Raw genomic sequence first — 143,648 nt, forward strand, 5'->3', positions numbered from 1 at the left:
TAACATAATCTATCTTAATGCCAATGTCTTGCAAATATTTTGAATCAGCTAATAGATCTAACTTAACCTGCTCAAAATGAAAAACAGGCTTGAATCTCTTTTTACTCAATCAGAACTTAATATGAGGATTGATTTCTGTTAATTTTAAGTTGGGTAAGGGAATTCAGGTTTTAATTTCTTTATCTAAACAGAAATCAGTAGGAGGAAGCATTAAAATGCTATAATAATGAATGAACATGACAGCTCTACAAATAAATGTAAAAATTACTGTCATTTTCACTGTGCAATCTTAGACATGTCTGTCCTGTATACTTTGAATATCCAAAATTTCCATTGAAACTTTTAATGTACACACATGCTGCTAGGTAAATATTTCTTCTTTATTCATAGTGTGTAAATCTGAACAGCAAGTTACCCTGCAAGCTCACCACACAGAAGAGTTTCTGAGGTAGACAGGCATCACCATCCCTACAGAAATGATAAACAGGTTAGGTTCTCTAACAGTTTTCTATATAACATATTTCATTCTTTGAAAGATTTAACTTTATAGTAATTGGAATAATGATCAGAAAGGAAATTAGTATGTGGTCAGCCTAAAAATTCTCAAAGCACAACAGAATGCTTCAAAAGTTTTAATTGTGATGACCTTGATACAGAAGCCATGTAAGTGACAGAGCCCTTCTATTGACTGTTAGAACAATAATTAATACACATATGATTGTCTTCAGGTCCCAGTACCTAAACAATACTGGAAGTAAAATTTAAAAAAAAATTTAAAAAACCCAAAACAACAACAACAACAAAACCCAACAAAAAGATCTAGCTGATTTCCAGCTGGAGAGGAAAGGAAAAGATAGAACTGCATTCATGCATTTTATGGGAGAGATTGCATAGCTTGTTTCAAAAGAAAATATCTTTTCATGTCCTTAATAGTAGTTCTGTGCTTCTTCAACTTCTTCATGAGTTACAGATGACCATGTTCCTCCATTCAAGAACATTATCAGCCCATAGAATGAGTAAAATGCAGGAGCCCCTTTGAGAATAAGGACACAGTTTTAACATTTATCTTGGGAAGGAATTAATCACGTACACAATTATCATATACAAAAGGCAAATATTTCAAGTTTTATAAGGACACAACAATCCATAAAATATTGGTTGAAGGTAAGCACCAAACCCAGCAGTTGCCATTTTAGTGGCTGAAAGGCAAACCTGGGCTGTGGCTGTCTTCAACACTGGGAGCTTGATCTTGACTGCAGTTCTGTCACCTCAGGTATTTTCCATGCAAGATCCCAGCTGTACAACACAGTGATAGAGGCATCTCATTATTTAAGGCCCATGCTTTCTTTCAAATACTCTTGGAAAACACACCAAAGTTAATCTCTCAGGGTTTTTTTTTTTTTTTTTTTTTGTTTTTTTTCACCATTAAGAGCAGTATTAAATATTCATAAATATAAAAACTCTGTGGAAATACTTTTAATAATATTCTGATTCTGACTGTTAAAAAAAGAGGGGAAAAAAAGAAATACCACAATCCAACAACCAATCTTCGCCATAGTGCTTGGCCAGCAGAGAAGATAAAAATGTGTCTGTTCCAAATATCCTGTAGATCATATGATGCTTCTGTCTCTTTGTGGACCAGAATTCTTTCAGTACTTTCTGCTGAGTTCTAGGAAGCCCTCACTAGGGGACAAAAATCACTGGAGTGCCTGAGATTCAGAAAAGCTGGACTGGCAGAAACATCTTCAGATTCTTATGTGGAAAGTACTGCAAAAGAAAGAAAAAGATTAAGACACACAAACACATTTGTCACTATGCCCACAACAGTTTCAGAAATCCTGCATTTCCAATGTTTAATGTGTTGTTTCCCTGTCTGGTTCTGGCAGTTCCTAGGTATTACTAATGCCATACTCCTCTCAAACCCCATTACCTATTGTTACAGCAGGCTTCACCCTCAGGCATTCAAATAAGCTGAAACTTCCAGGATGATTTATAAAACAATTTCCTGTGGAAAACGTAACCAGTCTTGTAGAACAGAACACTTAACTAGTGCCAGCTCAATCTGCCAATGCTTCCATTAAACTACAAGCAGCTTCTTAATGATAACAATTTTTAGTGAAATAAAACTATTGGGATCCAATTTTCTCAACTAGTAACTGTCATTATCATTTACAGCTTAGTTCAGCTTCTGGGATAACAGCCAACTGCATAGATGTTCCCTGGTTAATGATTAACACTGTTTTCTTCTGGTCTGGAAAAAATTCCTCAATGACAGCAGTGCAAATCAAGCAACAGACTTTACTGCATCTTCATTTGCCTGACAGCAGCACAAAGCTGGCAAAGGCTCTCTGTAGGAGATTAAACCTACACAGGGTCATTAAATAAAGGTTTGAGAAAGGAGTGATGAGATAAGGAAAATAAGTCAACCTAGAGTGGATGAACTTCAGCTCACAGCAGGTCAAAGCCTGGATCATGGTGTCAAAGCTAATGCCTGCTGTATATGTTAAGTAGGCGTGATAGTGTGACAGCTTAAAAACACCCCAACATGTGCTTCATAACCTGAGTGCATATTGCTATTAGAATCTGGCCTTCAAAGGTTTTCCACAGAGTAAAGAAGATATTTCTCCTCAGTAATTTCAAATCTCATGCTGCTGCTGATGATCATTTGCAGCTGAATGAAAGTTCTCAATGTTTGTCACAAGTCAGGTGAGCACTGGTCCCACATAAGAGAGCAGAGAGAAAAAAGTGTTCTATGGCTTTGTACAGATCAGCTGCTCAAGCAATGGCAGAGCCAGGGATAAAACCTAACTGCCTGGAATCCTACATTCCCCCTTTTATGATATGAAGAGGTGGGGACAAAAGGAAAAGAACAGAGTAAATCCTTTACTCTGAGTAAACCCTTTACTACAGATAAAAATCATCTGGGGCCTTGCAAGTTATTCAGCATTTTCAGAAGGCTCCCATACCCCATTGCCAGGATGGTATTCTGGGATCAGATGTCCAGAATTACTGACGGCCCATGGCTTCACAGCAAAATCCCTACAAACTGCAGTTACCCAGCATCTGCATTTGCTCACTGGCAATCATTTCCAATGTGGCTATTGCTTTGGTTCCTAGGTGTTCCATTTTCACAGTTGCTGAGCAGCTGGAAGTGTAAATCATTAGACTCTTGGGCTTCCTTGAATTTAAATTCTGAAATGCATTCAACTGGGCACAAAAAGTGGAGATAAGCAAAAGCAAATGAAATTGTGACTGCCTCTGGACATTGATGGGTTGGTATTTCTTCCACACATCTGCTTCAGATTTCGAATGGCCAATTTATTTTAGATGAAAGCATGTTTTTAGATCTTTTTGTAATAGTAAGAAGCTAGTTCAGTTTTCCACTGGCATAGAGCATTGGTCATCTGCTATTCAGACACCTCCTGTGCTTTGCATGCTCTGTAGTAGATTACCCAGTGAAGCTGCACAGCCCTGCCTGCCCTGTGGCTGCACACAGCCCAAGGCTATCATTTAAGACAACCATTACAGCTGAAAACTCAAAAGAAAATGAGAGGCTAGAGACAGAGCTGGAGATTAATCCACAAAGATGTAAGAAAGCATTGTTTCCGTAAATGAATAGGTAACCTTTCCAAGACTGTTATGGCACAAAGAACTGGGCTTTTTGTGGTGAGAGATCAGCTACAGGAATTGCATTCTTGTCCTATGTCACAAAGTCTGTCACATGCTGGCAGGCACTGGCTCCTGCCAGAGCGTGCTTGCTTAGGTTCAATCCCAGTCAGACTTTGGTGAACCTATTGTGGCATTAAACTGCAATGAATTCCATTCCAAAAGTCAAATCTCTCTTTAGAATGCAGTATTTACCCAGTATTTAAAAAATTAGAATAAGTTCCTCAGAACAGGAAGTTCAGTATTAACAAGTATGCCAGTCTGTGATGCAGTGCACACAGCAAAAATATAACTAAAAATGTCCTAAAAAAATAAAATACCTTTACAGACAAAATGAACAGTAAACAACAGTAAGGCAGAGGTATCAAATCTTGCATGTAAATCGGTTTGGATAAAAGTAGTCTTATGACCCTGTCACTTTCTTTTCCTGCAGCTGTTAACTCTTAAAATTAAAACAGAAACCAAACTAGAGAACCTACACATTCTCAACTCTGAGGCTTTTTTCCATTACATTCTCATTTTCCAATATAGGTTCAAAGACACATGTTGCTGAACCATAAGAAACATCAGATTCTTCAGAGGATTCTAATATTTTATTTACATATATTTCCAGCTAAGAAATTGTTTTCTTTGTACTGTTATCCCCACAGAAACTGCTTTTATATAGAAACTGCCTGGTCAGAGACTCCAAACCAGTGTTTTGGTTAGGAGGTGGAAGGAGACCCTTCTATATATCACCAGGAGCTCTTAGGCTTGAGGATTTCAGAGATAAATCCCATGACCCAGCTAAACTTTCTCAGGAAATGACTGGACTGCACAGCATCCTCAGCTTGGAATTCTCAGTCAGCAGTTTGCAAGCCTCTACAACACAGCAGTAAAATCAGTCATGGCACAGGAAACTTCTGAAACTGCAGTTTCTACTGAATCTTCAGATCTGCCTTCAATTCTTCCCATTTGATCACTGTTCTCTACCAGATTTGTAGGAGTAGCACAGCCTTTTGATTGATTAAAGGAAACCCTACCTGATCCCAGCAGCTTCTACAAGGATAGCAGCATAAAGAAGCATATTTTCTTAGCTGGAAATAACTGTAAACAAAATACTAGAATACCTACTGAGCTGAGCCTCACCATAATGATGATACATGTCTTGTTCTAAAGGGGTTTCTGTTGATACACTTGATTAGTCAAGGAATACCTGAAACGTATAAAAGACATTCACATTGAATGTCTCCTCTCCAGAAGCTGATGTTTCTCAAGGTTCACTGGAATTATGTCCTCCTGCTTTATTGTTGAATGGCTTTTAACCTCTTTCCTCAGAAGTTTCATTTGTGAAAGAAATACTATTCTGTGTTCTGCAGGACACTTCACAGTTCTTCAAAAAACACTTTCACAGCAAAGAGATCAATGCCTTTCTATGTGTACTTGTAACATGTATGCAATATTTACACACATTCCTATGCAGACAGCTGGGATCCTTGCTCTAGGCTTAATCCTTGCTATAGGCTGAATTTGAGCTCATAATGGATCAAAATATTTTCCTGAACTGCACCAAGATGAGTGGAGGAGCAGGAAAGGTGATAATTAAAAGTCATTGGGCTCTTAGTCTTAAATTAGGAGAGAACTGGAATATGCCCAGGAAAAGTAAACTGAGTTAGGTAAGAAGTCATCCCCCAGTGAGTTCTCTAGTAAAATACTTACATCTGACACTTCTTGTATTGGACTGCACAGTGATATCCTAAAACATACCTGCAAGTATGCAAGGAACTCTGTTTTTCTTAAAATAATACCTGAGAAAGTCTGGTGCCTTGGAAATCATGTTTTCAAAATCTGCAAATCCTAATTTCCCATCACCATCCATGTCAGCTTCTTCTATGACTTTCTCACAAACCAGAGTGATCTCCTCCGCTGTCAGCTCTTCCCGGGTCAGCTTATTGAGGGTTTTTTCCAAGTCTGCTTTACAAATGAAGTTATCTGTGTTAAAATCTAAACAATAGAAGAACCAAAGATCACCAAGTGTACCACTCATTTACTCCAAACACCAAAAGCACACCAGAGCCCCTCCACACAGTACCATAAATCTTAAAGGCATAGATTGCTTTCAGCTCTCGGGGAGCCATTTCACTGAGCACGGAGAACATATCCACAAAGTCATTGAAGCTCAGGCTCCCCTCTCCATCTTCTGAGAAAGATGACACAATCCTTTCTTTGAAGGGATTCTCCTGTGAAAGACACACATAGACTGGTATTTGGAAGATGAAAAAATCTGCAGACTACTTGATAATGAATATTTAATTGCATAGTTGGCTCTTTAAAGACATCTTTTTCTCCCCAAAAATCCATCAAAAAACTTACATTTGTATGCTTTAGCAGGAAGTTTCAGCAGTCCTTGCTGCTGCATAGTACCACTTCTGGCCTTTTATTTTCACTGACACATGTCAATGTCCAACCTGTGGTTGGATTGACCATAAATTCCAGAAATTTAAATGAAATATAGTCACCAATGGAGATGATCCTGAAATAATTTCTAGCACCTTAGAATAAGACAATATTCTAAAACCATAAACACACAAAACAAATGTTTTTACAGTAAAAACCCATTGTCTTTCTCAGAGCTGTACAAAACCCCAACACTAATTTGTAGCTGTATCAATAAAACTTGGAAAATCAATTCAATTTAGTTGAATATGAACAGAACACAAACATCACTTGGGCTGTGAGCAGCATCTCATTAAATCTGTGATACAGATCTCATCTGAAGCCAAGACACTGATTAACATACTGATCCATACATATGTACAGCTGTGGTGGTGGCATATCAGGTTCACTATTTTTAATATGCATGCAGCATTTTGTTTGGCTTTTAAAGGAGCAGTACTGTGAAAGCTCAAAAGCTCAATTATATCTCCTTTTAATTTCTTTTATTTCCTGTAAATTTAATTACCTAACAGGTATTCATAAACCATCCTATTATTTTAAATGAAATTTCAAAAACTAGCTATATTTGAGAGACAAATGACCAGAAAATGTTGTTTTTCAGTTTACTTGAATTCTTTCTTGATAATTCACACATAGAACACAAGCATCTATAGAAGGCATTTTTGGCATAACTGTGGTGACTAAAAAAGTAATGACCAGGAACAAGGCTGTTTTTATGGACAGGTGAAGTAGGGACCACAGAGCCTTAGGCTCAAATGCCAGCCCAATAAAGAAGTCAATACTAAATACAAATTCTCCTGAAGGGTTGGATGACTGAAGGAATCCACAATTGAGAACAGGCCTACAGATTTCAAAGGACAGGAGATTAATGAGCTCACTGTTCAGATGAAAACAAAACCAGGGCAGATAAAACCAAATTAAATAGAATAGAAAAGAGGGATTCCTGAAAATAAAAAGCAGCCTCAAAAGCAAAAGGGTCACATCTCTCCAGAGCATGAGAATGAAAAATAACACCCCAGAGCCAGGCAGATGGCTGAGAGAACCTCACTGTAAAAGGATATGCAGTGATCACACATGTCTCCTGAATGATGTGTAGGTGCAGCAGGTGGGTATTGCTCAAGTTAAAGTATCTCACTTAAATGCCTGGAAAAGTCCCTGGAGATATTAATGGAATACACATTTACCTGTTTGTGGGATTTACCTGTGGTTATACACATACACCTGTTTGTGGGATATGCACACACAGACATGCAAGGAGGAACAATTGGTTCTATTGTTCAAACTGCCAGTTTATAAATAAGCCAAAGTAAGATTCATTTGGCTGAAATACATGAAAAGGCCCACTTTCTTCCTAAAAGCACACCAAAAAATAATGTGTTATATATTTAATAACTGAGAATGCCAAACATCAGAATGGGCATCAAAACATGTTAGAAATTTATTTTTCATTTCTAAAATGCTGTATAGCTTTCTTTGGAACAAACCTGAAGAGAAGTAAGTGTCATGGTAACAGTAGTAAAACTGACATCTTAGAGGCAGCATTGGGTAACAAACCAGGAGCAGACAGATGCAAATATCCCTATCAGCAGTGAATATCAAGCCCAGGACTTTGTGCTTTAGAAAGGCTGGGGCAGGATCTCACTGACTCAATAAGCATTTTGCAGTTGCATAAGATGAGTTATTTATTTGGCATGTCAGAGGTCTTGAAAATACAGATCAATTAAGAATTAATTACATGAACCTAAGCATACTTCTTAAGTAACTCTTTGCCAAATGGATCGCTAAAACCAAAATGAAAAATAAAATCTTTCCTCATATTGATTTCTTTCCTTTAACTTTCTCATATTATGTGTCTTCAGGCAGTATATCTGTGGCTTACACAATGGAAAGTATTAGCTTACCTTCACAGATACTTTTCACATCCTTTCTGTAATTTCATTACCTCTACTCTAAAGAGCACAGATTAGGGTTCCATCATATTTAAAGGAAGAGCCATGGGGGAAGGGAATAAAGGGGAAAATGATATTGTTTTTTCCTAGATTGCTTTCCCATAAGCACTAATTGTTGAAAAAAATATTCCTTTTAAAACTAGAAACTTACACTTGTCTTAAAAAGCTTTTTCTGCAGTCTCATGATAAAAATGAGAGGGGAGACAGAAACAATAAAGAATCACTACAACCAAGAACCAGCTCTGCTGTTTTGCAGATTGATGGTGTTGCTGTAGTGGCTCGAGACAATCCTAAATGTGCAATCCATCTTTGCAAGGAATGCTTCTTTTACTCAGATAATTGTTTCTATGCATTTAAAATCTCACACAGCATCTATTCCAACATTCAGACCTTTAACAGCTTACAATGAAACACAGCCATTAGTTTTCTAACAAACTGTTGGAGGGTTTTCTCCTGCCATTACAGCTAAGTCACCTGTTATATTCTTCTGTCCTCTAGTTTCCATCCCAGACTCTAGGAAAGTACTCTGGTGGCCTTTTGCCTTATCTGCTTTGTAGTTTGAAGAATTAATTTCAAGCATCCAATCCTATTCCCACAGGCTGACTGCATTTTGGAGATAAGAGGTTGCAAGTGAAGTTCAAAGATAGGTCAAGTTAATTAAGTAGGAGATACAGGAGAGTCATTACAAAATGCTGCTTAATTTTTATATCCACAGAAACACAATGATGACTTTCCCTTTTGTATTTGAACATAAGTCCCCACTGACTTTAGAGAATATATTTAAAAGCACAAAGCAGTCTATTTTGCAGACTATTGCAAGTCAGAATCCTTTTGGATGCTTTAATCAGGACTTTTTTAGCAATGGGAAAAACTAGCCTTTCTCAAATTTCAGGATTATTCCAAAACAGAGGGGGAAAATTGCTATCAGACAAACATTAATATAAAAGTAGCTAAATTGTTAATTATAAAAGCTCCATAGGAAAGACTGGTGCTTCAAAATGGAAGCATAATAAGTGCAACAGCAAATTGTCCCTGGAGCAGAAAAAAGCAAGTTTCTTTGCAGGGTTTTTTTCTTCATTTTCTTCTTCCTCAAAATCAATAACCTGGGTTTTATGTTTCTATGATTATATTAATATCATCAAACTTCTCTGCAGTGCCTGCAGAGTACTATTTAAGAAATTCCTGCAGAAACCAAGCCTAAGACAGAGCTAAATTGGTACATTTATATCTTAATGAAAAAGACCATTTTGTTCTGTCAGAAAGCAGAAACATATTAAGCTCAACAATGACTCTTTACTGAAGTCACAACGACCAAAAACCCAAAGATTTAAGCTGTATACAGAATTGCTTAAACATTACAGAACTTACCAGCACCTCATGGGAAGATAAGGCATTGTGACAAGAACTGATTCCTAAATCTGACAGGGAAGTGCACAGACAAGGCTGCAGGGGAGGTGCAGGCCTGGGGTTTGATGCAGAGACAACAGCCCTCGCCTACAACACTTGATAAAGAGACTTCAGAGAAGCAAGGAGAGTGGTTGGAGTAAAGTTTTGCTCCTCCAAAGGGAGTAAAACATCCCATCAAAACTAGGAACAACTAACAGAATGCAGCAAGGATGTTGAGATGAGCTGGAGGCAAAAACCAGCCAGAGCAGGGCTGGGGCTTGGGGAGATCACCCTGCCCTGGCATTACCCACTGCCCTTTACACAGAAGGCCCAGGTGTCATTGCCCAATGCACAGAAAGCTCTGAACCTGAAAACTCACTGAAATCACATCTAAAACCTCCTCCCCAGTGCAGCTTACAACAAACCTGCAAGGATCAGTGAAGTTCCTGTGTGAGCCAAAAGGCAGGAAGCAACAGACTGTAAAGTGAGTGAAACAAAACTGGTTCCCCTCCAGCAGCCCTTTGCTGCCCAGCCCTGGAGGGAAGGATTGCTCTGCACTGCAGTGCCCCCAGAGAGCTCACAATCTAGGAAAGAGGCAATCTGGGATGTGGGTATGGACACCCACCACTGCTACCCACCACAGGGGGCTCTGACACCAGGTTACACTTCCCCCTGCAGCTCTGTGGCAATGACAGTGATAATGTGACCGAAATCAGTTTTAATTTGAAAAAATATCACTTTTGCTTTCTCCCTGGTCCCACACTGAGCAGTCCATATCATGGCTACAGTCTTGCTATATTAATTACTGCCATCTCACAGGTGTCCAGATGCCCCAAAGTTAATTTATTAGACTGGTGCTTGTGTAACCAAGATGGCAAAAATTAGAGAACAGAGACTGCAATGGAACTGATGGAGTAAAGTAGCTCTGTTAACTTCACTGTAATGGAAGACCTAATCAACTGAAAGTACCTTCCCCTTCTTTATTTATTTATTTCTTGTCCCAACTTTCAACTTTTCAGAATCAGGAGTTAGTGAATAATTCATTATCAATTAAAGAGAATGACCATCAGCATTTTTTTCCCTTGAAACACAAAACACCTGGCTCAAAGCTTTAATGCAGGAGGTAAAGATCTTTCTTTATATTAGCAGAATCTAATTTAGAAAAGTGCATTATTGATTCTATCCGTTTGTCAGAACCTGCAGTGGCATTGAGCTCAACATTGCCAGTAACTAGAAATGTAATGTGTACATGAAAAAAGCCAGGTGCATTGAAATTAGCACTAATTTTATTAGAATTCAATAGACATTTAGGTAATTTATTTCTATTTTAAGAAGTAAATGTTGTCTTTGTCTTCACCTTGATGAAAATTTACCAAAGAAAACACCATTATGATTTGTTAGGCAGTCTGATCAAGTTGCAAAGGTCAAAGATTTTTTTCTTAGTGTATGAGCTGAAGTTAGTACCTAGATTGCTTCAAAAACAAAATCTTGAGGAAAGCCTCTCTCCCCCTCACTCCTGTCTGCACAGGTGCCCACAAGATGTTTCATGAGCAAGATGGACCCCAGTTTATAACAAAGATCCCACGCATTTTAACATCTTTTAGTGTCAATGCTTTGAAAGAGTTCTGGAATATCACTTAGTCTCCTCCTGCTGGGATTTTACTGGAAACAAGCTCAGTAGTTATTGAAAGCACTTTTCTCTGTAAGCTCCCAGAATTCCTGAAACAAAATGAGTGGTTTGCAATCAATATTTCTAAGGTTCTTCCACAGACTTATGAGACCTGAGAGAGAATTTGTATAAAATTCAATACTGAGTTTGTCCTATTACTTTCATAAAGTCAAGTTCCATTATCTTCTAAAGCAGGGTGAGAAAGCCTCACAGACTTGTGGTGCCAGTAGATAGATCATGATCCATATATGATCCATACATGATTATGATCCATACATGGAAGCCTCTTAGGAAGTCTGCCATTACCACCTAAGTTTGCTAAGCTAGCATGATATGCTGCTGTATCTCAATCTAAATAGGATCCTGTATAAAATTTTTGGTTTGTATGTCAGCTTCAGTACCAGGCCTTCCATCTCGAAAGTTCTCATATGAGCTGTGCCTTAAGTGTTCAATCCTCTGTCACTGAAGCCAAAAAGACTCTGTGTGATCATAATTTCTCACTTCCTTTTCTAAGCTTAGCCTTGATTTGTCACAAAGCTGTCTGGCAGTTAAAGTCTGAGGAGTCAAAGAACTGTGCCAAAGGATTCATGTTGTGCTATCAAGATCTCAGAGATGATAACATAAACCCTAAGGAATACTGATGCCATTGGAAAAAGCATAAATATATTTTGCTGAAGAAGCCCATGCTTACTGTGAAAAAGAATTCTAAATTATTTCTGAGCTCCTTCAGAAACCCAAGCTGTCCATAGGCATCTGCTAAATCAGAGTCTAAAAAATAATTGAAGGATAAAAATTTTCCCAAGGTTTTCTATTGAATTAAATGCTTGCATGTGTTTAATGTTTCCATTTATATATTAAATGCTGGTCGAATACTTTTTAACACACTTTAACAAAACATGGTTCTTGTTCAATAAATTATATTATCCCAGAATCAAACATACAGCAAGTGTGGTATTAAAGGAACAAAGACTTCTGTAACCTTCAACTTGAAATCTAATTCAAATGTTTTTCCCTTCATGTTGACTTAGCATTCTCTACAAGTGAATGTCTAAAGCATGGCTTCTGCTTGTAAAATACCAGATATTTGAAAAAAAATACAATGTTAAGGAAGAATTTCTAGATCATTAAAATTAAGTGGAAAGCCATCAATTACAAGGTTTTTATAGCATTGTTCCTAAAAAGCTTAACAATGCTTCATGCAACTATCAGATTGAGCACATAATTGTTTCCACATTATAGTAATTTATAGACATCAGTTGACTAGCATGCATGAAAAATAGACTGTGTGACAAAACACAACATAATTCAATGAACTGTTTAAAAATAAATGCTAAGTCCACATTTGTCCCATTAAAACGATAAATTATTGAATTGTTGAACTGAGAATAAAAACAAATAGTGTCTCAATTTTTTTGCACTTATTGCCTTATACCTACTGCTTCTCTCATTTGCAGTTACATGGACTGTTTCTCCACTTCCTACCATGTAGTGTCTCCATGAAAACTCCTGATAATTAAGAAAAATAATATTTATTGTGCTTAAGTAGCTGAGAAAAAAAGGGAAAACCTTTACTTTTTATTAGCAATATTCTGCACATTGATAGCAAAATTCCTACAGACTGAGATAAGAACTTCAGATTTCCAACCAGCTCTTCATACAGAGATTCTTGTGGATACACGGCTTCTGCAGGGCATATACACAAAAAGCAAAGATTGCTAAATTTATTTCCTATTCGTTTCCTTTAACATCTACCCTAACTATCTCTGCAAGAAAGACATTCACCTGAATATTTTTCAGTTTCTGGGGCTGGTTTTGCCCTTGAACAATAACAGGAAGGGGAAGACAGCATGTCACAGCGTTTCTGGATATCAGTTTTGGAAAAAGGTCTAGCAGATGAGCTAGAGAAGTTAAGACACAGTTTGCAAGCAGTCAAAAGCGATACCTTCAGCTCAGGCATGTTTATTATAAGCTGCATAGGTAGTTTAACATCTGGGTCCTTTGTATAGTCCATGGGCACAACGTTTGGTGCCATTTCATAGTATCGGCCGTGCAACCTGTAAACAAGCAGAAACAAACAGCCAATAATCAATTTTAAATAAACAATTCCATTCAGACAGTAATCACCTACAAATTTGTCTTGCAGCTCTAATCATTAGTTTTAGTGCACAAGTCTGAGCCCACCAAATTGCCATCTTTCTGAAAGAAAGAGAGCTTTGATGCAGCATTCAGCAGCCACATGTTTCTGTAACTGAGCAGAGTTTCACACTGTGTGTATGTAACATTTATGCACTGCCAGGTATGTGCACAGAAGGCTGAACCAAGGCATGTACTGCAAAATGTAATTCTTATTATATGTGGAAGTTAAGTCTTACACCTAATTCATAAACTGCTTAGGACAGCAAGTGCCCCTTTGTCATGTCCTATGTACTAACACAGTGTATTCTGATCTCTCAGTAGGGCATATGTACTACTTGTATACATTATAAAGCTATATCTTGTGACTTTCCTTTTAACAAAAAATCCTGCTTGCTCACTAGGCATACTAACAATTACATCTAGAGATTACTGTGTTTTAACAGCAGAATATAAACAAAACAGTAATACAGGAAGAAATGCCTCAGCAACCCCTTAATTTCTCCAGCTTTACCTGCAGCAGATCCGTACCCAACTGAACTACTTCAGGTTCCTGTGTGTAAATAAACTCAAAAACTAGGGTAAAATAATCTACAGGCATCTGTTTTCTCATTATTATGATGTGCCACAAAGAACACATAAAATGAAACATATTTTTTCTACATTGTAGGAAACTGATGTCCTTATCCTGCACAGCAATACCTTGTGCCTTACCAGAAATTGGATATCCACTATCTCAGCACATTTCAGCTGCTTACCACAGCTCACCCTGACATTTCGTAAATACTGTGTAATTCAAGATGCAATAGCCATTTCCCTCTCTAGCAATTGGTTTCTCTATTGTAAACAGCAGCTAAAAAGATGCTTCTAAATACAACAGAAAAAACAACTTAAAAGCACTTGAAAACTTAAAAGAAAACAAAACTTTCAAGTCCAATGTCCATCTACGAGTTACCTACTTTTTTAAAAGCTAGAATACTGAAATGTTGTTCTACTCTTGAAGAAAATTAAGCACTCCTTATTGGCAAAACTTGACCGTTATGGACAACATTCAGAAAATCAGGAGCTGATGATTCCTGCTTATTTTAACTGTCAAGATTTCCTTCTTTACTTTATCTAATATTAGACTTGTCTCTTTAAAACATACAATATCAATGCAAAGTAAACCTGCCGCATCTTGCTGACAGAATTCACTATCCTGTCCACAGAAATTGCAATCTATTTATACTGAAGTTCAGCCATACCTTTTGGCAGCTGAAAGAAGGCTACTGCTCACAACTTCAGACTGACAGAAATGTCTGGAAGGCAGGTGCTGGACACAGAACCATGCAGGTAACTAACTGCAGATTTGAGGGTAGCTCTCATGTCCTGTTTTCCTCCCAGCTAACTCTGCTGTTAATTCACCAAATCAGTCAAAGATCTGTGGATGTAATAGCTTTCTATCTGAGTGGATTTCACACTAAAGCATCCAAATGAGTCTGTAGGAAGTGGCTCTGATCTAACTCCTGCAAACTAAATTACAGCAATAAAACACATCTTCCACATGCTTTTATCTGCAAGGATTCAGCAACTCTATTTGTCATAGCCTTATCACATGGCATGATTAGCATTTAAGACCATGAAAAGGGCCATAAGATTTCCCTATACCAAACATATAGTATATTGCACTTACTCCATGATCCTTTAAAATAATGAACAAAGAACCCCAACCAATAGAACAACCACAAAAGACAGTAACACCTTTTACTTCTGTAAGATCTTGATGCTGGAAGGTTCTTCAGGGACACTATGTCCTGTTTTATAATCAACTGGATGGCCAGTATCAAATACTGGATTTTGTAGAAAAAATAACAGACCTGCTTCAGCATCTTACGAAAACCACCTGTCATAAGGAAGGCAGTCCTTTTTGCTGAAGGTCCACCAAAACTCCTGTTCAGTTGAATAACTTATGTGGCATTGGGAGAATACTTTTTGGCAAGGAAGCAATACATGTCTGGTCAATTACTCTGTAACATGATGTAAAGCTCAGTAGACATCAGGGTTATTTACACCCATAATCCTCCTGCCTGTATGCAGTAGTTCACTACACCTTGTAGTGTGGTACATTATGACAAATCAGTAATGACTTCCCAAATGCTGCTCTCATTACTGACTGTTATCTCACATCTTCCAATAACATTAATTCCTAACTACAAATAGAGAAGAAACAAAGCTCTGGTAAAGGCTCTGATATTTCTCCTGTTTTGGAGAAGCAGAAGGTTTTTCAGGTGACCTGAACACATCAGAGCAGTTGTGACCTAAAGGAAATGCTTTTTGTCCTTTTACTCAGCATGCCCTTCACAAAAAGCATGTCTGAAAACAACCTCAAACCTTTATCTGTCCTAGACACAGAAACATTTATGTCTTGTCAGGGAGGCAATGGAAAGTTTGCAGTGCTGTCTGAACACACAGACTTGGAAAAGCTGCCATTTTCATACAAAGACCATCATGTATATTCAGAAGCCCAAGACCAGCCTCACTGTCTTTGCAGCAATAACTACTACAGCTGTATTTCCTTTAAAAGTTTCTTCTGCATGCATGCAGAAACATTTTCCTGTTCCTGGCTGTGCTGTCTTTGTCAGCAGGATTCCTTATCAACATTGCATGGAAGTAGGAAATGAAAAATTTGCAGTGTCTTCCCTGCCACAAATGAGAGTGGGAGGGAATGTGGTGATAAATTTAATAGTAAATTTCATTAACTGATGATGCTCTTTCCCCACAGGTACTGGTATATATTTATGCTTCATGTACAACATTCAAGGATTAAGGCTGTGATTCTCTATCATTTTAATCCAGTCTAAACCCAGACTGCTGATCTGCCCTTGCAGAAATTTGAAGCCCACCAGCTACTCATGTCTCTTGTATAAGCACTAACATTTAAGAATGTGCAGTGAGGTTCAGGAAACTGATGCGTTTGAAAATAAAGACATTTTCACAGTTAGTTCCTTGAGGTTACTGAAGCAGTTGTGACAGCAGCAGAAGAAAATGGGAGGTTAATTTTTCTATTAAATTAATCAATAAAGGCAGAACAAGACTTACCCCTGTAGACAGCAGTAGTTTTAAAATCAGCTGCCCATCAACCAATGAAAGTGCTGTGTTCAGAAAAAAGCCCACAACACAGTTTTGTCCCCACAGCCTACTTTTGATTGATGATAACTTTCATTTTACTACTTTGGGTCTTTTACATGGCAAAAGGTAGGTCAGAGTCTGTTCCCACTTCTTAAGGGTGAAGCATCCTAGAGTCAGCAAGGATGATGCTGTGGGAATTTGCTGGATATAGTTTGGGATGTCTCTTACAACAGAGCCTCCTGCTCTACCTGAATAGATTGAAAAAAAGAGATTTCTAAGCTTACACCCTGCAGCAACCATTTAAATTCACTATTGAATTTGGAAGGGAGTCAGACTGTAGCCAAGGTCACCAGTGGGTGTGTTAAAACACAGAGCAGCCCTTCCTTGGCCTGGTGTACATTCATCTCCAGCATTAAATGTAGTGACAACACATTACAGCTGGCTGAGCTGTCCTTTTAACAGGAACTCTGCACTGAAGGAGTGCTGAAGACAAAGGATAAAAGCTTGCAATGGCTCATTGATTAGAAATAAGGACAGACTTTAAAGTGGCCTTTAGAAATGAATAAACATCTTCCTGGTTTGGGTCCCACAGCAACACTCACCTGATTTACGCTGTAAGGGGGAAACATTTTTATTCAGCAATATATATCCTATTTATTCCTGAGTAAAAGGGATGCATTCAAAAACTTGTGCATTGCACTCAATACCATCTCAAGGAGTAAATTCTAGATTGCTCGGCATTGTTCTGCACTGTCAGAAAAAAAATAGCAAATGGCTTAACTAGAGCAATGAAAGCAGGCAGTGAGTGCTGATGTCCCACCATGGGTTCCCAGGAGCCATGGCATGACCTGACTGTACACTTGTACAGGATGGAACAACGTGTGCCTGCAGCAAGACCACAAGTGCACAGCTGCTGTTCAGTTGTACTTTTGGTTATTCACCACAATCACAGCTATAGGCTCCTGTCCAGCTATTAGAGCTGAATGGAACAGCTGGAGAAGGACTTTGTGTAATACACAGAGAATTCACCACTCCAGAGACCAGCAGGAGAATTGACAAGTCAACATAAAGCCCTGGAAAGAGGCAGGTCTCATCAATCAGCCCTTCCAAGCACCTGAGACGGCTGGAAGTAAAAGAAGCAGCAGCACTGAAGATGAGACTGCACAGAATGCAGGACAGAATGCACTGATGGGAACTGATTTACAGCCCTTGCTGCAGAGGCTGTAGCCTGTACTGATGCAAATCAGTGAACTGCACATGCTCTCTTGTCCTGCAGTCCTTTAATGGACAGCTGGGGAACAGAGCTAGACAGACCAAAACCTACAGGTCTGCCACACAGGGAGAAAAAGTTGCTACAGCTCAAAAAGAAGGAGGTTCTTTAATCTGGGGCCTCTGTGGTAACTGATATAGCACTTGGAGGGTCTCAGATTTATGCCATACTTGCACAAACTGTTTTTGCAACAATAAATGTTAAATATTACACATGGTAATGGAGGCATAAATCCCTGTGCTGCACCAATTCCTCAGTGAATTATTGCTTCCAAAGAATGCAAGAGGTTAGAACAGTCTATTAGAGAACGTGGTCTACCATGTGAAGCTGAAACCAAAATGACAGGAAACATGATACAAGGAAATTCAGTCAGAAACTGAAACCACAATTCACTGAATTGCCACAGTTTGACAAACAGGTAAAGAACAAAGGACAGTGAGAAACACAAGCAGAAAGAGTTGAAAGTTGCAGGAATTCTGTTACTGATATGCCTTTGCCCTTTTATGATTTCCAGTTGAAGTTATTTTCATTGTATCAATAAAATACAATAACTGGGCACTGAAATAATTTATAAAAAGGCAGCATAATAAGATGAGAAAAAGGGGATAGATGAGTCTTCTGCTAGTTTTAAGTTAGCAAGTATTTATTCGTTTTTGCAATGCAAAATGAAGCAGCACAAATTCATTTAAGAGAATACTACAAAAATATCCTCCCAAGTAATCTACAGTAAAATTACAAAGAAATTGTGAGAAATGTTTTTGGCAGACAATCTATAATACATTTATTCTAAATCTAGTTATAGTTATGAAAACTCTGACTTCCAATATATGTACCCTACTGTTCCCAGACCTACATGATGCATAGTGAGTATAGATAAGAACACTTCATAATGTTTTTCCTTCGTTGAATTGGCACTCAAACCCCTGCTCACAGGCATCTTTCTGCTGGTGATTCCAAGAATCACAGAGTGACTGAGATTGCCAGCAACTCCTGAGATGAATTGGTGCAACCTCCTGCCCAGCAAGGGCAGCTGGAGCAGGCTGCCACACTCAGAGGGCTTTTGAGTATCTGCAAGGCTGGAGATTCCAAACCTTGGCTGGGCAGCCTGTTCCAGTGCTTGGTCACCCTCACAGTGCTTTCCTGTGTTCAGGCAGAACCTCCTGTGTTTCTGTCTGTAGCCAGTGCCCCTTTTCCTGCCATGGGCCTCTGTCTCCTTTGCAGCCTCCAGATCTCAGCTCTCTCAGCCTTTCCTCATAGGAGAGTCCTCAGTTCCCTATCCATCTCAATGGCCCTTTGCCAGATGCTGGAGCAGCTGTACTGGGGAGCCTAGAACTGGAACATATCTGACTCCATGCAGATCAACACTGACAGGGATTCTCTCCTCTCAATCTGGCTTAAACATAATACAGGAAAAGTACAGGCACGGAAATACAGCGGCTGCCTAAAATCCTTTTTTTTTTCTTTTTCATTCATAGAGGATTCAGAAACATTTTTAACAACAAGAATGGTAACGTAATTATCAAGAAGATCAACAGTAGCCTCAGGATATATGTTCTTTGTGTGTATAGTTTCTTGCCTATAACTCAGGAAGATTCCTAAGGCTATAGAGCTACTAATTTCATTCTTTTGGCTGATGCTTTTTCCTCCAAAGCTGACAATAGGGCAATTCCCCTTTCTACATACAAAATTTCAAACTCTTTAAAAGAAAAACAGGAGTTGTTTTCTAACTCCGCCCTCCTTTGTGTAGCAACTTGCTCCACAGCAAGCTGCCTCCCAAGCAGTTTGCTGCATTTGCTCCCTTATAAGGAAGATTTCCAGACACTTGAAGGAGCCACTGCTTAATTCTCTAGCAGATTGCAGATTTAAAATCCAACATTCAGCTGGATTGGCTAGTAGGGTCCTGTCACCTCCCGTTTCACCCATCAAGAACGTACCATGAAACAGGCAGAGAAGGCAACAGAAGAACTATTTTTCTTCTACCAAAAGTTTCAAAGGTTTGCTGATATCCCAAATGGTGCCCAGCTTGGTCATTTAGTGCCATGTTCCCCTGGCAGTCTAACTAGGTTAAGTCACTCTCAGGTAATCCAATTTGAATTGACAACTTTTGTGCTTTTTGGCTAGGACAGACATCCAAAACCACCTGCATCTGAGTGCTTGTTTGGGTGCCAAACTGTGCCAGTCTACAGGGGGAAGCAGAAACAGATGGGCTGATGAACAGTTAAGCATTATTGATAGAGTGAAAGCTTGTCTGCCAGAAAATCAGATTTGTAAAAGTGACTAAGAGAAATAATGCCTTATGAGAGACAACTCAACCATTTGTTCCCATTTACAATCACAAGAGAGGCACATTATACAGATTCATTGCTGTAACTACAGTGGTTTTTCCTACTTTTCTTCACATAATTTTTTTCTTTTTATTCCTGTTCCTCTCTACAGGATGTTTTCCAGGATAACAAATCTTTTTTAAATTGTGATGCCCAAAACTGGACAGTCTATTCCTACTGAGGTCACAGTACTGCTAACTGGAATTCTCCATTTTATAAACACTGCTGAGGCTAATGCATTTTAGAAATGCATTTCTCTTTTTTGCAAGAGTATTGTGGGGCTGGTGTTGTTAAAATGCTGCTCACTTTGCTCAGATCACTAACCCCCCAGCCCATTATTTTGATACACTCCATTCTGCACTTCCAATTTTTTTCTCAGTTCTTAGGACTTGAGTGTGTGAATTTTCTTTTGCTCACTTTGACTCCAGTAATTCCTTTAACACACTCAGTACTGTTGAAAAAGCTCATCTCAATCTTCATAGCATCTGCAACTCACTTCACCTCAATGTTTCTTACCATTCTCACCAATTTTCTATGTTCAGGAGTATTTTGACCAAGAGTTCAGTGCACTTACACAAGTAGAAAAGACCAACTACAAACTGGAATATGTAGAATTCTTTACCAAAAGAAAGACACATTGCAACTTCTCCTTTTCTCTGACTTACAAAAGCAGATACTCACAGAAAGATTTGCTTTTTACAAATCCACAGTGGCTGCCTCTGAGCATGTATTAAGTTCTAGGCACTTACAGATTGATTGTCTACCAGTGTGTTCTGGCATCTCTCCATGCAGAAAAGTTGTGTCTTGAAGCTACACACATTGGTCTGAATTTCCACATTCTCCATAAGAAAACTGGGGGATGCTTTCAAAGCCCTAACACCACCAAAGCAACCAGTAAAAGCTCTAAAAATTTGTCAGCTGTCCTATTAATATTTTAGATAATGTTTTGAGTCAGTGATAACATAAATGTGTCTACAATAACCAACATTCTTTAATATGTTCTTGCCCTGGGCCCATGACTGAATGCTCATAGCTCTGATCAACACTTCCAAAAATTAACCAACTTTAACCAAGACCTAGGAGTGTATTTAGGTTTTCTGGTGATAAACAGCTATCAAACACCAATAGTGAGCTATGGTTTCTATTTTTCTCTTTCACCAGACACACTTGCCTCTGCTGCAGTCTTACCTTATATTTTTTCCTACATTCATTTTCAGCATTTTGTGTTAAACTTTTCTTCACTTATTAATTTACATTTTTCTATTTTTCTAATAATTTGCACATTATTCACACTCAGATTACTAATCAAAAAATGTGTCTTCAACCCCTCTGACCACAGCCTGTATTTATGTTGACTTGAGCTGCTGTTGACACCAAAGCCTTGCACTCTAAAGTCAGTATGCAAGTCAATCTGACAGCTTACTGGTAGGGAAATGCTCTCTTCATTCTCAGTTGCATTTGCCTACTGTGGCTCTCATGCCAGCTTTGGCACTCATCTGATCCTTCAGAGAGCTGATTCAGCTTATTAAACCAGCAGAAAAGCGATTTACTGTTGTTTGGGGTTTTGATGGGCTACTTTCCCTGTAGGGACAGATAAAAACACTTAGCCCATTTCACCTAATTGCAGTCTCACGCTGGTTTACATCAGTTTATAGCAACCTAAATTGAAGGTGCCACATTCATTCCTTCATCCCCACCTACACAACAGTCATTAACAGCCATGCAAATGGATGGTGAGACAGACAGGGCTTTCTTTTTTTATCTTTTTGTAAGGTTGCTCCTTGTTGGATCATCTCACTGAAGTTGCAGCTGCACAAGAAATTCAGTTCAGCCTCAAGAGGACTCACCCTGCATTTCCTCCATATCAGCCTGTGAGCATCCTGTGAGCAGGGTAAATGAGTGCCCAGCAGTACCTGGCTGCCCCTTCACTGAGACAGGGAGATGCTAAATCAGTAAGTGCTAATCAACCACGGAGTTATAACCCATTTTATTCCTGCTCATTAAAACTTCACTTCATAAATGTAGAAACACCTCTGGATTCTACACTGACTGCAGGATGTGTCCTCACTGGTATCACAGAGCAGAAAAGCAGCAAATCCCTTTCATACAAGTCACTGGCTCAACCTAAAATAGTCTATGATACACTTTAAGCTAATCACCACCTTATGACAATTATACATTATAAGTGCACCATAAATCCAATCCTACTCTATTCTTTACAATTAATTCCTGCAGAATAACAGGCTTTATCTGGTTTCCTCACAAGTCAGATAAAAAGATTCAGCCCCTTCCACATGGCTCACAAAGGAGAAATTTAAGAGTTTACTTACCGAAGGATTTCCTTCCGAGTGAAGAACGTGCAGTCCTGTTAAAGAAACAAAATATGTCATTGTGCTACAGAAATATTGAAAACAACTGCAAAGAGTTATTTCTCAACCTTTTGGAAGGAAACTCAGATCTGACAGGGAAACATTAAAGATGTCATTTGGGTGCCATCTACATTTGATTCAGAAAGCAATATACACTATAAAATAGCAGAAATATTTCAAGGATAGGCCTATCAGTAAAAAGAAAGATATTGATAATGTGATAGTTCAGGAGGAAAAACCAGTTTGTGAGATACTTCTCCAATGTGGAATGACCAGACCAGAAACAAAATTAAATCTAAAATAGAAGGTATATGCCAAAAGTATTAATTAAAAGAATATGGAAAACTACAAACAACAATCTGTTGTGGATGACAAAAACTGTCTTCTTACTTTAAGTATCCCCCTGCTGGAGATAACTGGAGACAATTATTTATTTTAATAATAAAATTATGTGGTTATTTATTAGTTATTAACCCTTTTTCCTAACAATCAGTTTGCACTGTGGTCACTTTGCTGAAGGCTGCAAACTCCTCTCTTTTAGGAGCATGGATAAATGGATAGCCCTTGCCCCAAACAGCAGCAAACCATTCAGCTCTCCCTGTGCTATCACAGAACTAGAAATAACTAACATGCAAAAGTAGAGCTTGCTGGACTTGAGAGAAGAGCATACAAACATTCACTTACTTTCTAAATAGCTCTGTGATGTGACTAAATTGACATTGGCTTAATTAACTTAATGAACATTTCTTTTATACTAGAATTCAAACACTTCACCAAAGAACCAGAATATGAGCAGTGGCAGAGTTTGCATTTCGTGCCTTTCTACTTCAGTCACAAAAAAGCCCATATAATTTCAGGTGCTGTGAGGAAACAGTAATCAGTCCCATCCCATTCAAAAACAATCCCTTAATCTCCACTCTTATCTAGTATGCATTTAATGGAAATTCTGCCCTGCATCCAAGACTAGTAACACTAGTAGTAATGAAATATTTGATAATCAGTTGAGAACATCATTCATCGATTCAGAGAATATGTAACTTGATCTTCAAGCCAGCTCCTGAGGGTGTATATATAGGGGGCAGCCACCAACACAGAAAATTCTTCCTGATTACCCACCTCTCTCACAGGCCCATGTGATGTGGCAGGGCCTTTGCCTAACCATTCAGATCTTTGTAATTGCCCCCCTTTAATGGAAAGATATTTAGAATATATCATCGTTTAAAATCAGCTTGTGTCAAGACAACACTATCAGACTTGGTAAGTCATCCTTAAAGGGTACATACAAGTACTTTGTCTCTACAAGTCCTGCTCTTCAGTCAACCAGTGAAAAAGTATTTCTTTCTCAAGATGAGACTCATTGGGGCTAAATGCCTGCTTCTTCCAAGGAGGGGAGAAGCAAAGGATCCCTTGCTGGCAGAAGCGAACAGCCCGTCTCGGGTGTCCAGGAACGCGATCGGCCCTGCAGGTATCAATTATTGAGCTGCCTCGCTCTCCTCCATGCAAAGTGCCCAGAGCAGCAGCTCTTCCTTCAGTGGATTGAGCAGCTACAAAGCCCAGGAGGAAGCACCTTGGGAGCTGCTGACACTGATGTCACATTGTCTGCAACTGCACAAAGTGACATTGGAGCCAGCTGGTCAAGTCTTCCTTAATTCCACACAATCAACTCAGTCAAACTGTCACTTAAAGGTGCTTCATTTACTAAGAAAGGGCAGGTGTAATCTCACAAATAACTGCAATGCCCTCAGCAGCAATCATCTGTAATTATACAGGCTGGGGAAAACAGCAGCCACTTAACTAGACAGCTGACAGGAAAGCAATATACAAATGGAGACAAAGATTAAAAGGAAAAGTTATCTTTACCTTGCAAAAGTCCTGCAAAAACGCTATTGGAAGACAAACTAGGTCAGATAATGAACCATTTTTGCTGCCAGTCCACACATTTTTTATATTTTATTCTGAGTTTCATCATGATGCTGACAATAAACACTGCTGCCTGCCTGGTTTTTGATCAACAAGTTTTTTACTAATGTAACCTAAATCCCCAGAGGTTTTGCTACTGAAAACCTCTATAGCAGAAGCAGTTGCAACTATCTATCTGACCGCTGTTACTGACAGCTCTATTTCAATTACACCTGCCAATTGCATGGAATTGTCAGGGATGAAGGTTACCAAAAAAATTTTAAGAATGGTCTCACTCTTAAGAGAGATCTTAAAACTACAAACTCACTGTGACCTGGCCTAAACTCTTGATCCAGCCAGATGATACCAGCTATGAAACAGTTTACCATAAAAAAGCCTGTCTGGTGTCAAACGGCAAGTGCAAAACCACAGCTCTGATAGGGAAGTGCAGCCATCCCCCTTGCTTCCCCCACCATTTATTTCTGCCTGTTCCTTTATGCAGACTTCACCTTGATGAACAGAATAACTGCATCAGAGAACTCTGAAGGAAGGAACTAATGTGTTTGTAAATGAACCTAGCAATAATGGACACACTTTCAGCTTGGATCATTTCCTTTTAGTGACTTAGAATGTAGCGTTGGCAGTGCTGGTACAAGAGACAAAGGTGAAACAAGTATCTATTGATGGTAGGAAAGGGGTGCAGGACTGAGTTAATTTTCCTTTTTTTTTTTTGAAATCACAGCCCTCAGTTGGATTAAAATCATGATGGAAAAAAGGTCTAAATAACATAATTACATTTTATAGTTGCTGGAACTTCAGCAATTTAATTCCAATTTAATTAAAGACTTTTGGCCAAAGAAACACGGAGGTGAATCATCCAATTTTCTTTGGCTACTTCGTTCATACAGAAAAATACATAATGAAGGACAAGAAATAGTAAATTAACATGTTAAATTCACTCTCTCATAAGGAAAGGTGAAGCTGGCTCTGGAAAGCATTTGTCATTTATGCACATGATAACTTTGATTTTCCTGCAAGCCAGAGATATCACAGAACACATTTGCTATTTTGTGGATTGTATTTGAGTTTACCAAGAGCATAAAAAGCAACCTGTCTGTTCTGTCTGGACACTAAGATGTCTGGTCCTGCTAGAAAAGCAGAAACTGAATACAAAACAAATATTACCAGAGTTTTCATAATTCTTATCAGTTCAGCATTATGGCAAGAATTGATCCTGGGAATTATTGCCTTTATTTCCAGTGCTATACAATGGCCTGAAAAACTTCTGCTAACAGGCCCTCAGGGGCTGTAGCTTCTTGAGAACAGAGGCTTTGCCTTGACAGCTCACTTATTGCAGCCCCTGAGAACAAACATGCACCTTTTCCAAGATCAACTCTCCTGCTCAGTCTGTCCTCATGCCCTTAATAATCCATTAAATTACAAGTCCAACATGGGATCACTGATGGTTGTTTGGAGGTAAGATACCACTAAAACAAATCTGCAATTATCTAATTAACATCTTGTAACAATGTGAATAAAACTAAGCAAACAGAAAAGACATTTCCCATTGATTTCCAGGAGATCATGATCTTGTATAATGGGACTTGATTCTCAAATTTAGCATTTAGATGGCTTAACTACTTCTTAAAATACTTTGCAGATAGAAGGGGCAGACAGCTGGTGCATTTAGGTTCCATGGGTAGCTTGGCTCATGGCTGGTAATTGGACTTTCTGCAAGTCACTCAGCATTGCTTGTTCACAGAATATCACAGAATATCACAGAATTTCTAGGTTGGAAGAGACCTTTAAGCTCATCGAGTCCAACCCATGTTCTAACACCTTGACTAGATCATGGCACCAAGTGCCACATCCAGTCTTTTGTTAAGTGCAGTTAACAGTCTCTGCTCTTAAAACTTAATTTTTACAGCAGAGCAGCATGCACATGCTGTTAGTTTTATTCTTTTATTTCCTATGTCAGATGAATGCAGATTTATGACAGAACAGCCTGAAATATGGGGGTCCAACACCTTGTCCAGTCATCTGCAGGACTTGACTGCAAACTCCTTGGTTGGTTCTGCTTTGCACTGAGTTCTACAGTGATTTGAACAAAGCAAAAAAGGAGAGAGAGATGCTCTGACAATGCTGCTACTGAACTGTCTGCAGAGTGTCCATCCAGCACACCAGGAGGTGTGGCTCCACTCAGCCCATGCCAGTTCCTGAGAGCAGCACCCAGCTTGTGAATGGCAACAGAGCCCAGTGAATGGGAGGTTACCAATCAGCACTCCCAGAAACAAGCACTGTGCATGAGGTACAGCTCTGGAACAAAGCTAACTTCATGGCAGTATGCAAAACATCCCTCTACAGAACAAAAACTGGAGAAATGAACAACAGACTGGAAGAATAGACATACACAAATATGCTGTGAAACAGTATTTCTGAAAGTCATTAAATGCATATTTCTCTTCTAAGAAAATACATATATATTCTGCTTTGTATATGTATAGTTTCATAAGGTCAGGTTTACTTTGATCCTGGAACACCTTAATTGGAAACTTTTATAAATACAAAAATAATATTAATCAGTCTTATAAAATCACTGCAAATTAAAAAAACCCAGCTTCAAAGATAATGCAGATACTGTAAACTATAGCTACCTGAGAGAGCAGCTCTTAAAAAATGCTAGCAATTAGATGCTGCAGCACCTTAAAGGGTAATAGTTAAAGCAAATGACTTCAGAGGTTTCATTTTTAAAATTGCAAATGACATTTTGTACTGTGCCAAAGTACAAAATGTGTGTAAGAGCATTTAATCAAAACACCATCAAAATATCATCCTGTGAAGCAACCAATCAAGAATCTGGTACCAGACAGGAGCAAATGAACTCTTATGTAAGATCTATTATTAACTCTGTTCTAGCAATGTTTTACAAATGCAATACTTTTGTTCTACATTCCACATGACTAAGACTGGCTTGGAGTTGTGCAAGACTGAGTCTGCCACATATTTATGTATTTTCATCACTGTTAGTGTATAAAGAGTTAACAGAGCCAATGAGTTAAAAATGCTGTTTGCATCAGAGCACAAATGAAAATTTTACCACACAGCTCATCCTTACTTGTCATCATATATATTCACAATTACACTCAAACCAACCCAAACACCCACTGAGTTTCAGAAGGAAAAAATCTGCATCTGTAAGAACCTGTTTACATATTCATATGGCAACAGGGCAGTAAAAACAAGTCAGACATTAGCAAGGACTGAAAAAAAGCAAACTGCCAACAAAAGTAATTTTGCTCAATCTACAGATGCACCAAATGGTAACATGAAACAAGAACCTGACAAAAGATATTTTCACAGAAAACTTTATGCTACTTTTACTTGCACAATAACAGCAATACTGTATCAAATGAAAAATACTTTTTACAGAAGATTCTGGGGAACCTATGAATGCACTTCTTGTATTCTTGTAAAGGATTAAATTTCCAAGACCCTGGATGAAGTCTGGATGGCTTTTTAAAAGATAGCTTGATGAACCTGTTTTACTTTACAAATGGTGTTTCTTGACAGAACATAACTTGTTCAATCTGGTTTAGATTAATGCTCATGAAATATAGTTGAATTGCACTTTTACATCAATTTTGATAAAAGGAAAAAGTGAGCTCTGTAATAGAGAAATTCTTGTGTAAAAGAAGAAAGTCATTACTTCATTGTACTATATTGTATTGCAGTATTGCCTATAAGACTGCCAGGGTAAACATCAGTTTGTTTTGAGACTGCATTAAATAATGCAGAGTAAACAATACCATTAATGAACAAATACAAATGGCTTGCAATAAAACCAGTAATATGCTTTATTATCTCTAGGTTCTAGAAGGGAAATAAAACAAACAAACAAAAGGATCACTGAAGTTGTACTGAATTCAGATCTCTTGATTCAAGTAATCCCAGAAAAGGAAATGAGATTGACTGAACAGTGCAGGAGTTTGTCCACAACCCAAGTACAGTTTCTCTGCATTTCCTACCCAATATAATTGTTTTACAGTTAGAAATGCTGTGCATTGAGGTGAATAAATGGCTCTGAATGAATCAGTAAGTTGCTTTACAGCATACTTGTATTTTCCATTGCTTCAAGCATCTGTACACACTCAAAACACCCTAAAATTTCAGTTAATTTTCTTTTCTCAATATGAGTCTTGACCTCCAAAATCTGTAGGCAGCTTTTAAAATCTTAATTTTCAAATGTTCTTTTATTGCAACGAAACCCATCTTTCTTGCCTATCAATACTTACCTTCTCCCTCACCAGACCTTGGTTAGATTTCACATTTTCTGTATTAAAAAAGGGCATAAGAATCATAAATGCCCAGTAAAATTCCTTTTCTTAGAAGGCCAGTATTTTAAATGATGTGAATCACCATGAGCAACCCAGTGCTACCAAAAGCCTAATTTGCAAAACATTTCACCAATCTTCTGAAAATGTAAAGAGCTGCCAACAAGAACACTCATAATAACAGGTGATATGATCTTAATAGCAGGTGTTAGGACAAGGTGTTAGCCTGGAAAGCTGAAAATTTATTTTCTTTACTTTGCCTCTACCTACTTGAATTTAAAAAACAAACAAATCTGATTGGTTTAGTATTATCAAGTTCTATCACAGGTCTCTTGTACAAAGAGTTTCAGCTGGCTACCAAACTTAATGAAGAGCATTTAAAAATTGTCCATTGAAAACACTGAGGTGTTTTCAATCCTGTGGGTGACCACATATACAATTCTTTAATTAAAGTCAAAAGTTCTGCTGACAACTGGCTTTTCAATATGACAATTTACATGCAAAAAAGGTGCATATATAGGCTTTTCAGAAAGTTTTAGATAAATCAAACTATTTGATTTCTTTTATTTCATTAATATCACACTAATGACCTGAGATTTATGTATGCCAGCTTTTCAAGCAGGTGCTTTTTCTGCAGCTTAATCTTCAGTCTCTAAAGCTAAAGACACTTGTGCAGGTTTTACCATACTTTAGGCACAGAAACTTCTCACGTTTTCACCTCATAGCGTATTTTATAGAACAAGCACATAAAACACAATGAATTTTTTTAAATTATAAAAATTTTCCACCTGAAACAATATTAGGTGCTATAAGCTCAAAGCAATTTGTACAAAAGACAGAAATAATAGAAGGGACAACCAGACAATACAATGTCCAGAAACAGATTTCAATAAGGAAATTATAAGGCTAACCATGAGGTGAGTGAGGTTTTGAACAGTCTACCAATAGGAACTGTGAGGAAGTAAAAAAAAAAGAACAACCATGATAAATTTTACAAAAAAGATCGACACTTTTGCTTCTGAATGCTGATACTAGGAACACTGTACTACTGTTCATAGTATCACTGGACCACTGTTGTAAGGAGTACAGAACTAACTCACAGACACATAAATTCACAAGAAACTGCTTTAGGGGGAAAAAAAAAGACTCAATGATCAATTTATAAAAGCAATTTATATGTAGATGCCTTCCTAGTCACTGGGGTACAGATGTGCACAACAGACTGTTGCAAAGTGGACTGTGGTACACAGTGTTTTACTTTGGCCCATGGTTTAGAGGCCCTGGTAACTCAGCTGCTGGCTCAAGACATGAAAAACCTGCACTAAAAAAATTATGGAAACATGGCCCCCTTCTTCCTTTTTCTATTCTGAAGAAATGCCACAAATGAGAAGATGGCAGGTAAGATGGCAAATTCCAAGCCAAACAGCTCCAGGTACAAAGTGCTGTCTCCCCCAGGACGGTGTGGAGAGGCAAGAGCTCTCTGTGTGGGTGGCTCCAGCAGCCAGCCCAGGATCTTTTTGTTTAAAAGACGAGAGAGAGATGCAAAACTAATAAATCAGAGGCAAATCACCATCAAAATTATGTCTTTATCTGATTCTTCACAGCATGAAGCTAATACTTCTTCCTGACAAATTCTGCAGGCTAGTTATTGTCCTGAAACCTGTTATTTTATGGTACTTGCCAAACATAGTCAAAAACTGTCTAGCTCTACACTAATGAACTGCAAGTCTGCCTGTAACAGAGAAATCCCAAAGGCGACTCAATCCACTGGGCCAAACTCCTGCCAGGCTTTGAGATCAATTACCCAGCATTATGAAAGGCAGGGGCTGCAAAAGCCATTAGAGAGAGGCAATTTCTACATGAAGAGCACTGAATTAGGGATGACATTTCAGCTCTTGCATTTGCCAGTTTATGTCAAGAGGATAACATTAATTACATTTGGATTTTGTTTTCTTTCACTGCAGTTGTGCTCTGCTTTGTGTTCACTTCTATTGTTAGTAGGGAGACTGGTGCTTCACAGATCTTTGATTTCTCTCTCTCCTCTCCAGCAGGGATGCGAAAAAGCTTTTTTGGATCTTGGACTGTTAAGTCTAAGATCATTAATTTAGATTAATGCATTACAGTCTGCTGGTGAGAAGTGTAACAAAGTGGAAATTAAGAAGGCCCACTGTCACATGTCCTACAATGACAAAAAACCCCACTAGGTACTTATAAAAGCATTTAGTTTATGCCTTATTTTCAGTGTGGGATAACAGTTGTAACCATTTTATCATATACACCTGGCCTCACCCCATGGCTCAGTATTTACACCTCTGACAAGTCCACGTAGTTTTGGCAACGAATTGAAATAAAATTAGTAACTAAAAATAATAGATTCTACTTCAATAGTTTTAATCAAAGATCACAAAGGTAAAATGTTATTAAGTTACTCAGTCCCTTAAGGGTCTATCTTTAGTTTATCACAAGATAAACTAAATCTTGATTTCCTGTGCTGCTAATTCAATGTTTATCACTTCATGTAGAAGAAAAGGGCAATACAGCCAGCCCTGGCTGCCTCTCTTAATAAGTAGTTAGCTGCCTCCTTCTTGAGCACACTTCTACTCAATGCTTTGCTTCACTGTATTTTCAGAAACTTGTTCAAGATGCCCACTGGGCAGACAGCTTCCTGAAATTCATTTCAGTGAGATTTGCAGCATGCTGAAACATGACTAAAAATATGTTTTAGGAGGAGATCCTTTTTTTTTTTCTTTTTACCCTATTTAAAAGCAGTTTATACAATGTTAAGTAAATAAAGAAGTACCAAATTACCCCTGAGATGAAATGCCCATTTACTTTCGATGAGGTAAGAAACTGTTTTCCAGGAGTGGATACAAGTATGACAACACCTATTCTGGAATTACACTAAGCATATTTCTCTGACTCATCCTTAGAAGAAGTGAATTTAGACAAAACCTATTTTATTCCTTTCTGCTCTATTGTCAGCAAAAGGCATCGGGTGGAGAAGGTGCTACACTTTTGTCCAGCTAGTCACAATCTTTATTCTGCTTCCTAGTTCAGACACTGAGGATGCGACCATTCTCCCTCTATACAGAGAGGGAATTAAATTAATATATTCAATAACCCAGCCTTAGAATATTATTACAGCTGCTGGAAGGAACAGTAGAATATATACATGCAGGTTAGAAAGAAAGTCTTCAATTATATTGGAAAAAAACCACTCCCCACACCAAACAAAAACCCAAATTATAAACATACGTAGATTACTCCCTTTCATCCCCGAATGCAAACCAAGATATCTTACCTGGTAGGCATCTAGCTGTTCATCAGTAAATATTGTTTGCTTATTGCCCATCTTAGATGAGGAATTCTTCCTCTCGGCAAATGCATCCCATTAGAAGTAGCTGGATTCCTCTGTATTGTAGGCATTTAGAGCACGTATACTCCGTGAGTGTGCTGAAAAAATCCCAGAGCCTGCATTGAACTGGCTTGGATTGCACCTGCCCAGTGAGGAAGGACACAGTCTGGGAAATCTTGCTTGACTGGAGTGTGCCAGGAAGGGAAGTGTTAAAATCACAGGCAGGTGTCGTGCAAAACCAGGGATACCAATCTGCCCCTTTTCAGATGCTTTTCTAAGAGGCATACGGAGCTTTTATAACCCAAACCCCGAGCAGCAGCTCCCAGCAGAACGCAGCTCTCTCCTCTCGGGGTCTCACTCAGGGCGCTCCTCACGGCACCTCCAGGTTTTGGAGCAGCTCTGCGTCAGCCGGTGGCGCTGCCCAGCGCAGCCGTATTGCCGGGCACCCCAGCCAGCCTGGGCACAGGGGAGCGCACGGGGAGACAGAGCTCCGGCGGCTCCGAGAGCTGCCCTGCCTGCCCCGGGCTGCCCGGGGAGCGCGGCTGGGCGCAGCCCCACCGTGTCCTACATCAGCCTCACCGTGTCCTACATCAGCCCCACCGTGTCCTACATCAGCCCCACCGTGTCCTACATCAGCCCCACTCATCAGCCCCACCGTGTCCTACATCAGCCTCACCGTGTCCTACATCAGCCTCACCGTGTCCTACATCAGCCCCGCTCCCGCACCAGCTGCCGCGGGAAACACTCGTGTCTGCACCGTGCCTAGCGAGGATGCGAGTTCACCCCCAAAGGTACCAAACTGCCGGTTACAGCACTGAACACAAGGACTCCTTCGCACACGAACTAAATTTTTGAAGTAGTTAGACGCTATCCTCCCTCCTTCGGCTCAAGCAAGCACAGCTGGGAAGGAAAAAACTCTAGCACAGCCTAAAGCAAAGGCAGAAAGTGCCAGTAGAGGGCTCACGGTGTGATTTAGCGCACCACAACCCTACTGACGGGAAAGTAAAAAAAATAAAAGAGTATCTATGAGAAGCAGACAGACAAAATCATATTATCCGACATCTGCAGAATGATAAGCTCTTATAACAAAAGCAGGAAGAAGTCTGAGTGAGAAAGGATGAAGGACCCATTATAAGCTCACTTTCCATTCAGGCACATTGGAACAGAACAGGGTAAAATTTCCAACTTGTTTATTTGTAGTCTGCCAATGGTCAATATTCCCTCATCAAGATAGCAAGTTTAATAAAAACACTTGGAGAATTATCGTGTGCTTTTTCCTACAGCTCCTAATGATCCTGGCCTGATAGCAGGATTGGATAATAGGAGTTCACTTCACCTTGGCATGTAACAACAAGCATTTAAAAGTAATAGCGAAAGCAAATATATTGTATACATAGTAAAAACATCCTATGAAGTGTGTTGGATGAGTAGTAAAAACATTCTAAAAAGTGCTGAACCACAGACTGTTGTAAGAGATGGCTTATTCAAATTATAAGATTTAGAAATGCAAGTTTGATTAGCTGCAAACCAGCACTGCCCTGAGCTACAAAAATTACAAGGTATAACCCATATACAAAATAAATGCCTTGGGATGAGGATATAGGCAATAAGACTTATTAGCAATAAGCAAACATCAGAATTGTAACATCAAAGAATGTATTCTAGCCATACAGCATATTGCAGCAGAGTTTCAAAATAAGAGGGAAGAAGCTAGAGTAGTAAGGAAAATACAAACAGAATGATTTACCATCAGACCAACACAGCAGCAAGCACCTGTTCAAATACCATACAGTTGTAGTGACTGTCACATGGCAAAACCCATCTCTGTTTCCCCAGCCACTGGTGCTTTTTTTCTCCTTTTCACTGGTGTGTAGCATTGGATTCCTACTAGGTTCCAAAAAGTTCTCCGCAGATAAGTCAGAACAATAAAAATAATTTTTAAAAATCTGCAAAATACAGTATTTCAATTTTTTTAAATCAAAACAACCAACAATCTATAAGGGCCCCTTGAAACTAAGAACTTGTACTGTTCTGAAAGTTCTTACCTGTCCTCAACTCTGAATGAGCTCCATCATTGGTTTTAGTGGTTATACATATAATTAAGCATAGTTAATATCTCTGATCTGGTGCTACTCAAATGCAAGAGATAACAGCTGCTCTCAATCAGACCAGACCAATACTTAGGCAAGTGATTTGCATGAAATGGCATTCCATTCACAGCCACCTACTTCAAGCTGCCCATCTATGCAAATCAGATTAAGTATAATTGGCCAAATTACCTCTAATGTCATTATACACAAGTTAATCATCAGCAGGGGTGGATATGGCTCAGTATCTTTTAATCTTGTGATTCTGTACGCTTAACAACACTCCTACAGTGAAAAGCTGACATCCCATCTCTTGGTTTTTCACCTGCTTTTATGTCCCTGGCTGCTTCCCCTGTACCCTAGATGCCAAACTCACCAGAAAGTCTCTGTCTTTTAAATCAAAATAACAGCAGTAAAATAGCAGCAGAGCTTGATGGAAAGCATTAACCAGGTAAGGCTTACTTGTGGTTACAATGTAGGCCAGAGGATTCAGACAGAAGTGTTAACCAGCTGGCTCTTCTCAAGCATATCACAGTGGTAACTACAGCTCAATGCACAATTACCTTGCTGTGCCAATTGGGTCAAATTTAAAGACAGTAGAATACACAAAGTCTTTTTCACTCCCATTTGTTTGTACATGTCACAGTTCAGATGATCTTCCAGTTTACTCTTCTGGACTTCTATCTGTTCCTGTTTATCAAAGATTACCTTGTTTGCCAGTTGGGTGTTAAGCAAACTTACTGCTATCATGTTGCAACAAATCTATAGTTTTCAATGTGCAAGAACTGACCTTAAATATTACCAGTAGCACTACATTTCAGTTTTTAAAAAACTGTTTGCCAAATTGAGTGGTTTCAAGCTATTAGAAATAGATAACAAACATCTTGCAATAGGTTGTATTTGTAAGGGGGACAGTATATCTAGAATAGTCTTACCATTTCACTGCCCATTGTACCAGAGAAAATGGTTAAACAGCCCCTGGTCATTTGCTTTAGAAGTGTAAATCCCAGAGCAGGAAATACACTGTTACTCACCCCCCAGAGCAGTATTGGACAGTAACACACTGTGTGTGTTATTGTCAGTGTGGTATTGTCAGCTGCCATGGCCTCAGCTGGGCACAGCTCAGGCAGTGGGACGTGCCAGGCTGGCAGCTCCACACAGCCTTTGGTGCAAATCTCTCTGCTCTGAAGTGTTGCAAGCCCTGGCTGCCACAACAGGTGACTGATCTGATCTATTAGGAGAGGTGTAAGTTTAATGGCCTCCAACAGACAGGTCAGAGTACCTTAAGTTGCCTCTGTGAATCACGCAGTGAGAATGGGAGGGTGGTTTAAGCATAAACTCCAATCCCTCACCAAAGGAGGCTCAAGCTGCTCTGAACAGACCTCTTCACCACAAGAGAATCCACACAGAGTTTTAACAATCACCTTGCACATCTGCTGCTTTCACATATTGGTTTGCTACAGCTTTTAGTAGGGGAGAAAGGAACCCAAGAAATTTCATGCCCATTACACCAAGTATTCCAACAACTTCCCTCTCACACAGATGTTTCCTTGTACAATAACTGTTCATAAAGAACAGTTACTCTGTTAGCAAAACCAACAGTTTTGATTCAGAGAGGCTGCCTGAACATGTATTTTGTTGTTACCTTGCACAAGTCCCTGGGGCCCAAAATGCAGGTGTGAGTAACTGTGATCACTATATGGAACGTGAGAAGTTCTATCCTCCATTGATGCTGTAAAAATCCCCCCTGAAATTTTGGGATTTGTTTTATTACTGGAAAGCTATTCAAAATTCTGTTTGCATAAAATAAAAGTAATAACACTCACCTTATACAGCTGCTGTGGAGCTAAAAATAAAAAAAAGTTCCTTAAAGATGCTACAGAGCTAGAAAACAATACAATTGCATGAACTGTAAGTACACAGTTATGAAAATTTAAAATACGCAAAAATTTACAGTTTTTGCTACTGCAATGGGTTAAAAAGTTGCTTTTCCAGCACATGGTGGATGGGAGGATGCTCTGAGCTCTGAGGAATGAATAAACAGCTTGAGAAACATGCAAAACTCATGTCTCTCAAACCAGGGAAAGCTGCCGACTTCGCTATGAGGAGCAGGAACTTTCTAGGGAGTCTTAATGCTAAAGAAAATAAACAAAAAGGAAAACCTTGTGTGAAAATGTGTTGGTTTTATGATCTTATCTATCTAGCTTAAAAATACCCCATGTTAGAAAAGGGAGGTTTCTGAGTGCATTCTGTTAAGCCTAATTTATCCATAATAAATAGACATTACCTTTTCTTTTTTTTTAAGGTATTTTACACAAGACAGTATCTTGCCTCAGGGACAAAATAATAATACATGTAATGGTTGCCTTAGCAGGCTAAATGTAATATAATGAATTTCCCCATAGGGAGTGACAATATAGTGATCACTAGGGGAAAGACAGTATTATTGTCTCCTCACAGGCATTATTTTCTTAAGCAAAATAACTACTCATGGGTTTATTATCGTCTTGTGCAGCCCTTCTCGGAACAGATCCAAACCAGCCACTGTTAACGCCTTATTAGTGTAGCATTATTATGGTAACACCCACAAGACATAGAGAAATGGGTGTTGAAAATGTGTAAAAGAATTCTCCACAATATCTCCCCTTCCCCCACTTTTCAATCCAAGTGCAACCTAACAATGAAGATGCAGATACAGTCACAAACACAAGAAAGCAACATGAATATATCAGTTCGCTATGTATATAGTTACCAACAATGAGCTAAGTAACTGGAAAGGCTGCTAATCTTCTAATTCTATTACCAAAAACTGGTACGAGATTAATCTGGGACAAACCTCAAATTTTAATGTTGCCAAGTGTAAAAAAAGGTAGTTTTTAAAAGCGGCCATTCCCAGAGGTACGAGCTCAAGCTGCCTCACAGTGTCTGTCCCCGGCCGGGCCGCGGAGCTGCCGGGGACGGACCCTGCGCCCTCAGGGCCCCCCGCCGCACCTCCGACTGACACAGAATCAGCTTTTAAAAATAACGAGACAAGCTGTTATTATTACTAACCTCAGAAATGAGGGCAAAAAGAAGTCTTAAATTGTCCCTATTTCAACAGCTTTGTTTTAAGCACTTTACATGGGCTTAGGAGGCTTCTGAAAAATCTGGCGTCTTTCTTAGCAACTATTTTTTTTTCCCATAAACGACCCCGCATCCTCGGGCGGCACTAGGCCGTCCGTCCGCCTCGGCGCCTTCCGCACCGGCAGCGGGAGCGCACCGGCAGCGGGAGCTCCCCGGCAGCACCTCCGTCGGGCCGCGGGATAAGGGCCGGGGAAGAGGCTCGGACCGCCTCAGGCGGCGGCGGGCGGGAGCTGAGGAGCCGGGGAGCTGGCTCGGACCGCCTCAGGCGGCGGTGGGCGGGAGCTGAGGGGCCGCGGGGATGCCGCAGCGGCGGTCCCGGGGCGGGGCTTCGCGGGGCGGGGCGGGGCCGCTCCCCGCGCGCCGGTTCCGGTTTAGCGGCGGGCGCGGAGCTCTCGGGCCTTGGCAGCCGCGTTGCCCGGGAGCGTCATGGCCGCGGCCGCGTGGATGCCCACGGTAGGCAGGGGGACGGGCCGGACCCTATCTCCGCCGTGCCCGGGACGCGCCCGGAGCTTGGTGGCGCCTGAGGCGCGGCCGCCGGCCGCAAGGTCGCAGTGCCGCCGGGCCTGGCAGCGCTCCGAGGGGGAATGGCCGCGGGGCTCGGGCCGAATGGCGGCCCCGCGGCTCTCGCGGGTTCTCTCCTTCCTCCTCCCCCCTCCCCGGGCCGGCGGCGGGAAGGGGCCGCGGGGGCCGGTATTCGAGCGGGCCCGGCCGGGGGGGCGCCGCGCCATCCCTCGGAGCGGCCTGCGGAGAGGTCGCGCCGTAGAGGTCACAGCAGCGGCGGGACCACCGCGGCCGCGGGCAGCTCCCGGTGCGCACGGGGCAGCCAGCACAGCCCGGAACGCCATTGCCGCAAAGAGCCCGCGGGACCGGGCACTGCAGAGCCGGCAGGGCAGAGCTGCTGCCGGGCTCTGGCTGGCCACGTTCTGGTCCCCAACCTGTCCTCTGGGATTTGCAGCTGTGAACCGTTCTGAAACGCAGGCCTTATCCTGGGGATGTCACGGAAATACAGGTTTTTGCCTTGAGTAAATGAAATTTGTTTTGTATCTTTAAATGACAGCCTGCTTAAGGCAAAGTCATTGGGGCCGCCCCATTTAACCTTACGTGCTAAAGTAAGGAAGAACTGACAAGAGCTAATCGTGACACGTGACTTTAAGGTCAGAATGGATCAGTTTTCCTTGGGTGGATTCTTTATTGGCGTTACCAATGTTGAACTTCAAAATAATGTACTAGGCCCGTGATTTCTGACAAGACAGACTGTGCCCTTCCCAGGGCTACTCTGGAATGTGAATCCTGATTCTATCTGCAGGAGCTGTACCGTGAGAACACCCTGTACAGTCAACCTCACATTTTCATTTGATTGCTCTGCCTTCATCCTCAACCATAGGGCCTGCTTTGGTAAACTCTGCTTGCCTGTTGCAGTGACCTTGTAAATCTCATGTGGGGCTACAAGTAAAAATAGATCTAGCTTAGATTACTTCTCCCCCAGTGTTCATTACAATATGATAATTATTTTATAATTTGTTAATTTATTATCATTACAATATGAGAATTGTATTATTTCTAGTTGTTTCTGTTGGTGCCAACATAGTTTGTTCCTTTTGCTACACACCATTCTGTCAGTAAAGAAATAACAAATGCAGGTGGGACAGGAGAGGAATACGAATTGTCAAAGTCATTTCTAGCCTGATAGCTGCAGACAGCTTGCATATGTGAGTATGGCAGAATGGAAGTAGTGTGAGCAGTTAGAAGTCCCAGAGGCATCAATAGTCCTAGAGAGGTTAAGATTGGGAGGCTGTGATTTTTCTGCAGAGTAAGGATTTTGTCCATGGAGCTCAGCTGGGCAACAGCCCAAGCTTAGATACCATCCCAGTTTTGAAGCTTAATGCCAGTTCAGAATACTCAGAAGATGTAATTCTTTGACTGTGATGTGTAGACTTGTTGGTATGGTGAATTTTGTCTTCAATGTGCATTTCAGTTCCACTTTTATAAAACCATCAGGCATGCAGAAGGCAGTACTACAACACCTACAGGTATAAAAGGTAGAAGAACAAAATTCACCACAGTTTGAATGGAAGAAGTGACACTAAGATGTAAAGTAGTTTTGGAAACATCACCTGAAATGTGTAAAGATACTGTCCACCCAACTGCTCCCAGTGAAGTGTTTGATTTTTCACTTTGCTTTCTGCATGTCTTTGTCCTTAGCATATGATGTATTTGGTTAGAGTTCCTGCTTTCCTGCATGTTTGCTTCCAACATCATTTCTGAGAGGACTCCAGTGGGGTGCAGGGCCCCCAGGCAGGACAGAGCATGGGGCAAAGCACGGTTGTCCTGGGCTCACCTTGTGCTAAGAATACTCACAAGGAGTTGCTGCTCTGAGTGTTCGACTGCAACTTGGCAAAGCACTGCGTACTCTGGTTTCATTTGGATTTTTATACTAGTTTGAGTTAGGAGATTTAAAGCAATATCACTTTAAAAAGAAGATTTGCTGCAATATTGTTAAACTTGTAAAATCCTGTTTGTGCAGTAAAAGAGCATCTTTTTGGTTTGGATTTTTGCAGGTTTCTCGATTGCTAGGTGCTTTCAAAAGCCAAAAAAAGGTGACCAGAAGTTTTGGTAATGCTGTGAGTATAATAGTCCCATTTTTTTCTTTTAAGAAGTTTCTCAATAAGTGGGTTTGGAAATTCATAAGATCGTTGTTGTTATTCTTACGTTCCCAAAAAATAAGGGCCAAACAAGTGAACATGCGTGCTCTTAATGTGCTCTTAATCACTGTCATTGGCAATTGCACATCACTGTGAGAATATAAAAGGCTCTAGCAAAACATAGAAGTGGTGTGGAAAGTTTTCACAAAATACAGACGTAAGCCAGTCTTCTGGAATTCATCTGGGAATGAGCAAATATATATTGGGCAAAGTAGAAAGATTGTTGAGAAGCTTCTCATTTTCTTTCTTTTGCAGACTTCCCTCTAGGCACTAGATTTACTTTACTGCTGCTTTTAGAACTCCTTGCATCTAAAATTCTGCTTTTTCAAGGTCCTCTTTAAACTATCTTAGACGTTGTGTATTTCCCTGTAGATGTTTTACCTTCTTTGTGTATGTGTTTGAAGTGCCCATGGGCCTTCTTTTTGGTGAAGACAGGAGCAGGGCTCAGCACTCTTAAGCAGGACTTAATCTTCAAGAGGAACTGTGACTTTTAGAGGAACTTATCTAACATGATAAGTTTTGTAGAACAGCAGGTACAAAGTTAGAAAAGAAACTGAAAGGTCACTTATACAGTATAAGAATCACAAGATGAGGCACCCCTGGTTCTAGTGAACACACAACAGTTTCAGGCTCAGGTGGAGCCCTGCAGTGCTGACAGACAGCTCTATACTGTTCTCAAGGCATTTCATCAGTGACAGCTTGCTCAGCAGCAGTGTTCTTTTATTTGAAGCTCTGTTTTTTGTTTGTGCACAGTGAATTTCTTTGGCTCAAAAGTTAAAAAATCAATCAGTCAATATATATCGAAGTTCTGGCTTGTGAGTTGATTCTGCTAGGGGTTTTTCAAATAATGTATGTGAGCTGCCTTTTCTGTAGGTAATAATGAGCCCATAAAAGCTGTTGGATCTCTTTAAATAAAACAAAATGAGCTGGAGCACGTACCCTTAGAACAGTGATCATAATTTATCTTTTTCTTCAAAGAAGAATACATTCTTCCCCTGCTATTTGTTGAGCCTTGGCTGTGCATTTGTTTGATAATGATAAAGAAACAAAACTGAGAACATTATGAGAGGGAAATAAGTTGGTATTGTTTAAAATGGGTCTGAGATTTTTAGGAGGTCACTTGAGAAGCTCAGCTTGGCATGACCTTTTTTTAAGGTGAATGTATCTTTTCATACATGTAATCATTTCTAGCATGTGTCAGTACCATGCAGCATGTTGATAATATTGTAGACATACGTGGAACAGAGCCATAACTAGGTAATACAACTTGCTCTCCAGATTTCCAGAGGAAAGCATGCTACCTTAATTAATTTCAAGTAGTACTGAGCAGGAATCTGCCTTTCACATTCAGCCTCTGTTGTGAAATAGGAATAGGTAGTAGGTGAATTTTTAAACATTTCTCTCAAAATATTTGTACACTCCCTTGGAAAGCAATCCAGTCCTTCTCCTGTCCAGGACTGCTGTTCTTCATAGTGAATATTTGGTAAAGGAAAATTTATTTTGTTTTCTAATAGTTACTTGGTTCCTACAACACATGAAGATGTTTTCTATGTAGAAAACAAACATTCATTTGTTGTACTACTGATATTTCTTTACCTAGGTACAAACAGTAACTTTAATCCCAGGAGATGGCATAGGACCCGAGATTTCTGCTGCTGTCATGAAGATCTTTGATGCTGCCAAAGTAAGTCATATTTGTCTTGCTATAAGCATTGCAAATTGAACTACAGCATATTTAACTAGGCATATTTAAAAAAGCTTAAAATCTCTTTTAAGAGATTAAGTCGTATTTAAGCTATTAAAACTTCTTTCCAATAGAAAAACTTTGAAGCTTCAGCTAATAAATTATAGGAATGTGATAGCAAGGCATGCCTTGAAACTGACAGAGGTGACAGAGGAGTAAAGACTTGAGAGCAAATGCTGTGTTTGATTTTTGGAAATACGAACTCAGTGTCATGTGAAATCACTCTGATGTAGTAATCCTGAGTAACTGACAGAGGATGTTCTTTCATTTATTAGGACTTCAAGTGCAGGTCAAAAGTGTGTGTGAAAGGATTGGCTCATTTGAGCAATCCAATTGCTGTGCTGCCAATCACATTAACTTCAGTGAGATGAAAACTTACTGTATCCAAGAACTTTCCCTTACCTATCTGAGAAACTTCACTAGAGCTTGTCAAGTTTCCTTGAAAGGAAATACAGCTCTTCAGTGCCTGTTAAATTGTTCCACATTAGTAACAGTACCCAGGCATATTCCCTTTGTATTACAACTATCCAACATGGATTTGAAAATATGAAGTTTCTTTAATGATGTGTCTTTGCTTTTGTGGTCATTCCTGATGAAATGAATGTGTGGCATCCTGTCTCCACTTAGAGTCCTGTGGTGAATGCAAATTCAGAAAGCATTGTGGAGCATGTGCAGATTTTCAATGAGATAACAGATACACATCTATGTCATACACAGTCTTCCAGTCAGTGGGGATGATGAGTCCTCAATGAATTCAGCTTTAAAATATTGTCCCTTGTATACAAGGAACTCAATAGCTCTAAAACCTTTAAAGAAATAGCACTTGTGTATATGACATCTAGGGTGCCATTGTGATATTCACATTTATTATGATTTGCTGCTTACACTATTTAATTTCCACTTACGTAACTACATTTTTCAAAAATTACTTTAGTTCAAACCCTCACTCACCAGAGAAAATACTATTTAGAAAGGCCTGGACAAAATTCCTTATACACCTTCTTGTGATAGTTAAAACTTGAAGCAAAGTCATGACATGAAAGTTAACATAGATTGTGTGTGTTTAGGCACCTATTCAGTGGGAAGAAAGGAATGTTACGGCTATCCAAGGACCAGGAGGAAAGTGGATGATACCCCCAGAAGCCAAAGAATCCATGGATAAAAACAAAATGGGATTAAAAGGTATTTTAGGGGTTAATACACAGATATTAAATACTGTTGTGTTTCTCATGAGTTTGATGTAAAGCCAGAGTTCTTCCTCTGTAGCACAATAAAATAGGGGACAGCCTGGCAGGTAGTTGTCTGTAATCTTGGAACAGTCCTCGCAGGAAAGGTTAATGCAATTTCCAAGCAGTAAGTTTGATAGTTATTGTAGTTGAAATTGTTTACATAACAACCTTTGGACTCTGTGCAGAAGGCATTCCTAAGATACACAACAGTATGAAATAACTAGGTTCCTAATGAGCAGCATCTTTGTATGTTTTAATGAATACGTTTTGTAAAATCTGTTCCATGTAAGGCTCGCAGTTTGGCCTTTACCCACTGATGAATGTGCCTATGCAGTAGTTGACAGAACAGAGAATTCCCATTGCATTCCAGCATAAGGGTTAAACAGGAATTTGGAGATCCTCTGGAGGAGTCCAACTTTACCTATAGTTTCTGCTCTCAGATCCATGGAGGAGTTTATTTTCTTGTTCATCCTCTTGTACCTTTTTTCCTGTAGGGCCTCTGAAGACCCCAATCGCTGCAGGGCACCCATCCATGAATCTGCTGCTGCGTAAAACCTTTGACCTCTACGCCAACGTGCGTCCGTGCGTGTCCATCGAGGGCTACAAGACGCCCTACACGGACGTGAACATCGTCACCATCCGCGAGAACACCGAGGGCGAGTACAGCGGCATCGAGCACGTGGTGGGTGCTGCCTCTGCTGCTGCCTTTCTGCCATGGCTGCTGCCTCTGCTGCCTTTTGCCTTGGCTGCTGCCTCTGCTGCCTTTCTGCCTCTGCTGCTGCCTCTGTTCCCTTTCTGCTGCAGCACTCTCAGGGCCTTTCTGGGTCGCTGCGACCCTGAGATTGTTAAAAAGTCTCTTTTCCCAGCCTGGGCGCTTGAAGAATGAGTTGGAGCTCTTCATTTCTCGGTCTCAAGGTTGTTTATTGTGTCTTATCTATAAAAAATTTTCTCCTGCCCTGCCGAGGTCCAGCAGGACAGTTCCAGGCACTCTGCCTGCCCCCAGGGCAGTGTTATGTCTTCATACTAAAAACTACATATACAACGTTTACAATTACTTTCTAATACCCATCACCTATGTTAGACAGTGAGCTTCTACTCTAAACCAGTCTGTAAGTGCCAACATCACAGCAGAAGATGGAGGCCAAGAAGAAGGAGAAAGGCTGGACACACCCAGTTCCCTCCATCTTGCCTCCTGAACCTCCTTACCAAAAACCCTAAAATCTACTTTTTCACCCCATGATAACTTTACTAATAGTCTGCTTAAACTGTTGTGGCTTGCTGACCTCCATATAAGGTTGGTAATTTGCTCCATGGATCATAATCAAACCCACAGGTGTTTTGGGCTGTGTGCCAGGGCTTCTGAGCCCCCTGGCAGGGCTTCTTGGCCATCCTGGACAGCCAGAGGGATGCCCTGGGTTCCCACACAGCACTGCTGACTTTGCCCATCTCACTGGGGTTCAGTTGGATTTTTTTTTAATGTCTGACACCCATAAAAAGGTTTCTCCATTGTGAAATGCATTCTGCCTCACTCAGAATTCTGCTGCTTGGTTCCACATGGGAAGAATGAACTTGCACTGCTGATGCACTTCCTGTCTTTCAGATTGTTGATGGGGTTGTGCAGAGCATCAAGCTGATCACAGAGGAAGCCAGCAAGCGCATTGCAGAGTTTGCTTTTGAGTACGCCAGAAACAATCAGAGAAGCCACGTGACTGCTGTGCACAAGGCAAATATCATGTATGTTGACATTTCTTTTGAGAAAAACAAAAACAAAAATCCCCAAAAATTTCATCATAAATAACTGCCTAAGTCTTATTCAAATGTGAAACTTCTGTTGTTGGCACTCGGAGTCAGTAAAATGGGAAAATTTCAAGTAAATGCCTCCTAAGAAAAATGGGCAATACTGATACTTTGGTAATTGTGCAACAATGTTCTTATTAGCAAGTTTGTAGTAGTCCTTCCTCCCAAACCTCTTATTTTAGAAACTTTTAAACAACGAAAATTAATTTTAAAACTGAGGATGAAAGTGGGTGGTATCTTTAAAACTGAACTGAGTTATAACACATGTGATATTATGTGGCATCACCTTCACAAAATCACTAAGCCTTTCATAAATGAATGTAAGTCATTCTGATAATTAATATATGCTGTTTAAACTACTGATACAGAAATATTTTAGGAGGGATAATAGTCACAAGTCAAGTCTCTGAATGCTAATTAAACCCCTGTTGCATGCAGTTTATCTCCAGTAATGCTTCCTTACAATAACTGCAATATTCTCTTGCTTGTCTAATTGCAGGAGAATGTCTGATGGGCTTTTCTTGAGAAAATGCAGGGAGGCAGCAGAAAACTGTAAAGATATTAAATTTAATGAAATGTATCTGGATACTGTATGTCTGAATGTGAGTATTTATGTTTTAGTTGGGGTTATTTTTTTTTTTTTTAGTTTAAATTCTTAACCTGAATGAAAATATCCTTCCTTCTAGATGGTTCAAGATCCATCTCAATTTGATGTGCTTGTTATGCCAAACTTGTACGGTGACATCCTCAGGTATGGAGATTTTCATTGAACTCCCAACATGTAAAATACTGATACTTTCCCTACAATCATTGAGGTCACATGCAAGCCAGATCATCTTATGCACTCACACTTCTTAACAGACATTAACTGCTTCAATTATTAATATACTAATGGGTGGGGCTGTATGATAAGAATGTACTTTTTATTTTAAAAAATCTGTTTCTGCTTATGGAGGCTATGAATATTGTTCAGATGGTACAGAGAGAAATTTCTCCAAATGTGGGAAGAATATAATGGCTTACATTGAAATAGAGAATTGAATGCCTGGTTAGATATTGGAGAAAACCTTTCTCATCCTCAGCACTAAAACAGATTGTGTAGGGTTCTGTGGGACTGTGATGTACAGAGGGGGCTCATCATACATTTAAATCAGTCTGCATAGTCACTGAAGAACTAAATGTGTGGCCACTTAATATTCTGCCAGCTCTTGGTTTATGTATTACTTTTCCTTACTGTCAAATTAAATTTTATATTTGAATAACATTAATACTAGGGGTTCTTTGTGTCTTGAAGGCAAAACCTATCAGCACACATTCTCCATCTGTAAAATTATTTCGTTAAGTGTAAATTCCATTAAACACCTGTAAAATGAAGTGGTTTAATCTGGACTATTAAGTGTATTATGTAAAATAGTTTCTTCTCACACCTCTAAGGAGAGATTGAGTAAAGATCCTGAACTGGAATTTTTATTTACAAGTTTGACTATTCACATGTTAGAATCCATCTCCTGGTTTTGTACAGATAATAAATGTAAAGGTAACTTAAGTATAAGAAAAAATGGTTCTTAAGCTTCTCCTAAAACAGCACTCTCTCTGTGATAAGTCTGTGCACACTAAGAAAAAACAGATTTCTAACCAATGCCTCTGGTTTAAAGAATTGGTGAAGGTGTGCACAGGGCCCTCACAGCAGCTCTTACTGTGTTGAGTATTAACTAAGAGAGATCAAATCAGAGGAGTGGCATCATCAATACCATTTCAGAGAGTTCATTATCAACCATTTTAAAGTTCTCATGGAAATTCCATAAAAAATTCTGTCACTCTAAAAATTTTCAATAAATTTGAGTCTGTTCTTGAAGAGGACACTGTCAGCACTGGGTGAGGTCTCACCTGCTGCTCTAAAAGTATGAACAAAATGCCAGGTAGATTCCTTAGACTGAATAGCTCTGAATAGGTAGAAAACAATCTCTTCTCCTTAAGCATTAAATACTTAGAGTGACAAGTGCAGACTGTATTTTTCCCCAGGCTCTTTGTAATTTAAGTGGCTTATTTTTAGCTTAAAATATTGTTCTGCAAAATCATCCAAACTTTTCTCCTTGTTAGTCCTAAGCTAAGGACTAACTTAGCTTAGTTTGTAGGCAATAATTATGTATGGATGTGAAACAGAGTTTTAAGAGCTTTGTTTATCAGTGTGTTCAGCTCGGGACTTACAGTGTGATGACAGCAGGCACAGTTGGTTTGTTGCTCCCCATGGTAATTCTGCTGGAAACCAAATGCAGATTGCTTATATCTGATGATCTGCTAATGTCAGACTTGTGACCTGCAGGCTGTTGAGTAAAGAGGGGAAAAGCTAGTCTGGTGTCACTTGGAAAACGTTCCTTAGGCTGCACACAGTACATCACAAAACCACCAGTAATTCACCTACCTGAGCAAAATTCCTCCACATTTTTAGAAGGAATTTACATATGAAAAGTAGTTGTGGGCCCCTTCAGAGGAAGTAAGATTTTTGTACAGTTGAAGGGAACTGTACATAATTAGTTTTTGAGACTTCTATACATATGCTGTGCTTCTAGTACTTCTTGTTTTGCCGTGTCTTATCAGCTTTATTCTAGTATTTGGAATTTCCTTTTAGTTTTCCTTTATTACATTATATTCTGCTAAGTTCTAAGAATTTTCCAATGTTCTGATGGGGTACAGGTGGCTAACAGCGTCTGTTCTTTTTCCATATTATTCTCAGACTGTACAGGTATATAAATTAAGTTATAGTTGCAGTTGATTGATAAACAAAAATGTTTAATACCTTGCAGAGAGGAAAATATATGGGAAAACTCATGGGTTCTTTAATTTGGTGGTTGGTTTTTTTCAGTGACTTGTGTGCTGGACTCATTGGGGGTCTTGGAGTAACACCCAGCGGAAACATTGGTGCCAACGGCGTGGCCATTTTTGAATCCGTAAGTCTTGTTACACACAAAGGGAGATCAGTGATAACTTTGTCTCAGCTTGAGAATCTAAACTTTCCATGCCATACAATGTGGCTGACATTTATCTAATGAAGATTCTCCTAGAACTCTCTTTTACTGTGAAGATACTCAAGCTTTACCCTGAGAGACTGGTTAAAGTAAATATTCCATGTATGTTTTTTGCATATCCATTTTTTGGCCAATACTTTATTTTCCCCTTTCTCATATGATAAATACCCTCTAAGAAATAGAACTTGATGGGCTCAACTTAAAGGTATTAGGTGACCTAGTTTTCCCTTTCTGACGTCTTTGAACTGAATTGTTTTGATCCTTGGTATCTCCTTTCCACTGACTGTATCACAGCATAGTAAGTCCTGTTTTAACATGAAGACCTGTGGCTCAGGTTGCTTGCACAATTGCCTAGGAGGACATTTTAATCAGCCCTAATGACATAACAGATCGCTTTACTCTCATTTCTAGGTCCATGGAACGGCACCAGACATTGCAGGAAAAGACATGGCAAATCCAACTGCCCTCCTTCTGAGTGCTGTGATGATGCTGCGCCACATGGGAATGCACAAACATGCCTCCAAGATTGAGTCAGCTTGCTTCGATACAATTAAAGATGGAAAGGTAACTTGGGTGGGCAAATAAAGGCACTGAATTAAAATCATATCCTATCAAAGCAAGAATTAACATGGAAGATTCACACCAGGGTGGGGGATGGCATGCTGAGCTAGCCTGTTGCATGAGCAGTGCCACTGTTCTCTGACAGTAATTCTGTTATCTTTGGTGATATTAAATATGCCCTGCAGTAATAAGGGGACAGGCTGTAGCATTCCTTTTGTCTCAGCAATGCTTGTCTTAGATTTCCACAGCTTTATCAACTCCAGAATAGTGAACTGGATGGCTGTTTTTCAAGAAGGGGATCAGAGTTTGAAGTAACTCTTAGCATTTCACTTATAAAGTTTATGAAACCTACAAAGCATATATATTGAAATCTAGATCCTGATTTGAAGGACACTCATTTGCCTTTCCCAGGCTTCATCATCTACTTTGTGTATAGCGTTTCAGTACTGACTGTAATACTTCTGGTTTTTCAGCTTAATTATTTTCTTTTTTCATTCTTACTGCTTTCACTCATTTTTGACTAGAAAAGAACAGTTTTTATCCAGTATTAACTTTTTTCTCTGAGGATTGTATATGTTTCTCTTTGGAAGAGAGTGTCTTCAGATTAATGACTCAGATGGGATATTGGAGGGAGAGGGGACTTATGCTCTAAAACATGACAAATTTGTGATCTTACCATTATCGGTTCACTCTTCTAAATTCATGTCCATCTCTTGAAAACATAGTTGTCAAGATTTTGAAGATTGTAGTTAAAGAGGATTAGCTAGTCATGCTGGTTCATTTATTTTAGGCAGGACCATGAGAAGCTGCTTTGTAATTAAAAGTAACAAGAATGCTGAAACCAAAAGTTGTCATCATTTTGTAAGTTTGCAGCTATCTTGCTGTATGTAGGAGCCAGTTAACAAAAAATCTAAACTTACAACTGAATAAAGAGGTGCTCCTGTAAAGTTGCCATTCACTGCTCTGGAAATGATATCCTCCATCAGCAGGTCAGTAATTCCATGGAAGATAACAGTGCAAGATCCTGACACGGCTACTTACAATGTTACGATTATATGCTCACAATGGAGACAATCTTTTTAATTGAAAAGCCCCATAATGCAATTTAAATTACAACATCCTAAAATAGTAACCATGATTGCTTCTCTTGCTCGTTATTCCTCCCTTCCCCTCAACAAATTAATTAAGATTTGTGTGTATGGGAGGGAAACTGATAATTTTAATTATCTCCTAAAGTGCTTTAATCTAGCTAGGTTGGACAAGTAATGTTGCCCACTTTTTTATTTTTATTTTACTGTCTTCATGATGCCAGATAGGAGTTGTACTTGATGAAAGAGATTTTGAACTCTATATTTCCTCTCTCTTAAATAAACAAAGCAAATTTTGAGAATTGTTAACATGCAGCATTAAGAGTTATGTGTGCTTGTTCTGCATGGGTTTCATTTTAAAAAAGACCCAATATTTCTGAATTACTCTCAATTAGTTGTCCTTGTGCTGAGCCTTCATGTATGAATTTTACTTCCGAAGGACAAACTTCTTACTGAAGATGTAAATACTTAATCATTAATTACACCATTAAAGCACTTTGTAGAGCTTTGACCACACACACACATTATTCCTGTAGTTAAGATAAAATCATGTTAAAATCACATTGAAATCTGATAACATTATAAGTACTTCATGGATACTCAGGTTTTCTCTCCCTGCACAGTCCTTTTTTACAAAGTCTCTATGGGATGCAGAACTCAAACTTGATGTATTCCTGCTCACCTTATTAACCATCCATAGACAACACATCATAAGAACATCCAGAATTGTTCAGAGACAAGACTGGCCCCATAATACATTTCAGTAACATTATTTTTTTCTTTCTTTCTTTCTTTCAGGTCTTGACAAAAGACTTGGGAGGCAATGCCAAGTGCTCGGAATTCACAGATGAGATCTGCCGCCGAGTACAGGACAAAGACTAAACCTCCTGCTGCTTCTGAGGACTCTGGAAGGACATGTCACAGAGTACAAATATATGTAACCTGATATCCACATGCATAGAGTTTGCTTATCTCTTGAGAGCAAACTTTTTAGCTGAGGCCTCTCCATTAATAAATCTAGTCCAAATGGCTACAAACGATGCTTGTGCCTGCTTTCGGTGGACTTTTCCAAGTGCTTTGTTTTATTTATTTTTTTCTATCTGGTGAACATTTTTATGTAAGTGAATTCCTTTATTGGCACTGTAACTGTCTAATATTTCAATTAGAGAGTTTTACTTTCCACATAGAAAAATTATGCAAACAAACCAGTGACAGATTAGTGAAATATAAATGCACCTTAATGTTTAAAACCTACTTTATTGATCTTGTTGAAATTAAAAACATAGGTTTTCAGCTTAAGAGTAGCACAAGATGATCTTCACGCACAGAAACGGGTATGAAATAACTTAAAATAGCAATTTTGTGTTAGAAGCAACAAGAAAACCACTTTAATAGTCTGGTTACTAATGAAATACAGCCCTGCCCACAAAAGGCATGAATTAAGAAATACTAAATTCTAGAGACTTAATCTATTTCTGCATTTTAAACAAATTTACAACCATTACCAAGGGGTGAAAATTAATGCTGAAGTTATTTTTCAAATCTATATACCAAAATAATTCTTACAAGTTTTCCTCTCTGAAACACACTTTACAGTAGAGTTCTAATGAAAACAAACAGTACAAAATTACTTCCACCATATATTGTGAGAGGAAGGTATTAACTTTGCAAATTTACACTAAATATTTCATGACTTCGGCTAGAATGCTTTTTGTGTTGTAGTTTCTGCACAGTCTGTTCAGTGTGTCGTGCTGTATTGACCAGTAATTTTATTCTAGAAACTCTGAATGTAAGAGACAAGTCCTAAATGGATTAAGACAGATCAGCGGTTTGGCTCTGGTGCCTGTGTTCCAGAAATACATTTCATCCCTATTCAAGGGGATCTGAATCTATTTTTTCCTTGCTTACTAAGCTTAATGGGTGCAAAAGCAACTCATTGCCCTCCCTTCCCCTCCCCATCAGATGCAGATTGTCACTTGAGTCATTCTGATCTGTAACTATCAAGGTATTACTTCCATTCCTGCACCTGACAAGTAAACATGTATTTTCATACTTGTTAGTATAGCACAGGATTACCCCTCCTGCCAGAAGCAGGCTTCTTACAGCTTCATTTTATTAATAGAAAGTAACTAAGTGCAGTAATATCTAGTATGACTGTTTACAGCTGGCTGTTTCAGAAGTAAAACAACTTAGGAGTAACAACTTCTGGTGTCACTCTGAAGTAAGCATCCCAGCTTTTTTATACAGTCTAACAACATGCTGGAGGAGATTTATTCCTCCCACAGTCAGCTTTTTGTGAATAGGGCAACATTTCTTTCTGTGTTTTCCCAGCTGCTGCTTCCTTGTTTCCTTCAGATGAATATTGTTAAAGAAATTCTGAATTACCATTGCGCACAAGATGGGGAAGAATAAACTTTTCAAAGTCCTATTGCTCGCTTTGTTTTTATAATCCTAGGGTGCTGTTTTGTCTTATATATTGAGTTGATTATTGGTACTTGCAACAAATCTTAGGTCTGTAAGATGTGTGAGATTGGTAATGGAACTTTTATGGAAACCTTATCCTGTTCTGCATAATTTCTTTGTCTCAATAACAGGCTGTGGTCTGCCCTGCCTGTGTGAGCTACTAGAGCTGTCTGCCAGAGATCACTTTCAGCACACCCTTTAGAGAACTTTGTGCCGAGCATTCCCTTCTTATAATAGGATTTATTTTGCATATGGGTAAGAAGAAATGTAGCCCACATTTGTCAGAATTAGTGCAATGTGAATACTGAAACATGCAGCTACACATTTGACAAACACTGCTCAAAGAATAGCACTGTAAACAATTTTAAAGAAGTTTCTGTAATAGCATTTTAATGTGAGAGCTCCTGTAGTTATTCCTTTGTGCCTTTCAGTCTTAGGAAACTATTGCCCTACTTCTGATTATTTCTTTTTATGAGAAATAGCAATACTTATTCCAACATGGACTTAAGAAGCGAACTGCTATGTTCACAGAAGTCTGAATTCTAGGCATTACAGAAACAAGAATGTCTTCAGGTTCTGAAATATGTTAGTGTACAAGAAAGTGTTCTCTGGGAAGGGAAAAAAAAATCCCAGCCCTTTTGATTTTTTAATTTTTTTTTTAATAATTATCACTAGAGTGGTATGACAGTTTCATTAAGCAGTACTGCTATCTAGCAAAATATATCATGAGCTGCAGGAAACATCCTGTAGAACAAAAGAAAAAAAAAAGAAAAATGGAAGACTATATAAAAACTTGTTATGTTTCAATCTAAAGGAGTTAGTCATATCTGCTTTATAGAACAGAAAGATGTTTTAGTCATTAAGGTCATAAAGTAAAAGCAGTATTGGAGAATGGACACACTGCAGAAAAATGCTTCTGTAAAAAGAGGACAAATGATCAGGTGAGTATCAGGAACAATTAAATCAGCAGCTTTCTAGTGGTTTGGTTCAACAGACTACAAACTTAAAGCAGAAATCTTTGTTAATACTTTTGATGAGAAAATACTTCCTTTTGTTCACAGATCTTTCTTAATGCTTGGAGGAAACACTTTTTATTCTTTATAGAAGGAGTCTACTTCATTTCGGTATTTCTCGAGCACAGCAAGACGCTTCAGCTTCATTGTGGGACCTTAAAAGAGGGAGAATCAATTCCAGAAATGGGAACAAAAATTCCTACTCAGTTTGTGCTTCAGTGCCTGAGTATTTTATTGAAGAGCCTGTTGGGAAGAACACGCTCCCCTCTCAGCACAGATAAATGCTAAAAGTGAGAAGTAAGTGTGATATGTGAGGTTGCCTCCACATAAGCATGAGGACTTATAGGGAGCTGCAGATAAAGTGGTAACTGGCTACTATTTTTTTGCTAAAAATACATTTTTAGAAGCTTTTAAATGATTCCCAGTTTATTCAAAGAGCCTGGTAATATGCTTTGGGCTCCATTATCAGGCTTCCACTATCTTGCTGCTTTTTTTTGTTTTCTTTTAAAGAGAAACTTATGATGCCTTAAGTTTTAGCTTTTATGTTTTCCAGATTAGGACTACTTTAGTGTATAGCTCTCCAGCTCCATAGCCTGTCAGCTACTGTTCCCCCACTTTATTCAGAAAAAAAAGTTTCTCTCTAGGCCTGAAACCCAAGGTTACCTTATTTTCACAGGCCCCAAAAAATGTAAACTACAGTGAAGGGAATGAGATTCCACTGTCTGAAGCTGTAACTGGACATTAACGTCCAATATGCAAATAGACCAAACTTAGATCTGTCCAATCAACATGTGATAGTTGTCCATCTTGGGTGTGACACTCTCTGTGACACTCCTGCACTTTTATTGAAAGGCCTTCACAAGGTGTACCTTGTGAGGGCCTTTCAATAAAAACCTATCCTTTCTCTTAACTCTGTCCAGCCTCTGCTCTAGGTAGCCATTCCAGGCATCACTTTCACTATTGTTACAGGAAGTTATTAATACTTTAATGCACATGGAATTTACCAAAATTGCTTAATTACCCAAAACAATCGGACATTTAAGAGCTCTACATGCAAATGAGCACAGATGCATAAATGTGTGCGCAACAAAAACTCCAATTTTTGTATTTGTTACCACACACTGCGTAACCATTTTTTCCTCCTGTACTGAATATTCTTAGATTAGCAGCCTCCTAACTTTGTGTACCTCAAGATAAAACAGTAAGTCTTACCTAGTTCTCCCCCAGAAATGGAAAAATCTCTTGGCAGGACGATCCATTTCTGAATGCAGTGAACCCTGTTGGTAGCAGTGCTGTTGACTCTGTCGATTCCCTCCTGGATGGCTCTGTAGATCGCCTCGTCTCTTGTGGCTACAATCTCGGACACTTTGGTGGCTTTACTGCCACTCCTCTGGCAGAAGTCTCTGGCTTGCTCTGTGAGAATGTCAGTAGGATCAGATGTATCTGGGTCCAGCACACTCTAAAATACCAAATGAAGTGAATCATTAAACATTCACTCTTAAAAGGCATTAACAGAATCTCCTACCAGGCCCTCCCCCTTGGGAAGAAGGCTCAGGATAAACACACAAACATTCTGTAAGCCTTAAAAAGCAGAAACACCTACAGATCATAAAGGGCTTTACTTTCCACTTGGCTACCAAATGTAAATATTTTCAGTTTATATGCAGATGTCATGAACAGATTTGAAACATGGGAATGAATTAGGCCACAGAGTCCATCTCTGACCTTGAATTTCTGCCATATTTTCCAAATGACTCCATTGTTGCAGGGAAACATTTAGCTCATGTTCAATGGAATTATTATGGTGTAATGTAAACAGCTTGAGATAGAAGTGTTCCTAGACTTCTTAAATTAGTATTTCTATTGTACCTGAAGATAGAGAGTATCAGTCATAGAGGTAAACAACTTCAAAACACCTAAATGGCATTCACTAGGTATGTTCACAGAACTGAAGTGCAAATGTTTCAGGAGAACAGTGATTTCTCTATTGAAGCTTATACCACAGCAAGGCTATTAATTATTTTGTTCCATGGTCATCATTCTTGTGCTATAAAAATAACAAATTGTAGAGAAATGTTTCTGTTGGAAGGTTTCTGAGTTTGCCCATAACAGAAACATTTCTTGGTTTTGCTCATGTGTAAGCATAAAAACTATTGTTGTTTTCTGTTACAAAGGCTTCTCAATCTTCCAGCATTTCTTATATAAAAATTTGCATTTAAATAGAAAATAGCTCTTATTGTACATGTAGGAGAAACAGCAGTAAATATGTGGATGTTTAGCAAAGCAGGTAACCCTAGGTTTACATTTGTCTGTAGTTGATACATATTTTTTCCCCCTGCTAATATCTTCCTATCTAATTTTAGGTCTTTTAACAAATGGTTCAAAATTATTATTCTTTTGTTAGGTGCAGGTGTATAACTTCACTGAAGGCAATATTAAAATTGGTTTACCTTTAGGGTCAGGAACATAGACAAAAACTTCTTCTTATCTCCAATCACCATAGCATTACTAACAATTGGAAGTTCTTTTTTAACAGCATCTTCAATTGGAATTGGAGGCACATTTTCACCTCCAGCTGTAATAATTAAATCTAGGTAAAAAAAGAAAGGCTATTAGTTGCATTCAAATAAATTCCAGAGATCAGGCTGATGTCTGGCTCAACCTGCTCTTCTTATTCTGACATAAAAAATACGAGATCTCTTTTCCAAGACAATATTTTTCAAATACCACAAATCCTATTAAATAGCTTCAAAAGAAAAATGCTACTATTTTTCAAATGTGTGCTCAAGTTCTCAGCTATCCCTCAGTATATTTGCTCCAGATATTTTTTACATTATCCAGTAACAGCTTATTCTCAAGGGACTGTTACATAACTGGAATTTTTCTTTGAGAGATCATCTCTTCCAAATTAGCATAGGATTCACCCACTATTCTATTATTACTATCTCACCAAAAAGCAAGTTCATTGTTATCATGATTAAAACCAATTCTTGAATCCACCAAGAGGGGTCAGACAAAAATAAGTTACTACTGGAGGAAGGTTTGATAAAAGCAACATTTGTTCTGAAGTGTAATATATATTTCCATGAAATTATTACAAACTTGAGTATTCTCTAAGTAAATAGCAATTCTTTGCTTTTGTTATATTGGTGACTTCCAGTTGTGCTCAAATAATTGTTTTTGCAGCAGTTCAGAACATGCTTCAACAAATAACAGAGACACACTTCTATAAGTCTAACTTTTCCTTTCATTCCACCCTCCTTTTGTAATAGCCTTGTCTTTGTCTCAGATCCTCTACCAATCTCTCTGGCCCTTAGTTTTTTATTGTCCTTATTTGGACTTGGATTTAAAACTTCCATGAAACTGGACATACAGTTATTTTATCTCAGATTGTCTACCTATCCTGTCATTTAGAGTAACTGCTATTAGTTCAGCAATCCAGACAGATATAAGAGAAACACAAATGTTATGAATTGAGACAAGGGGTTGTTATTGCTGTGCTAAAGGAAAATTAGTCAGACAAGAAAAGTTAAAATCAAGACAGCTGCATTTGGTGCAGGCTATTAATGCTACCAACTTCAGTCCTGATTCCTAGCAGGACATGATGGCACCTGTGACAAATTCACTCATCTGTTTTATCTCCCTAGTGATTCATCTGAAGTTCTGAGATGATATTTACTCAATTCTTAAATCCTCCTCAGTTACACCTTGCCTGTGACCCATCCCACTGTCTGAATAGGTATTATGGAGAAAGCCTCCAAGTCAGCAGTGACTAGTGTCAGTCTCATGAGCCTTCAGCCAGTGTCCTGTAGTAACCCTGTAGTAACACCTCAGTGCATGGCTTCAGCTGGAGCTTTCCCTTCTGCTCTCCAGCTTCAGCTCTGGTCTCTGCAAACACTTAACCTAAGACCCCAGAGGAACCAACCTCTGACCTACAGCACCAATTTCTCTGTAGCAGAGGGTGCTTCTCCTTCCCCTAAACATTCTAATGTGCAATTAAGACACTGGCAAGATTCAGAGGGAAACTGGACAGCTTAATGATATCATTCAAATCAAACACAACACATTAAACCTGTGTTAGTAGTTTATATTGCTAATTGGAATTAATACTGAGTAAAGGAGTGGGAGATGAAAAGCCTGGTTGTAGGAACTGAATCATCTCCACCTACTACAGACTAGAGGGAACCTTCCCTGAACACAAAGCACACTGTGGTTTTCTCATAGGAAAGTTTATTTTACCTTCCTGTTAGGGCAGTGCTGCTGGTATTAGAGGAAAGACACTTCATTAGATGGACTACAACTGAGAGATGACTGAATAGTGCTGAACACTTACCATAAACAGAGAGCAAGATTTTGCCTATTACCTTTAATTCTTCCAGTGACATAGAGAAAGCCATCATTGTCTAGCTTTCCTAAATCTCCAGAATGCAGCCACCCCTCCTCATCAAAGGCTTCTTTTGTTCTGTCTTCCATATTTAAATAACCCATGAAAACAGTCCTTCCCCAGAAACAGATTTCTCCATTGCCTTCTGAATCTTTGTCCACCAGTTTCACTCTGCATCCAGGTGCTGGTTTACCACAGCTACCAGAGAAGAGCAGAAAAACCCCACAAGGATCACAGAAACATCAAACATAATACTGATAAGCTGGCCTGAAACTGCCAAAGTATCTGTGACTGCAATTATCACCATGCTGTAACTGTCCAACAGCCAGGGAATACTCCTTCATTAGGGCAGATTTGTCAGGGTGTCTGAGCACTTTCTGGCAGTCTGTCTTGGCCCGTGCTTGCTGCTTTTCCCCCCTGTATCTGCAGGCATAAAAGCACTTTTGGTTTTGAGGTCTTGCATTTCTCCCTTGGGCAAGGGCTAGGGTTTATGTCAGATGTAGTCACTGTGTTTGGCTATAATGCTGCAACTCAGTTTCAGTGCTCCTGGCACTGCGCTATGGAGTCAACCTGCTCAAATTCTGACCTGGAAATTATTCTGACTCCCAAAGTCACAACAGAGTGGCAATGCCCTTGGAAAATAAAATAAGCTGCAGTATCTTTGCTGACGTTAATAAATATTTTTTCATAGATAAAATGAAACAGATAATATTTAAAAAATAGTAATAAAAGCAAAATTACCTGTGCTGCCTGTAAATGTAAGGCCCAGACAGGCAATGTGGGCCTGTGGTCTCACTCATCCCATAGGCCTCATACAGGGTGATGTTCAGACCCAAGAAGAAATACAGTGTTTCTGTATTGAGAGGAGCAGCACCAGAAAAGTGCTTCTGACAGGAGGAGAGCCCCAGTGCACTGCGGATTTTTGCAAGCACTAAGTAGTCTGCTAATCTTGTCCAGAGCTGCTTTAGATCACTGCTGAGTACAAAATACACAAGTCAGAGAACCTAGGAAGTTTTCAAAACACAATCAGGCATAGATTTTGTTTGGACATGTGTTTGTCATTTGATTTTGGGTGTTGACAGAAGTTAGAACATAAGTAAGGTGACACATTCGTCCTCCTTTCATTTATTTGGTGTTTCTCCTACCTTTGCAGCTTTCCTACCTCCAACTCTTTAGGTATCTGAATTCAACAAATACATAAAGAATCTGTAAAAACGTATTTTATACAACACAGCTCTTGTATACGTGTTTTTTCATCAGTTAAATGTGTCTCTGACAACCTACACCATTGAAATCTGAAATTTGCAAGATCTATCTGAGAAACTGAATGATAAGACGAGCAAAGGAATATCATGGAATGATATTTTGGAATACCATTCTGCATAAGAAATTTCCCCCACTTCATTGTGAAAAAATTCATATCAATAACAATTGCTAACTACACCCTCCCCCCTGCACCATATTTGCTGTGTTGCCAAGCCAGACTTTACCCACTTATACAAAGAGTCTCACTGAGGCTTCATGGTTTATTACAAGCAAATTGCTACTTTCAGGTTGCTGGAAATCTCACTCATTGTACTACACACCTGTTTGAGCCATTCAGGTTCCTCTCCAAGCTAAGTGACATAGCCCAGGAAAGCATTTTCTTCTTCAGAAATCCTGACTGAGCAGAAGCATCCTTTAACTTCTCCATGATTTTCTCCCATACTCGGGGAACTCCCATGTGAGATGTTGGCTGCACTTCTTTTAGTGTGTTGATCAAGCTGCCCTGTTATAATAATGAAGTAATTTCAACAAAAGGCACACAGCAGAGAGAAGGAGTTTTGGTGAAGTAAAACCTGAATGTTTCATTTTGTAGAACATCACTAAATATGTAGAACATAAAAAAGGGCTGGCTGAGCTCCCTTCAGTCACCCATATGCACTGATATGTGTCTGACACACTGGGGGAGGTACATACACAAGGAGAAAACCACACATGGTGAGTTCCTCCAGCATCCCTTTTCTCCAAAAACTGCTTATACTTCTTTTGCCTTAAAAGAACCTTATGAATATGAAGTATATATTTTAATTAGAATCTAGAGCACTGGGTCACAAATACAATAAGCTTTATTGTTCCATAACTTTTACAATAATGGACTCTCAATCTTTATCTTCTACAACTTTTCAAATATCATATTCTCTCCTTGGGATGTTTTCTAAGAGAAAGAAGTGCAATCTTAATTAGATGTAATGTAAGACAAGGTACCTTTAGAGCATCTGGCTCAGCAAAGTAAACTTGCTCTCCCCATTTGATTCCAGTCCACAGGTCATAGATCTGTGCAGCTATGTGGCTGAGTGGGAGATAACTGACTATAGATTCCTGCTGGACCTCTGCAGGTTGCATACCTCCTGCTTTGCTGCAATGGGCTGATGTCCAAGTTATCTGTTTAAATAAATAATACAACACATTAGGTATGGTCGGGATTTTGGTTTGGGTTTTTCTCCTTTCTTCTCTTAACACGAACTTGTTATCCTCTTGCTATGCTAATGAAACTGAAAGATCTGTGCTCACAGAAAGACATTGCAGTATTGACCACACACCAGTCTGTCAGTTCCCTGGGGACACTGCCAAAAGTCAGATTACCTTTGCAGCAATACAGAGAGCAGATAACATAAGTAAATACAGCATTTGTGCTGCCTGACTGGGCTGTGAACACTAGCAGCTCCCCAAGCCCTAGTGACACATTCAGCCAGGCAGCCGTGGGCTGGATGGAGGAGAAACAAATTGACCTGTCCCTTCCTTTCCACCTCTCCATCTTTGCAGGTTTTCTATTAAACTGGCACCTTCCACCAGTGCTGTATCTGCAAGTTAGAAAAGGAACAATAAATACTCAGTGATCAGTGAGCTCAAAGGACAATTCAGAATCAGCCACAAGATCATTGCCTGGTACTGATCATGCCCTGGCTAAGCACTCAGGAGGAAGAGAGCAGCTGTACTCTATTCCTCTGGAAGCCTCTGGGATATTCACTGCAGTGGTTCCCATGTGACACATACACACCCACCCCTCTCATGAGAGGCAGCACATACATGAACAGTTTTGAAGTTGTGTTGCTTGACTTAGTGAACCTGGATGATGTTTCCCCCTCCTTCCTCCTATTTCCCACTTTATCTCAGAAGATGCAGTTCAAGGATGCTAAATATGCATATCTTCATCATCAGAACATAGGATAGGGAAGACAAATATGAGACGGTGTGAGAGACAATGGAGAAGATATATGTGCACAAAAATAACAACCAAAATAAACAACACCCCCCAAAAAAACCAAAAAAGCAAACAAGAAAATGCCAAGCAACAAAAAGAAACAGCTCTTTCTCAGACAAGTCTGTAATCTAAACTGGGTAGTGCAGGATACAGAAATGAGAACATTCAAGATGGCAGAACACAGACATAAGCAACATATATTCCTGTTATCACAGCACATTCCTTTGTAAAAAAATTAGAAGGTACAAATGTAGGCTTGGCCTAAGGAAATAGAGATTCTCAAGAGAGGGTTTTAAGGAGCAGTGTGCTGCCAGGCCAGGCCATCCAAGTTTAGGTGGCAGCACTGGACAAGCAGCTATGGGAGACTCACACAGTAGGAAGAACAGGATGTCTTTAAGATGTGTCTGTTTTCATTGCTTCTACTTCAAGCTTCACAGTACCCAGGCACACTCACAGCAGATCTGTGAGGGTCATGCAGGACTGATTCAGCACTGCTTTTGCACATGAACGGTGGCAAACATCTCTGACTAAAGAAGGCAGCAGCAAAGCTACAGGCATGGCATGCCTTCCACTGTTTGTCAACATAAAAATAGCCTGTTTGTGATCAGCAGCCAAGAATAGTTTGGCAGCTGGCATGGAAATGACACCAGACTCCTTTGATATAAAAGAGCATAGATTTGTAACATCAAATCAGTCTTTTTGTGTCCCAAGTTCATTATGTTCTGCTTCCAGGTACTAGTGCACTAACTGCCAATTTGGGTGAATTGCTGTTTCCACATTGTGCATGTCTGCAACAATTTCTGCTTTAAGGGGTGAGGCCTCAACTTAGACCATCCCTTTGCACAGATTCTTTATGTATTCAGAAAGGCTTCCTACCACCTTCCACTCCTGCTCAGACACCAAACACATATCTTTCCAAGCAAACCTCTGTGGAAAGTCCTTTTAGCAAACAACTTTGCTTTTGTCTATAACTGGAAATTTTCTGTTTGCAACAATACAGGTAGGGTTACTGTCAGCACCAGCACTGAAACTGTATTATCCTCCAGTGATAGACATAGAAACCTGCACACAAGTCCAGGACAAAAAGCACCAAAGTAAAAAATTCACACATCCACCCCCAGTTTTAATAAAATCTGCAAAAGCAGTCCACCAGGCTGTTTTGATAGTAGCTGGCTGATGTGTATGATTTGCTCATTTCATGGTGACCTATGACATTCACTTGAGAGACTTTATGGCAATCTGTGAACTATGTTTATGAATTCATGCATTAGATCTTACAAGAAATACAGTGAATAAAAATTTCATATTCATAAAGAACTGTTCAACTTTGTGAAGGGCTGTTGGAATGGAGTTTCTTTCTTTACCTTGTTTGTACTTTACCAGAAACAGCTGACTGCCCTTTGCTTGGCAGTGCCCTCTCCACGCTGTAAAAGCAAAAGCATTTCAGGGCTCTAGGATGTACCAGGCATCTCAAACCACAGGAATAAATATCCCCACACTTTGCTGTTCCCCTGCTACAGGAGCCTAAAGTACCTACGTTGTCATGGCTCAGCATGGCTCCTTTTGGCTTCCCAGTTGTTCCGGAGGTGTAGATCAGAACACAGCACTGATTGGGCTTTTGGGAGTTAATAATGTCATCCAAAGTACTGTCAGAGACATCACCTCCCAGCTCCAGAAACTCTTCCATCTAGAACATGGAACAGAAAATACAGGATACCAAATGACTTCCTACAAACTGACACAGTACTACTGCATCTTTCCTGTCTCAAAAATGTTAGAACATTTCAGTGCCTTGTTGTGCACACATGTCCAAGGCAAGTTTCCCCAGACCTTGGCTATGGAAGAAATATGGTGAGTCTGTCTTAGAGCTTAATGTGTGAATTACAAACAGACTATTGTGCTGTCATGAATCTTTTAATGTCTAAGAAGGAATAGTAATACTGTTACTCCTCCAACGTGGATACTATGGATAAGTCACAGAGGCTAAAACTCTATTACATTCTCACACAATAAGAATGATTTTGAGTATTATTTAAAGGAATCTGGATGCATCATTTTTAAGAGTACACTTGTGACAGCCCATATATCACTCATTGTACACTATATAACTATAACTATAAAACAATTGAACAAAAAGCTTCTTTGCAAAAGCATGTTTGCACAAATTATGTGCTCTTTTATAGGAAACAGCATATGATGATGCTGTTCACAACTTCCATTCAAATTTGACTCATTCTAGAGTGACATAAAACTTTTATGACACTGGACTTTTGTGCCACACAAATTTGCCTAGAAGAATCCTGAACCTGCTCCTCTGTATTATATGGGTTGCTCCCCAATACTTCTGTGGCACACCCCAATGTGCTGTTAAGTGTAACATTGCTTGCAATGCTAATTGGAAACTAGAGTACCACAGAATTTTTAAAGAAAATTGATAACCAAATGGTCATTTTCCCATTGCAATCATGTGATTCATACTGTGCTACAGAAGTGTAATATTTAAATGCAAGGTGCAGCACCTTCATTTTTCAGCAATTACTTGGAGCTATATCTAGAACCACAAAGAAGTAATGGGGATGATGAGAAAACAGAGGTAAAAAAGGAGAGCCTCTGCTTGAGGGTAGTTAATTTCTTCTTTCAGACATCTGGCATTGCCCTGGGCTACTAAGATTACAATAGTCAGCATCTGTGGCACCTTAACTGCCTTTTCTTGGGTGGCAAGGCTGTCCCAAGAATTATTCATCAGTTTTATACTTCCTTCCAACAAACCACATCTCTGAAAAGAGAGGCACTGCACAGCTCTGTAGCAAGTCAGGGATTTGTCACATTCTATTGCTTCCCCACAGAATGTGGCTGCATCAATTTCACAAGCTCCTGGAAAGCCTGGTGGTGTGAAGGACGTAATTGTTTGTATGTCACTGAGCAGTTGTTCCTGCTCTCCTGACCATACTGTATTCTCACAGTGGAATGCACTGATCACTGAGAATCTGTTGCACAGGCTTTGTTTACTGAGCAGCACCTGCAACAGATGGTGTTGGCATTCCAGCATGTGTGGAAGGTACAGAAACAGTCACAGCACACTCCTGACTCTGCATTTGCCTTCTGGAAACACACACTGCTCAGCCAGCTCTGCCCCTGCCACCGCTCATCACACGGCACAAATCCCCGTCACCAAACACCGCGTGGGCTGGGGGTTTGCTCTGCATCACGCCTCAGCAACAATCCCTCTGCCTCTGCTGATCTGAGCTCTCATCTTTCCTTTAGATGACATAAACTCTGGCACCTGTCAGACACTCACAGCTACCCTGCTCTTCTGAGAAAATGTCCAACATGACACCTGAACACTGAACCAGTGTTTAAAAATACAGCAATTTTCACACATTTAGATTTCACTAAGTGCAAGTTGTTCAAGAGTTAAATGCTAGCACCAAGTCTTTCCAAATAGTAAGAACATCTTTGTATTAACATTTTTATTGTACAAGATGCAAGGCCTACTCTATATCAGTATGGATAGTATTGGAACAATAGCAGTTTATTATTAAGTTATATGCAAGACATTAAAAAAAGGCACAGAAAACTTTTTTCTTATCTGAATATCAAAACTGCAAGTATTTTAAAATATTTCTAAGCTGTTCACTGTTCATTATATTTTTATATACTGAATACATTATATTTCTCTTCAATATATTTTTTCAACAGCTGAAGTTTTTCAGCCTAAAATCTGATCTGTAGTCCAGTTAAAACACTGGATTTAAAAAAAAATTACCGAATTCACAGGCACCAGGGGGCAATTTTTTTTTTTAACCATTTGAGAGTACACATTCCCACCTAAAACCTACAGGTGTTTTAATAACCCAGACAAGTTAAAAAGTAGGAAGACACAAGACAGACAGTAAAGTAAGGTAGGGCTTTTCTTAAATGTGAAGTATCAAAGGTAAATTGAACAGAAAAAGCAGATAAAGCTTTTGAATGTGTTTGCTGGAGCACAGCAATGCATTCTAAACAGCAGATAATCACAGTAAAAATGTATCAAATAAATAACAGCCAGGTATTAACTGTAACACATGGGTGTAACCCTGTGCATTATTTGGTTATGCCTCTGTTCTAGTTTCACTCACCGTGTACAAATTTGGGTGTCTCTCTGCAATGGAGTCCTTATAAAGCACCACGGCCTTCAAGTGGGGCAACCGATTCCAGATCTGTTGCATTTTTTAAAACAAAGTTATTTATTACTCATATCTTGTGTGGGCTTTTATCCACTCTAATGTTACCAAAACTGTAATGGGTTGACAGCACAAAAACCTCCCATTTCCCTTCACCTCCAAATAATCTCCCCTAAACTCATCACCAGTCAGCTCAACTAGAAAGGGGGGAGGGAAGGGAAATACATAGTCTACACAGACTACACGTCTGCTCCAGGAAATCTAGTTCCAGTCAAAAGGTTTAAAAAATAGACCAGAAATGGCTCATCAGCATCCTTTCTCATAATGCACAAAAGGGCACATAAAGGAACAGTGCAGGCCAAGCTAGAAGCTGACCCAGGCCTGTGATTACCAATAAAGTCTCACAGCAAAAAGTGATGTTCAACTGCTAAAAAAAGTTCTACTTCCTTAAGGAATAAAAATCAAAGGAAGCTGTATGCACATTGTAGGGATAAATAAAAATATAAAGCTGCAGGCTTACAGGCAGACAGCAGTGGCTGCTGCTTTCAGCAGCTCTTTGTGTGCTTTGCTGGGCCTACAGGAAGCATTGATTTCACCGAATTCTGTGAGACCCCAGGCCTCATAGACACCTTTCAATTAATCACATTTTGAACTGAATTTTGCCAATACAAAAGCAGTGGCTTGATAGTAGCCAGTATGTACATATTATTAGAAGGATAGCAATTGATATGTTATTCTTTCAGTCTTGGATTCCAGAAAAAAAGTTCCAAAAAAACCCTCTGCTGGCTAAAGCAGTGCTGGCCAGAGCATTCTTTTTCTACATAATGTGTACGAATGAAACCCCTTGAGTTGTTCCACTTGGATTCTTCTCCCTGTGTTCACAACAGCATAGCCTGGTATTGTATCAATGACACTGCAAGAAGGCTTATCTGACTGTGTATTTTTATAGAATACTTACAAAAATCTCTCTTCCTCCATATTGCATATAAAACACAACTACAAAATACAAAGTAATTACTGAACAACTTATATTAAATACATTGGAAAAAAAAACCTGCATATTTTCTCTCTTGTAGGTATGTAGTCTTAGCAGAAAGCTCCATCATGGAGGGCCCTCCTGCTTCAGCAAACGGTGCATTTGGTGCAAGTTTGATGAATCCACAGGCTTCCCTCAACATCTGACAGACAGACAAACCCTTCTCAAGAGCTTCCTGTGCTCCCCTCCCAAGTCTCCTTGCCATCAGATTGGTCTTTCTATCTGGCACTGCTGCTGAAAGGCAGGCCCAGCTGCCCAAGAGTTCTGTCAAAGTTGAGACTGTTCACTTAAGGAGGATCCTGCTTTCTCACTAAGCTCTGTCTCATGTTAACCAAAGTGCAGTAAACTCAAGAGCCTTAGTGGCTGATATTACAAGCAGGAGAAGATGATACCTTGGAAAGAGAAAATTCTGAACACTGACATTCTTAATATTTAAATGACAGACCTTTACAAACCCGCATCAGCATAATCTCTTCCATTCAGGTTGACTGTGTTTTTCCAAAGAGAATCAGGTGGTGACAGTAAAAATATGGGATCAATGGGTTTTTCCAGGTAAACCTGCAGTGAACCATCCAGTGAGTTCTCTGCTGGAGCCACAGACACTGCAGAGGGTCAGAGCCACCCACGAGCTCTGACACCAGATACCAGATCTCTGAGTAGCAACACACACTTCACAAAGAAAGGTTTCATGATACAGAGAGTGTACATGGTATTTGGGACCAACACAGCATTGAGAAATGAAAAATTGTGGCTTTTCAGTAATCATTCAGCCACCTTGTACCTGCATTATCTTGTCCAGCTGTTTCTGATTTTCCACAACCATGATATCAGTTTTGCTGTCATGGGCAATGTAGTGACAGGCCTCTGGAGAATTGGTTGTATATATCCCTGTGACAATTCCTCTGCATTAAAAAAAAAAAAAAAAAAAAAAAAAAAAAGATATATGTAAATATAAATATATATGTATAAGGACATACATTTATATGCATACACACACATGCACATAGTATCAAAAGAGAATAATAAAGATCAGATAAAACCTGAAGGGGTATGAAGATGTGGAAGCAAACAGCAGGACAGCTCTAATGTTTGTTTCACATATTCAGACATACACGAATCTCTGATTTATGCTCATTGCAAAAAGTAATTAGTAAACAATTCAGTAGAAGATGCTGGGACTCAGTGTTTTACTCACTTAAAGTTACACAGGAGTTAGCTCAGGAAGTGGTAAAAAAATCCTCACTTATATCCTCTTTTTGTTCAAGCTGTGCACAGATACCAATTTGGATTTCATTGGTACAGAACAGCTTAAGAAGTAAAATTCAAATTAACAGGTATCAGAACAGAATAAATCAGGGTAGTTAATATTCATATGTTACTTCATCTGTTTGAATATATCTTACTGTAGATATCATTAATATTGTATAATTATCATTAATATAAAACTGGGATTCTCATCTATTTCCCACATCTTCCATTGATAAGATCCTGTACAACACCTTCTGTGTGACTGTCATGCTTAAGCCCATGGCAAACAGGATCCATTTATGAGTGTCTGAGCTATTTGGGATGTAAGGCTCCAGCAGGTTGCTGAAAGTGTCAATCAGTAGCAACACAACTTCCAAGATATGATACAAAATACTGACTTGATACATTCCCAGACCAGCAAAATAGAAATCCCCAAATCCCCCTCAAAAATTAACTCCCCCCAAAAAATCTTACCCAGCAAAAACAGCTCCAACAGCTGAGATGAACCATTCTGGAGAATTAAATCCAAGGATTGCTACGCTATGGAATCGTTCAAGACCAAGCTTAAAAATAATATACAGGAGATTATACAATATAGGCCCACTGGAGAGAAACATACACACAAATATAAACCATGAACACTTTTGATTTATTATCACAGTACTGACAAGGCATGTGAAGGCATGTTTTGGTATCCATAGCAAATCTGGCATTTATAAGCAATTAACAGGATGTGAATTTTCCACTGCCTTCTCCTGTCTGCATGAACTCTGCTGCCCAGAAAGTCTCAAGACCCAGAATATTTCAATATGAACAAGAGCATAATGAGTACTAATATTACCCTATATTTAGAATGTTTTAAAGATAGTCTTTATCTCCTCACTTGCAGTCAAGGCTCCCTGACAGCAGTGTTACCTCTGACCAAAAGTCATTTTCATCATTATCATTTCAATAAAGAATATTGAATACCGATCTTCAAGTAATGCAAAAACCTTCTTATATATTGTGGAGCTTGGGATTGGGGTTTTTTATTAATTGTTTTTTGCATTTTTAAAGGAGACAGAAGGATTAAAGGCATTGGTTTTGTTTCCTGCACCTACCTTCAAGAAGCTCTTGGCTGCTTTCCTAGAGAGGCAGTAATATTCTGAAAAAGTTATTTTCTCCCATTTTCCATTCTTTTTGCTGGCCAAAGCATTAAGGGATCCATATTTTTCCAGGCTCTCCTTGAACATCTGATGAACTGTTATGGGAGTCTGTGGGCATGAGTTATCTATTCTCAGTCTGACTCTGCCATCAGCAAAAGAAGTCCACAGAGACTCTGGAAGGTAAAGCACCATTGTCAAGGTAATCTGCAATTGAAAAATACCATGTGACTGTGTACCAGAAAACAAGAGGATTGAATAAAAACCCCAGCACAACTCTGGCACTTCCCAGCTCTTGAGAGAAGGGTTTTCCAATTTTCTCATTATCAAATATACCAAGTAGAAAGAGAAATCTTTATTTCTTGTACTTCATTCTGCATCTTGATTGAAAGTGCCATACAGAATTATGTTGATGATGTGTGTTTCAGGTACACCCCCAGATCCAGCTGAATCTGTTTGCCTGTGCTCAGCTCTGCACTCCCCCTTGTGCCAATGGAGCAGCTGGTGAATCAGAAGGCTGAAGACATCTAAAAGATACAAAACCTCCGCCCCCATTCAGTATCCAAGCTCCTTTTGTGTGTCCTACCTCTTCTCTCCCTCCTGCCCCTCCAGCTCTTCTCCCTCATCCTGTCCCTGCTCCTCACTACTTCCCACAGTTTCTCCCTTGGTCATTTGTCCCATGTTCCAATGTGTCCATTCCACTCACTCCTGTCTTGCCCTGCTTCCATGGTTCCATTTTTTATCTTCTGTTCTTGTCTTCCTCACCCCGTCTTTATACGATCCACTTTTTTCTCCCTGTGTTTTTTTCTCCCCTTCTTTGACAGGACAAAGATGCAGAGCACCAACAAATGTCACTTGGCTCTCACCACTGGTGCCAAGGACTGGGACAGTCCCTGGCACTCACAAGAAATGTCTGCCTCAAAGACTGTCCTTGGCTCTTGCAAACCCTGCAAGAGGCTGAGTATGAATACACTCCTTAGAGGATCTAGGGGTTATAAGCTGGCAAAATTCATGAGCCAGCTTTTTCATTCACTACTATGTGACCTTGGCTCATGTCCTTCATATGAATTCTGAAGGTCAGAGATGGTGCAAAAAGATTTCTGCTTAAAGAAGGCTATATTGACAGATAAGAAGAACAGAGATTTTATTCAGGTAATAAAATCTGGACTGTCACTGTTTGAGGCTCTGGAAGGACATTTTTTTCCCTATGTCATTCTCCTCCAAGGCCAAAAACTCCATGATCAGACTTCATTTTCCGTGTTTCACTGCCTTCCCTGCTGAAGGAAGACATGGCTCAGGGTAGTTTCATTCATTAGTTATAACAGGATCACTGTACTGCAACCTCTCTTGGGAACTGTTCTAAGAAAAGCTGATCTAAATACCTGGGATTTCAGATGGGCAGTTTTCCCACCAAGATGGGAACTAAAGTGTAAATTTTCAACAAGAAACTTAACAGGAGGAAAAGTAGTTAAGACCCCCTTAAAAGACACACTTGCAGTTTTCAACTGATCTTTTACAATACAATCCCAAACTTATGAACTGTTTACATGTGAATACTGTGTACAAAGTACCTTTGTTATTCAAATATTTTACACCAAGTTTGAAATTACACACAACATAGAACACGTTACACATTTTGTGGTTTTTAACAGCCAGTTTATTCCTTCCACCATGTAAAATGGGAAGTTCTGACATGGTACAAGCCCAGATATAAAAATTACTTCAAACAGACAAACATTTTTTTTTTCCTGTGTATAATCAGTCTGACTGAAACTGCTGGACCTCTGGGGTATATGAAGGATCAAGAGGAATCAAGAGAAATACACTAATCCTACAGCTTAAAGCTAATATCATTAGTGAAACCTTCTCTCTGTTCCCTACCTGACCTGCAAGTATTCTGGTGACTGCCAGAAAAGATTTGAGAATGTAAATGAATTCAGGTGTTTATGGAAGAACAGCTCTGAGAGTCATATAAAATGCAGAAGATCCAAGGTCACCTTTCAGACAGACAAACAGCCTGATTGTGGAATGGCCCTGCTGCATGATCTGAGCAACTCCAAGTGATACTCCACAGATATGCCCTGCCAAGCAAGAAGTAAACCAGTAATTTAACTTCTGCCTGAAAATTAATCAGAACTAACTCACAAAACAGGGTCTTGATTATATGCCAGGTGCTGCAAAACATCACTCTGCCCTAATGACAAGAGAAGGAATTCAGCTCTCTGCTGGAGGCATTCCTGTCAGTCACCATCCAAGATTCCACAGCTATGACGCCATCACATTCTGCTGAAAACAGAAATACACCATTCCTCCTCTCATCCACTACTTTTCACTTTTCTTCAAGATGTCTATGACCCTGAAAGATTAACTTCATTTTAGTAAGAGCTGGAGCTAAATAAACACTGTTTAGAGTCTGCAAGCTTGGCATTTGTGTCAAACTTCTCCTTGTGTCAATAAACAGATTAAACAAAGGTACAGAACTTTGGAATTTCAAGAGAACCTGAAAGTCTCAGCCAGCCCAAACACAGAGTGATTCTTCTAATAAAACACACAAACTGTGTGTGGTTGTGTGTTCCTGTGGCTTGTCTTGCCACAGCTGGGGGAAGAAAAGGCTTTTCTGTTATATTACCAGTTTTCCACAATAAACAAATAATTTTACCCTCTCTCACAGAAAAGACAAATAGAGGAAATATTTTTAGATTAACCAAAACACACAAAAATATTTCAATTAATGGAAACTTCTACTTTTTCCACTGCAGGAAAAGGGAACAATTATTAATTACAATAAAACATTCTCCTCCTCACATCAGTAAACCCCTACAGTGTGGACCAGAGAAATGAGATATCCTCCAAAGAATGCCTCCACGAGCTGACGTGGAGGGAGTGGTGCACCAGGACAAGTGCAAAACAAGCTTCATAACAATACTGACGCCTCTAAAAGTGATTACGATGCACCAAAATGAAAGCATGTGGAGGGTGTAATCAGGAGGAAACATCACTACAGAAACATTGCCTAGGCATGCAGGAATGGAAAGTCAAAACTCAGAATTGAAGTTGGTGAGTAATGTGAAAAGTCACAAGAAGGGCATTTACAGGTACAGTGGCAACCAGAGGGAGAACCAGTGATACTGTGGGCAACTCACTGACACAAGACATGCAAAGGGCTGATGCTCTCAGTGCCTTCTTCACCTCAAGGTCAGGCTTCCTGAGCTTCCAATCCTACTGGAAGGTGAGCTGTTTTACCTACAGCAGCAGAACATCAAAGTAGGGACCACTTACACAAACTGCATGCATACAAGAGTTGATGGGATCAGATGGGTTACTTCAGAGTGGACACTGAGAACCCAGGTCAAAGCCATCCCAAGGTTGCTCTCTGTCATCTTTGAGAAAGCACAGCAATCTGGTAAGGTCCCCATCACAAGGAAAAAGGTAAATGCCACACCTGTCTTCAAAGAGCAGAAGAAAGAGGATGCAGAAAACTAAGGGTCAAATCAGCCTTACCTCAGTCCATGGAAATGCTATAGAACAAACTCTCCTAGAAATCATTTTGAGCTATAAAATGGTGACTGAAACCAGCTAGAATGGCCACCCTTAACTTGGTCCAGAAAATATAACCCACCTGCCTTCCAAGATGAGTTGACCAGCTCTGAAGGTGAGAGCAGCAGCACATTGCTTACTCTACCTTTAACAAAGTCTTTGACAACTAGCTCAGCATCCTTGGAAGGTTTGAACCAGCTGCAATTGGAGGAACAGGTATACAAAATATTGACTGGACAAGTAGTCTTTAGGAACAGTGGTCAGCAATTCTAAGTCTTGTTAGCAGTCAATTCCAAGTGACATTCTTCAGGGGCTACTTGTGAGAAATACACTGTACAATGATGGCTCTCTTGTCCTGGACAACAGAATGCACCCTCACCAGCTTCAGTGAGCAAACTTGAGGAAGTGATGGACAGGACAAAAGGCAGGGAGGCCATCTGGATGGACATCAGCATACTGGAAGAATGGGCTGACACAACCTGAAAGCTTGAAAAGTGTGAAGCCAGGTCTTGCACTCTGGGAAGGACAGCCCCATGGCACAGCATGGGCTGGATGCCAGCTGGCTCAGCAGGAAAACCCCCATGGCTCTGCTGAACAGGTTGGCTGTGAGTCAGATGCGTGCCCCAATGGAGATGAAGGCTGACTACACCCCTGGCTGCACTGGCAAGATTAAGCCAGCAGACCAAGGAAAGGGATTATTTCCCCCTACTCAGTGCCCCTAAGGCTGCCCCTGAGACAGTGTGCAAGAGAGAGATCCTGACAAGCAAACTGGCACAAGCCAAAAAAGTGATACCAGGGCACTCAGGGGTCTGGAGCACACCACGTACAAGAATCCCTGCAGGAACTGTGTTTCTCCAGTCTGGAGAAGATAAAAAACGAATCTACCTGCAGTTTGTCAAAGACTGAAGCAGGTACTATGAGGAAAACAGATTTTTCTCAGAGGCACACAGCAGAAGGACAAGAGGCAATTGACATGAGCTGCAGCAAGGAGAATTCTTGCTGGATCAAGAATTTCACAGTGTAGGTGACTCAGCCTAAGAAGAGGTACTGAGAAGCTGTACAATTTCCCTGGAGGTTTTCAAAACTCAGCTGAACAAAGCCACAAGGCTTCCTATGAGCAAAAAGATGTCCTAGTTGCCCTCCAGTGCTCTTTTCTGACATAAATTATTTTGTTGATTCCATCAGTATAAAACCAGCATGGATGAGCTCTCTTCTAACTTCACACTGGTTTTAAGTCAATGTAATGCGTGCTGCCAACATTAAAGGTACTCTGGATTAACATATGCATTAGAAAACCCCCAAATCCTGCTTCCACAGGAATGAGCTTCTACACATTGGTAGAAAGGAATGGGGAAAAATTATAGAACAACCTGTGGTCCCTATTAGATAAATTTACTCCTGAGGTTGCAGAATGTATCAATGATAAAATGAGGAAGTCAGTTCTGAACAACTAGAAGATATCAGAATCTCCTCCTTTTCTCTTTACATATAATGTAGAACTCCTGCAACCAGTCACTGAACTTCCTTCTCATGAAAGATCTTTTGGGAGGAGTTTTTGAAATTCAGTCCTGACCTCACCACTCAGCATCTGCATAGCAGTATGATGTTTCCATGTTAAAGCCTGCTTCCCATTTAAATGGATAACAAGTAGTGCCACAGATTCCCAAGGTCAAATAGAAGACAAAGTCTAACAAATTGTAAGCTGTTGATTCATCAACTAGAAACATATCTAAACACCAATAAGGGAACTGCTTAATTAAAATGGATAAGGCGGGACCTGTGTTTGCAGGAAAATTATGATGGAACAGCTGGAATGGCCTCTATCCTTAGCTGTTCTCCTCACCTTTGAGGCAGAGGCTGTGGTCAGCCCTGCAGGAGTGGCTGAGTGACATGTGCATTCCTGCTGGAGCTCTGCTTTACAGCCCAGCTTACTTCTGTAAACTGCAGCAACCTCTAGGAGAGAAGCAGGTAGGGAGCTGGCAGCATTAACCACTGTCCCAGATAAATGCTTAGGAAAATAGGTCAGAGCCTTCACAAGCACTCTGTAGAATCAGTCTCAGTGACAATCTACATAGAGAACATGTAGCTCAAACAGTACAATAAGATACCCTGTGAATTTGAAAACAGGAGTTTGTTATGCCTTTATTCATCCACATTTATTTCCTGCTCACTGAAAGCATATACCTAGCAGCTCACTTCTTGGAAAGAACCCTACTGTGTATCAAAGACCTGCCTATTGAAAAGTAACTATATATCCAGACAGATAAATATTTATACACACTATACAGCCTGCATGCAAGATTCCTACATAGATCAGATAGCTATGTGCTCACTGCTTCAGTTTTCTCCAAGAACAAATGTTTTGTTGTAATGAGCACATTTAGATACCAGTAGCAGCCTCTCCAAGGCAACAGGGAACTCTCTTAGGGCTGCAAACCTTCCAAAGTTTTGCTAGCAAACCTCCTTTAAGCCACATGGCAGCATGCTCAGGCAAGCCATTCAGCACTGCAGCTGGATTCAATGACACCAGTGTGCACATGCTCTGATGCAACATACAATTGACCAAAGCACAGATATTCCTTTAAAGCCTCCAGTTATTACACTGCACACCAAATCCTCCCCAGGTGACAGCTGGTGAGTAGGCTGTGATGCCAAAGGTAACACAACAATTTGCATGATTCTCAATAGGATCAAGCTATTTTTAATTTTTATCCAGTCATCATTTCAAATAGAGACAAACACTGGCAGAAACACGTGCAAATTTTCAGGCAGCTCCGGAAGAATTCTCAGCTGCCCTGACTCACTTCAGTTTTAATCTTGTCTTTCATTAACTGGGCCTTGAGAAATTGTCAGTCAAAACCTGCTAGAATAGACATAAAAAATACATTTAAAAAGAAAAAAACAAACCTAAGAAGAGCTCAAATTTCCAAGGATCATCTTTAACATATTTACCTGCTGGCTCTATGCCTTCACCCTGGGTCTCCTCCAAATGAGGCAGCAGATCCCTGCAGACAGTCTCTGCATCTGTAAAGGTTCTAAAAGCAAATAGAACTATTAAGATGTTATCCAGGAGCACTAGCAGGATCTACTACAATCAGCGTACAAATATGCAAAATAGATATCAAAAGGTAAACAAAACCACAGCTTGCAAGCACTTTGAAATACAAGCAGGTGGAATTAGAAAGTTCAGAGCTATCAAATACTTTTCACTCTTGCACACTCCACTGTGACCTAGTGCAATGGAAATGCCTTGCCCTAAGAATGACATTTTTTATTTCACACTTTTGGTTAAAACATCATGGAATATACCAGATGAAGACACTAACTTTGAAATTCCACAAAGAGGCCATGAACCGTACAAGTACGAAGAATGAGTTACCAATCTTAACCCTGATCATAGTGACACTGCTACAACAACACCACCTTGTCAATTGTCACTGTTGATACCTTGATGAAGCTCTGAAGTCAGGGCTTTTTTTTTAGGCCAGGAAGACAAGGCATTTTTAAAAATAATAATACTAATAATTATAATAATAAAGTTTCTCAACAATGTCACCAACACAACAAATTATCATTAACACATGAATGAAATTAACTTTTCCTAAAAGTAAGCAGACCAAGTTTAAAGTACAAATACAAATTCTAACCCAAAAAGTCTGTAAGGTGACAGACTGCTAAGAATTCCATGTGCAAAATACCTAAACAATAAGCATTTAGAAATTATCAAATATAGCAATGCACTACAGATTATGCAAGAATAGCAGCATAAAGATTTTTTAATTTAGCTAATTTCATTTCATAGAACAAATGGTGGGAATCAGAAGCTTTAGAGGCTAAGAAGAAGCTAGAACTTCCTTCATTCTTTCCCCATACAACAGAAGAGTCCTGAATGAAGCTCAGGAAATCCTTCCCCTCACAGTGTAATAAATTAACTCAAAATGTAGAAAAAGAAAGTTGAAACAATACCCTTCACAGCTTTCAAATAAATACAACCTCAAAAGCAGTTTTTACACAGTGGGGACAGGGAGCAAACAGCAGGACCAAACACTATATCAGGCACTATTTCCCATTTCATATTAACAACCACACTTGTAAAATATTTATATATGTGGGACACTCCTAGAATTTATTATTGTCACAAAAGCCTTAAGCAAGCTGTGTCTCCCTTACAATAATTCAGCAGACTGTGTAACTCTTCACCCCTCAGAAGTAACAACCACAGTTCTTTTCCCTCCTCACTCTTCCCCACAGGTACCCTCAGGGCAGGGCACAGGTCACAAAAGCAGCTGAAGGAAAACAAGGAGTCATCACTAAGCTTGCCTGTGAGGATATTTCCTCTCTTGTTAATGGCATAATGGTATGAAACATGAAAGGGCTTGTCTGATAAGCAAAATGAGGATCTGAAAATAGTCACTGGCTTGGTGAAGGCAGATGCTGGAGAGAAACTGAGTAATTTAAATACAGAAGGGGATTATCCCACATTTTGAAAGGTAAGCCTGTGTTTGATATGTGGAAGAAATGGTGACTTAATGAAGTGGGATTGCAAAGACAGAATGAAAGACGAGGAAGATTTGTTTGGGAATAAAACAAAAAATCCCCATCAGAAATAACTTAAGAACATATGATTGTCTGCTATCTCAAAACACTTGATACAATTCTTGATTCTTTTCCTATTTTAAAGAAAAACTATATTTGATGTTTAACAATCCAGTGGAACCTTTTGCTTTAAATATCTTGTGAATAAAAAAGCTTTTTATTTTACAAAACAAATAACCTGAAGTCTTGGTCCAAAGATAAGCAAAACTTTTTTGATGAAAACAAACAGCAGAAAAGCCTTCTGAATAAAACAACTCTGATTAGTAATGTACCAGAAGAGCCTCATTTGATAATACTCAAAACCTTAATAAACATTATTAATGACTTTTTCCAGATTAATATCTCTTTAGATTGCTTTATTCTTATCTATTACAGGACACTGGTTCAGTTTACATTATATTCTCTTTATAGAAAAACAATAACCAACATTTGAACTTCTGGACTTCCTCTGGTAATGTTTCAATGTGCAAAACTTCCATGGGGTCCCTACACATTCAGTATCTTTGTGAGTGTTAAAGTTGGTAACACTCCATGCTACATAGTTCTTACCTGTCCCCAGGAATCAGGCAGCTCATTTGCAAGTGAGGCTTTTTGCCCTGAAAGTACAATTAAGAAATTTTCTCTTCCAACAACAACTTCTGTGTGTATTCAGAACCATTGCTTCTGAGTGAAAGAATGTGGCTTTGATGACTCTACTTTAACCTTTTATTAAGAGTTATTTCTTTAAAAATTAAGTAAATATCCAAGAATGGTTACGGTATCTGGAACTGTTCAAGACTGAACTGAGCAGAATTTGGTGGGGCTGCCTGATCAAGAGCTTACTGAGCATAAATTGCAGCAAGGAGAAAAGGCACTGCAGAACCATGGCATGATGCCAAGATGCCCCAGCAAAACCAAAATGCTTCAGAGATCTGGACTTTGGCTCTTAAATTTTTTATTAAGACTGTGGTTCTGCATAAATTATTCAGTGTTACTAGTGCAGGGCCAGCATCTTCCAAAATCCAACTACCAGTTTAAAGGTGGACTTTCTGCATCTGATTTCTGCAAGTTTACAATTCCAAAGATAATAAGCAAAAACCTCTACAAATCACACAGAGCTTGAATTCAACAGTCATTTGAACAAGTCAATTAGGACAAACTGAGACAGAGTTCCAAGACACTGACCAACTAGAACTAACCAAAGCATGTTTCTGTAGAACTCCATTAGCATGGGTGTTTTTTGAATGACAGTATTTCCTGGTGTAATTTGGGCTTTATTTTCAAGGTATTGCTCTAGCAAACATGACCTCATCTGCTGCCTGAATTCAACACACTGCTCTCACCTGAGACAGCTCAGGCTGGCTGGTTTATCCAGAGCTCTGGGGCAAAGCCCAGCACTGCCCACCCCACCCACAGCTCCCACCACTCCCCTGTGCCCCCTGGATCCTATTCCACACTGAAGCTGCTCTCACACACCAGGCCAACCTGAAAAGCAAGATTCTGAACATTCTCTATTAACAAAGGGATTAACAAAGGGACAACTTCCTTTCCCTCTGTGTTTCCATGACTGTAACAGCTCTAGTGAGATTTCTCTTTGCAACCCAGGAAGTAATGTGTGTGTGAGGTAAAATAATGACTGATGTAACTGATAGCCCTTCCTGCTGGGTGTGAGTCACCAGAGGAGAAGCATCCAATCTGGATTTGCTGTCATAGCAATTACTGGTTTTATCTGAGTGTATTTGATAGCAACCACTGAATACAGTATCACTTCTTATTGTAACTACAGAAACTAAATGCCACAGCTAAATCTTCTGCTTCTATCATTACAAAATGAGTGCTTTTTTGCTAATTGCACACTAGAAAAACTGTTTGCTCTGTTCCCATAATGATGCTTAGTGATTAATGGCACTACTTACCGTGATACCAATTTCCATATTTTTTTATTGTTGTTTTAAAGGACTTTGGAATTAGTCTTTCCCTTCCACAGACTCTGTTTCCTGTTCTGGGAATGAGAATTTCTGCTTAAACCTCACGCTCTAGGCCAGAAACAGATATTTGCTGTCATCTAAATTGTTTCCTCATAGTAAAATCTGGTGAAAATACAAACAATAAAACTGAAGAGAATCTACTAAGTCAGTCTTTAATATGATAATAAACCATTTTCCTCTTTGGAAGAAACATTTTACAGAAACTCACACTTGAATAAGCCTTACAGAGTACACTGAGTGTCCTGTAAAATTACGTTGTAGCTTTTCTCTCAAATTTAAAAACTATGAAATTTATGTTCTAGGATACATTTTGGCCTGGTTTTTGCAGACTGATTTCTACTACCACAAACTGCACCAAGAGAATATGAACACTGTTATGCAGCCATGATATTATTATGAAATTTAAGGGGAACCTATTCATTAAACAGATTACATATGGGAGCAAATAAAAAGACATCGCATTCTTTTGGTATTCCCATTCCCTATCCTATTCCTGTTCAACTCCTGTAATCTTGTCAATGTTGAGTTTTTACCAGTCAGCTCTCTACAGGAATTATCAAAAATTTAAAAGATCAGCCTTTCTAGAGAGAGAGAGAGGCTTTCTATAAAGTTGCAAAAATAAGCTGTTGAACAAATAATTACATTACATATTAACATAAATTGTTAATACATTATTCAGGACAAGGTATTCATTTAGACATCAGAACATTTACTCATAACCCCCTATGCACATATAGCAAGCCAAAGTACTTCTGCATTTGGAAATCACATTAACAACTGCTCACAAAGAAGACTCAAACATTTTTTTTGTCATAAAACCAGTGGGTAGTTCAGACCACACACTCACTCAGAGCCACATCCTGAGCTTCCAGACCTGTGCTGTCAGATTCACAATGGAGATACCATCTCCTCCTCCCTTTCTTGGTATCCCTGTTGCAGCGGCTTCTTCATTACACAGCTTTTCCACTCCCACCCTGCTCCTGGGTCCTGTTGTACCACATGTGAGATCATCATGCAGCAAAATATTTTTATTAACTAATTATTCTGGTTTAATGGATGAGACATAGTCACTGTTGAAGATGCTGCATTCATTATCAGATAAGCTGAGGTTGTGATCTGGCTGTGGTCAACTATGTTACTGCAGTTCAGGTCCACTTAACTTTCAAAGCTTTTATTATAAAACTTGCAGATTGCAAGATTTTTCTGCTTTTGCCCTCTCAAAAGAAATTATCCTGCAGACTGTCTGCAACAGAGAACACAGCCAATAGGGAGGGAAAGCTCAGTTACAGTGTCTGCAGAGTGCATACAATTTCTCTGTCCCTTACATGATTTTTTCCAAAAAGCAATCCTGTTCAGCTTCTCCTGGGGATGCTCTGACAGCACTGCTTCCAGACTCAGTGGCTCTCAGGAAGGCTCAGTGCTGCTCTGCTCTCACTGTGATGATCCAAAGCACTGCAGCTCCTTCCTCTGCCTGGCTGCTCCTCTGGGCATATCACCTACAAGCTCACCAGAGACTGCATTCACATGGCAGTGGGCATGTTACTTCATACTTCTTACAACAAAGTCCCACCTTTTAACTAAACTCCTTTCTTTGCTCGCCTTGCCCAAAGAAATATTTTGTAAGACACAGGTGTTTATCTTAAGCAGCAATGTGTGCAGATCCCCATTTGCACAAGCATTTTTTTCTCAAATACTTCTTTATTGAACTGGCTTTCCTAACTATTAAATATTAATCCTATTTAATAAACACAAAAAAAAAAATAGGCTGAAGTGGAAAATATGCCTTTTTCCAAGACAGAACTTCTCCATAAATTTTCATTTTATCTTTTACTACTTGCTTCTCTTGAGGACAACTTAGTGAATTCCTTCTCTGAACTCCTGCAGCTTGTTGGCTTGATTATTTAAGGAATCCACTATAAAGTGGATGACAAAACATCCTTCTTCTAATCAAGTGTCCATCTTGTGCTGTTTCAGTCTTGGTGACAAGTGTCCCAAATATTGATCTCTGTTCCAACACTGAGGAATTCCCCCCTCCAAGCTCTTGCTGCATGATCTCCAGGCCATCCCAGCTATACACATTCCACCAGCCTTACTCTGCATTAGAGTTGCTTTGGGGAGTGCTTTGGGTCTACATCTGCACATTCATAAAAATTTTTCATTGGGTGTTAGACATTTTCAACAGCTCATTGGGACATTGAATTCAAGAGGGAATCATTAAGTATTCATCTGCCAACTCTTCTGGCAGCAAAAAGTAATGGTTTAAATTACCTATGGGTAACCTATGAAAACTGTAATGACTCTGGTATTTTGCCTAGAGACTTCAGAAACTAAATATCTTCATCTGGATTCCATTCATGAGAAATTCTTTCCCAAATCCCCATGTATCCTATAAGAGACCAAAATACCAAATCCAGTATTTTATAACAGAACTCTAGGGACAGAATGTAGAAATGAGCACATTTCTACAATGTGACAAAGACAATAAATTCAGAATCACAGATCTGACCTAGAGTTCTAGACAAAGACAATAAAGTCACTCTGACTTAAATCAACATAGCACCACAGCTTTGATAGACTGGCAGCTAAAGAGACTGGCATAGAAACAGCCAAGAAAATATTCTATCTCCAGACTCTGAGGTGCTACCAACTGTTACCCAAGATGTTCTGAAGATGTTTCTCATTTTTTATGACATAAGGTAAAAAAACCCCACAGTAATGACACACCATATTAGTTCTTTAAACCCCCATTTTCTGTAATGTAGTCTTTTTCCCGTAATGAGTAGAGAGTCACAGGAAGTCCCCATGGCCCTTTACAGGACACTGCTGTCTATTATGACTGGTCATCTTATTTACTAATTACTCCTCTATTCAAATGAGGGCAATATTATAATACATTCCTTATTAATTCTATTTAAAAGTTCCCCTTTGCCCTTGAAGAACAGGTTAGATTTAGCTGTTAATTGGTTTCCATGCCCTCATGAGATTTAAAAACAGGGCCACAGATCAGCCCAGATATGTTCCTATTCTTGCAAAAAGGCTCAGCTGATTCAACAATAACTTTGATTTTCCCAGGGCACAAGAAACCAGTCTTTGTCAAATTACTCACACAACTTCTCTCACAAAGATATAGTTAAAAGCTAAACAAATGCTGAATAAAGAACAAAATACTAGTGATAAACAGCTGAGATCTATTTTACCATATAACAGTTGGCACACACCTTCTAGTAAAACCAATTTCTTTAGTTGCAAAAAACAGAACTGAAGCATTTTATTCTTGTTGAGAATAAATATCCTCAAAAATCAGGTCATGTATTTTGGTGAGCAGAGCAGTTTTAGAGATAGCTGAGAACTTCATGGCTGAATGGGAAGAAATAAACAATGTAACGAGCCTTTTTTATTCTCCCCCAAAAAGGCTCTATTCAGCAATTGGGAGCATACTACAACCCTGCCCTGACCTTGGTACAGATTTTCTGGCTCTGTCCTCCCCTGCACAGCAAAAACCCAGACCTGAAGCAGAAATCTCCCAGTATCTGTCTCTGCATGGCTATTTGCAGGGAGTGTAGCAAAGTTAGGTCACACAGAACTCATCATTTCATCTCTGCCTCATTGAATGAATCAGGTCATACTGATTCAATTTCAGCCTTATAAAAGATCTTCCTATTTCCATTTGATACAATTTTATTTTCTTTGTCTAGTCCTTTCTACTTTGAATCCTACTTCCAGCATACAAAAAAAGGGACAGAAGTTTGCTACCTAACTTCAAACCACACCAGGTAAACAACAGCATTTAATGCAACAGCATAAACATGGCAACATGCACTGGCATCTTCAAAAACAAACAAACACAGATGTTTTATGCCAAAGACTTTGAATGCATCACAAGTATTTTGATTTCTAGGGTCTGATATTCTTCCATCAGAAATTCAGTAAAAACCCAAATGCTAAACATATATCTAACACAGGAACCTTAAGCTTCCTGTTTGCAGTGGATGCAAACCATTGCACTTTTAAATTCTCCTTTAACTTTTTTTCCTTAACAAAGTAAACTCAGATTTTAATTTTTTTTATTAAGTATGTCACAAATAGAAGCATGCCTGGACTAAAATAGAGGCATTATTACTGACTTAGCAAAATCCTCCCTTTCATGAGTCAGAGTGTACATATACCTATACAGATCACAAGTCAAATAATGGTTTATGATCTTTGGACAGGTTAAACCAAAAACTTACAATTCTACTACTTAACTACATTGGGATTCCAGAAGCAACAACAATACATTCAAAGGTTTTCAAAGATTTCTTGAACTTCTTCCCGTTCTGAAAACCTTAAGTCTTTGGATTGCTCCTCATGATTCTTACAGGATTACAAAGCCCAGAACAGAAGAAACCATTATGGCAGAAATTATCCCAACAATCCTTTACCTGAAAGGATCAAACAAATCTTCCAAGAGACATAACATGCAAGTTAGTTCCTAAATAAATGTGAAGTTAGATATACCTTAACAGAAGACTAAATTAAGTCTCTGGAAATGGATATTAGTGCTTAGCAATACTAATTGAACAGAAGCTAAAATATTTCCCATGAGATGTCTTGTTCTAATCTTAAGTACTTCCAAAACTCTAGAGATGGGGAGATTCTCTCCATCTCTAGAGAGACACCATTTCAGTGCTAGATCAACAGGTAGAAGAAACAACATGTTCTTTTTGTGCTGCCTAGGACAGAAAGGAGGAGACAGCACCCACCAGGATTATTTTTGTAAAAGGTAACATAAACATCAAAATACACTCCTCTAAAAGTCACTTCCCCACTCCCACCTCTAAGAGATGGGTTACCTGGTTAAGTTCTGCTGCCTTTGACAGGAAGAAGATGGTCTGTCACAAAGATCAATTATTACCCCCCCAAATCCAGAAGAGAAGAGGCTAAATAGCCTCTGTGCTATAAAATAAACATTATACAGGTGTATCCTATATGCCAATAAGATACAAGCAACATATTACCTACCCAAGGATGCTAGTAGATTTAAAGTAAAAGTAGGATTTAGCAAAGGAGAATAAACCTATTTATAATCTTCATTAACAATTTTCTCTTATTCTAGCCTCAAAAGATACACCTTATTCTTCATTAGATAGTAGAGATACCAGGAAAATTCTTGTGCATCTTCACAGTAGTACAAGAGAAACTTAAGCTGGGAAAAGTTGGTATGTGAGTTTGTTAAAATAAATGCTCGAGCTACTTTACCCATTTTCACAGCTTCCTGAAACATTCCTTGCATTTTCAGTCTGCAGTTGTGTTGTGAGAATCTCTCCACTGTTAAGCATGCTGAGAAACCCTGCAAAGCTGGTCACAAATATGCTGAAAAGCTGTGCAGATCAGGCATAAATGAGCTACTTGGAGAACCAAAGAAACCAACAGTAACTGGTTATTTGTTGGAAAAAACAACACGTAATACAAGAGGAGGAGTCTACTGCTACAAAAGCTATTTCTTTCTGATTTTAACATGCTTGAAATGTCGCAGTGCCTGTGAGCTGCTTACTGTTAAACTTTCTTTTTAATTCACTTTTCTTTAATTATCCATGAGAAGAATTTTAATGAGTTCACAATGCTTTAAGATGCAAATCTTTGCTTTTGCCAAGATTTCCACAAATTCATTCACACAAGTTGAAGCAATTCTAATTTTACTAAGTCTAGTTTTGAAAAAGAACATTCAAACAAGCTATTTGCTTAAAGAAAACACAGATTAATTAGGAAATGCCTTAAAGTCAACTCAACCTATGAAACCCAGCACTGCAACAGCAAAGCACCTCCTCCAGCACCACAACTACAACAGCACTTCCTGCACCTCACCAGAGCAGGCCTATGGTTTAACATGGAGGTTTCTACACATGACTGAACAAATTACTTCCCAGGATGTAAGAGAGAACAGTTCAGATGTTTAGGCTACTTCTATACTGGTAAACTAAACAAAATCCAGAGAATGGCTCAAGCCACCCACTGTGAGCACCTTCCCTGGCATGGCTCTGTAGGAACTGGCACTTGCCTGGGACAATGCAGGGCAGAGGCTGTCACTGGAGATGATATTAATGACCACCCTGTCTGGAGGAGGAAGAGAGATGCAAGCCATGCTGTGCCATGGCCTTCAGAGCCAGAGAACATCATCTAAAATGTTTGACTTAATGGTACAAAGAGAGCCATAGTGACTAGGAGTATCTAAGATAGCAAATATTAACTTTGTAGAAAGTGTGGATTTTATTCCAGAGTGCCTTGCACCACATCCAAACACATAATTGTAGACAATGCAACTTGAAATGAAAGAAAACTCTGAAGGGAGATTCTAAGGGTTCTATTCTCAACACCAGAAACTTGATTTGAAAATATCTGAACTCAAAAGGGGGGTATTTCAATGGTAAAAATTTGTCAACATATGCAGCAAAACTCTATTTGTCAGGATTGATTTAGCTCTTTCATTTTGGGATAATTCTCTGAACCCTTTGTTCCAACAATTCTCTGCAGAAAGCCACAAGGTCTCTTCCTTGCAACCAACTTTCCAGTAACATAATAAAAACTCTGCTGCAAGAAAACCCTTCTTTTTCTTCATCAGGTCATCTAAAGTGTTTTAGATGCTATATGAAGGAAACCAATTAGAGAGCTGCTAATTACCTTGGTTGAGTTGCATCTTGGGTGTTTAGTGGCTGGGTAACAGGCCGGTCTCCTGGAAGGAAATGGCAGCTCATTCTCTAAGTCTTGTACTTTCAATGAATAAACAGATAACCTCAATTTAGGTGTCTTCTGTATACACTGCGTTTATGAAAGATATTTTTTTTGTTTGTTTTTCCTATAATTTTCCTTAAACTTGCTGATGGTTAGCAAATTATTTTGACACAATCAAGCATTATCCAGTGGCAGATCACTCCTCCAGTAACAAGGGCAGCTTGTTACTGCCAGAAGGGAAGCCAGACTGTGAAGTAAGGGGAATTTATCAGTGGGAATTGGTGGAGAAGAGTTGCTTTGGACTCTCTATTGTGTGACTGTAACAGAAAACTCACATCATTGTGATAAACTGTGTTCCCTGCAACTGTCAGCTACCATCTTGTCACTTGAACAACAGGCTCATGAATGTCAAGCTGCAATAGTTTGACACAGAACCTGCCTTTGCAGTTCTGGTACATTTCTAGGTTGACTTCAAGTTTCAAGAAACAAATCCTAACAAATGAGGCCAGCAACTTACATGGAGCTCAGCAGAAAAAACCTTCATCTTGAAATGGTTTTTACATGTTGCACCTCACAAGATGGTATGATCCTTTTCTTTTATGCCTAAATCTACCTGCATACAAGTTGCACAAGCCTGCACTAGACCCAGCAGAATATTTGTGCTGGGATGGGCTGCTTTCTGCAGCTACAGGATAAGATTTCTGGGCGTTGACAGGCTCACTAAGCAATAAAGGAATATAAAAGCCAAATAAAGCTCACATACTGTTCACATCCTTTGCTCTGCAATTAGGACTGGTATCTTTCAGAAATTTGCATCCTCAAAGTTGAAGACACTGTCCCTACAATTTGCACAGTCACAAGATCCCAAACAGAAATATCAGAGAGGCCAAACCAAAGCCATGTTGTTACTAAGGTCCAGCAGTGACCAACAGCACTGCAAGGCAAAGCAGCCTGGGTGTGGGTGGAGCATGCTGGGGACAGGATGTTTCAGGTTTAATTCACAGTAAGGCTATGGAAATGTGAAACTACCCAGGGCTGAGTACTCCCCCATCTATTTATTTGTAAGGCAAGAAAGTGACTGTTTCACCATAAAATCTGTATTTACTTAAATGAACAGAGGGGTGGACTAACTCTGGATGCTCCTTGCTAGTCATCCCAATTAGTTTAAGCAACTGTATGACAGGGCCCCTTTTTTTAGTCATATAACTGGTAAGAAATAGTGCCAAACAATACTTTTTGGTGCAAACATTCAACTGGTAGTCCTATTGTTCCCCCCATCTTCCAGCACTGAATCCAAATCAAATAAAAAGAAAGACCTTACCTCACAACCACTACCAGCAGAACATCTCATAACCTTTATTCAAAGCTGTTTCAAAGGCTTTGTTACATTTTACATAAATTGCACCACTTCTAATATTTTTTAATATTTCATATCAGTTTTCTTGGGGCCTGTCAGCTTTTCAACTTGCTACTAACTGCAGCCCTCTGCCTGCTATGTTCTGTTAACTACATTTACTGTGATTATCTACAGCTCTTTTTCCTACATTCTCATAAAATTAAAAATTTCATTCAGTGTCTAAAACATTTTAGCTAAAGTAAAAAAAAAAATTTAAACTCCACAGATCTACCAAATGAGAGTAGTTTTCGGGGTTTACGCAAAATGCTAAATCCAAACATGTCTTCAAATATTACAGTGCCAAAGCCTCCGTTAAATCTTACTAAACAAGTGAGTCTAAACACACACCTTAAGGATCAACCAATTTATGCTACCTTGGGCCAAGAAGATGATGCTGAGGGCAGATTCCAGAATGAAAAGCTTCAGGCAAGCAACAGCTTTTTAAACTCACATATGCTTTTTATACTAATTTATTTCTAATGCAGAAATTCAGATTAGACAAACCTGTGACTGCTAGTTACTCACTACAATAGCTCCAAAGAAATGCCATTATTTACATTTTTCCTGGAGATACCCATCTTTTACTTTCCAGCTACAGCAAAAAGATTTTTCTAACAGTTTGTTTCTATAGAAAACATCCTTTTCATATCATAATTACAGGCTCAGGGCCATTCAAGGTTCATTAAATGAAATTGTCACACTTTATTGTTTAACATACATTTTGAATAAGACTAAAAATCACAGCTTAAAAATATTACTTGAAGGATATTTCCCTAAAAAGTTTGTAGAAATTGTGCTAACTTTTGAGATCTGGATGCTTGAAAGAATCCAGCTGAGCACAAAGGAAAGTCTGCTGTGATTCTAATTTCACCTTATAGAGGAAATACTGAAGCTCTTTAAGCAGATTCAGTGTGACTGAAAAGAGACAATCCCTCAGATTCCTGACTTTTTTTCCCAGTGTTTTAATAAAAGGGTTTTTTAATACTTTACAAAAATCAAGGGTGCTGCAAGAAGCTGCAGTTCAGCAGATTGTTCTCTTACCTGTGTCTCCAGGATCCTGCTTCCGATGAGAATGAGAAATAGCAATACAGCCAGATAAAAAAATGCAAATAAGCAGATTCAAGCAGTGATTTATATAATGGGATTAAAAGATAAATGCATAATTCTTGTAGGATATAAAGATGCTGCATGGTCCCAAGGTCAGGGGGGAAGCAGTTTTAACTCCTGTTTTGTGCTAAGCTGTTTCAGAACCAGAGTCCTCTGGTGGCTAAATGCACCAGGCTCCAGATCCAATTACTGCCCATTCCCAGTCCATTCCTGCCTCCCTGCAGAGAACAGAAATTCTCTGCTTGTTTTCCTGTTGACATCCACATGCAAATCTGATGCTGGGCAAGTAAAAAGCAACAAGGTGATTCATGTTACATGTGGCAGGAGGGAAGAAAGAAAGAACAGTAAAAGAAATTAGCTGTTCATCTGAAAAAATGGGTTAGCAACAACCACAAACTTTAGGAGGCAAGGTGTGCACCACAAGAAACAGATTTGGGCACATACACCCTTCATCACCAGGCTGGTTGAGTACAGGAACCACGACTGTAATTGCTGAGAAACATGTCTGCATGTGTAAAGGCTGTATCACATTTATTACTGATCATGACAAAGCCATCTGCTGAGGATTCTAACTCTGTTCCATAAATAAAGTATTGATAAATAGGAAGTGTCTTGCTTCAGACAGCTGTAGGACTGTGTTCTCCTCAGGTATCAGAATGACTGCATCTCTCACACAAGAGCACATGATGATGCACAGAATATCCACTGAGTGGTATCTCCTGTTTTTATAATCTCAAACACCAACCCTTACTACTTTTCCCACTAATTATTTGAATAAATAATGATTTGATTGCACCAACTAGAACCAAAGATGGAGAAAACAAATACTGCATATGAAGGTAAACTTAATCTGATAGGTCTCCCTAATAAAATGAAAGTAAATGACATAGGAGGCTCAATCCTCTTAAGCAAAGATCCAAACCAGCCAAGTTTTTGGCTGTTATTACAAGTAACAAATGTTAACAGTAAGAAACCATCCACCAGTGTGAATTCTTATATTTACCAGTATCTACACACACCTACATGAGGATTTCTATTTACAGAAATTATATACTCTTTTTATCACATACTAAAGATGGATCTCTAAAATTCATTATGTGCTTTGAAAGCTTCTCATCTACTAAAGCATTCAGCTACTACCAAGCCATAAACTGATTTATTGTTTCTTCTTAAAAACAAATATTATGTTCATAACAACAGATTATAGCTAATTTATCTTTAAGGTAGAGACCATTATGAGAATGAACCTTTTCTTTGTCTTAAAAAGGAGATATTTAGTTCTTGACCTACAAGTTTACAGAGTAACTTACCATAAATATTTCTAGAGAAGAGTTCCTACATTTACTTGTCAATATAATTTCACAATTGCAAAACATAGATTTACATGTTCAGCTGCTGATAATTATGCTTGGAGAAAATAATAGTTATCAACACTGATTTCTTTCTTGTGGTTTTGAACTGTTCCTTTCATTGATATTTTCTGTTGATTTCCTGTAATTTGCTTCCCCTTCTTCAGCAAATTTACAGGCTGAATATAAGTAGATTGTATTAACTCAATCTTCTAATAGTATTTACTTGAAATACACTAGGAAGTTCATTGTAGTGGCACAAGAGCTCTAAATGATGACGAATTTTCATTCAGATCCCTCCCTCTTTTTATTTTTCCCCATTTCCCACTGTTAGACAACACAACAGGGCCCTCTCCTTCAGTCATCCTGACTCTTTACCTGTGCTGTGCTTGGCAGGGCAGGGCACTGGAACCTTTGGGCTATCATAACCACAGGAGATGCTCTGCTTTCATAAAACTCTTCCCAGGAATAAGGAACTGTTTCCTGGAATAAAAGAGCAGCTTGTAAACATTCCTATTCAACTCAAGTTTGAGCAAAATCTGTTCTCAGTTCATGCAGCTTTTCTGTATTTTTCACTTGAGATTTTTCAGTGTCAAGTTGCCATCTTCTAGGAAAATATGCTATTGCGCAGATCCACACAAGTACCAGTTATCTCATTTCCCCTGAGCAGTAAATAATTATATGAGGACCTTTGGTTACCTGGAGAAAGATGGAAACTATCCCAGCTTCCAAGTCTGCTCCAGGCAGGCCAGCTTGAGGAAAAGGCAAATAACACACACAGAGCAAGGGTACAACATTAGCCAAATTAATTAAAAATTGAAAAAATACTGAGGAACAAGGCATCAGGAAAGCCTTCTATTAATTAACCAGAACAAGATCTACCACACATGCTGGGGCAGGTTGTAGCAGGGTGCTCACCAACCTCTCACAGGGCAGGGAGAGAAACGGGCACCCGCTGAGGTGGCTGCCATGAGGGGCCCCTCAGGAGGGACGCTCACCCCTGCCAGGCCCATGGCGCCTTAGGTTTGTCTAAAGGGTATTTTAGGTGTGCCTAAAATTGACACAGGTAGAAGCTTTCTAAATTAAACTCAACAGACTGTGTCTACAATACAAAGATATAAAATTTTGGGTAGTTTTTTACTGAGGTGGCTGCCATGAAGAGCCCCTCAGGATGGACCCCTCACCGCTGCTAGGCCCACAGTCCTTTAGGTTTGTCTAAAGCTGACATAGGTAGGAGCTTTCTAAATTAGACTAAACAGACTGTGTCTACAATACAAAGATATAAAATTTTGGCTAGTTTTTAATATATTTTTAGTTCCATAAGATAGTCACATTTTAACTAATGGAAAGTACATCTAAAGCTTCCATATAAAAAAATTAGTATTTTGGAACTTTTATTGAAAAATAGTATGACATATGAATCTAAAAGCAATAAAGAAGAGGAAAGAACAGACTTGCATTACCACATTAGCATAGATAATAATTTACAGCTCCCATGCAATGCTAACTGCTCGGTACCCATTGCCCGAGTACAGTTTGTGTGAGCTGTACTCGGGGCATGCCAGGCACAGCTCCGGGGCAGCCTCAGCCGCACAGCCCGAGCGGTTAAACCCAGCCCGAACCGCCGCGAATTAAATACGGAGCGCCAGACCCGGGCCCGGCCCGAGGCTCCTCCCCCCGCGCGCCCCGCCGGTGACGTCACGCGCAGCCGTTCTAGACCGTTCCAGCCCCGTGACGTCACGCGCGGCGTCATTCCAGAAGATTCGGCCGGGGCTCCTATAAAGGCTGCGGAAGAGGCGGAGCTGCCGGGATCGGAGACCGGGTGGTGGCAGTGGCGGCGTTTTGTGCAGCGGAGTAACCGCAGCGGTGAGCGCGGGCCCTCGGTGGGGCGCTGGGCGGGATAAGCCGAGGGTAACCCCAGGGTAACGTGCCGCGTCCTCCCACAGGCACCCACCATGGTGAAGGAGACGGAGTACTACGACATCCTGCAGGTGAAGCCCAATGCCTCCTCCGAGGAAATCAAGCGCGCCTACCGCAAGCTGGCGCTGAAGTACCACCCCGACAAGAACCCCAGTGAGGGCGAGCGGGTACGTGGGGTCGGGGCTGGGGCTGGGCCGAGGCCTGTGGGCCACACACCTACCCACCGTGAGGCAGCGGCGCTCCAGGCAACACCTATGGCCCATGCACGGGGTAGGCCCCGTCCGGCTCTCGGGCGGGCCGGGGCCGAGCCGGGCCCACCGCAGGCCCCGTCCGGCTCTCGGGCGGGCCGGGGCCGAGCCGGGCTCACCACTGGCGCCGCCAGGCCGCGCAATGGGCAGCCCTGCCCGGAGAACTGGACGCTGGTGCAGGGCCGCCCGCGGAAGCACCGCGGGTCCCCCACAGCCAGGCCGTTGTTACAGCCAGTGTGCACTAAGTCCTAGCTCCAATTCTGCTTTGCTTTTTCTGAAGCGTATTGCCGGTGCGTGAAGGCTTTCCTACTTCCACGTCTCTGTTTGGACCTGTGAGCCTGGCAGCAGGCCTGTGGCAAAGGGGATGCAGCATTTTTTTTTTTTTTTTTTTTGATGTGGCGCATACTAGTTTCCCTGTAGTCACGGTGGAAGATCGTCCTTAGAGGAGCTGGTTAAAACAGGCAAAGCTGGAAGGATTTTCAGTGTGCCAGTGGCCACTGTGCTGTGAGACGTTTAAAAGGCTGGTAGTGGATCCAGCTGCCAGCACTGTTGTGCTGGATGGGTTTGTGCTGCTGAACAGCATGGGTTTTCTTCAGAGAAAAATGCTAATGTAGATGTCCAAGGTAACTATACCCGGGAAATCACTGGGCTGTACGTGGGTGGGCTGCTTACAAGGGAACTATTTTACATGCTATCAGCACAGACCTGCACAGCTGCCTGTGTTGACTTGGATGATAAACGAGCACCACAATTGGACAACTAAGGAAAACATGAATGATGGGATTGTTTATCTAAAAGCTGGCTTACTAATACATTAATATAGGAATAGAAGGTCCATGTTTACCTTCTGTTAGCCTCTAGAATACTTTTTTATAGAACTCAAACAGTAGCATAGTCAAAGGCAACCTTTTCTGCTTTTATTTTGGGCCTGCTTGTTTTGCTTACACCACTTTACATGGCCATGAGTAAATGAAGTTTTAAAATTGAGTGGTCCTTCTAGTAGTAGCAAATCCTTTTAAAAATTCAGTTGGTAATCTTAGCAATAAGAAATTCTTCATAGCTATTTAAGAAAATTCCTTAGTTGTTTTGATTTGTATCTAAGTCCTTGTGTTTGTGATGAGTAAGCAACACCCGTGTCTGGTCACATAAATCTCTGCTGTAGCTGGATGTACCAGCTCAGCAGGCATGGAGAATCCCTGTGTAGCTCTAGGCTGACTGGCACTGCTGTGGCCATGAGCAGTTGGGCACCTGCAGGACTTCAGGGATAGCACCATATTCCTTTCCAAATGGATTTGTTAGAGGTTACAGCGGTTGTTGCAACTACCACAATAAGCAAATTGCAGTTGGTGTATACTTGTAAGGTGGACGTGACTGAATTAAGCCCACTTAAAACATGGGAGGGGGGAGAGGGAGGAAAGGGGTGGTTTTCCTGGACAAAAGTGTGCTATTATGGCCTGTTTCCCAGGGACTTTCCTTTTGGAAACAAATGCTACAAGAGGGTGTTGTAGTGGCTCGATCTGTAGATGGAGTTGTATATGAGAGGGCTGCTTTTCCTTTTGGTCATAGTTGTTCAGAGCTTCTTTTTTCTTTTTAGTTTAAACTTATATCCCAGGCATATGAAGTTCTGTCGGACCCAAAGAAAAGGGACCTCTATGACCAGGGTGGGGAGCAGGCTATTAAAGAAGGAGGCCTGAGTGGCGGCAGCTTCTCTTCACCCATGGACATCTTTGACATGTTCTTTGGTGGTGGAGGCCGAATGAATAGAGAGAGAAGAGGTACAGAGTTCTAAACAAGTTCTAGAAACTCTAACCATGCACTTAAGAATAAAACACCTGTGCTATGGTACCGCTGTTTTGCTGAGTGCACATAGTGTGGATATTACTTGTTGCAACAATAGAATAAGTAAACTATGATTTTTCTAGTTATTCTAGCATTAAGAGTCTAATAAAGTAGATAATGTGGCTTAGCCATAGCCATCTTTTTGCTAAGTTCTGTTTATTTTTTTTGAAGGGGGAATGGGTAGTCTGTAGGGGAGGGGGAAACATCAGTAAGTCAGCAGGTTTAGACCTGTTTAAGTTCCTTTTTTCCAAATGTGTGCCTCACTTGCTCATAGTTTTTGGGCAATTTGCTTCAAAGGACACCATCAACTTAAACTTCAGTAATTTTAAATCCCATTGAAATATTTGGGAGAAATTACATGAAACTGAGTACAGTGTGCTACCAAAAGTCTGATATGATTTTTGTCTTTTCCAGGCCCAATGCCTGTTAAAGTAGCAAGTAGTAACTTGCTGTAAAATCACTGAAATTAAGCTATGAAGTGGCATGGAAATGCATAGGCAGGCATAAATAGCAACTTCTAAATTGACAGATCTGAAGCTGGTAGTGTCCTTGCATCTTGCTGTTTCAGTTAAGCTTATAAAATTAGGAGTAGGGATAGGGTGGCTTTGATGATGCTTTGCTTTAATTACAGCTCAACCTTTATGTTTGGAAATAAATGGGTGGAGCTTAGCCGAAGCTGATGGAATTGCACATGCTTTTAAGGGGGCTGAGTTGTGTTCAAAGTTTGGAATGAGCTCTGCATTTCTTCAGTAAGACTGTGCATGAACATTTATCTTCACAAAAGCTGAACAAGTATTAATATTTTCCTTTTTTTCTCTGAAGGCAAAAATGTGGTGCACCAGTTAGGTGTATCTCTTGAAGACCTCTATAATGGCATTACAAGGAAACTGGCACTGCAAAAGAATGTTATTTGTGCAAAATGTGAAGGTAAAAAAACACAAGTAGTGGTTTCAAATCCCTCTTCAAGTTGTTTGTATGGCTTGTCTGAGGCTGAGAAGAAGGTCTGAAGGCTTTCTTACTTTTCTGTGTCTTCATTCTTTGCCTGATCCCTGAAAGTCTGTCAGGGTATTTAATTCTTACTTACATTTATCCAAAAGTAAGTCTCTCAACAGTGTTACAAAGTGATGGTTCTAATGGCAAACTAAAACTCACTGTGAGTTGCAGCTAGGGGTACCTAAATTAAAACTATCTTCACCCAGAACTTGGATGTAAATGTTTATTCTGTAAAACTTCTTTAATTGCTGTGGGTGGAAGACTAGCTTGTGTTATGCTACTAATTTTACAGTTACTAAGTACTCCCTAGACTGGTCCTCTTTGAGGTAAATTTTAATAAGGTCTTATATCTTAGTACTCTGTTAAATATTTCATAAGCAGATTCTTTTCCAAGTATTAATGGAATGTTTATGTCTTGCATTTGGTATGCTGACAGTTCCTTGGAAACCAGGAGTTACTGGGGGGTGGGGCAGAGGCTAATACAATAAGCTGTATTAACATTTTGTTTGTAGAAACCTCCAGCTTGTGGGCTATGTTTTGTGATGGCAGCTAAATTCCATTACTGAACTACTCTTAAGTTACCCTAACCATGCTCTTGAAGTCAGTGAATTCCAGCCTGACTACTGTAATTTTTTGAGACTGAGATGGAATTTAATTCTTTTGTCAAAGGTTATGGCGGAAAGAGAGGGGCAGTAGAAAAATGTCCTGTGTGTAAAGGAAGAGGGATGCAAGTTATAGTTCAGCAGATTGGACCTGGCATGGTGCAGCAAATCCAAACTGTGTGCCCAGAATGCAAAGGCCAAGGTGAAAGAATAAATCCAAAAGACAGATGTGACAACTGCAATGGCTGTAAGGTTGTAAGAGAGAAAAAGATCATAGAAGTTCATGTTGATAAAGGTAAGATCTCTGTATTTGTATTGGTTCCCAAATAATAGTCAATAATAGTCTATAGTTCTGCAGAGAATTAATGGGTTTCTTTTTTCAGGTATGAAAGATGGTCAGAAGATAGTATTTCATGGAGAAGGTGACCAGGAGCCTGATTTGGAGCCTGGTGATGTTATAATTGTGCTTGACCAAAAGGATCACAGTGTCTTTCAGAGACGAGGGCATGACTTAATCACAAAAATGAGAATTCAACTCTCAGAGGCTTTGTGTGGTTTCAGAAAGACAATTGAAACTCTGGACAACAGAGTTCTTGTCATATCTACTAGGCCAGGTAGGTTGTTAAGAGTACCAATACTATGTAAACTAATTGGTTTAATTATACCTGGACTGGAGTTTCGGTGGAGATTGTTCTGTTTGGGTTGGTTTTTTTTCTAACCAGATGATGGAACAGGTTCATGAGGCAGTCACTTAACCTAGTTGGTTCTTTGTTGTTGTTATTCTCTTTCTAAAACAAGCAGAGTTATACCTAAAGCTGTCAAATGCCTCTTAATAAACCTCAGCCCCAGCTGGTGGATAGCCAGAAAGATATTAAAGAGGAAGGAATCTTAATTCTACTAAATTATCTGTTCATTCAGCCTGAAGGCTGTGCCAAGAAAAGCTGGTTTCTCTTATAGCAGGGGAAATAGTCTGAATGGGCTTAGTTGTGTACAGCTTGGGTTTAGGTCTTTGCTGTGAAGTGATTACAATCTCCCTGAGGTGCCATGAGCACAGTGTCCAGCCCTGCCTCGTGTGGCTGTGAAATGCCCATCCCTTCACAGCAGCCCACTTACAGCTCTTGCCTCCATAGGTGAAGTGATAAAACATGGTGACCTAAAATGTATCTACAACGAAGGGATGCCTGTCTACAAATCTCCAATGGACAAAGGCAGCCTGATCATACAGTTTTTGGTAAGCTGCATGCTTTTCTGTAGCCAATATCCTCATGTTTGCACATGAATAAATACTCATTTTAAATACGTAAAATTGTAGGTGCAGTTTCCAGAGCACTACTGGCTCCCAAGGGAGAAACTGTCTTTGCTGGAGGCTCTGCTTCCTTCCCGAGAAGATGTTATGGTTACAGATGAGATGGATCAGGTAGACCTTGAAGATTTTGATCCAAATGAGCAAACCTACCGTAACAGTGCAGGAGAAGCATATGAAGAAGATGACGAGGGTCCAAGAACAGGAGTACAATGTCAGGCATCTTAAAGCAAGGTGGAGCAGATGTCATCTAAGATGTAAATTTTCACAATGAAAACTGCATGGCTGTAATAGCCACTGCTTGTGGTTTTTGTGTTCAGCAAATTGAGTTGCTGCGCTGTCAGTATCACCTTTTTGTAACTAATTTATATTGTGTTCTTGTAGTCTTTCTATATAAAGCAAATGTCATACAGCTGAGAACCAAGTTGGTATGAATTTTCCTTGCTGTGAAGGTTCTCAATTTACTCACCTGTGCTCTTTCTATAAGACTTTGGCAATATCAATAGAGGCTAAGTGGAGTGTCTTATGTAAATACTTTCATACTGGAAAATTAATTTCCTAGAATAAAACATAGCAGAATAACTTCTAATAAATAGTACTTCACCTTTTCTCGTGCTTCTCTTATACTTTCTAAGCCGTTCTGGAACCCCCTTTATTTAAGCAAGTTCTTCTAAGCTCAGACTCCTGTCATCCAGTCTAGATTATTTGTGTTAGCTGTACCACTCATACCTTGTCTCATTTTGGAATTCAGAAGCATTTTGTGCATGCCCTCCTCTCTGCCTCTTAGCCTTCTTCCTGTGTTTTGTGGGTTTACAGTAGCATTCCTTCAGCTGCTTCTCTGTGTGTGACCCAAGGTTACAAGCTGTCCTCTAATGTGTTACATACAAGCAAATACTTGCAAATAAAAGTTTGACCTTTCAGAAGCTCAAGCTTTGTATTTCAGCCTTCCTAGAAAGGGTTTTTACTTCCTCCTAGGCATTGTATACTTGTGCCTTAACTAAAATGAATAAACCAAAACCACTTGCACTGGGTATACTGCTGCTGTTTTGTAACATACATGCTACCGCAGTACAGCGATCCCATTAAAGCTTTTTTCCATTTTACCTATTTGCTGGTAGTGTTTGTATTAAGTCAGGGTTAGAAACAAGTGGTCCCCTTTAGTGGAATGCAACCATGATGAATGATCTGTGTCCATGTACCACACAATTGTTGAAACAGGTGTTCAGCTTAAGTGATCCTCTTGCACTCACTAGCAGCAGGACAAGCTGGGCTGTCATTTCCCATATCTATAACACAGCCTCAGTCATTCTCCTTCTGCTAAAATAAGCTGCTGTAACACTTAGGCCATGCCTTCCAGCTCTGGTCTATTTATGTTTAAAGGCAGGGGTGATTAACTGAGCAGTACTTCACCCATGACTACCTATTTCCAAAAATACTTTTTCCCCAAGAATTAGACACAAGGACTTGGAGCTGTAGCTTTTATTTTAAAAAAGTAAGACTTTATCTTGTGCTAAGCAAAATCAAAATTAGATCTGGTTTTGCAGATCAGCATGAATGCTTTTATCATAGTAAAAAATTACATAGAACAGTAGCAGTCCCTTGAAACTGCTACAAGAGATTTATTGAAGCATCTGAGTCAAGACATTTACACTGGACAGTCATAAATATGAATTTCTTGGTCATCACCAACAGACACAATTTTGGACCCACTTCCGTTGTATTTCACTCCCCAAACCTGTAAATAAGACATATGCAAATTTATCCAGAGAGCACAAAGAAAAAGAATCTTTGCAGCAGTAATATTTATTACAAGCAGTAGAGGAAAGAGTATTGAAAAGTCACCTAATTAGAACTGGTGTAGTTGTGGCTTCTGCTTCACCAGCAGCTGAGGCTGCCGAAGCAGAGCAGGACACTGCCCTCTAGGAGTCTGCCGGGCTCCTACACCACTGACTGTGCCTTACCCAGCCAGAGATCCTCGGGCAGGGCTGAAAAGTGCTCGCCCCAGTTTGCATAAATAACCCAAGCATTCTCACTCCTGCCCATCCTGCAGCCCTTGCTGAAAAGAGTACAGTGCAGGAAAGGAAGAGAGGAAGTATTTGTCATGCAGACTGAGACCATGACAGACTGAAGAACAACTAGGTTTATCCTTGAGCTCTTTCAGAGAACCATTTACCTACCAGTACAAAACTTAGAAAAATTCAGGTCACTCTGATCTAAGACAGTTACACAATCTCTGACTGACACCCATCTCCATCATAATGACATCAGGAAGGGTGAAGGCTCCCCAGCACGTTCATGTGAAATGCAGAGTGGGTGTGTTGACATTTGTATGGTTTGGGTAATCTTGGACACTATTTTGCATTAGTACCTAAACCCAGCATTCCCAGTAACTAACACATCTCTGTCTGCCACAAACTGAATGAGATCATACACAATAGCTAAACAACAGGGGACAGAAACCCCCACAACTACAGGTAACTGAAAAGAAGGTTACCAGCAAGAAAGTACTACAGAAGAAAACATTCAAATAAAATCTGAAAGAATATCCTTTGTTTCTTGTTCAGTGGTCCATTAAAATAAAACACTTGTTCTGTTTATCACCTAACATTTGGCCAAAGAGTAAATGGGTAGAAACCTAACTCCTTTTCTCACAGGTAGCTGTCACTGAACAATAAAGTAAAAACCCCCAGTATTACAGACACTGAAGGAGGAAAAACTCCCAAGTTGCCAGGCTGCTTTCAAGCATCTGTTTAAGTAATTCCATCCTTTTAAATAAGTACTTCCACCCTTACACATGCTGTGTTAGTCACAGAAATAAGTAAAACCAGAGACAAAGGTAACAGAGTCTGGTGAGACTTAGGCCACTCAGGATTGCCTTTTTTGGGCCTGAAAAATATTAATGACTTGGAAGAGATCAGCATATACACCTGGGAGTACTAGTTCAATATTAAGTGCTAAATAACCACAACTTCTAAATTTTCATTATAGCAGGCTAAAGCTGCATTACTGCAAGCCTGGAGCTGCAGCACCAAGGTGAAGCACAAATGTGCTCAACTACACAAGCTCTCCTGGGAACGTGGTGACTCAGGGAATAGCAGCCATACCTGATCTTGGTGGTCAAAAAAAGTATGGACACAGGTCCTTGTTCCAGCATCCCAAACCTTCACACTTTTATCAGATGAACTGAAAGAAAAATAACGCTGATTAATGTTTAAATTAATATATTAACTAAAGTTTAATGCAAACATTAAAGGTTCTCATATGGCAGACATAAGAAACCCTCTTTCACCCATCAAATACAGGGATGAAGTAGCAAATGACTGCATCTTCTGGTAGGTTCCCTACCTTTAAAATAAATTTACTGTTCCAACATGTGCAATGTGAAAATGAAGACTCCCATTTTGGCCAAAAAATTCTTTGAGGCAAGTTCTTTGGATAAGGAAATTCTTGTTACATATACTTGGCTCCCCAGCTGCCTCAGCTGTTTTAAGAATTAATACTAAAATTCAAGTAGATTAATGTATTACTATTTTCGGTTGTAATTCTTGATTCAAGAGCAATTTTTCAGCTATTCAGAATCAAACTGCTGTTCTCTTAGGTGTTTTTCACTTGTCAGGAACTACACTGCAATGGGAAGACTTACTCTGTAAAATGCTCTCACTACAGCTGGTATCACATCACAGATTGGCTCGAGCCTTTAAATTTTATGTTACTTCATTACAGATCCCACTGCAATTTGTACACTTTTTTTTTCCCCAGTAATCAAAAACAATTAAAAATCCTCAGTACCTGGAAACAAAATGGGTATCATCGGGACAAAATGCTACATTTAAAACCCAGGATCCGTGACCGCTTAATGTGCCAGCCAAGTTTGCATGTTGCCTGTGGAAAGAACACATTAGCATTTGCTTTGTGAATTCCAGGGAAAAAGCAACAAGAATATACCCTAGCTAGTGCAATGAAGAATGGTTCAATGGAAGGTGACTTCTGGACATTTGTTCATCCAAGCCGAACTGGTGCTACAGCAGATTCTGTTTTTCCATTTCAAATAGTTAACATAAAAAGAAGTCGCTAAGAAGATGGACTGGAGGACAAAGAGTTTCACCAAAGCCAAAGCAATGCAGGTTTAGAAGGTGAAGACCACTGAAGCAGGGCCATTTCCTCCCCAGGGTCTTCCAAGGTATTGCAAGATGCAACAGAAATAGGTCATAAATATAATTTCCTGTGCACAGAACAGATGTTTAAGAGAGGTGAACACAAGCTCACAGGACAGATACACAGAAGAATTAGCTTACTGCCTACAGGCAAATATGAGGAAAGTAATTTGTTTTCAATTTACAGCTTTCTTCTACCTCTACACTTTCAAAAACTATCTAAGGATGTAGTATTTTACGATTTAAGATTATTTATTACATAAAAAGTCACCAAAAGCTGAAAGGAATTCTGGAGAGCGGAGGGTTAGCTCTATGTTTCACAGTATCAGCCACTCACACATCGTAGATTTTGATGTATCCATCATCGGAGGCAGTGACGAGCAGCTGGGAGTCAGGGGAGAAGGTCAGCGAGCGGATGGGCATGGCATGGCCTGCAGGGACAGGGACACAGGGCAGGGCTGGCACTCCTCCCACTGACACAGCGCCCAGCAAGCTACAACAGCTCTGCCTGCTCAGACACAGCAGCCTCTGAAGCCTCCTTCTCTCCAGAGGCTTCTTCACACAAGGGAAAATGAAACAGCAATTCTCAACTGTGAATGTTAATGCATGTCTGCAACACAAAGACTATCTAATTTCTTTCAACTGTGCATCTCTATTAGAAATCATGTCATATTTTATAGTATGATTGCATATTTAAGTGGTTGGGGCTTTGATTACAACTGGGCAGAAACTGCATTAACATTAAAAGCCCATTTATCTGTTAGAAAAAAAAAATGCATGTGTTCTACAACATAAAATGTTCAGTTACTTTTTAGACTAGCAAAAAATTGCTTTAGAACAAATAATGCAAGAAAAAGAAAAATCATGTGCAGGGCAGCACACATTTGGCTTGGCTTCATTCCCTTGTACTTTTCTGCAATACAAGGAGCTCCAATTTAAAAATTTAGTTAAGCATTACTGACTGTATCTTTTAAAAAAGGCATTTATGATGCAAGCGTGAGTTTACAGCCTGCCTCTAATATTTTAAGCAGTTTAGGTTAGAACACACTAAATAAGTAAATACTGTCTAATGGACAAATATGTCAACTCATTTTTGCCATGGTTGTTGTAGCTTATTCTGACTTGCATTATATCCTTTAATTTTGTCAGAAATGAGGTCAGAATTAGGTACTGCAAATAACCAAACCATACCTTCTAGCGTATGCAGAAGTTTTCCAGTTGCAATATCAAAAATATTGATAATGCCATCTATTGCTCCACTGGCCAAGTATTTTCCATCTGGACTCTGTAATAAAACACAAAAATTGTGATTCAACATCTGTGTGTATTTATGCTGTGTAAGCCCTGACATTCCCTTGGCAACTTTTCACAAATAGTAACCTATGCAAGATACCTGGGCTCCAAAAATCCTGAAGGCTATAAACAAGATCCAAATATATTTTCCAGATGTGCAGGGGGAAATGTCAAACAATTTGTATTTGGAACTATGGCTGTCACCTAATATTATTGCAGAGATAAACTGATAGATGGAAACAAAAACACCTATTTACAACATATTACAGCAATAGCAATTTCTCATAAGGAATTATGTGCTTCTTACATATGCAATGCTAAGGATGAACTTTCCTCTGGTGTCTAGAGAATATTCTTTCTTTCCAGTTTCAACACCGAAAATATTTACTTTCCCCACGTGACTTCCTGTTGCAAGGTACTGGGAATCAGGTGAAAAAGCCAGGGACCAAGCATCAACTGTATTAAAAAATAAAAACCAGTTAGCTGGATCCTGTTCTTGGTTCTTATTCAACAGTGTCAGTCCTGTATGCATCTGTTTAGATGTGTAACCCCCTAAGAATGTACAAGCTCATCAAGTCACCCCTTCTATGTAACTAGTGGAGCATATCTTGAGCTATTTACTTACATTTAGTAAAAGATTACATTTCTAGTAAGACCCTGACCTTATGAGACCCTCATGTAATGTTAAATTTAGAATTTAAGACTGCATCATTAAGTGGAAATTCTTACTTTTTTCCCAGAACCAAAAGACTGAAACTACTGAAAAAAGCAACACAAGTATGTAGCAAAGCACAGAAGATGAAAGTACAGGAGAAATGCAGACAAATGTAAGACAGATAACATTCCTGCAATTGAATGTAAAAACCCATCATTTTTCCTAGCAGTGCAATGTATTTATCTGGCACAATCTAATTTACAGGGTTTTTTTTCCTAAAAGTTAAATATTAATTGCCTAAAACACTGCAAGATTATTCTTAAATTCGTGAGTCCCAGTGGACTCATGAAATACTTGGAATAAGACCTTGGGCCCTGAATTCCAGCTTGGAGAACATCAGCATTGTTACCATTGATAGCTGTTTTGGCTTGCTTCCTCAGGAGTGGACATGCTGGATAAAAAAGGATCAGATGCAAGGCTCAAATTCACTGCAGTGTTATGAAGAACATTCAGAGCTCCTTTGTAAATGCATCCGAATAAGCACTTGAATTATTTCTTCCAAATATCCCTTTACCAATGCATGTGTAAGAGAAGCTTCTGCTTTATGCATGCAGCAAAATGCCTACTATGTGTACCTGAGAAAGCACAAGTAGTGTGTAAAAATAAAATTGTAAAATTGTAAAATTGTCTGATGTTGCTTTGTGTGGAGCTCATAAAACCTTAAAGACTTCTGCAAATACGGGAAAGATTAAACCCCCCAAAGACCTTAATGCCCTCAGGTACCCTGGTCCCTCAGTATCTGCCAGGAAGAGTCACAGTGTTCCCCTGCAGAGCCAGCTCAGCACTGGTGTCTTACCAGGACCAGCATCTATGGACTTGATCTGCTTGCCAGTCTCCAAGTCCCAGAGGCGAATGTGGGCGTCCAGGGAGCTGGAGGCTGCGATGGCACCCGTGTGGCTGATGTCCACTGACACCACCCCCAGCTGGTGCCCCTCCAGAGTCCACTGCAGATCCAGCTTTTCATCGTTCCTGCCGTGCAGGGAAAGAAAAGCCTCGTTGGGAACAGCTGGGGGGGCTGAACATGCCCAGTCTCACACAAAACAAACAATCCAATTCCTCCCTGAAGGGCTGCGCACAAACTCTCTGTACTTAAAGAACTGACAAATCAATAATTTACCACATTCCTGCCAAGCAGGTACTTCATCCTAAGTTTGGAAGCCATCCCACCAAAAAACGTCCATCACACCCCAGTCTGTGGGTGCTCACAGGGCTGGCCTGTGAGCTCAGCACAAAGTACCACGACTGACATCTTCACAGTCACCCCACCCAAGCTAAACCTACCACTGAAGTGAAGCAAATCCTTCACACTGCTTTGCCTAAGAGACAATAACTCCTTTGCAAAAGCACACTTCCATTAGGATTATCAGGATCTTTCTTTCAATAAAAAAGGAAGATTTCATTTCCTCTTTCTCACTATTCCCATTATTTCCTTCACAATACACATCTCCAAATGCACTGTCTCATCAAAAGATGCATTTCTCATTCTTTGGTTTAGAAGTTCATTAAGTATTCTCTGAAATGCATTTTCAAAAGGATTCTCTTTTTTTTTTTTAATGAAAGCACACCAGAATGCCACCACTCCAAGAGAAAGCACACACCAATGGAGATAAACTTGCTCAAAGAAGCAGCTCTGTGTGCCATTCTTCTAATATCGCTAGAGATTGTGGAAATTCAAGGCTGCTCCATACAGACCATTTCTAAGGCCTAACACAGATTAATATGGGGCACTTACCACTTCCAGACCTTTACCAGATCATCCAGAGAGCCAGAGATCACTGTTTCAGAACCATCATTTTTATTTTTGCCCCATGCAACTGACCAAATGGCATCATCATGAGCTAAAAGAGAATATAAGCACATTAATTTAAAAATAAGTATTTTCTTTTGATAGGAGATCACAACTGGTTTTGGCAATGCTGAACTGGCTAGCTGCAATGTTGGCAATAGACCGTGCCCTGCTCCTCAGGTCTATTGAGCGCTCTGAGAGCCTCGTCACTGTCTTCGTTCTTCCAAAATATGTGAGCAGCGTCAATGCCGAAAAAGCAGCACAGCTACCTCTGAGTTACTCAGATTTATGCCCAATACACACATAACCAGGTCTCCTCACACGGATACCTGCCATTATCTACTTTACATCATCCCAGAACACCAACACTGCTCAGAACCCGTTAGCGTTTGCTCACCTTGCTCTTGCTTGAAGAGAATACCGTACTAGAAAGAAAAAATAATTAATATTACACATGAGCAGCCTATACACATATATATACATACACATACACACACCTCAAGCCAGCAATTAGCTCAGCTAACGCTGTGTTTTTAATTACCTGTGTGGTCATGTCTTTCTGAAAACAATTCCGAGGGGAGCGCGCCCACAGCAGCCGGACACAGCTCCCGCCGCCGTCGCGCCGTGATGACCTCGGTACCACCGAGAGCGCCGCTCCCCCGCCCTCCGGCCCCGCGCCTCTGCCGCCGCCCTGTGGCCGGGAGGGACAGCGGGACACGTCCCGCCGGTGGAAACGGCCCCGAATCCTGCCCGGCAGCGCCCTCAGGGACAGCGGCACCGAGCCCTGGCCCCGCGTCCTGCCCGGCAGCGCCCTCGGGGACAGCGGCACTGAGTCCCGGCCCCGCGTCCTGCCCGTCAGCGTCCTCAGGGAGAGGGGGACCGAGCCCCGGCTCTGTGTCTTGCCCGTCAGCGCCCTCAGGGACAGCAGCACCGAGCCCCCGGTCCCGCGTCCCGCACTGGCGTCCCACAGTTGACGTCTTCATGGCCGCCTCTCACTCATCCCCTCCCGCTCACCCACAGGACAGGCAGGCGCGGGGCCGGCGCCATCGCTGTGGGCAGCCCTCAGATGTTGGGTGTGCGGTACCAGTGCCAGTGGTGCCAGCGGTGCTGCCGTGGCACTGCTGGTGTGAGCTCTGGGGTGCGGCCAGGGCCGCCGGCCCAGCCGTGTAGTAGCTCCTGAGGGAAGGCTGGGCCGGCTGCCGCTTGTCTGAGGTGTGCAGGAGGTGAGGGGCAGCCCGAGCACGGCACTGCCCGACCCCGCGCTCCTTGGGCTGCAGCACTGCCCAAGGCTCTTATCACGGCACAGAAGGCTTTAACTTCACAGAATCACAGAATCACGGAGTCATTAAGGTTGGAAGGGGCCTGCAAGATGATCAAATCAGGCCAGAGCACGAAGTGCCACAGCTGATCATTGCTTGAACACTTCAGGGATGGTGATTCCACCACCTCCCTGGGCAGCTCATTTCAATGCCTGACCACCTTTTCTGTGAAGAAATTCTTCCTGATGTCCAGCCTGAACCTCCTTTGACACAACTTGTGGCTGTTTCCTCTGGTCATGTCACTTGTTTCCTGGGAGAAGAGCCTGATCCCCACCTGGCTACACCCTGTCAGGGAGTTACAGAGAGCAAGAAGGTCCCCCCGAGCCTCCTCCGGGCTGAGCTCCCACAGGGCCCTCAGCCACTCCTTGTGCTCCAGAAAGGAAGTTTCCCTGCTAATCATCTGTGTCAGATCCAAAAAAAAAAAAAAAAAGGTATGACTTTTCTTTTGGAAGCTGAAGTTTCTCAAGTTGCTGTCTCTGCTTGAGTTAAAAGTGCAAAAAATGTCAGAATTTAAGTTCAGGAGAATTAATCAGATTCCCAGAGGTTTAAAACTAAAGACAAAGGATCAGTGGTCTTTCACAGCTCTTAATCAGTTTTCATACGTACACAAAGCTCTTTGAGATCAATGGAACTTGTCTGAGTAAGCAGAGTAACAACCAAAACAGGAATTCTGAATGTGTCTTAACACAGTTCTGCAGTCAAGAATGAAAATCTGGGTAAAACTCTTACACATAATTACAGACTTTTACATATAATTACAGGATCCTTAGTTCTCTGATTAGGTTGAGCTTTGAGAAGATTTTCAGGCATACAGCTTTAATGTCTTGAATTTCAGAAATCCTCATTTACTCGTTTATAATGACGCAATGGTAAACATTCTCCAAAAGTAAAAGAAGTTATTCTATTTCTTGCCAGGGTTCTTCTAAGAATTCTTTCATTTAAATGTGCACTTCAAATATACTACTTTCAGCTTATGTTCAAATAATCAAGCTTGGTCTTGCAGTTCTGTATAGAGTACTGCAGGACTGTAACATAATCTTTGACAGACAAAGTGTTTCTAATCCCCCCAGAGGTTTCAAAGTTCTCTCTGTGCACTGGTATTTGCTCTGTACAGTGAACACCTTAGGCCTTCATGGGAAAAGATTGTTCCTGTTCTCCTGTGAGAGGGCAGAGTGAGATTGTGGGTTATGTCCTACATCACTTATGACACAAATCTGTATTTGATAGAGTGAAAGCTGATTAGATGCTGCTTTGGTGCATCAAGAGCATAATCTGAAGCAAAGTGTGCCACATGTTTGATTTACAGATAAATTGCCTCTGTGGAACAGCAACTGAGAGCAGGTTTCTGTATGTCTGTCCTTGTTGGGGAGCACTGTGTCAGCATGGGTATTTCAGCCCTAATCACAGCAATGCCTTGGGAGTGCCTCTGGGTTCCAATGACAGCTTTTAAAACAGTGGTACAGGGAAGAAACCTGCCATATTAAAATGATCATTATGATCACCCTCATATTGTGCTTACACGTAGAAGTGAATTAGGTCATGACTGGATGCCACATGAAGATTGCAAAAGGCACTTCCTAGCCCAAAGTTCAGCTGCAGAGAACACCTTGGGAGCAGGACAATTTAAGAACACGGGCTGAGTGCCATTGTAGTCTGGTACTACAGCCCCAGCTCAGGTCAGCATTCACAGTTCAACACCAGCCTCACACACAAGAGGAATGCCAGGTAAGCCTTGATTCATTAATGTCTTGAAGACACATGAACTTCCATAAAACAGGAAGGCTAGATAATTAACTGGGAGCTTCAGCTCTGCAGGTACATGAGCACTGCAGCATTCAAGTACCAGACGTGTCAGCTTCTCTCCCTGCTCCACACTAAATAATTCATTTGCTAGTGGGTTTGAGGAAGATGAGAATGGTATTTAAGTTATGTGGTGGTGTTTGCCAAAGTGAGTAATACAGGAATATGCATTTTTGTGGTTACTAATGTCAGGCCATGTCAGTTTAGGAAAGTGACTGTGTATTACAACTGTGCCTGCAGAGAGCTGGATTCAATTCCAGGCTTCTTTCAGGACTGATCCATCAGTTTTGGGTTTGTTTTTCCGTCTTAGGGTTCAGTGTAGGATTGGTCACCCACAGGTGCTGCAGGAACAAAGGGCGACTTGTGACAGAGTGTGGAGCCTGTGTGCAGATTTATATTTATTTATATATATATATATATGCATATGTATACCATCTCCCTGTTGTGGGAGAGCAGCAGCAAGAGCATCTCCATCCTCTTTCCAGGAGGTTGGCATTCACAGTGAAACATTAATCATTTTCACATCCTTCTGTGTTCTGAGGACTCTGAACAGTTGTGGCAGGAGCAAAGAATCCTCTGCGTCTGGGTGCTGTGTCCCCAGGAAACCATCAAGGGACTGTGTTCCTGGGAGTGAATTGCAATGGCATTTGCACTGTTTGCTCATTCATTTCACATCTCTGACTGCTCCACCAAGTCACTCAGAGTATCTACAGCTTTTTGTATAGCATGTGTCAGCATTGCAGTGCATTGGCATTGGGGCAGTTGAGGCAAAAGACAAGAGCCACAGAAAATTGAGTCTTAATAAAGCCTTCAGTTCCACTTTTGAAACAAGTCCAGTTCCTTGCATGCAGATTTGATGAACTTTCAGCTTTTGTTGGTTTTCCTCTGCTCACTTATTTCTTTGTTATATCTTTTTGTCAGCTGCTGTCCCCTTTCTTTCCTTTTCTTGCAACTCCATATACTTTTTCACTGATAGGTTTCTTTTTGATGGTCCCAAGCAGCTGAATTGGGATCTGGAGTCAAGTATAAACTTTCCTGAAGTTTGAAGAGTTTCAAACAAAAGCTTTGCTTTGAAAAAGCTCTTGTCTTATTTCGAAAAGCATTCATTGTAAGGGCACTGCATGTTGCAAGTGGTGGCACCAAACCCAGCCTTCATACCTTATAGGATATAGAGTTGGAACTGTAGTCACAGCTGTAGTCCAAGGGCTGGCCAAAACAGGGAAATGATATAATAGAAAAGCTCTTCTTCAAGAATCTGAAACCAAGACCAAATATTAATGACATTCTTGCCCTATGAGTTAAGGAAGGATCATTATCCCATTTCACAGATGGGTGAAATCTGAAGCAAGGTGACGAATTTAGTCAGTGGTAGATCGAGGAATGGAACTGTTTCTCAGCCTCTTGGTATGTGCTCTAGCTCAGTGTGTATCTGCACACTGACACTGCTTTAAGTTTGCATTTAAATACTACATTGCTTTGCTAATGAGAAAGGAAGTAGTTCAATGTATTCATTCAACAAGCAAGGAAAAGTACTTGGGACAGACAAAAATGAAGAGGAATGAAAATAGTCCTTAGCACTTGCAGGAACAAATCTTTCTCTGGCTGGCACTGTGCAGTTCCAGCCCAAGTGTCCTGGTCACCTTCTGGTCAGGGGAAGCTTAGCCTGGAAAGTGCTTTCCTTCAGAATGGATCAGGTTCCTTTGGAGTGGGTAAGGTGGACAGTGAGAGTAGAGTGAATGAGCAGCTGCTTTTAGGAAGAAAAAAAGAAAATAAAACAGTTAATTAAACAAATAAATCCTAAAAACTGGACTCTCTTCCCCATGGATGGAGCCTCATCCCCACTGTCATCTGCATAGAAGCCAGAATGGTCAGCTGTAATTACAGGCCTTTTAACCTCCTGCTCATGGTATGTGTAGGTCAAAGAGAACCTTTCAGAATACAGTTGTTTTGAAAGGAATAATGAAATAAGCAAAAAAAAAGAGCAGAAGTAATTGTTCTTCATGAGAGATTTTCTAATGAAAAATTGGTCTGTGCTGGATGATAACTGAACCCAGATGGTTTTTTCTACCTATCTTCTCTTTCTCCCAGTGAGAAGACTTCAGTTCTTCATTCATTTATTTACTTTATCAGAATTATAATATGTTATTCTTTATTTTATTCTCTCACACAATTTTCTTTTTTTAAGGAGCAAGAGGTGGATCAGAGAGTGTTTCTCAGACCTTAACATGAGCCTGACATGTTGGATATATAGAATATATAGTTGCATATAGAATGCAACTAAGGTAAAAGAAACATCTGGTGCTCATTTGTCAGGATTGAAATAAGGCCCTTTAAAACATCATCCATGTAGCTGGGACTGACTTACAGAAGGCACAAAGTTTCAACCCATACATCAAGTCTAGCAGTAAAACTTTTTTCTCCAGGATGACGAATTTCACATGTTTTACCAAAATTAATGCATGTCCCTTGCTATTGTGGCTTCAGATATATATTACAGCTGGGCATGACCTGATGACCTTATGCACCAAAACTGAACCACTTGAGCTCTAGGAAAACACTTTTGGCTGTCCATTAATAATTGGCTGTTTAGTTGTGAGCTACTAAGTATTGACCACATAATCTAAGGCTCTCTTCTAAGCCTGGCTGTGTCCTTTTTACTTTGGTGTCCATACATGATGTGTGATGGAAGGCTCTTCTGTGCCATCCTCAGGCAAATGCTGTTCACCCCCAAGTGCCAGGGAATGTCTGCAGTCACTGCCTGTGCAAATGAGATGCTGCTCTCACAAAGCAGCAGGAGGAAGGCATGGGGGATGCTCTGCACTTCTCTACCCAGAATGCTGCCTCTACTTGCATCTGGGTCACTTAAGCTTACTATGAGTGGTAGTAAAGACAAGAGAAAGCATCTTTTTTTTTTGTCTTTTTCTGATCCATACAGATAAAGGTTGAATAGGCTGATGGACTGGGAGACAGAGAGGAAGGAAGGGTTTTCCTTCATCTGCTGTGTAACATTCTCTGCCTGACCAAGCTGTTTACAGTTCACTAAGGATGAAATGAAGGCACTGTGGATCCAGTCTCTGGATATGTTATTTGCTCCACTATAAAATGCTATTAACTTTATTCTTCTTAGAGACTCTCTTTCGAAATTGATAATCCACTTAGCTGCTAAAATTGGCTTCTAGACAATTTTTTGCTGGAGTGGGGATTCAGAAACTGGCCTGGCAATGTGGCTCCTTTGTTACATCAAGAGTATTTTTTATATGATAAACTTTTACAGGATCAAATGTTGAGGACACAACTGTGGCTTTTTAGAACAATTAGTAAGAAAAACCAGGAAGAAAATCGTTCATTTGTTGGCAGTAGATGCTAAGACTGTTCATAATAATTACCTCCAATACTCTCAAAAACTTTTAGTTGTGTTTCCTAATTATTTGTTCCTACGTATTTTTGTGTCACCATTTGGAATATATTTACATAAATAGGTACTTAGATCTTCAGTGCTTGGTGTCCATTTGCATGGGTTGCTGGCAGATGGACTGTATGGATACACTTGGCTCAACCAGACAATTACTTTGCCACTTATCTTCATGTCACTGCCCTGCTTTGTTATTGCAGCCTTCAATGCCACTTCTGTCTTCATCAACACTGTCTCATTCATGCTGTTTGCTTTGATGACTTTGCTGGGCAACCTCTTTCGTGTCCTTGTCTCCTTGTGAGAGAGGCTTTTTCTTCTTCAGTTTGCCTGCCTGGCTCACAAACCCCTGTGAATCAAACTGACAATATTAACCTTACACAGAGGAGTTGTGCTGCAGGATAAATGGCAGTGCTCTGCAAGCTCTGGCTCCATGGAATTCAGAGGGAGAAGGGCTAAGTATGGCACATCATAAAGCATTATGATTATGTTCAGCTACCTCTGGATGAGATGCTTGACTCAAACCATACCAGTTGGTTAAATCACTGTGTTGTTGCTGGCTGTGAGAGCCCATTTTACAGTGGTGATTCAACATTCTGCTGCTGCACAGCAAGACCATGTGTTCATGTCTCATGGATTTTACTGGGTCCTGAACACATGTTCAAATCTCTTCTGAATCAGTTCCATAAATACCTCATATAAAATGCTAGAGATTTTTGTGACTTCCCATCATAAGTACTTCATTCACATTTGACATTGTATCAGTGATGGGTGTTTCATATAATGAAAAAAAAATTTCAGACGTAGTGAGGTGATTGTCTGACTGCTTTGGTCCGCCTATGTTTAGTGATGTGTTACTGACATTAGCAGAAACATGGCACGAGGAAAGAAGAGATTTTGTATGTAAGGTAATTGTCTTCTGGGCTTCAGGCTTTCTAAGTCAGACATAGAACCAAAAAAAAAAAAAAAGAGGAAAAACAAGTCCTGATTTCTGTGAACTTCAGATCAATTGTGTGACTGGAGGATTGTTGCTGAGATCACATAACATTGTTCTGAAATTTGGATGCTGTGCTACTGGGAAATCTTCAGTTCTTTGTGTTTTCTGGGGCAAGAAAACCTTCCCTTTTACACTTCTGATATCTGAGTTAATTTATGAAGTGGCACCTGGAACCCTGTGCTTTTTGATTTTTCAGGTTTGGTGGTTTGGAAATGCTGTCTAAAATGCAAGTGTCCCTTCGAAACTGAGGTTGCAAATTCTGAAAAACCATGTTGGGAAACTGCTGAGGAAAGGTTTGCTTGCAGAGATTGATGCATTGAAAATACTGAGGGTGCATCTTTCCCTGTGGTGTCTTGGCCCTTGAGGGTAGACTCAGAGGTACTGAGAGTGAGGAACCCCTAAATGTGTTCATCATAGGACATTTGACAAGTGCTAGTGAAGTGGCTTTTTCGGTGCACAGGAGTCAGTGCTTTCCATGCTCAGCTGAAAGAGAACAACGAATTTAAGCAGCTGCACTGAGCTCTGTTAGCATCTGTGACCCACTTAGCTGCAGCTCTTGGTGCTGCTAATGGAGGGAAGTCATGCACATCTAGTAATGACACCTAGGCCAGAGCTGATCCTGCATGAAAACAATTACACACTGACCCCTACAGTTCCGAGGTCAGGAAGGGAGTGATCTTTTAGGCCATCAGATTCCATAAAGTGCAGTCAGGAGCTCTCATTTATTAGTCTTAGTTAGTGTGTTGTTTAAAGGCAGAGATTTAGCAGGTTATTGTTTGAAGTGCTACAGTCATCATAGGAATTACTGGGATATTTTGAATTTGAGTGCCGCCACTGGATGTTCCTGTGACATGCAATGATCACAGCAGGGGTGTGTGGGACTTGTACAAGCCCTTAACTGGCAGCAGAAGCTCTGTCATAGGGGTTTGAACACCGAGAAAGGTGGTAGCAAAAATATATGAGTGTTGGCCAGCATAGCATTGACTAGTCTAGTGCAAACAGACAGCACAAACACAGTGCTAGAAAGCAGAGAACTAGAGTTTTGGCCCACACAAGGGACAGCAGTGGTCCTGTCTGGACTGACATTATAAACAGGGATTTTATGAGAGTGCTCAGAAAGTGGAGGGGTTTGTCTGGCTCTTTTGCACTGCTGAACTGGGTACACACAAATGTGTTCCAGTCCTGATCCAGCACAGTATTTAAGCATACACTAAGTGTTTTAGCATTGAAATACAAATATTTGGAATCATGGTGTTTAAGTATTTTGCTGGTTCTCAGTCTTAATTACAGGAGATGAAGATAATAAAAGCCTTCTCCCCTCTCCTCAGTGAAGCTTGTCTTAGTGAAAGTTGTTGCACAAGTCATGAGGAATTTGTTTTAGGGAGATATTTTAGACTGATGTTTTGCCTAGGTCAGATTTGTCAGTTCCTGAGAGGGGATTACTCCTGGTAGAGTCTCCATACATTTTGATAAAAGATGTGTGTGCTATGGGGCCCTCTCTGAGAAGAGTCATTTTTCAATATAAAAGGTGCTCTATCAAACATCAGAAGAGAAAATGGAAAATACAGCTTCACAGCTGGTGGTCTAAATATTGGCACATGATCCTCTGCAGCAGTTTTAGATTTTGAAAAGCAGCTTTTCCAGCACGTGTTTAGAATTGGAATAATTTACAATGTGAAGAAAAAACAAATTACAGATTTCTAGTGTAAGTATGAAGGACCAGTCGTGTCTTGTTTCCATATACTGCTTCCTGTGCCAGGTTTTGTTTTCTGAGAAACCAAGCAAGGCTCAGGAAGAGGCTTCATCTGGGAGAGAAATGCACAAAAGCTAAAGGACACTCAGTAATGTGAGCTGGACTCTGACACCCTTTGGAGCCCCAAGCTCTGCATAGGCAAAGTCTGCTCGTCCTCTTGAGTGGCAGGGTGGTAAACCTGGCTGGCTGTTTGTCCCCAGTGCCATGGCAGCTGTTGGCCAGTGATGCTGCATTGTGTATTCACCTCTTCTGAGCAAGTCACAGCAAGAACAGCCTCTTTTCCAGAGATGGGAGGTTCTTGGGTTTATTGCATGTGGTAATAAAAATATATTGTAGTAACTGCTGATAAGGTGCTGATTTAAAGACATGCAGACTGTATGTCATGGTCTCAGTGCACAGTTTTACCCTAGAGAGACTGAACAAAAGCAAAAGTGTTTCTGATTGCCTTGAGTAATAACCATCTTGAATTTGAGAGCTAGATTTCTGCCAAATGCAAATGGGCAAATCCAGTTTTCAGCAGTGAGCTTGCCTTTGAGGATTTACATTGTCTAGCTCCTTCAAGAAAATATCAGCTTGCTAAGTAAACACAATCCCCTTTGCTTTGCCATCTCTGCATTGCTGTCTGCACAAATTCATTTTGTTATTGCTAGTCTGTTGGAGTTTTTCTTTTTGTATGAATCAGGTCACTTTCCAATCTCCTTGCATTAGAGCATGGTAACAATATCCAATGTGACAGTTCCCCAAATGTTTCAGTGGTTTCAAGAGGGAGGTGTGAGGCAGCAAAGGAAGGCTCTGACTCTGAAGGAGTTTAATCTATTGGAAAACAGAGACTCAAGTCCTTCCAGGCTCTTCTTTGCCTCAGTTTTCAGCAAGCTGCTGAAAACTTAATTGGACTATGTTTTGATTGGCAAAGAGATGTGGGAGGCAGTGCATAAGCAAAGGGGAAATGAGCAGGGATACCTGAGATACACAGCAAGTTACTGTGGAAAAGACCATCCTGAACTTTTTCAGACTGCTACATTGTGCAGGAAGAAAGGAAACAGCCCCTGTCTACTTCTTCTTTTTTTCCCTGCTTCTCTGTGGTGAAATCCAGCTGGTGCAAGCCATGTAAACCTCTTTGCTGAGGCAAGAGGAGACCAACTGGGCAGTATGGGCAGGTACTGGGCTCCAGGGAACCAAACTTTGCCACGTTTATTGGTGGAGGGGAAGGTTGGAGGGAAAGGCAAAGGGAGTGCTCTCTGCTACATGATATTGCTGCTTCTTGCCCTCCATGAACTGATGGTGCTGCACACATGGTGGCTGGGAAATGTGTTTACCCCTTTTCCAGAGTTTCTTTCATCCCCCTCTACTCTTTCAGGTAATTACTTACAAAATATGAGAAATCCCTGTGTTTCCTAGAGGATCCTGCCCTAATGCAATCCAATCAAGACAACAAAGTTTTTTTATATCATGCCAAACTCCTCACATGAATAGCTATAACCTTTCTTTTTTAGAGTGGCTATATTTTGCTTTCATCTCTGATGAAACCATCTCCATGTCCTGTGTTCTGAAACATTATCTGTGTACTGAATTCTGATCAGAAGTGTTTTATCCTGTCATTGCAGTGCATTCAAGGCAAACACACATAGTCAGAAAAATTATTGCCATAGGCATAATGCTTGTGGTTTATAGTAAATAGTACTGATACTCTCTTGAAACATTATTATAATGAAAAACATTGATATGAGAGGTCCAGAAATGTGGAACTGGCATCCCTTTGTATTCTGTGTGAGGCTGTATGTGATAAAGGATTCATGAGGAGTGTAAATAAAGTCTGCACCACAAGACAATAAGCATTGCAGAAAAAAGAACTCTAAGCATATACCTGAAAAAGGAAGAACAGACTTGAGGATTCAGAATGAATCCAAGGACCCCACTCTAGTAGATGCCTGTAGATTTCTTCTGAAGATCTTTGTAAAGGTCACTGTCCCCCTTGATGTTTCTGAATCCCCACTATTTCAAGGGAAATGCATCCTGTGTGGAGCTCTAGCTGTTCAGTTGTGTTTGTAGGTAGAAGTGACCTTGTAAAATCAGTGCAAAATTAATAACAGCTCGTAATTATCAAAGCATATTTGTTCAAATAAATCTCTTCTCTTACATGTCTCTGAGTAATGCAATTTCCCCCTATAATTTCAGTTGGAATCACTATACTTGTTCCTGCCTTTTTTCATTAAGGCCTCACAACCAGCTGAAGTCCTAGCTAGCCAAAAAGAACTCATTATCTTCCCTATGTTTTTCCCAGTCACTGAGGAAAACACAATAATTCAGTGAATTTCTCAGGTCTGTTTCTAGACTTAGACTTCATTTTTGACTTGCCTCTTTCCTGTGTTTTTATCTGCCTTTCTCTAAAGCCTTCAGAGATTTTCTCCATAACATCTCTATGATAATGAGAGCCACAGTGCTAAACTTTCATCCTGGGACTTGACTCTCTGCTGCTGTAATATTCTTTTCTTTTTCTTGATGATTTGGATTGTTCTATCCACAATTCTCCTATCACAGTTCTGACTCATCTGCACAGACTCACTTGTTTTTGTAACTGTATCCCACTAAGCATAAGCTACTTGTCTTCACTCTCAAGACTGTTCCTAGCTACAAACGCTGGCCCTTTCATCATCTGGCACTCAGTACAATGGGTTCTGCAATAATCCTGTAACAATGGGCTGGAGTCTGCTTCTCTTTTCACATGCAAGAGTACATTACTCCTGAAGCAGCCTCTTTGGTTTCACTGGGCACACTTGAGAGATTGCAGACAGCCCAGCCTGGGTCTGTCGGGTAGGAAGATCTGCTCTGAATTATTATTATTATATAATAAATAATCTCCAGATGAAATAATTGGATCCATGTCAAACTCAGTATCCTTTGAAACAGTCAAGTAACAAGAACAGATGTATCAGCATGTTAGCATGCATTAGAAATGAAGTAAATAGATGCCTGTGCATGAATGCCCCAACTGTTGTAACATCCATCAGCCCATGGTTTGTAACAACCAGGGTAAGAAAACTGTGAATAATTAGCATAATTAAATAAACTCAAATGCCATCAGAACTATAATACTGCACCATTAGCAAGTTTAGAAAGTTTTCAGAGATAGTTACTGACAGATTTAAAAGTGCCTTGCTCAGCCAATAAGATGATTTATTACTCTTTGATCTTTCAGTGCCCAGGGCTACCCTCTTTGCAGTTAATAGCAATCATTCTGGGTAATGATGAAACTGTTTTAGAATAGGCATTAATGGAGACTTAATTAAATATCATTAAATATACTAGAAATATCTCTTGTGGTCACAGAGAAACATGCAGTCACAGAGAGATTATTTGATTTAACAGTTTCAGTAAACAAAACAGCTCCTTTCAAGTTCAAGATTTAGAGTCTCCTAGAATAGCAGCTGAGATTCATTGCCATGATGAAGAATAGTACTTCTCTGTTTTGTTTGTCTGTTTGTCTAGTGTGTCTTTCCAAAGAGGTCTCTCTCTGTGTGTGTTATGCTTTATCAGAAAGTTAGCACTTGACTGCTTCGGAGTGGATAATAACTAAAAACTTGGAGATTAATATAGTTTGTTTTTAAAATGTTGTAGGGTGAAAAACATGTTTTATGTAGACTCTGATGTAAAAAAGTATGTCTAAAACTCTGAAAGTGGCATAAATAAGTAGTTTCCTACTTTTCCTTATCTTTCCCTAGGAGCAGATTCCCCCATTTTCAATTGCTTTAGGAGTGTATTCATACCAATGTGCCTTTCCAAGCTTTTTGGAAAATATTCTTTGTGTATGAATATGACATGCATTTAATGGAAGTGCTAGCAAATGGCTGAATTTTCATAATGTTCCAGATAAAACAGTGCTTTTTCTTAAAAGCTTGTGTGACAGTGAAGTCACCAGTTCACAGAATAGGTAAGGTTGGAAAGCACCACAGTGGGTCCGCTCCAACTTCCCTGCTCAGGCAGGGTCATTCTAGAGAATATTGTACAGGATTGCATTCAGATGGGTTTTTAATATCTCCTGTGAGGAACATCAATCAGTCTCATAGATAAAGTCTTATTATTCTGTTGTGCACTGTTCTGTGTGTTAGGGAGAAATGGTGAGGAGGTGCTGTTTGCAAAAGTGTATATATGTGAAAGACATAAATTTGGGGTTTTGTCAGATGAAGTTCTCAGATATCAATACAGCGACATCCATTCTGGTATGAGTTCATCTTCATAGAACTGATCCAAGTAGAGGAATAATGATTTCCTAAAGCAGCAGATCATATTAGCATCTGCAGGGAAAGTCTGTGTTTCTGCCACATTCTTCATGCAGAGCTTTATGCCACAGGGGTTCCTCTACAAGTGTGAAGTGCAGTAGTCTCATCTTTATTTCCTATTTTTGCCTGACCCAGAGGCTTATTCTGACATTGTGCTTTCATGTGAAGATGGGGATATAACAAGGAGTTTTAAATTTTAATTTCCATGTTTTTTTCCTTACTAAATCCAACTCTGATATCTCACTTAAAAGTGTGAGCTTGCTTTCATACTATTGCTGAAAATAGGCACCCTAGTGAGATATAGCTGGCAGAAAACCAAATCAATTTAAAGCAATGAGTTTAAAACTGAAGTAGGTGCAGCAGGGAGTCCTCCTGCAAGTCTGTGGCTTTGTTACTACTTCTCTTTTTTTTTTTTTAATGCTTTTCTCTGTACTGTTTATTTGGTAAAGATATAAAAGGGGATGTGGAACACCTGAATGCTGTGACACTGCTCCTGCATGCTCATGGGTGACCACAGTGAACATGCATAGTCCTGGCTGAGATTTTCCCTCCCATCTCCAAACTGAACTAGCCCTACAGGGCTGAGCTGCCTCCAGAGAGGATTTGAGCAAAGCATCAGAATTTACTGGAGCCAACAGTTCACAGAGTAAATGAGTTGTAAAGAATATCAGAATAATGCTCTCTCTGCTTCTCTACATTTACAGGAATTTGCAAGAAAATCACAGACAGGTATGATTTGTTTTCTTAGTTTGTGGCACCTCTAAATTGCATCAGCTTTATGCAAGCAGAATACTCAGATAGGCAGTAATAAAGCATTTGATTCCTACAGATTCTTTTAAGTTGCAGACAAAGGGATGTGATTTTTCTTCATAATCTTCTGATAAGATTCCAAATATCAGTTATTTCTTTTTGTCCCACAAGTGAAACAATTAGCCTGGGGGAGATGCCAAGAACTTAAAAACTATTTCAATGTGTTGGTTTGTATGCCTGAGGGCTTTGTGAAGTAAATGTTTCTAATACTCCCATCATCTTTCTACACATGCACATGGTGTTCTCCTCAGATTCTCATCCACTACAACATTATATGGTGTCCAGAGATCACAGAGTCAGTCCAGCACAGCTACTCCAAAACAAGCAGTGGTATCATGAGTAAATGACCTTCTTTTTTTATTGTTGTCAGTGCCCAAGGCCAGGAAATGAAAGGTTTTAATTTATTCTGAATCGAGGGTTGCTGATGTGCTGCTACTGGGCTGTGACAAGCAGGAATAAACAGGCTTCTGGATATAATAGTCAGGACTGTCATGCACTTAATTAGTGCTATATGAGCTCTAGCTGGCCTTACACACTATTTACATTGCATTTAGAATCAGTACACCATTCTGTAGATCTTTTTTTCCAGTTTACTGGTGGTTTTTTTCTGAAGAGCTAAAATCTGTACCCAAAAATAAAAAAAAAAAAATTAAAAATCAAGTTTTACAGATCTTGCAAGGTACTGAGGGCTTTTAGTTCTTGCCTCAGAAGGGATACATTGGGTACAACTTCAATTAGAATCCCACAGAGGTAGTCAGCTGTCCATCTGTCTTTTCGGTCTATCACTTATCCTTCCTGCTCCCATCTCACTTTCCATGGCTATTGTGAGTCTGTTTGTATTTAACATGGTGACCTACCTACTCTTCTTGTCACATGTCATTAGTGTCACAGCATCCACAGGAATGACATTTTGGAGCTGACTGCACAGACTGCTTCCCTCATCAAGATCATACAATATTACTGGTCAAATACTTCACCTGTTTCTTGCCTGCCCTTTTCCAAGGTTGGGACTCCATGTGAAAGGTGAACTGGGCACAGAGGTCATTTCAGATGTGGCAGAGAATGGTTTAAGCCATTAATACATTACATGTATTTGTGGGGTTTCTTTCTCCCCAGAGTGACACATGGTGGGGCATGCTGTGTATAGCCAGTGTCACACCCCTCTCTGCATGTGACCATGGTATAACCAAGCCTTCAGAACTGTCAGATAAAACAGAATTTGAAACCTTTAGCCAGCAGCAAACTATGCTTTCACAGTCTAAAAACCATGAGAAGCACATTAGAGATTGTTGGGAAAATATATTCTGTCTAATCACAGCTACAGGCAGTGTCTTTCTGAAGCAAGAAATAAATCATCAGAATGAAGGTCCTATTTATCAGCAGAAAGTCAGGAGTTTATATGGTGTTTACCTTCAAAGGAATGGTACAATTTTTTTTTCCATTCTTATAATATTTTAATGAGTGAAGAGTTTCATTATTAAGTCTGTGATGTTTAGCCCACATCCTAAAGGCAAATAATGCTTCTAGAACTGGGACATCTCAAAATCATAAGCAGCAAGGTACTGTTCTTATGCAGGGAGGTTTGTTTTGTTTGAAAAGACCAACAAACCTGTCATGTATATAACATTGGACAAAGATAACTGTAGCTGGTGTCACAATCTGTCCTTGTGTGCTGGTCTGGAGAGTGTGAGTCCATTGTGACTGGAACAAGGTGCTGAATCCTATCCAGTTCTTAGTTCCCTTCTTTGATCAAGGCTTCTGCTCCTCATTTTCTTGCCTTGCAGGTACAGCTTCCATAGGTGGCACTTGGAAGCAGAGGTGTTTGTTATCCCATAGGCTGCTTAGGCATTCTGCCACCTGTGCCACACCTGTGCTACACCTGAAATCTGTAATGGGTCAAGTCCTTACTGGACAGTGAGTTCTCATTCCTGGAGCACAAGAAGCTCCTGAATACAGTTTAACTGCCTTGATATTATTCACTTCTCTTGCTGTTTTAGATCACAGACAGCCCTCCCAGTAAGCTTGCTTCTGATACTGGAACATCTCTTTGTTCACAGAAGTAGCCTCCATTACACTTTAAGTTGGTTGGTCTGTATTCATTACTGCAATTTCAGAAACAAATCCAAAAAACATTAGAGAGACCCCATTCAAAGTCAGTGACATTATTAGCAGAACCCCTCCTGTTCCAGAAAGGAAGATGCATTCATCTTAGTGGCTTTCTGTCATAGCTCGTTAAGCAAAATCAAAATTAATCAATACACCACAATTTTTTCATTTCCAGCTGTGAAAATCTACAGTTGTGTCTCTGACATATGGGCTCCATTTTTCTTTAGAGATTCTACTTAGGCTTGTAGCCTTCATTTTAATAGAGATTTAACAGCTTGGGTCCCAGATATGCACATTGATTTGTTTCTACCAAGAAAATAGCATTCACCATTGTTTATGAATGGAAAGAATGTAGGCAGAATCACATCTATAGCATATGACATAATGGGGACTTTAATCTTGGGAGGGCCTCTTAAATGCAACATTAGAGAACAGTGCATAGTTGAAAAAGATGAGTGTTCTCTGTGGTCATCAGCCCTTTTATGAGTTAGGTCTTGTTGTTTACACGGAACTATTAAATTTTTTTCTTTAGTTGTAGACTGTTGCTTCAAAAATGTGCATGTAATGACATTTCTGCTTTTATAAACTATCTGCCCAGTCACAAACACTCTAAATGTTATAAAAACCAAAGCCTTTCTTTTTGTCTTTTCTTAAGGGAGAATCTGTTGTATGGCTGGAAAACCATAGCCATCCCAACGGTCTAGTGGCAGAAATTGAGTTCAGATGAGGAGCGTGCTCTTTAGTCAGTGACCCACAGTAATTAATGGCACAAAGGAAGTGTTTAACTTTTTGCTCTAGAAATTTGTGCTTGGGGATTGCTGTTTAGGTTTTCTGGCATGGAAAGATGTTGCTGTTCTTTGCAAAATAAACCAATACTACATTAAAATACAAATTTTAATATCCCTGCAGTTTCACTGTGGTTCCTTTTTCTGTCAGCTCTTCTGCAAAGTAAAGAGATTGCATCGGCACAACCATGTGTAAAGTTTAGCGATTCCCTTTTAACAGTCTTCCTTATGTAATGAACTTTCTATTTGTCAGCTTTTCTAAAAATACCCCCCTGGAATTCAACTGTAGTATTTGACCTGGCCTTACTTTGAGAGCTGATGTCTCGAAATTACTTGCCATAACATCCTGTCCCCGTGCCTGGTGTTTGCTGTTCACATTATTGATGGGAGATGCTCGTAGGAAGGCGCTCCAGGCTGAGCGCATCTGGGATGCAGATGGAGGGGCAGGGACACGGAGCGCGCTCTGCGCTAGGTGGTGCTGCTGGCAGGAGCTGCAGCCCCCGCCGGGAACCAGCGCACTCACTGCCTCCACCTTGGAAATAAGGGGGGTTCAAACAGCTTTTAAAATGTACAGAATTGATTTCCTAGATTATCCGCTTTTTAATGGCCTCTTGTGAGGGAGGGGCTCTTGGGAAAAGTGAGACAAATGCTGTAGAAAGTGACTTATTTGTACTAATGGGTTGCATGAATATGGTCTGCTGTTGCTGAGAGGCTGAAGCCCATACTAATATGCCCCTGTGTCTTGGCTAGAATTTCTGTTTTTCGAGGATGTATTATAGAAGGATCTCGTGGATCCTAAATCATAAACTTAGAAGCCTAATTACAGCATCTTTTGAGAAATTTGTTCACACTTTCCAAATTTGATTGCTTTTGACTATTCATCGAAGTATATAGCGAGGGACATAAGTAAAAATATTGCAAAAAATAGGAATGCTGAGTACCCTCTCTTTTGACTGACATTAGTTCAAATTATTTTTCATTCTGAAGACTGGGGTTCTTTTATTTAGGTGCCTCATGATATAGTTTGCTACAAATTTCATCATCCAAGTTTGAAAACTGTGGCCATAATCACTTAGGTCCCAAGAGATGACCCCTCTAATTTTAATAGGCGAGGAAGTGGCTTGAGTTATCTTGATGCTTTCCAGATAATGTTTAGACAAAGAATGTCTGCATTATTCTTTTTCAGTCTGAAATCTGCAGATCTAGTACTGGGGAGGAAGCCTGGAAAACAATGACCTCCTTGTCAGGGACTCTGGTTTCGGTTGGGAACGGTCACTTGGCCTGTTCAGTTAATAAGCCCCAGAAACCTTCTGAATTAGAAAGAGCAAAGGATGTTAGTTTAGAAGGTCAGAGGGTTAACAATAGAAAGAGCAGTTGTACTCAAGGTCATTTTCTGAGCAAAGTTTAGCAGGACAAAACAAAGCTGGGAGAAGAATTGATAGGAGTTAGAACACCTACAGCTTTCATATTTCTGGACCTCATCTTCTCATAGTATAAATTATTGTGTCTTCCTTGAAACGAGTACAGTTATAGCTGTTTGTATTGGTAAGAACTAGCTCAAATGCTTAGACTTATTTTTGCTTCAAAATAAGCTGATGAAAAGACTTTCAAAGACATTTGGAATTTTAAATTGAATTAATGGATACGATCCTTATTTCCTGGTTCTAATTTATGTGGAATGCTAAATACTCTGTTTTGCTAGGAAAGGGAAAATGAAGTTTCTTCATCTTCTTTTTGTCTGCCAGATGTAGTGGAAAGCTTTTGAATTTAGCACATACACAAAGGTCAGGGCACCAGAGTAAAACCTCCGGTTGTGCAAATGGCATGGCCTCTATAGCTTCAGGACATGGCCCTGTTGGGAGTTCAGTCCAGACCTAAATGAGAATATATTCCTTTGAATTCACTCACTCATTCTTCTTCTGGACATTTGGAAAAAATACCATGGTCCTCTCTCCCTGGAGACGAAGGTCCTTTAAGAATCTCTAATGACCACACATCAGCTCGGTCCATCTGCCTGACTAAGTCAGTCTTAATAGACCTGCATTGTCTTCAGAGAGCTGCCACAGTTTGATTACTTTTCTATTGACAGCTATGGCTTTATTAATGCCTTTTGTTCAAGAAAAGGAGACTTGCTGGGTTCCTGAAAGCCTCTATGAAAATCCCTGGTTTCAAATGTCGTGGTAACCCCTTTATGAAAAAGAAACAAATCTTCTGCATTAGTAATTATAGGGAACATTTCCAATTTAACAACTTCAGCAATGTCATGGGCTGAAATAGCAAAGCAAGGCTGTGACACCCAGAGCACTGCTCTCACTTCTCTAGCATTGTTCAGATTTTTGTAGTCACCACATGGGGAAACTATCAGACATAGCTCAAAGGAAAGGCTGGGTTTTAAAAGCTGTTTTATCACCTCTACCCTTTGCCTGACTGAAGTGCACATTTGGAGACATCAAATAAATACATCCTATGAGCTATTTCCTTAAAAGCCTCTGATAGGGGAACAGGAACTATGCTCCTGAGTGTTGGACATACCTATGAAGGACTCTTTGGCTTGGAGCCACTTGATTTTATCTCCTAGAGATTGATGTAGACCAATGTATCCCAATGTCCCTGCCTGTGATCCTCTACTCGCCTGGCTTAGTCCTTGTCTTAGGTTGCCTGTGAGCAGGTGCAGTAACTCCACTGCTTAAAGAGATGTTTGTTATCTTGTCTGAGGTGAAAGTATTGTGCTGAAGTATTGTGCCAAAATTAGTCAAATCAGTCTGAATAGCTTCCTTCAGCTAAAAAAAGGAAAGTTGAGGAAAAAGAAAAGAACGCTAATGTCTTATTTAATAGTTTGTGAAAAAACCTATTGGGACTTTCCACGACCTTCTTCATTCAGAGGGCCATTCTTGACTAAGAGTTCCACAAAAAAAATCCATTTAAACATGTGTAATGCACTCACAGAGGATGACTTTCACCTCAGGCCATATATTCTGAAATCAATAAATCCTTGGTTTAGAAGTTTTTTCTTTCTGAATAACATTGTTTGCCCAATGAAACAGAAAGCTCTGTTTAGTCATGTGAATAGATTTTTTTCCTTCCTGTTCATACAATACTGTATTTTAAAATTGGCAGATTGTTAATGTTGCTTCTAAGCTGTCACTTTCTGCCATGTTGCTTTGTCTAAACCAGAGGGGCTTGGGGATTGATGACTCCCTTTCAGCTGCCAAGCCACAGGCAGAATCTGACTTTCAGGAGGCAGGAATTGTTCAAGGCAGCTGGTGGTAGCTGGGCAGTTTGGACAGAAGGTAATGTCACTGGCATTCCTCACACTCTTGGTCAGTGGTCAAATTTGATATGTTACAAATGCTCAAATGTATGTTAAAAGGTCCAGCTACTGAAAATCTGTATTGGATGTTGGTTATTCAGTATGGCCCTTCTACAAAATTATTTAACAGTTTGTAAGTCATTTTCCAAACAAATTTCCAAAAATTCTAAACTAGTTTATATTACAGACAGAACAATAGTCTGAGATGGAGTGATCTTGATTTTCCTGTTTCCTGATATTTGTGGCTTTATTCTGGGGCTTGCCCAGGAAAACATACTCATGAGCACCTTTAAGGCACAGTTCATGGTGATTGTGTTACTACATTGCTACTACACTTTGCTGGATCAGGATCAAGTTGCTCAGCAGTCTGCAGAATTAATGCCCAAGTGAAACCACAGTCAAACTCCCTTTGTTTTCAGAGTCAGAGAAGCAAATTTTACATTGGTTAAGGAAACAATTCTCAATTTTATTGTGTCCTTGTAGCACATCAGAATATAGAGCAGGTGGCCAGCTTAAAGCCTGGCTGTGGGAAAGAACAGAGATCAACTAGTTCCCCATGAAAGGGAATATTACAGGGAAGGAATTAAGATAATCATATCTGTTTTTCTTACTGAACATAAAACTGGCAAAAACTTTACTGTTTGGCCCTAACAATGCAAGAATTAATTTACTTTCCTATGACTTAGGTCTCAAAAGTGAAAAGGATAGCTTGGCATTGGAAGTCCCTCTAGCATTTCAGTTTGGGAATAATCAGTATTCTTTCAACTTAATGAGAATGCAGTAGAATATACGGCGCAACACTGCAGAAATGCTGTTGATGTTGCACACATCATATTGCATTTCACCTATTGTCATGCTAGAGGCCCATTGTAAATTAATTTGGCAGATAAATTTACGATGGCAATTTGCCTTCCAGTTGTACAATTTATTCATGTCAGAAATAATTTATTATATTGTCCCTTAAACCAATATTTTCTTTTTTTTTTTTTTCTTCCTAGGGTATCACCTTAGTAAATAAAATCTATTGTTTACACTGAGCCTTGTGTGACTTCACAGTGGTCAGTCAATAACCTCAAGGGGATAGTTTTGGTCACATTACTGGTCACTTATTTGTATAGATGATGGAGTAGCCTGGTCCCATCTGTACATATATTACTTCCCTTTGTCTTAGAGGCGCTGCTGGAAAGATTAATTAGGTCCATCTGTAGGAAAGGATCAGCCTTAAGGGATTCAGATAAATAAAATAAATGCCAAGGGGAAAAAGTGCTGAGAGGCATGTTTTGAAAATCAAACTGGTTTTCATAACATTAATGGGGAAATTACATACTGAAGGAGATTGAAAGAAAAGTAAAACTGTCATTTAGTCTGGGTTATTTCAGCATGACCTGATAAACATCTTCTATTGCTGCTGTGGTAAGAAAAAGGATCTATGAAGTGGGCTAAATTAAAAGTCCATGGGCAACATTCTCAGCTAGTATAAATCAGTATAACTTTCTGATCTTCACTTTACAACAGTAGAGACTTGAGTCATGTCTGCCAGAGTGATGTTATTCCTGTCCTTCATTTGAGTGATCCAATATGCAGTACTGATCCTAATTCACATTCTTAATTTTTTTTATTACAGCAGTGCTATATACCTTGTGAGTCTTACATCACACCTCTGTTTTCCTTTCCTTTAAGCTTCTTTCCATATTTTCTTCCTTGTCTTTCCTTCCCTCTCCTTCAAACAGTTCAGCATGCAAATGAGTCTCAGAGCATTGAGCTAACTGATATGATCACAGCTTGTAAAATAGAAACTCAGCTCTTACTGACTTTTATATCATTTATTAGTTTATATATAATAAATTGGTGGAACTAGTGCATAAATTGTGTGAGATTTGTTGCCATTTAAGTTACACCTCACTCTGTTGCCTTATCAGCCTAAGTGGGGATTTGTGTTCCACCAGGCAATGGGATTGTTATGCAATGTTTTCATGAAACACCACATGGAAAAACAGAAAGATCATTTTTCTCACTGAGCTTTAGCTGTCTTAAGGGACATAAATACTAGAGATGTTTTGCTTTAAAACTTTTGTTGCAGGAAAGTTAGGTTCCTTTTTACTTTGGAGTTTAACTCATTATGACTTCTAAATTAATTAGTAAAGCCAGAGAAACATGAAGGCTTATTTTTGAGAGAAAGAGGAAAACCATAAATTATTTAAAAGAAAAGAGAAGCAGCATGCAGAAAGGATACAAAAAGAAGTGAAACTCAAAGATTAAGGGGGGAACAACTGTTGGTGACCAGTTCAACTACCGTGTGTACACGAAGAACTATGGGTGAGAGGGAAGTCATTGGCTCTGGAAATGCACATGCTTGTCTCCTGCCTGTGCTGGCAAGAGGGGACCCTCACTCTCAGAGGGGAGCAACTTCTTCTGGAGCTGAACTTTGAAGTCTAATTCTGAATAGTCGCTAAGCCTGCATTACTGGAAGGAAACTGCCTCTCTGTATGAATAAGGTCTGAATGTGTGCACATTGCCACAGAGAGGCAGTTGGACACTCTAGAGTGTAACTGAGCTTTTGTTTTAGAAACTGTATTGTGTAGGTAGAACAGTGCCTCATGGTATTTAGGTAAGATTATAAGGTAAATAAAAATGTAATTTAATATCTCTATGTTTAGGATAAATAGCTCAATGTGCTGCCATTGCAGAATAGAGTCTTTATTGACTGAAGGCATTTCTTCCTTCCAGCCTGACCCACTTTCTAGGTGAAGGGTATTTTGAAGGCTCTCTCTTGGTCCTAATGGAACAGGTCAATGGCCACAGTGCAACACCTGGAACGTGTGTCCTACATCTTAGAGACACTCTCTCAGGTCACATCTGCTGGAATAGTTCCTGTTTGTATCAGCAGGTCAGCAAACAAAAGAGCTTAAGTGGTCCTTTAAACAAGACATTGTCCTTCCTTAAAATCTTCTTCTTTGTTTATTTTCTCATGTAGAGATAGGAGTTCCCATCTGGTTTATGCTGCTCATACTCATTGTCATAGGTAGCTGAGGACTTTGTCCTGCAAAGAGTGAGCCATAACACTTCCACTGGGCTCCAGGTATTCTGGAAGCAGGATTCTGGAAGCAAAGCATGTAGCATGTTTTCAGTGTGCAGTTGGGAAGTTGAAACTGAGGGTCTGAGCAGGGTTCTTCTTCAGTGTTTCATGCAATATAAAGGCTTGGTATGTGTTTGTTGGGCCTGCAGCCTTACATTTGAAAAGCTTAAACCTACTTGCAATAGGAAATTGTTTGTGTGTCTGTCTTTTTTTTCAGAAGTGTTTTTCTCTGAGGGGATTTGAAATTTTAAAGTATTTCAGATGGAGATGAATTTATTGTCATTTACTAAAACAACTGAAGGATGCTTTGTGCTCTGTTTTTTTGTTTTGGGTTTGTATTGCTCTGTTTCTCTTTTTAGACAAACCCTGTTATTGAAAACATATATTCCTCTCTGAAATGTTCATTTCCTGGAAAAAACCAGAATTTTCATCAAAATATTTCCGTTAAAGAGCTATGCCAGGTCTCCAGGGTGTTCTTCTGGAAAAGCAGAAACAAAAATCAGTAGAAGAAGAGTGACAATCAACAGACAAGTACTTGGTTCTGCTCTATGGTTCTTACTCAGGTGAAGTTCTTCCTGGAATAAAAAATGAGAGCAAATTTCAGCATATATAGAACCCTGCCTAACATACTAAAGTAACTCCCAGAACTATTCATTTTCCAGGAGTAAACACATTTTATACATAACTCAAGTAACCTACGAGTTCATTTTACAGAATCTAACAAGTGAAGAATGATTGTGAATGTACCATGAAGTTTGTTCAGCAAAGGTTTTCCTATAATTAAAATACATCTGGCTCTGTTCTGTCTGGGAAATCACAGACCTCTGAATGTTTTGACTATTTCCTTATGCACAATAGCAGCAGAAAAACTCCATATGCCTTAACCTGTCAAATTCTGCTCCATTTTATCATGTGGATAAATCAGCTTTGATAAGGAACTTTAATCTAGCATCTTTGACCTGAAACTGAGGGATTCAAAGCAAACACAATGGAAAGGCTCAGAACAGCATTCTAATCTTCAGCACACTGGTGCTGATTTAAGGAAGTGGGGGAATGCTTTAGGCACTTTGTATCTCTTTGTCCTTCACCCTTCTCGAAGGGGAGACTCGGCTCAGGGTGGTGACAGCTTCCTTCCAGCAGTTCCCTGTCCTGGAAAGGGTTCTGCTCCCTGCCACCCCTCGGAGCTGCTGGCTGTGCCAGTGAGCAGTGCTGCGGGCAGGCTGGCAGCGGGAAGGCCCGAGCATGCAGGGCTCGGGTGAGGTGCGATGGGCTGCTGTGCCTCGGCCCTGCCGTGCTGGGGTCAGCCCAGCGTGAGCCTGGTGGGATAGCCCTCTGCCTTCTCTGCCTGCTTCTGGGGCTTTTCATCACGTCCTCACTGTCCGCCTCATCTGTCGCACAAGTGGCGATCGGGCTCTCGTTCTTGGGCAGCCCCAGGAGGGGCAGCTGTGGAGCCTGCGAGGCAGGCGGGGATGGATGGATGGATGGATGGATGGAGGGATGGATGGATGGATGGATGGGTGGGTGGATGGATGGATGGATGGATGGCCATGACAGGGAGGGGGCCGGCTGTCTGGCGGTGTGATGCTGGCCCGAGGGAAGGGGTGGGGGGCCGGGTGGGTGTGCCCGGCTCTCCCTGCCGCTGCCGCCGCGGTCCGCCCCACTCACAAGGTGCCTGAGCCGGAGAGCGAACAGCAGCGCCGCGTCCCCGCCGCCCTCCGCAGCGCCCGACCCGCCATGCCCAACTTCGCCGGCACTTGGAAGATGAAGAGCAGCGAGAATTTCGACGAGCTGCTCAAGGCGCTGGGTGAGTGGCGGGGGAGCCGGGCCGTGTCCCGCGGGAGGGGACGCGGGGCGGCAGCCGCAGCCGCGCTCCGGTGCCCGGTGTCTCCGGGAGAGCTCCGCGCCTCGGCCGCGGGCAGGAGAGGCTCCCGCCGGTGCGGAGCGTGGCTCGGAGCCCTACCCGGGAAGGGGCGGTCGAGGCACGGCGCGGTCCCCGCCTCACCGGCGGTCCTGCCCGAGGAGCCGGGCTGCCGCTGGCCCGGCGTTCTGCCGCGGGGATCGCTGCGAGAGCCCGCGTGTGCCGCCGGCCGTGCGGAGCCTGCCCGAGCGCCGCCGCTGTGCCGGGGGCTACGCGCGGTGCCCCGGCTCTCGCCCCGCTCCCTGGTCTGTGTGATGCTGGGCGAAGTCAGCCCAGGGCACCGCTGGCCACTTCAAGCTGTTTCCTCCCCGCTTCGCCCAGGTGTCAATGCCATGCTCAGGAAAGTGGCGGTGGCAGCCGCCTCCAAACCCCATGTGGAGATCCGCCAGGACGGGGACCAGTTCTACATCAAAACTTCCACTACTGTCCGCACCACTGAGATCAACTTCAAAATCGGGGAGAGCTTTGAGGAGGAGACGGTGGATGGACGGAAGTGCAGGGTAGGAGGAGAGCTGGGGCATGTGCATATGTGTGGGGGGTGTGTGTGTTACCAAGTTCTTTTTAGATGGGACAAACACATCTGCCGCTCTTTAGATGGGACAAACACATCTCCCCAGACAGTGGCATTGCTGCCCTCCACCCTCTTCTTGAAGCATTCTTGGAGGTTCTTGATGGTCACCACTTCCCTTGTCCCTCTTTTGGGATAAAACTGAAATCTCAAGGCAGCAGGACATGAAAGGTCCTGAAAGCAGAGTTCAGGTATCTGGTTTCCAGCTTGGCAGAGTTTAGTTCTCTTTTGCTTTCCTCTCCCCTGAAGACCTCAGCTGCAGTGAAATCTCTCCCCAGCTTCTGTCCCTGACATGAACATGGGAAGTGGTGGAGCAAGAGAGACCTCAAGAGTCAGGATTTATTGCACAAATCTGACATAGCTTTTGTCTTAGATTGAATCAGATGAGTTCTCAAGCAGGACCACAGACTGTTGGTTGGGGCTGAAATCCTCTTTCACACTCTTGCCACGTGCATATGTCCAGTTTACTGATAGATAGCTCTTTAACAGTGTAAGACAGGCTTTCAGCAGGTGTTGCACCAGACACAGTTACACCATCTCCTTGAGCAGAAGTGCATTAGATGCATTCCCTGGAATTTTTTGGGCTTGATTCTGTGTGTGAGACGCTGCTCCTCTACCTCTGTAACCACTTTTGTGGCTGTGGAGGGGGATTTAAGTCGGCAGCATCTGACACCAGGTTCTTGCTGGTGTAGATATGTGGGATCTGAGATTTGGGGAGTTGGGCTGTGGTCATAGCTGCTCTTTGAAAACCATTATTGAAGGCATGGGTTAGTTATGCCTTCGTCAGAAAGTTTACTCTCATAATTATAAAGGAGTATGTATAAGTGTACATAAAACTCTTATAAAAGAAGTACAAATAAAGATTATCAGAAGGTAGTCTCAAATGAGGATCCAGTTTTAAAAGTATCCAGTGTTGGTAAAAAAATCTACTTTCCAAAATATGATCTCTCCTAATTCTTGGGTCAGCTTTTGAGACCATCTTTATCAATAAAAATTCAGAACTTACTGCTTTCAGTGCAATTGGTGTCAACAGAAACTTATGAAACAAGAAGCAGATTCTGGGAATCAGTGAATATTTAGACCATCCACTTGCTCTCTAGGATGAGTTATCATATATTTAACAGTTTGTCCAGGAAATGTTTCAGGCTTTGTTAATTTATCTTGTTCAACAAAAGTGTCTTCATACATAATGCATATACAATAAATGTGACCCGCTTTCTAGAGAAGGATTTATTGCTGAAGATGGAAAAACAATAATTAGGCTGTAAGCTATGAAAGTTGGAAAAACCTGAAAGAAATGGGTTTTGTGAAGAAGTAAATTTTTTCCATGTGTTGTGAAATTATTTATAGTCCGCTCTCAGCAATAAGTTGTACTGCTGTGTGTATATAACCAAGATGTGGCCACAGAGCAGAAACTGACAGATAATAAAATTATACTCCAGAATGTAGTTTGCAGTATCTGGCAAAACTGCTGACTGGTGATAGATTTTGATATACTTTATGGGGTGGAGGGTTTTGTACTGCCAACTAACTTGATCCATTGTTTGTGCAGACAAAGACGGCATCATATATGCTTGTACTTCAAGGCACAGCTTCTATAACTGCCATTTGAGATGGCTTGTTAGTTTATAAAATCTATTGTTTTGAAAAATATTAAAAAAGTAAACAGCTAATTTTTAATCAAAGTAAAGGGTTTTTCCCTTGGAAAGTCTGTGAAGTGTTAACTTGAATTTAGGCATACATATGCACATGCATACGTGTATATGTACATGTATATAATCATAGGCTAATAAATGTCTGCCCTGTGTAGTTATAAAGTGATTACTTGAACATTCATTACAGGGCATCCTTCTGCACAGCTGTTCCATTGCACTGTGGAGTTCAGTGCTCAAGTGAAAAGCAACAGTCAGGGCTTGCCTGTTTGTGAAAGTTTAACAAAATCATGTCGTTTCGGGGTCTTTTATTTTTCAGTGGTTTCATAGTTGTTATTCAAATGCTTTGAAAAATGCCCAAGGGTATTTCATTCCTCAGACTCACAACCTTAAAAAAGTAATGTCACAAACACTTGAATTCTGACATTTTTTAAAATTTAGCTGTGATTTATTATAGTTTGTTAGCTCAATATGTTTAATAAACAGTTAACTTGGCACAGTGCCATAGAGCAGGAAGTATTGTAAGTGACAAATACTGCATTATTTATGACTACAACTTGATATATACAATTGTTTATGCTTTTACTCTTAGGGGACTCTGTAGTGATAAATAACATGTCAGATCAAATCATCTTTACAAAGATGATTGGGAATGTAGACGCTACATTTGCATGTTCCTAAATTACACTTTCCAACATCAAGCATTTGATGGAAACTGAGTGTCTTCACACTGAAAAGACACATTTGCAATTACTTTGTTACTAATATATTCCTCTTTCCAAAATGCCCCTTCATACCTTAATTTTTATTTCACCACTGATTACTTTTTTTCCTCTGCCTTTGACTATCTATGTGTTGCTCCTTTAGTGGAGAGATTATTCTCACTACTGCTCATTGTTGTTTCTGTCTCATGCTGCTGGGGAATATAATTAATGTATTTCCTAATGGTTTTCTTGCCTGCAGAGTTTGGCCACTTGGGAGAATGAAAACAAGATGTACTGCAAACAAACTCTTATTGAGGGAGAAGGTCCCAAAACATACTGGACTAGAGAATTAGCTAATGATGAACTGATTTTGGTAAGAACCTTGAATTCCCTCAATACATGCACCATATTATCAGGGTTTTTTTGTTACCACATAGTATGAGTTATTATTTTTCTTTACCTAAATCCATCTGGAAGACTACCATTGTTATAATCCTCTACTTTACAATTAATACATTGCTTTTTTTCCCTTTCTTTTCTATTTTTTTTAAAGCAAATGAATATATATGCATGTTCTGACTTGCATTTGATTGTTAAAACTTTCACCATACTAGTACTGGTAGAATAATCACAAGTTGGCCACTTCTGCTCTGTAAATTCACAACATCATCAAAGAATTTGCTTGATTTATTGCAGATTTTCTCTGGTGAAAGTGAGATCAAGGCATTTGACCTCATTTCTGGAGAATCTTCTTTTTAGGCATGTGCATAATACTTCTTATCCATGGTCACATGGCATATAGCAAGGAAGATATGCATGTTGTTAGTATGCTGTAATCCCTCCTGTTCATGAAAAAAATGTCATTGCCTACCATATCTCTGCCACCTTCCCCACTTCCCTGATCACCTCCAAGCCAGATTGAGAATTGCCTTCATGAGTTTCTTAGAAATACAGAGATTTGCACATTTGCTGTCAGCCAGTGTCCCCCCAGTGGTGTGTAAGCTTCCACCTGGCAGCAGGGTGACCGTGGGCATTGTGAGCAGCGCCTCTGCAACCGCCTGGCTGTGCCCACCCTCAGTCACACACGGTTTGTTTATTCAGATTGTGCTTTGTTAATTTAATTAATACTCTAACTTCTGTTAGAGTTCTCTTTGCTGCACCTTTCCTCAGTAGTCACTCCAGATTAATTTACCAGTATCTGCATCTGAGTAAAGACACGGCAGCACAGTTCAGCTCGAGTTCAGAATCATTTTATTGCACATGTTCTAACTAGTGAATTCTGGATAAATAGTTGATTAGACTGTTATGCCTCATCAGTTTGGACATGGAAGACAGGCTCCTGGAGTGGTGGATAAGAAAACATCAAAGCAGGGAGGTTTTATTTTTTAGCTATCACACTAACTGAACCTCTGCACTTTAAAAAACAAACAGCCTCCCAAGTGTTTCTCTAAAGCAGATGGAGTTCTGTTTTTAAGATTGTATCTGAAACAAAAACAGGGCCCAAACCTAACCAGGTATAAACAAAAAGCTTCTAAGGTGTTAATATTATTCCAGACATCTTGGAACTGTTCACCCACATGAGGACATGTGCTGTTAGTGAAATCACACTGGTTTCTAATGAATGAATACTCCAATGCTGCATAATTTCTTTTGACTCAACCACTGGAATGCTTTATATTATCACAAAACTTTAGGAGGCAAAGTACTTTGATCTCTTCTTTGGATCTTTAGATGAAATGCAGTGGACAAAATATATTCTCTAACTAAAAGTTATTCCTATAACTTTTCCAGCTTTCTAACAATACATTTCTGTAGTTTAGTATTAAAGCAACAAGCTGGAGAGGCAGCTGTTAAATAAAGTGCACTGCTCCGAGCAAAGCAAGAAAGCCGCTCATAATACAATTGCCTCCTGCTAGCAGCAATGTGAACTTACCCTGCTGGGGAGGAACAATGAACCTGGATAAAAATCTAGAGGGATTCGAAGATTTAAAGCCAACTAACCTTTTTTCTTGTTTAATACAGTCTGTTGAGCTTTTGTGAATTAATTATTTTTCCAATTAGGAGACAAATTAGAACAACTTGCTTCTTAGTAAAATATTTTCTTTTATAGGAACTGAGAACTTTCAGTAAGTTGGTTTCCTGGTTAATTTCCTTGCCATTAGAATATACATATTTCTTTCAATCTGTGTATGTGTAGATTCAACTTCCAGTTATTACATATTGTGTATAAAAGAACCTAAATAATATGCCTAGAATTTGTTATTGCAAATACTTCTCTTAACACTACCAATCAAGCCACCTCTGAGAAGAACTTTGTGATTGTGAAGCTAAACCACTGGAAGACCTCGAGTCTTTCAATGTAAAGAAAGCTCTCACTGAATCATTATTTGAGTGCTTTTTAAGCCTGTCAATTTGCAAATTTCCCTCCTAAACTAAGAAAACCCGAATGGCATGTACTGTTTTGCTAGCAATCTAACACCTGATGTTACAGTGATTTCCTCTCCCTACTCCTATCTAAAATGATCCTGATTTATTTGCAAGGGCTTTGTTAACTCTTTTCTGGTTTCCATTTCCCCAGACTGATCCCCTTCCTGTCTCAGGCAAGCTGGAATTACATTCATTGCTTGTAATGTGTGATTTTACTGTGACCATTATGAAAATTTGGTATTTGTTTCCAAGTGATCCGGATCATTCTCTCTTCACTTTTACTATTCAATAAGATATACAGTTTCTCCTACCTCTTTTGCTTTATAAAGTATTATGACAATAATTCATCCTCAGGACAAGCATTTTCAAGCCCTTGTGGCATTTGATGGGACTGAATGTACAGATCTTTTAAATATGTGGGTTAACATTCAAGATCTGACAGCCGAAAACTCAGTAATGAGGTGGTTTTGAGAGTAATGGTGGTGTGAGACCTCTGGTCCTTTGCAGAAGCTGAAATGGCCCTTCTGGAAAAAAAAAAAAAAAAAAAAGGAAAAAAAAAATCTGAAAATTAAATCTTATGGGAGGCAACAAAAGGTTCTACTGGTTGGAGAGAGACAGAAGAGGAGAAGCTACATTTTCTTATCTGTGGTCCCTCATTTTAAAGCCCCAGAACATTCCTTCAGAGAATTGGGCTTTAGAAGCTAAACTATTTGAAGGGATTGGCTGAGGTGTGTTCAGCAGCTGTAAAAGGGAACAAGGTAGGAATAAGAGCCCTTAGTGAAAAGACTCTGTTGATCTCATGCCCATCCACAATGTTTGGGTTTTTCATCACTCCAGTGAACAAAGATTCGACATTAGATTATTTTATTTTATGCTTGGCGAATTTCCTTGGATCTGAGTCTGCAAACCCCCACTTCTATCTTACTTCAAAACCAAGATCGCAATGAGAAGAAGAGATCTCTGTATTCTTCTTTTAAAGCCCTTTGTCAGTCATCAACCACTTTAAAATATTTGGGTGTTACAGATGAAACTTAAATTGATTTCTTTCTTCTCCCACCCCCACAGCTTTCTTAGGGATCTTTAGAACCTGAGATTAATTCTCATTCACTTTTGCTGTCCATATTGCTTCAAATATTTAACAATTCCCATCTTCACACTTCTCAAATCTCCCTGCTTACCTAACAAATGTTATCTGTTCCTTTGCTCTCTCTGATGTGCTTCAGTAAGGCTCTGCTTCTGTTTCTCCATTCAAAAAATTCTTTCAAGAAGTCTTGAGACTCCTTATTCACTATTAGATGCAGTTGCAGAAGAAATCAAGAAAAGTCATGCCCAGTTTGAAAGAAGTTGCAAGAAAGAATGTAAACTGTGTTAGACTTTAACATGAATTGAAGAAAGGCTTGGGGTGACAGGCAGGGGGTAAGAAATTAGTTTTACTGTGTTAGTATTGGCTCCATAAATGTTGGATCTTTGCCACATAATTTTGATCTGAAATGCTGCATTGCTTAGGGGATCCATTTGATTATAGTATTTTCCTAGTGTAAGACTATATTTTTCTCTCCAACACAGCATTATTAAATAAAATGCATTTATTAGCCTATATAACAATAAAAAAAAATAATCAGTGTTTAATTGCCATGACTACCACAGAGCTACAATAGAAACCATATTACTCTATAGTTATCAATCTTTCTTGCATCCTGGCAGAAGAATTCCTTGTTCTTCAAAGATATTTCCTTGGAGTAAAATGATGGTCTTGGAAGTGACATCATGTTCTCTGGTACACAGATGCTGAGCACACACTGTTTAGTTAGCAAAGGTTTTCTTTACCTTCAGTTGCCTTCAGTTCTCCTTAACTCCTTGCAGCATGGAGAATAAAATTGCTCTTATTAGTAGATAAATAATATTTGCCTCATACAATGACAGGTGTAGGCCTGAAGTCCTGCTAGAAAAAGAATTCTTTCAGCTAAGGAAGGGGAGGATCGAGTTCTGCATTATAAAAAGATGGTCTGAAAACTAGAACATGGATCTAAAACTAGAACATTGCAACATCTTTTATCAGAGCTGTTTATTCTAATCTCATCTGATGCACTAGCTGGGATCTCAGCCCTGCACTTTTAAAATTACTGAATAATGTAGATAAAAATTACATGGAATGTGCAAGCAAGGGAGGGTGGAAAGGGTAGTTCCCCACTGAAGTTGACATTTATTTGTCTTGACTGCATCTTTATATTGTATTGTGCTTTAGGATTGTAATGCATACACGGAGTTAGGATATCTGTATTTACAACTCTGCATTCATAAACTACACTTGGATTAGCATTTGAGCAATCAAGATCAGAATATAACACAAAAAATATATATTTCTTTTATTTGTTTGAAAATTATGACCTGGAATGAAGTGCCTTTTCTTCCCTTTATTATGCTCACAATGTTTTTGTTGTGGCTGTGTGTTTTTGTCAGGGACATTAATGAGCTATCAATCACTTATGTAAGTCAGCAGAACAAAAGATCTGCTCTTTGCAAAGTTGAAGGATACTGCTTACAAATATCAGCTATTCAAATGAGATGCATTTATATTCAAACCTTAGGTGCATTGCTGCTTTCACAGCTGCTCATGCCTCTATCGATTTAAGTTTAATTTGTAACACACAAACGTTTTAAAGTGGATGATTACTGAAGAGGGGCTTTAAGAACAGCCTCTGAGCACATTTTACACAGTTCACCTATCACACAGGGGTTCTCAGAATCAATTGTAGCAAGGGTCAAAGATCAGAACATTGGTGGGGGTTCAAGCATGGTTTCTAGTCTACATTCCCTCTCAGAAAAATCAAGATTAAAACTAGTGAGCTGTGGAGCCTAGATGAGCGAGTGAACATTTTTTAAATTATTTTGCTGACTTCTGAAATTAAATATAGTATGTGAGAAGGGTCAATGCAGATTTGGAATGAGATTTTGCAGCGGAATGCTGGAATGTGTGATGTGCCTAAGCCTTGTATCAAACTGTGTCAAACTACCTAAGTGTTTAACTTTTCTATAAGTTTTAGAGAGTGATCTTATATAAAATCAATTCTCAAAAGAAGGGTCTAGCCATATCAAGCTCAGGATGAGGGGGTGGCTGCTCTTCCATTAGAGCAGCCTTGACAGAAGTTCAGAAACCTGTAATAATGCATGCATGTGTGTTGCATGGGCCTAATGCTTTAATTTACTCTTTGCCATGAGCAGATTTACAAGGGGGCTTAGGGATCTATAGCCCCTGCTCATTACTGCAGCCTTGTCTGGATCACATCCCAAACAAAAAAAGAAGCCAAAGCCCTTTGCATTTTGGCTGCACCCGATCCTGAATGCAGCCTTTTTTAATATCACTTGTAGCTTAGATGTTCTCTGTGCCCTGGCTTTCATCTCTACCTGGGAGATATCATTGTCTCAGATCTGTGTCCTTCATTTGCTGCATAACTTTGAAGAAACTGTATAATATAGCAGTGCTCAAACACAAATACTGACATTTAGGCCCCTTGAGAAATTGCCTCATTTTGCATGGTGCTATCAATTGATGTCCTGAGGAACATGAGGTTTTGAATTGGGTGATTTGCTATTAATAGACAAGCTTGAAAGTGGAGGCTGCACATTCAGTGACTATGGCCGTGTAAGGATCAACCTCTTTCTTAAAATTTTGTAGGAGTCAGGAAGAGAATGGAAACAGGCAACATGCCTTTGTTGTGAAGATTTATATCTTTATTCTAGATAACATGGAAGTGTGCACATGGACAAAGCCTTTTCTGAGGACTCATTTAAGTAATACCTTCTTTTCTCCATCATTTTGCTGATGGATTCTGTCTTCCTTTTGTAAGTTGCCTCTGCATTTTGATCAGTCATGAGCAGATAAAGGGATTTTTGCAAACAGTGGCAGAAGTGATCTTTCCCAGGTGATTGTTTCAATGACACTCTTCCTTATACTGTGTCTCCACTTACCACAAAGCCTCCTCAGTAAATATTTATAAAGAAGGCCTTCAAAAAGGAGATTTGCTCCTACAGAAATATATTACTGCCCTGTAATTCTCTTTTAATCTCTCATGATGTCAGTGGTCATCAGATTTTGAGTGAACTGAGAGAGGTCAATTTATTGGATTATCCCCTGTGCAGGGCTTTGTTTGCAGTGTGCTTTTGGACTCTTAGCTACAGATTATGACAAGCTAAGTGACAATTCTGTAATTTGCAGTCATTGCACATTTAAAATCCTATTTTAGATTTAGATAGAAGCCTTGCCTTGTAGCGTTTTATGAGATAAGTGGGACCTTTCCAAGCTGATGAGAAGGTGGTGTTTGAAAATCCTGCATCTTCCTGTTACAGCTGAATTACAATTTGGTAGCATTGCACTTTTTTCAGTTGCTTTGATGAAACTACAACACCAAATAGCCAGGATTGCTCATTCTCTTTTCATTTGGAAGTTCTGCTGCTTTGAGTCATGGAAATCTTTAAAGTCTGCCTATTGGGTCAGGAACTATAACTTCTTTTGAGTCTAGAATTAAAACCACTAAACTGCTTTATCCTACCATTGAGTACAAGGATTTAAATGTGAAGAACAGAGGAATAGCACCCTTTGGATTTGGATCCTCCCCTGACCCTGGGCCCAGCTGTACATTAGACATTTCTGTGAGTTACCACAAGAAAAAGAATGCAGCAAGTTTGAACATATTCCTCCTTGCTTGCTTTAGTAACACTGAGTGGAGTTTTATGAACAAATGATAGTGAGTCATGATAAGATAGGAAAACACTTTTGTGGAAGTCCACATTGAAACCTGTACATTACTGTGATAATAAAGCCCTTTATATGTTTCAATTATGTTGTTAATCATCTAAATGTATATAAGGTATGAAATCCAAGTGCTAAAAAATGCAGTTTATTCCTAAAACAGGTCAGAGGCCACATAACCTAAGCTGGATCTTCAAGGAAAGGATGTCTTGGTTGTTTGAGAAGTGCACAGTGGTTACATGTTGTAATTGTGCTTTGCATGATTTCCATCTCTTTGCAATCCAGATTTAAAGATATTATTGTGTTAAATTATAGTGGTTTTAGTTTCACAGACTCTGAGAATGGTGTGTTGTGGAGTCCTTGTGTGGAGCAACTGATTTTTTAAAATTTGGATTCCCTGAAAATGTCCATATTTTCTGCACTTCATTTTTGTCCACAGTAATTTGGATGTAGTCCTTTGCCTGAAATTTTCACAAGTCCAGAAGTCTAGCTGGAGCTGGATGCTGGAAGTACAAAGTGAGGAGTCTGTGTCCTGTGTCACAAACATGCTGAGCTGTGACTCTCTGTGGTGCTGCTACTCACCCATACTACTGAGCTTTTCCAGAAAGTCCTATGTCTTTTTTCTTCCTCCACAAATTTTAGTCTTTATTTCCACACTCTGTCCTGTAAATCTCCCGAGGAAGCTGCCAGTCAGACTGCACTGATGTCTTAGGAGCAAGCTCTGCCCAGGAGCACAATCTTAGAACTGGGCACTGCAATTTCAGAAGCTCAGATCCACAGTGGCTTCCTTGCAGTATGAATCACATCTATTTCCATCTACTCCTCCCTGCAGTGCTCCTTCTCAATAGAACTGCTGAGCTGTTCTGAGAATAACTGCTGTTGCTTAGCTTTAGGGGAAGGAGTTTCTCCTTTAACTTGCCTGGAAGAATGGACATAAATTTGTCAGGGAGGTTAGATGAGTTTTGGCTGCAGCCTTTCTCATTAAATTGACTGATGTGACACAAATCCCCACCTCACGGCGTGGCTGCATGGCTGTGCAGCTCCAGCTCTCACACTGGGGCTGTGCCAGCTCTGGGAGAACACTACACAGGAATTGTTTTACTACTGTTTATGATTTGTGTTGAAGTAGCAGCAGGGGACCCAAGGCTCCCTGTGCTTAGCAGTGCCTGAGTGTGAAAGACAATCACTATTGCAGGGATCTTGCAGTCTCCACAGAAAACCTTGAGCCCTGGATGGTCTTGACTCTTACTTCCTCTCTCTGGCAAAACTCCTGCTGAAATAATTTTGCCTTTGTGGATAATTTGGAAATGTTGAAGGAAGCCATAATAAGGGTATTTGCAGCTGGTGTTGTGAACATTAGAGAACTACCCACATCTTTTAATGTTTATTTTCAGGTGTATTAATGTAAAATCTAAAAATATATATTAAGCACTGATATGATATTGATATGCATAAAAACAAAGTCTGTATCTCCAAAATACTAACAGACTTGTGTCCCCAACAAAGTGAACAAAGTATAAGCCAGGGTCAGTTTTAAAGCCAAGTCTTTTCAAATATTGGCCAGAACAGGTGTAGAAAGCATTAAGACAAATAGCCCAGTTGAATTTTCATAATGCACTGGGGTAGTTCCTAATGCATGCTTTTCAGTGAGACCTTGGCAGTGACCACAGCCAGACATCCCAACTCAGACCTTGTTAGTGCTGAGCTCAAAACCTTCTGTCTGCATGGCTGAATGTGAAGAAGCTTTTTGCAGTCTCTATTTCCTCACTCTTGCCCCTATTGTCTCCTTCATGCTTCATTGCTCAAATTTTAGCCTGCCGGACCTGAAATTACATACAAACACTTTGGGATTCAGGTGGCTTTCTCAGACAGCCCCACAATCACTGTCCTGCCTACATGTTCTGATAATCTGTAGGGTCTTCCAGATCCTTCTCATGGCTAACAAACTCACTGGGTAAGGGCACAGTGTCTGAAGGAAGGTTGTCATTGACACTGCCCACACTCCAGCCTGGAAGAGAGGTTGGTATCCCAGGAGGAGCTGTCAGCTACTTGCAGCAGCACTGTGTTTACAGGTGTACATTCTCCTGGTCTTCATCTTTCCTCCACTGACTTCATTTGCCTGCTTGGATTTATATCTGCAAATATCAAAGAATACCTTTGGAACATGCCATCTGAATTCCCCCTCAGCATTTCTAGTTCAAAGTGCCGCAACTGTTTCTAAATATAACAACAGTACATTCGGAATTCACTTTATTTTCTCATGTTTATTTATCAATTCATGCCAAGAAACTACAGAAAAAGAGAATTTATGCATCATTTATCATTCTGACAAAATCCACCCTGCCTTGAAAAACAGGTCATTTACATTGCATTCCTCTTTCAAAATGATTTCTGTCTTTACTCTCATCTGTCAAAAGACATAAGAAAAAGTATTTCTGCTGTAGAACTAGTTACTTTAGTAAAAATAACACTTTGAAATGGTGTTAAATATTTGCTGGTTCAATCTCTTTTGATTGATTTTTATTTCTTTTCCAGACCTTTGGTGCTGATGATGTTGTGTGCACAAGAATTTATGTAAGAGAATAAAAGCATCAATTTACTTGTCATCTGGGATGAAGTGGAGAACTGTGAAAACCCCCAGTACAACGAGTATCTGTGTGTGCTGTTACTAAGGCAGTGTTGTATGTGACCGTGTGTGCTAGATCTGAACCCAGATCCTCTGTTAAGTGTATTTTGCTTTCAGTTTTCATTTCAGACACTATTCCTCTCCACTTTTATGCCATCAATTTTCATGTCTGCTTTGTATTTTGTAGTTGTCACTTGCTATGGTTTCCTTGGTTATTAAACGTATTGGGCATAACTCACAGCTGGTTGGGGGTGTTTTTAATTGAAAACCCAGCAGTGCTTTGGTTAGGACTGATGCACTTTTTACCCTCTGCTGAAGTCAGTGTGGAGTTCCCCTGCTGGTGACAGGTCCTGTGCAGTCAGGGAACACCTCCTAGGGCGACACCAAGGGATGGAGAGCAAGTGGATGGCAAGGCCTTTCAAAGAGCTGCAGGCTGCTCTCTTGAACCCAGAGCTCTGCTTCTTTCCTTCTTTCTGTCCTCTCTCCTTCTTCCTCCTCTCTCTCTCATGTCCTCTCTTCCTCCCTTTTGAGGAATAATTCATGTATGCTGTGATTGCTGGGACTGGGGTTAAGCTGAACCAGACAAGACAAGGTGAGATCTCTCCCCTTTCCTGCTACAGGACAAATAACACCGTGATCATGACTAATACTCATTGTCATCACACCCAAGCACCTCAGGCCTGATCAGAGAGCCAGAAGAATCTGACAGACTTTACTTGTTTTGGCCATATAAAATTAAAGCTGAGGAATGCTGCTTTTCTCCTACCTTCTCTCCTGTGACAAAGAGAATTTCCAATGGCTTCAGTCCCCCTCCATGTTACAACTCTCACTTCTGGTGATTCAGCCTTCAATTCTTTGAGCAACTAAGTGTTTCACAAAGCAGGGCCATAGTTCAAGAATTAAACCCCCCCCCATTTAATGTATTTATTCTGGCTCAAAGTTCTGGCCACAGCACTATCAAGTATTAGATTCAAACTGAGCAGACATTCCACTAATGAACCAGATAATCTTCAGTTCTTCAGCCTTGGAAATGTCTGGAGATTGAGACTAGGAGCACTTATTTCACTGCAATATCCAATATTATCTGACCAGCTTTTATCTTTACAAGAGTAATTTTTCTGCTCCATGTTGCACAGTAATATAAGATTTTTAAGAGGTTCAATGTTAGCAGAATATATGTCCTGTTCACTGGATTCTGCTCACTACTCACAACAGGAACATAGGACCAAAACTTACTCATCTTGAGCATTCATGAAAAATGACTCTCTCTCTTCATCCCTCACATAGCTATGCAGAGAAATCCCCTTTGATAGGATTGCTGAACTGCCATGAAGAAATCAGCCAGCTGTTGTGTTTATTGCAATGTGGCCTACAGAAGCACAACAGGAGAGAAACATGTAGTGTTTTCTGTCTCCTCTGCTCTGACAGGTCATGCTTGCTTTCTCTGCCATCAGCACTCAAGATACCACATTGCAGCTGAAAGGAGCAATCTGAAAGGAGGGTTCTTTTCTTCCACACTCTAACCTTAAGCCAAATCCTGTTTCTGAGACCTTTGTTCTATTGGTATCAATTAAATAGAGTGCATGCTGGCCAACACTGAGGCAGGGGCTGAAATTAGTTCATTGAGTTTGGAAGAAGATAGAAAAGAAAGATAGATCCCTGTCTTCCTCCCTCTTGTTTTTGTTCTTATGCTACCCTCCTGTAAGAACAAAACCAAGAGAGAGGAAGACAGAGATCTATCTTTATTTTCTATCATCTTTTAAGATTCAAATTAAACTACTTGGGTGTTTTGTTATAAACAAGTTCCACTTCAGGAGTATCTGGATCTGCTTGTGCAATCAGCTGTGCCAAAGGGACTCCACAAAAAAGTGCCAGGTTTTCAGCTCTCTCAAAGCTGCTCAGG

At 40.1% G+C, this 143,648-nt stretch overlaps 6 protein-coding genes across 12 annotated transcripts; 3 read left to right on the top strand and 3 right to left on the bottom strand.

The window, feature by feature from the left end:
• Positions 1-627: 627 nt before the first annotated feature.
• On the bottom strand, positions 628-37,242 carry CIB2 (calcium and integrin binding family member 2). Of its 3 annotated transcripts, XR_009419428.1 has the most exons (7): positions 31,842-32,022; positions 22,272-22,306; positions 13,049-13,160; positions 5,738-5,885; positions 5,454-5,649; positions 1,530-1,767; positions 628-1,296 (listed from the first exon to the last, which is right to left on the bottom strand). XR_009419428.1 is itself a non-coding variant. In XM_059482239.1 (6 exons), exons 3-6 carry the CDS (start codon positions 13,136-13,138, stop codon positions 1,746-1,748), a joined length of 456 nt encoding a protein of 151 aa, XP_059338222.1. In that variant the 5' UTR covers positions 13,139-13,160; positions 22,272-22,306; positions 37,034-37,242; the 3' UTR covers positions 628-1,745. The 3 variants fall into 3 exon arrangements, 2 of the variants coding, with proteins under 2 accessions (XP_059338222.1, XP_059338221.1); XM_059482239.1 differs by lacking the exon at positions 31,842-32,022 and adding an exon at positions 37,034-37,242 and having other exon boundaries at positions 628-1,767; XM_059482238.1 differs by having other exon boundaries at positions 628-1,767.
• Positions 37,243-37,439: 197 nt separating this feature from the next.
• IDH3A (isocitrate dehydrogenase (NAD(+)) 3 catalytic subunit alpha) lies at positions 37,440-50,289 on the top strand. Its single transcript, XM_059481831.1, has 11 exons — positions 37,440-37,558; positions 39,664-39,726; positions 41,408-41,491; positions 42,619-42,733; positions 43,275-43,462; positions 44,381-44,514; positions 45,077-45,179; positions 45,264-45,328; positions 47,441-47,525; positions 48,015-48,167; positions 50,051-50,289. The coding sequence occupies exons 1-11, from the start codon at positions 37,532-37,534 to the stop codon at positions 50,132-50,134; spliced, it is 1,101 nt and encodes a 366-aa protein (XP_059337814.1). The 5' UTR covers positions 37,440-37,531; the 3' UTR covers positions 50,135-50,289.
• An 853-nt stretch (positions 50,290-51,142) lies between these two features.
• On the bottom strand, positions 51,143-83,404 carry ACSBG1 (acyl-CoA synthetase bubblegum family member 1). 2 transcript variants are annotated; one of them, XM_059481830.1, is made up of 14 exons: positions 83,284-83,404; positions 74,435-74,517; positions 67,904-68,121; positions 67,278-67,366; positions 66,337-66,457; positions 64,475-64,555; positions 61,894-62,043; positions 59,360-59,536; positions 58,699-58,880; positions 57,854-58,084; positions 57,093-57,310; positions 55,179-55,318; positions 53,941-54,187; positions 51,143-52,883 (listed from the first exon to the last, which is right to left on the bottom strand). In XM_059481830.1, exons 1-14 carry the CDS (start codon positions 83,361-83,363, stop codon positions 52,807-52,809), a joined length of 2,094 nt encoding a protein of 697 aa, XP_059337813.1. In that variant the 5' UTR covers positions 83,364-83,404; the 3' UTR covers positions 51,143-52,806. The 2 variants fall into 2 exon arrangements, with proteins under 2 accessions (XP_059337813.1, XP_059337811.1); XM_059481828.1 differs by having other exon boundaries at positions 57,854-58,087.
• A 6,936-nt stretch (positions 83,405-90,340) lies between these two features.
• On the top strand, positions 90,341-96,541 carry DNAJA4 (DnaJ heat shock protein family (Hsp40) member A4). 4 transcript variants are annotated; one of them, XM_059481832.1, is made up of 8 exons: positions 90,341-90,471; positions 90,552-90,692; positions 92,368-92,548; positions 93,435-93,539; positions 94,275-94,502; positions 94,591-94,821; positions 95,338-95,438; positions 95,520-96,541. In XM_059481832.1, the coding sequence occupies exons 2-8, from the start codon at positions 90,561-90,563 to the stop codon at positions 95,736-95,738; spliced, it is 1,197 nt and encodes a 398-aa protein (XP_059337815.1). In that variant the 5' UTR covers positions 90,341-90,471; positions 90,552-90,560; the 3' UTR covers positions 95,739-96,541. The 4 variants fall into 4 exon arrangements, with proteins under 4 accessions (XP_059337815.1, XP_059337816.1, XP_059337817.1 ...); XM_059481833.1 differs by having other exon boundaries at positions 90,464-90,692; XM_059481834.1 differs by lacking the exons at positions 90,341-90,471; positions 92,368-92,548 and having other exon boundaries at positions 90,538-90,692.
• Positions 96,542-96,974: 433 nt separating this feature from the next.
• SKIC8 (SKI8 subunit of superkiller complex) lies at positions 96,975-104,205 on the bottom strand. Its single transcript, XM_059481836.1, has 10 exons — positions 104,000-104,205; positions 103,856-103,883; positions 103,405-103,510; positions 102,469-102,641; positions 101,265-101,413; positions 100,856-100,949; positions 100,002-100,095; positions 99,300-99,392; positions 98,615-98,693; positions 96,975-97,245 (listed from the first exon to the last, which is right to left on the bottom strand). Exons 1-10 carry the CDS (start codon positions 104,009-104,011, stop codon positions 97,156-97,158), a joined length of 918 nt encoding a protein of 305 aa, XP_059337819.1. The 5' UTR covers positions 104,012-104,205; the 3' UTR covers positions 96,975-97,155.
• A 24,574-nt stretch (positions 104,206-128,779) lies between these two features.
• On the top strand, positions 128,780-141,983 carry CRABP1 (cellular retinoic acid binding protein 1). Its single transcript, XM_059482367.1, has 4 exons — positions 128,780-128,904; positions 129,340-129,518; positions 132,202-132,315; positions 141,655-141,983. Exons 1-4 carry the CDS (start codon positions 128,835-128,837, stop codon positions 141,703-141,705), a joined length of 414 nt encoding a protein of 137 aa, XP_059338350.1. The 5' UTR covers positions 128,780-128,834; the 3' UTR covers positions 141,706-141,983.
• Positions 141,984-143,648: the final 1,665 nt, after the last annotated feature.

The sequence above is a fragment of the Ammospiza nelsoni genome, chromosome 14, assembly GCF_027579445.1.
Source record: "Ammospiza nelsoni isolate bAmmNel1 chromosome 14, bAmmNel1.pri, whole genome shotgun sequence".
NCBI classification, from domain to species: Eukaryota; Metazoa; Chordata; class Aves; order Passeriformes; family Passerellidae; genus Ammospiza; species Ammospiza nelsoni.

Coding starts and splice junctions, on each gene's coding strand:
- DNAJA4 (XM_059481832.1), top strand. CDS start 90,561: ATGGTGAAGGAGACGGAGTACTACGACATCCTGCAGGTGAAGCCCAAT. Junction 90,693..92,367: donor ACCCCAGTGAGGGCGAGCGG/GTACGTGGGGTC, acceptor TTTTCTTTTTAG/TTTAAACTTATATCCCAGGC. Junction 95,439..95,519: donor GCCTGATCATACAGTTTTTG/GTAAGCTGCATG, acceptor GTAAAATTGTAG/GTGCAGTTTCCAGAGCACTA.
- CIB2 (XM_059482238.1), bottom strand. CDS start 31,892: ATGGGCAATAAGCAAACAATATTTACTGATGAACAGCTAGATGCCTAC. Junction 5,650..5,737: donor CTATGCCTTTAAGATTTATG/GTACTGTGTGGA, acceptor TCTATTGTTTAG/ATTTTAACACAGATAACTTC. Junction 1,768..5,453: donor AAGGCACCAGACTTTCTCAG/GTATTATTTTAA, acceptor TTTCTTTTGCAG/TACTTTCCACATAAGAATCT.
- IDH3A (XM_059481831.1), top strand. CDS start 37,532: ATGGCCGCGGCCGCGTGGATGCCCACG. Junction 42,734..43,274: donor AAACAAAATGGGATTAAAAG/GTATTTTAGGGG, acceptor TTTTTCCTGTAG/GGCCTCTGAAGACCCCAATC. Junction 47,526..48,014: donor GCGTGGCCATTTTTGAATCC/GTAAGTCTTGTT, acceptor TCTCATTTCTAG/GTCCATGGAACGGCACCAGA.
- SKIC8 (XM_059481836.1), bottom strand. Junction 102,642..103,404: donor CTGGTAAAGGTCTGGAAGTG/GTAAGTGCCCCA, acceptor CCTGCACGGCAG/GAACGATGAAAAGCTGGATC. Junction 98,694..99,299: donor GATACCCATTTTGTTTCCAG/GTACTGAGGATT, acceptor TTTTTCTTTCAG/TTCATCTGATAAAAGTGTGA.
- CRABP1 (XM_059482367.1), top strand. CDS start 128,835: ATGCCCAACTTCGCCGGCACTTGGAAGATGAAGAGCAGCGAGAATTTC. Junction 128,905..129,339: donor CGAGCTGCTCAAGGCGCTGG/GTGAGTGGCGGG, acceptor CGCTTCGCCCAG/GTGTCAATGCCATGCTCAGG. Junction 132,316..141,654: donor CTAATGATGAACTGATTTTG/GTAAGAACCTTG, acceptor TTTCTTTTCCAG/ACCTTTGGTGCTGATGATGT.
- ACSBG1 (XM_059481828.1), bottom strand. CDS start 83,363: ATGCTTAACAGTGGAGAGATTCTCACAACACAACTGCAGACTGAAAAT. Junction 67,367..67,903: donor CAGCCAAGAGCTTCTTGAAG/GTAGGTGCAGGA, acceptor ATTATTTTTAAG/CTTGGTCTTGAACGATTCCA. Junction 66,458..67,277: donor GTTGGAGCTGTTTTTGCTGG/GTAAGATTTTTT, acceptor TTTTTAATGCAG/AGGAATTGTCACAGGGATAT.